We start from the raw sequence: 112,500 nt of genomic DNA, 5'->3' as shown, positions 1-112,500 counted from the left end.
ACCAAATGTCAAAGCATAAGCGTGGCGATCGAGCAGCGCGGTACCTGCAGCGAACCGACGCGCGACAGTGATCACAGATGCCAGCGCAACTGATACAGCCCAGGTATGGTATGGTATGGTAAAACTTTATTATTGTCCGTCGGAACGCGCGTCAGCACGTAGCGGGCCGCTCCCACGTCGGCACAGAAAGGCCGAGCCTCTCTGCGGCGTCGCGGGCCCGATGGACAGCCCATAGCTGTGCTTCAAGATCGGGGCTGCTTAGGACAGCCTCCCATTTGGTCGACGTGACAAGGTGCTAGATTTTTATTTTTAGTATTTAGTAGTTATTTATTTATACATACTGTCAATCCCAATAGGGATTATAACATGACTTGTTATAAAGATATATTTGTTTACCTATTTTTTACGTTTGTTTACCTGGAATGGCTTTTCTTTCGAATGTCTGAATTTGGAACAAGCTTCGCTCACGGTGAACCTTAACGTAGATCGTGCGCGAAGTTTGTATTGAAGATATCGCGTACGGAAAGAATTGTTCATGTGCGCTATCTCTGAAGCGAAATAAGCCAATATTATTGCAGCGTTAGGGCCATCTCTGCTCTTTCTCTAGTTTCTGTGCAATGTTCATAATAAAGTAATGTCGAGTCTTGACAATTGTCGAATAAATACATATGCGTATGACTGCAAACCACTACTGACCGTGAGTGAAACGCGCTTAGTGGTCAGCGAAGCGGTCACTGCACGCACGTAAGTATTTCACTTGATCGACTGTGCGAATAATTTTTTTTCGTTGCTGTTATTCTTGAAAGTATGATGCTATTGTCCGCGCGTACCCATGCGAATACCATTTTTTATGTTCTAACTTGCGCGGGCTCATTTAGCGCGTTTCTACGCCATGCACAGTTAGCGCGCATTACGGTTCCCGAACTCTCGCACTGGCGCTAGGCCGCGCTGATGAGGTTGACACGTTCATTTTTGCATTCTCTTGCTGCCTAAGCACATAGACAACGCTCAAAGATGGGTGAGCTCGATGCAGCACCGCACTGTTGAAGTTATTAACTTTATGGGCAGGGCCGCGCAGGGTGCGTGTGAACGCAGAGACAATGTTTTGGTGGACACAGGGTCTGCATACATCTTCCATAGGACACGATTTTTCCAGATCGTTGCGAAGTGTATTTACCGACTAGTTCTCACGCAGAGTGCTTCAATTTGTGTTATACCGGTGTCACACGGCCATTTTGGTAGCGATCGAGACCGACCTGGATCAGAATGTTCGAACGCGATTGGCTCCCTTCCGCAGATTGAGCAAAGAAGCCAATCGCGACCAAGAAATTCGACCCAGATCGGCCTCGATCACGATCAAAAGTGCGCCGTGTGGCCCCCGTATTAGGCAGTGGAATGAAGTCGTGTTTGAAAGAATAACAAATGTAGCCTCTGCCACTACATACGAGAAAATATTGCATCGAAGAGCTAACAATTCTCGCAACCTATTGGGAAATGTGCCGAAAAAGGTTTACCAAAATGCGTTATTTTACTGATGTGTGCATTGGTTCACATTAGACTGAAATGCCAAGTCCTCAGGTGATGCAGGAAACCGGCGAAACGTGAACATATCACATCGGCAGTGGTCTCGCGGAGTGCTGTGTTGTGGACACACTTAGTCCACAAAATCGTTATTTTCCGATGGTTGTTTGTGCACCCATAAACTGCACAGTGCTGGCCTGTAGCCGTTTGATGAGTATATATGCCATTATTTACGAGCGTAAGTAATTCGTGACAAAAATAAACGGAAACATCGAAGGAAAGCTACCACTCCGCAATGCAAGCGCAAGGCAAGCTCACAGTCCAGACCGAACAGGCAACACTGACACATACTCTCCACGCCAGACCGTCGGAAGCGCCTTCGTGAAAACGTCTATAGTGCATGGTCCAGGCCGTGTTCACGAGGTAAACAATATGTCGCCGAATTGCACGTGCAGCGAGCACTTCGGATCGTTTTTCCAGCTGTCTATGAGGAAAGGATCATGGGAGTGCTCGCTGCAGGCGAATAACTTCTCGACGTACCACTGACGGGCACCTTTTGGCAGCGAACACACGTGCTCGGACAAATCTATTGCAGCAGATGCCATGGCGCGAGGGAAATGTACGAGCTATTTGCACACGTCTCACACTTCGCTTTGCGCACGGCCCGTGATGTCACGGTGTTTACGAAAGGGACATGTCCATTCTGTGCACCACCATGTATATGGTTCATATCAACACTTATCTGACAAGGCGTTGCACCATACAGATAGCTTTCACACGTCATGGGCGGAGCGTCTAACTGTGCTAGTGTCCCAACATGGCTGCCACGATAAATAGAGTGCATCATATTATCACAAAAATATGGGCTTGAAGACGGAGTTCGGTCTCGGAGCGGTAGCATGCAGCGCTCCCGTACCTCCACCAGAAATGTTACGTAGGTAGAAGACTGAGGCTAGCAAAAATAGAGACTGTCTTATTTAATGGCGGACCAGAAGGAGAGCCTGAAGCTAAAGCACTTCGTCTTTCAGAGCACCGTGTGGAAGCCCATCTTTGTGTCAATGTTATCACTCGTAGTACTTTTTTTTTCTTCTTTTTGATGATTACTTTTTTTCACCGGACTATCACTGTTATCGATTTGTAGCACCACGCGAGATGCGCCTGTCGGGCTGCCACGTTTGTTTACGCAGCTTCTTGAAGTGCTGGGTAATGCCCAAGTACCCCCTAGGTGGAGGCCACAATGATATCAACGCAAATGATCTACTTTAATTTAAAAAGCATTTAATCTACCAGTATTGCTGCCTGGAGAGCGCTCAGCGCTTGTGTTAGGTAGTGTGAACAAACACCACGAGGAGTTTATTCCCGTAGAGCTCCTCTCTTGTCACGGCGGGTCAGAGCACGTGAGATACAACAGCGTCCAGATGCACAATTATGAACAGTCTGCAGTCACACCTTTGCCCACAAAGGCGGCGCGCTAGCTCGGACGAAATTTTAAAAACAATTCTGGCGTTTTACGTGCGAAACATCACGATCTGACAATGAGGCACGCAGTAGTGGGGGCCTCCGCATTGTTTTCGACAACCTGGGGTTCTTTAACGCACACCCAGTGCTCAGTACACGTTTCTCGTTTTTTTTTTAATTTCGCCCTCATTAAAATGTGGTCGCCGCGGTCGGGATTTGATCCCACGACCTTGTGCTATAGCAGCGTAACGCCAAAGCCACTAAGCAACCATGGCTGGCGGACGAAATTTGAGGTGAAGAGCAGACCATGCCTTGAACAAACACGCAAATAACAGTACTATGGACCGAATCGCCGCACTTATGCTATTAACGCCATTATCACTAGTTTTCTTCAATAAAGTCCAACGGGGACCTATGGAGTGGACCATAGTGATCGAATATCTAAATGCAAGCATCCTCCTTCGCCTGCGAGCTTGAAGATAAAACTCGAGAATCAGCACCATGTTTTATTCCAAGATGCAATGTTGTGTGGCACAACAAAACGAAACAGCACAAAAACAGATTAAAACTTCTCGTGGTAACTGTACAAAGCAATACGAGTGCCACCCCACCGTCTAATCAGAATGAATAAAATACAGTATGCTGAACAAAATGAGTATGCGCTAAAAAACTGCAATAAAAATCTGCCACACGCAAAATTCGGAGCTTCTGCTACGACAACTCTCTTCACGCGTTTGACCCCACAAGAATGGCATGAAGAAATGGGAATAAAATGAACGTAACGCAGTTGGCGGAAGTAGAGTCCAGCGAAAGCTGACAACAAATAACTTGCACTTTTCGTCATGCATCCTAATCAACTTGATGCACGACTTACGGGCTGTTTAGGTCGACGTCGGAGAAGCTGTCTGCTGGACACACCACGCGAACGTCTTTTAACCTCGCGGTGACACCACTCGCTCCGGTGGGAACCGTGCCATCGCGACCGAGGTTGTTCCACGCATTCGCGTACCTGCGATCCATAGGGCCGTCGCATAACACGAACACGCTGTTGTCGACGCCTGTCACCTCTCTTCTGGCCTTAGATTTCTTGCAGCAACATTTCGTACAACGCTGGCACCAACAGCAGCAACATACGGGGGCAAGTAGCACGAATGCTCCGAGGCCTATGCCAGTCAGTCCCTTAGTTCCCAGCACGTGACCTCTTTGTGTGGGCGGCTGGGTTGTTGAGTTAGACGAGTAAACGGTGGTAGCCTCCGAGCCTTCGACGTCGACTATTTCGGAATAGACGGTAATTTCACAGATGGATAGCGAGCCGAATTCGTTCATGTGGACACTGACGTACCGACCGCTGTGTGCAGAGACGCAGGGCAAGTACAGGGAACGACCGGGCTCCAGAGCCCCTTCGAAAACGCTACACACCATGTTCTCGAACGCCGTGGACGAGTTGCCGACGCGCACCATCACCGAAGCCGTGACGGCAGAAGCTGGCAAGTCAAGCTTCACCACGCTGATGGGCAGCGCCTGCTGCAAGTCCACGAGGTACCAAGGCGACAAATGCCTGAGCGTATCACTGCATGTCGTTCGGTTCCTGTCCATCGCCAGGTTTGGGTCGCTTCGCGGCTCCGACGAAGACACCGCCTTGGTCGCCGCGACATCTATGACGCAGTAAGGCAGGCCTCGTGGATGCCAGTTGCCGTCGGCCGAGCACACACGACGGTTGCTGCCCAGCATCAGGAAGCCCTCGTTGCAGGCGTACGTGACCGCCATGCCAGCAGTGACATTTTTCGGCATCTTCTCTCCTCGTGCGAACACTCCGTTTCTTGGCAGTCCTGGCATGGGGCAGCACAGCATCCGCTCACGAAGAAATAGGAGCAACAATAATGTAACTTCGTTCATGCTGCCTGCAGATAATCGGGTCGTCCAGTCGAAAATGCTCTGCAGTATCTGCCGTTCGCGACAGGAAACGTACGCTTGGAAATAGCAAACTACTTTCGTAAAACGGTAATACACGACACGATGCGTACCCACGAGCTATGAGTCGAGTATGCCTTATCTGGCTGCTATGAACGACACACAAGGAATTTTCTTGTTGACAGCGCCATAACACCCAGTCATGCGAGTTGAGTAAGCAATTTATGTACTGCTATGCGGCGCGGCGCGCGCGTTCTTAGCGCCCCCTGCCAACGCATAGCTGAAACCACAATCAAGGTCGATCCACATAGGTCGCGAAGCTTCGGGCGAAAAGCGGTTCAAAACCAATTGTCACCGACATCAGCAAGGGTGGTTATGGGAGCAGCGATTGAAGCGCGACTATGTTTGGAGGGAATAAACACTGGGAAAGAAAAAAGCGTTGTTTAATTAAAGCGAGACGCAGTCAGATTCATTCAACAAAAATAAAATTCCTAATCCGTTTTATATACGCATGGCGAGAAAAGAAGATACAACTCTATTTTGCTTGACCATTATCAGTAAATGCCTTTTTTCAGCGCCCATCGATAGCGGCGGGCGTTGACGCCGCAATCACTGGTAATGCAATATAGCTCTTGGAGTGCGTGGAAAGGCGCGCTCGTAAAGTTCACCTGTTACAATACGCCCCCCTCACATGTTCTGTTGTTTTGCATGTCGACGTTTGTCTGAACAGGTGACGCGGGTAGTTCTATTGTTTCTTAACGTGTGCAGTCAAAAGTAGTGAGTTGCGACTGTCAGATACTTGTTCACTTGTTTTCGTGCGACAGCGCTGGCCGACGGGCTTGGCGTCCGACGAAAGAACGAGCACTCTACGCAATCTACGCCCAAAGTGTTCGTCGGTCTCCAAAGAAAATATGTTCTGTGCAGCGATGCGATTTCGACACCCGTACGGCTGACCTTTTCCTGCATCGCTTTCCGCGCTGAAAGCTCGGAACGCCCATCAAGTCGAATGGCGGGGCATTTGAATATACAGCTCTAATGGCAGGCCTCCGAAAACAAATTTCGCGCCTATGAGAACAAGATGACCTCACTTCTGTTTTTAACCGATATGACGTCTAATTATTTTTTCTTCGCCGGAAGTGTTCCCTCCTCACACAGATGGCGCTAAGCCCCATGAACCGCCGATAAGCCGCCATGTTTTGAACGTATTGGCTTCTATGGAAGCTTCGCTACCAGGGCCGCTATTTTGTAGCGATGCCTTTAATGTCATAATGCCTTTTCGCGCTTATCGCGCTTTGTAAGTGGTCAGAGCGACGGTCGGCTCACGATATCAACGTTGATAACGCGAGCGGACCGTCGCTCTGACCACTGACAAAGCGCGATAAGCGCGAAAAGGCATTATGACATTAAAGTCATCGCTACAAAATACCGGCCCAGGTGTATTTACCTTGCCACAACAGTGCGAGAGCCGCCAGGGATACAGCCGACACAATTGCACGTGGCAGTTTCTAGGTGACTGTTGCCAAGACGAGGCGAGCACTGAACCAGGCGCTTGACTCCTTTACTGTCGTCACTTATACTGTCTGATCTCTATAAGAACGTAAATGGCCATCGCAGGCAACTTTCAGTTGGGTTGAACGTTCATCTGCAGGTTGAAAGGGTAACTGCAGCGTAGAAAAATTACTACATGTCTTAAGACCCACCCAAAGCTACCAAGGCAAAAACACATCTGTTCACGAAATGACCCATTGGGCTGCTTCGAAGATGATGGATCGGCCATGGCTATGGTAGTCAAAATAACGCAGCGCATCCTGCATCTCGGTGTTCTCAGGGCAGTCCCAGATGTGCATCGTTCTCGCTGGTGTATTACACATAGTGCAACGTGCCGTTGCGGATTGTCACTAAATATTCTGTGACACGGGTCGATAGCCTTCAATATAAAGGTGCAGTCGAATTGCACACTGGTCAGCGCTAGTTTCGGATAGCTAGAAGCGACAGTAATAATAAATACAATTGGAAAGCCTAACGACCTAACTTGTGATGTTTTCATGCTGGCTTACGTTTAGATGCAATCTCACGGGAAGCGAATCAGCGACTACGCATGTATCCAATGATTTATTACGTAGAAACGTTTCATGTGAATGGTGACGAGGTCGCTACGTAACTAAATTATTACTCTGACAGGCTGCGTAAATTAACACAAAGAAGAAACGCGGTTGATGTACACGTCACATAAAAACAAAATATTTTTTCGCCCCGCGCCTTGGACTAAATCTAAGGGCTCACCATTAGAAGGATTCTATTACGAAATCGATACCTGCCCCCAACCATAACCAGCCACTTCGGCTATTGATAAACTAATTAATTAGCCAGCAACGTATCAGTGAAATGTGTGCTTGCAGTTCGCATCCGCCTGGCCAAACAATGTTGCCGGCGTATCTGCGAAGTTTTTTTAAGCGAAGCTTTATAGACTCACAAGTGTCGGTGGTGGTGGTTGTGGTGGTGGTGTCACGTTGAAAAGTGGGCCGATCCTGGTGATAGTAAAAGGGTCCAAGCTCAATGACACATACCCCTGTGGGCTCGGGGACCTGTACCGCGCCCTTGAACTACCCTTGTCACACGTGGAGCCCAAAGAGACAAAATCTAAAGCCCTTCCCCTGTCGAGAAAATGGGATATGCGAAGCTTGTCGTACGATTCTAGCGTGAGGGCTTCGGAAGCCAAGGCGAAACGTCAGCGAAGAGCCGCGGATCCCGAGTTGCGGGAGCGCGATGTTGAGGCCTGTCACAAAAGAACGCGTAATCCAAGCGCGCACTGCGTGTCACGCAAGCCAGTGAAAGAACACGCCGGCCCCGCGGCAACTTTAACAGAGGGGGAGAGTGCATACGCCTCAAACAACAACGCGAACAACGGCGCCTGGACGTCTAGAAGAGCCTCGACGATGCGACGTTAACCGGAGAGAGAGTGAGAGAGAACACACGCGCGCCGAGACACCTTCTCACCTGGCGAGTCGAGATACATTACTACAGCGTGAGCATGCACCAACAGGATGAGTCATCACCCCCCCCCCCCTCGAGAATGCTCCGACGGCGGCGGTCGAAGGTACGAGAAAAGAATCGAAGGTTCCCAAGCTTTGGTCATGCTACGAGATCACGACTCCGATAGGAAAGTTCGGGAACGCTTTGGAAGCTATATAACCGCCGTGCGAGAATCGTCAGTGGGAATTCAGGAGTTCAGTCCGCACCGGTGAAGTGATGCAACGTGAAGACCGAGCGTCTGCGGAAGAAGGGGATTCCCCGACAAGCTAGTCGACGAGTTCATCGAGCATCCGCATTTCCGGAAGAAGTTCCTTCTTCGAGATTTGCCCCGAGTTACGCTGAGATCGTCTGACTCCAAGACCAACACTGGTGAATACGATTGGACACTTTATTTCTTGTGTTTGTTAATACCCATCTGATTTGTATTGTGTTGTGTCTAGCCTAAATGTGCAAGTGTGCGTGTAACTGCCTTGTCTGGATAATATATTTTGTTGTGTTTTGACAAATCTGGGCTCTGACTCGGTCTTTGGACAACAACCGGCGTTCGCTGGCGCACCAGAGGGCCCATTCTTAATTGTCCTTGCTTTCGTGGGATTATTTTCGGAAGCTGATAAATTGGCTTTGGAATTTGGTCCGGCGTCTGCGCCTCGTTCACGGGGTCTGTGACAAGGCCAAACATCAGCGAAGAGGCCGCCGACCCTGAGTTTAGGGCAAACGAAGCGGAACGCCTGCGACAGTGTCGTCTTGCCACAAGCATCGCGCACCCCCATTTTCTCGACAAGGGAAGGGCTCTGAATTTTTGCATGAGAGAACCTAGCATTCAAAGCCTCGTAGAACGTGTGCGTTGTCAATTCGTAAATAATCTCCAGAACACTGGGCACGTGCGAAATCAGTGTGAGAAAGTGCCGGTGGTCTCCCGCGGCCAATGCGGATGCAGATGTCTGGTAGCACAGGCATTCTTTTTGTTACTTTCGTAAAGAAATTTAATAAAATCCGCTTTTTTTTTTTCTCTCTGTCGGGAGCAGTTGCGAAGGGGCCCACGCCTACAAGCGTAATCGCTAGCGCTAGTGCAACGCAGTTTAACGCGGGAAACAATAAAGAGTAACTGAAATCAAATAAAAAATGACCCCCCCCCCCCCCCCCCGCATTATCTCGCCTCGGCTCCCTTCCGTCGCTCGAAGTAGAAGCGGAAACCGGGAAGGTGAGCAAGGGACGAAGATAGAAAGAGGCGGAGAGATAAGCAGCGTGGCAGACGCTCCTAGAGCGCTCACGAACGTTGAACACGAGACGATGCCTATCGGTTCATACTTAGCGCCGACGCTAATTGAGTTTTGTCTAGACGCTCGCGTCACGCTCGGCCAGGCAAAAATGTGGAGCGCAAAATCGTTGCCAAGTGTTATGCTCCGAGCATCCTGTGACGTAGCCAGAAATTTTACTGCTTAAGTGGGGCACTAGGCAAGGGCGGAAGCACAGCTGCAGCCCAGTAAGCACTTGAGACACCCCGATATCCGCCAACCCTAGACGCCAGCATAAGAAATATTGAGGGAACAACGGGGCTATTGAGTCTGATCCAAAAAAAAGGAAAAAAGGAAGTTTAAAACGACAAACAGGCGGCGAGATAGAAGTGTGCACTTGGAAAGTTGAGAGCTTGCGTTATAGTTAAGTGAACATTGCAGACCAAGAGACAACGAAAAGCAATGACTTATAATTTGGCTGGCCGCTTCTTGCAGGCGCAGAGTTCCTTGAATAAATCACTGTCATCGGCTAATGCGCATTATCAGATGCGAATGGATGTGCGCTGTGTGGGTTACATCGAGAACCTGCGGAAAAGGAGGTGGTGTTCCCTTCTAGCTTCAGCAACCTGTTTGACTCGTAGGCATTGCTGCACTTTCTTCTCGTTACTGCGCTTTCAGTATGAATTAGTCTCGACGACACACGAGCGTTGGCTCTTATACCTTTCAGACTGCCGCGGTGCACATGTTGGGCGAGTTGGTGCGGGCTAACAAAAATAAACCCAGCGGCAGACAGAAAGACACGTCCCCTCTTTTCTACCTGTGTATTCGTGCCCTCAGTGGGCTTTATTTGCGCGCTTTCAGAATACTTCACACTCAGTAGCCTCTCTGGCCTCTTCCGGGGAAGCTGCTTCCGCGCGCAGTGTTACTTACCAGGACAAATAACTGTGCGTGCGGCAAACTTGACGCGGGTGTCATCTCGGGCTGACACGAACTAAAGCCCCTATATTTATAAAAGTAGCGCCATTCTTAGATCTTGCCGCCACCGCGCTCACCACGGCACTTCCTCCTCGCCCTCTCTTAGCCGCCTCCTGTCGCCCCAGCCTCCTCCGCTCCCCCATTGGCCAATCCGTGTCACGTGGAAGTTCGCGTCGCGCCTTTGTATATTTTTTTCTTTCCAGCGCGCTCCGACTGCCATTCTCGGGCCTGTGCGACGAAAGTGCTGTACGCACAAACGGATCAAACGTGTTAGGGACAAGAACTTCGTTGTGATGGCATGCTGCTGCGCCTTAAGTTGCTGCAACCGACAAGGCGAGGGCAAAAGGCTTTTTTTGTTTACCATCCGGCGTGCGCAAACGCTTGCTGCACACTTGATATTTGCGCCGTCTCGCATCGTCGCGTTGCTACTTCCAAAACGGCATTATTAAGACCAGTTACTGACTGACGAAGCAAAATCGCGCCTCAAAAACGTCTCCGCAGGGCGCGATCGAAGTTTTCCTCGGATTTCCTCTGGTAGCGCGTTAGCTGTCGTCTGCCACGGCAGGCCCGACGCAGGCGGCGCCACTGTCGATATCGCGCCTCGATCGCGCTTGTCGCGCCGAGCGCGATAGTGGAACGGAGGAGGAGGGAAGTGGATGGCGCTACTTTTATAAATATAGGGGCTTTAACACGAACCTGCTTTAGCGCCGCCACAACTATTCTTCAGCTCCCACTACAGCCACCTGTTGCCTAAAAACACTGCAACGTATTCGCGCTAGAGCTTTCGAGGGTAACAGTTCTTGCTGCTCCCCGCTGTCAGCGCTCGTCGTTTTCAACAGTGGCTCAGCTTGGCGCCTCCCTAAAGAGCTGTCTACGTGCGTGAAGCCATTATACTCCTACTTTTCTTTTTTTTTCCATTTTTTTCCCCTTTTTTTTATCAGGAAAGCTCAGACGGGCGCGTCGTCGCGCAGATCGACAGACGGGGACGCACCACACCAGCCTCGCAACGTGCGCGCACACGTCGCCGGTGTCCCAGGAACGGGGATGACGCTGCCCGATAAGTGGCGACCTTGAAAGAGACAAAGAGAGCGGTTCGCAAATGGCCCGCACAGGTGCAAGGGGAAACGCGCGGAACCGAGCCCTTCCGAAGAAGCGAGCCGTTGCCTCTGCTCTGCATGGAGACGCTGCCGCAGAAGCGTGGAGGCCCCGAGGCCCCCTGTGAAAGATCGTTCGGGCGGGCAAACACTCGGCGGTACGCGGTGCGCTGCGGCTTCGGCCTGCCGGCGGGCAGGGAGATCCACTTGCCCCCCCCCCCCCCCCCCCTTTGCCCCTTCGGGGGCATTCCTCGACACGGACATTGGCTCCTCCTTTCTCTACGAGGGGCCTGGTTGCATAAAAGGGCCCCGAGTCCGCCGGTAGAAAGAGTGTTCCTCAAACCTGCCCCGTGGAACAGACGGTCCGTTTTCCGTTTCCTGAGCACTTGGATCTTCAAACAGCCATGAAAGCAGCGGTGAGTGTCGAGTACTTGTGCTCGCGTCGTGTTAAATCCAGCGGTGACAGCTTACAGTTAAGCTGTAGTTATGGCGGTTTGTCCGACGGCGGCCAGCAAACACCTGCTTTTATACACAAGCCGAGCATTCGTGCTTGGGTATGACAGCAAGTGTGGCCTGCAAATTCGCTTGTTGATCTCATTAGTATTTGCCTCTAATTTTTGCCCAGTAAGCAGTGACGTGGCCGAAATATTAGCAGCGCTTGAGAAACAATCGCGTTACGTTGCAGTCGCGCTACTAGGTTACTATTATTCCACATCGACTAGACCACCTGTCAGTCCTTTTTGCGCGGCCGGAGCCCTTGTGTCATACAAGTTGCGCAGCAATGGTCACCCGCGTTACCAAATACCCAATTTTCCTGTTTCCCTCTCCTCCTTTTCCTTTTCCAGTTCTTCGTCATCCTGTCGCTGGCGCTCGCAGCAGCAGCCTTCGCTACCATCGGCGTAGGTCTGAACCTCGGCTATGGTGCCGCTTCGCCGTATGGTGGATATGGTGGATACAGACCATACGGCTACAGGCCCTACGGCTACGGTGGTTATGGTTACGGCTACAGACCCTACGGCTACGGCGGCGTCGGTTACGGTTACAGGCCATACGGCGTCGGCTACGGCTACCCCGGCTACGTTGGCTAGTGCACTGCCACCGCAATGTGCACGTTTTTCGCGGTATGTCATTAAGTTGCATTTTTCTTAAAACTTTCTTAACGCTAAGAGAAAAAAAAGCCTCACCTCAGCGCCAAGTCTTCTGCAATCACGCATGGCGTCCGGGCGTCTTACAGTGCTAAAAGGTAGTGTGAAAAACAAAAGATCAGCAAAGAAGTGCTTCGTGTTGTCTATAGTTTCCTATTTGACGTTTGTCTTTCACGCGTTTATTATTATTTTTTGTCCATGCACCGATGCCAACTTTATGCGCTAATAGATTTGAACAAAAAGGCATCTCGCACAGTTAACGTCGCCGAACGCCTCTGATGCTAGATCATAGTAAGTCTGCATCCCAAATTTGTTGATTGAAACGAACGCAAAGTGAGAAATCTTTGGGCCATGGGTGTTTTATGTACTGCAACAATGACTGATCTCCCTTGTGCCTTTTGTCGGGACGCCAGGAATGCATTTAGACATAAATAAGACGTTATGCCTACTGCAATGACCGACAGGTTGTAAGAAACGCTTAAGGGGAGAGGTGGGTCAAAAAACGGCGATTTTCATTAAAGAAATAGGTTTGGTGTTTTTAGTTGTTTCAGCAACATTGATCTCTCCTATTTCACATATGAAGAAATCAGAGCCAGAAATGATCGGGAAAAGTATAATAAACTCGGTTAAAGCACTCGAGGTGGCAAGAAAAGACACAGATATGACAAATTTTCAAGCGCGCGATGCGTCAAACCGCGGTGTCGCACGCCATTGGGCACGAGCAAGGTGGTATGCCTAAGCTTTTTCTCTCCAAGGTTAGCTTTGCCGCATCACAATCTCCCCGGGAAGTAATAATAATAATTGGCAAAAGTAAACAACTTTTATAACTTTCAATCGCATTTTTCTCAACTTCATATTTTGGGCAAAACAAGGCGTTTGTGTACAACATTTTATGTACTTATTGTGGTCCAATCAAGACCACATTTGATGGGCGTAATTTTTAGGATATGTAGAATGCACTTATCTAGGATTTAATGCAATCACTTTATTTTTTTAAGGATGAAGAGAGAGAGAAAGGTAAAGGAAAGACAGGGAGCTCGTTAACCAGAGGTTATCTCCAGTTGGCTACCCTGTACCGGGGGAGGGGTAAAGGGATGAGAAAGGAGAAAGAGAGAAAAAATAAGTAAAAATAAAAAATAAACAAAAAAGGAAGGAAAGAAAAGAAAATCACACACGCACACAAAACAGAACTGTTTCTGTGGGCACTGTCATGCAGTCTGCGAAGGCGTTCTCGTGTTGCACAGTGTGAACGTTCCATCCTACGTAACACAGTGCAGAGTCACAATTTGTCACTGAGTCCGGTGTCTTTTAAGTAAGGATGAAATTTTTTATGTACTCGGGCACCAGCCACTGAATATGAAGCACCAGATACTAAATTATCTTAAAGTGTTGCCTGTAAATGGAATCACATTATCCTGCTTATTAGCGCTCAGTGGAATGTTAGGGATAAGAAAAATAATTTTGCACTGCTCTATCATGCTAACTGCTAAGTCCAGCAGCTGCACAAACATGCACTGCTTCTCACTTATGGACATGAAAGCATCGAGATATCCTAAAACTAAAAGTAGATTTCGAATGAAGAGATCAAGCTCTATAAGTGATAGGATTTTCATTCGCCCAGCTAATTATTTAAAAAGAAATGTTTCTGAGGAGCATCTCCGCTTAAATGATACCGGTAGGGTTAGGAAAATGCACTTCAAACAAACGTGACAGGAGCTTTGAGCACTAAATGGTTGGTTGGTTTGTTGTTTGGTTGATTGATCCTCAGTGGAAATGGCACAAAAAGAGCAGGGTGGAGGAGGAAGCAAAGGCAGGGCGGTTAGACGTTGTCCAGTTTGCTACCCTACACGTGAAGAGAATAGCAAGGGACGAGAGTATGCAAATAATTTTGGGGATTATAAGCTGAAACTAAATCGATAGCAGGAACCATGTACACTGTAGCGCAAACGGCGACGGAAAAAGACACGGCGCTTGTCGCAGTCTGTGTGCCTGTTGCGCCACAATGTTCACGATGCCATACCAACTGTCTGTCCTTTTGAATAACAGGAAATCTGGAAATTGAAGGTTATCCGATACAAATGCACATTGGATAAACTGAATCATTCTCATTTCAAGCTTGCAGCCTCGCTCTCAAAATTTTCGAAAAGAACGAAGAGTAAACCTCTACAGGGTGTTTCAGCTAACTTGGGCCAAGCATTAAAAATACAAACGTAGGCGCTACGCGTGTCGTACTGGCGCAGTATTGTTCTGAGCCTTATGGAGCACGTCATATTTTTTTCCAATCCGCCAAGCTGGGTAATTACCAAAGATTACTTAATTAACTTTTTAATTCTTAAGTCTAGCGAAAAATCTTCGATGCAAAAGTTGTACCGCATGTTCAGAAACATCGGATTATTTCTCTGTGCTAAGATAACTGCCCTGTTTAATGTTTTTTCCAGCCTTTCTTTAAAGTGCGCGAAATATTAAAAAATACCACTTGACTGCCGGCTAACGCGCCGCGCTTTCAGTGCCCTCAAATGTAAGTTGAACGAATTAGGAAAAACATTAAACAGGGCAGCTATCTTAGCACAGATGAAATAATCCGATGTTTCTGAACAAGCGCTACAACTTTTGCATCGAAGATTTTTCGTTAGAGTTAATAATTAAAAAGTTAATTAAGTAATCCTTGCTAATTACCCAGCTTGGCGGATTGGAAAAAATGTCATGACGTGCTCCATGCGGCTCAGAACTATACTGCGCCAATACGACACGCGTAGCGCCTATGTTTGCATTTTTAATGCTTGCCCCAAGTTAGCTGAAACACCCTGTATACCTGCACACACGATTGCAGATATTTCCAGATAAACCATGAGCAAGAATAAGCGCCCTGCACGCAAGAAGCGCTAGCTGTATTAGCGGCTATACACCACGCCTTCGAGTCATTATACTTAGAAAATTACTCAATGTTGGGCGAATGTTCTGTGTTGCACGACCTGCATTTGAGTTTATAAAAGTCGTATTCTGAAAACCAGGATTCAAAAAAATAAGAGCTAATTATATTATTATTTTTCAAAGTACGATTTTGACACATCTCGACCATGGCATAATTTTTTTAAACACTTGCAACCAGCTATACATGTGTGGGTATTTTTTTATAGTTCATACGCTGAAGCCTGCGCCCCGTTAAGCATATGAAAATTAGTATCAAAGGCTCCTCACCATTATGTTAAATTAAGATTAACAAGCTCGTAAACGTCACCAGTGACGCCGCAGCTGCCAAAAATGTTTTGCCCGTTATTACACACGCGTTCGCACACCATGCGCACTTACGGTCTACATGGTGTCTTCCAGCTTGATTGTTTGAATTGTTCTTGTTTTATTTTTCGTTTCTTTCTTTTTTTTTCTGGCGCAGCAGCTATGCACGCTATAAATCGCCACCGGATTCAGTACCACAAAATTTTGCACAGGCGTGTAAATAACGATGTTGTTGCTGTATAGTCGAATGTGCCGAAAAATTTTCAACAAATCAATGCCCTTGATCTGTTCATTTTCTGCTGCTACACTTTTTCTTCGACATCGTTCACTTGTATAACTTTTTCTTTCATTCCCAGACGAACCCAACTGCCACATGGGAAAGTTTTATCGGCCTCCGCCCTGCAGTAAATAAATTTGATTCAAACCTGGAATACGTCTCTTGTCGAAACTTGATGAGAAGGAACAAAGAAAAGACAGCAGCCTATTGTGGGGCGATATGAAAATACCAGTAGACGGAACAGTGCTAATAAGTGTTCCTCTGGCGCCACGGTGACTTGATTGCTCTTGAAAGTGAAGATGCTGGATACAAGACCCAAAGAACCATCTTCAGTCATGCTCCTTTAATTAGAGAGTTTTTCTTCATGGCGAAATTGCGCCAGCTTTCATTGAAGAAATGTTTCGTGCGAACACTTACGCAGTCGCACAACGCACACAAGCCGCACACAAGCTGTACACAAGCTAACGTTTGGCTGTGCGGACACAAGTCCGCACAGCCAAACGTTATAATGGCGGTAAGTGAGTGAGCGAGTGAGTCAGTCAGTCAGTGTCAGTCAGTCAGTCAGTGTCAGTCAATCAGTCAGTCAGTGTCAGTCATTCAGTGTCAGTCAGTCAGTGTCAGTCAGTCAGTCAGTCAAGATTAGCAGTGAAGTTAATGCGTCGTCCCTGCCCCATGAAACAGCTGCAAAGTGCCACATTCGCGAACCCGATGATATGCACCAAAACCGAAAACCAGGCACACGCTTCGACGAAAAAAGAGAAGAAAGGAAAAAAATCGACCGGTGAATCTCACCAGCGATTCGAGAAAAGCGACAAAACCATGAAATAATTGGAAACCCGTTAAGGTAAGTGTCCCAGAGGTAAATTAAAAGCGCCCTCGCTCGATAGGAGGGACCTGCACATTCGCCGCATGCGCTCGGGAAAGATGCAGATCGATCTATTCGTCGTCCTTCGGCTCCTCTGTTCAAAGCATTTGTTTTTTTTTTTTCTTTGCTCGACGGGCAAGCTATCGGGACCCTGTGGGAACTGCATTTCCGTGCATCAAACATAAACTAGGGGAGAGACTGCTTGCTTCTGTGGCTGCTCTCGTTCGCAATGCATGCAACGATGTGCGTACATCCTGTTACGACGTATTTCTTTATAAGTGTCGCTTCGGACAGACACGGCCGGCTGTCTAAGCACGACCGCAGATACTCTGAAACGTGGCGGAGCACTTGAAGCACTCAAAGTTCCATCATCTGCTTCGCTCTAACCACGGGTCACCTCACAATGCGGAACACTGCAGGATGAGATCCCCAAATAGCTCTCGCTTCGTCCACTCCTTCCTATAACGCACATCTACCGGCCATTAGGCCCTGTGTTCTTCAGTTCAGCCAATTTACCGCAAACCCCTTTAATTGAACAACTAAATAATATTATATACCCTTTTGCATGAGTGGGCTGCATGAGTGGGCGCTAAGAGAAAAAACATATCACTGTATCATAATCTCTTGATTATGACAAAACTAATCCACATATAACAAGGACATGATATCGCTACAGAGCGCCTTGCTCAGCAGCTGCTGAGCAAGGCGCTCCTCGCGCTGAGCAAGGCGCTCCTCGCGCTGAGCAAGGCGCACCTCGTGCTCAGCAGCTGCGCTGCTGAGCACGAGTTCGTCGCAGGTACGATTCCTGCCGAGGAGGCCGCATCCTCCTCGCGCCACCATCACAGTGTTGCGGCTCGAGGTGGCGTTTGGGCCAGAAATCTATCAAGCCCATTGATGAGTACGTCCGGTAGTAGGAATGAATGAAAAAAGGTTTATTTTACAGTATTTACACTGGCTCCAGATATGATGGACGCCCACTGCACCAGGAGCATATTAAGCGTCTGAGTCCACATCAGGACACGTCGGCACTTCTCTCTCTGCACCAAAGTTCCCGCTTTTAATGCAGCCGTCTTCCCTAAGAGACCAAACTAGGGAATCTGATAACGGTATCTCGGCCAATCACAATCGTCGAATCGGTCGAAATATCCCTCCCATGTTGACGCACCGTTACGCCGGGCCCGACACCGATGTCGTGCCCTCGCCTCAGCATTCTTGAATTTGCGTGGTCATCTGGGTAACCGAGCTCGATGCTGTTCACGGTGTTGGTCGACGTTGGCCCCTTACATGAATTAGTGGGCTCGTATCCACGGATGGTGATGTTTGTTGTCGCCTCGACGCGAGTTCCTTTGTTAAAGCGTCACAGTCTATGACCCGCCTAGTCACTGTCGGTGCGCGCCCTGATGAATGGACTGACTCGTGCCAAACGTCCAAGAAATGCGCTTTTCCAGGTTAAGGCGTAACAATGGCAATATCTTGTGCATCATGTGACGCGCACGAGATATCACTCAAACACCTCGTCCAATACGAGGTCGCGGTGTGTGGCCTAATCATCGTGTTCTCGAGAGGAGTGGCGTTCTATATCGGTGAAAAGACGCTCTTGGCTCTTGGAAGGATCTAGTGAGCTCCTTTTGCAAATTGCCTTATTTTATTTAACCTCTAATTTAAGGGGACCAAGATCACCCACAATAAACCATTTTTGTACTGTCGTTCGTTAAAGACTGTCTATAAAATATGCGTAATCATACAATAATACAGTAATAACACAAATAACTCATGTTGAAACTAAGTGTTTTTCTCTGATGATGCACCCTTCATACGGATCCGTATTGAAGACACTTGGTGCTTCATTAATGTACACCTCATAATTACTTCTGTGAGATTAGAAAGAGAGAGAAAGCTCTTTATTAAAAACACAATTATACAGGCGTATAAGTATATAGGCGCCTACATGGTACTCTGCATAAGGATAGGGATCGGGGACAGAAAGGTCCTACGAGGAGGAAGGCCGGAAAGGGGAAAAGTATATGATCATGGTATTTACAGGGGCGAAAAAGGTGATTGTGTTCATGTAAGCATGCTATAGCTTGTCAAATAAGCCGACGTCTTCAAGAAATTATTATAAAACGAATTCTTTAAACTTGACGTTGATTTGTAGGAGAAGGCGTAGGACCTAGTATTCTTCCTAAATCTAGTAGTTCTTGGGAAACGGAGCCCATGCTACGGAAATAACAAGTTCTCTCGTTTAAGCAACCTGGACATTCCAACAAAATGTGTTCCGCAGTTTCTAATACACCCCAGTTACCACAATACCAGTTGGTGGTCAGTGCATGGGCGGTAAAGGTAGCTATTGGTGAATGCATGCCGCGTTCAGACAAATTCGGACGACATATAATCTCAAGATGACCGGGAAGCTGATGTGGAAGTCCAGATTTTCAGATGGGGTCTATCGAGTGGAGAAAGGAATACTGAAGTGATAGACTCCACAGACGATTCCTTTCCGCATGGGCATATTTCTTTGTCGTTGCTAATGCATCGGATTTCGCAAAATATATTCGCCGGAAATGCCTTAAATGCAGGCCTCTGCGGGCAGCTAGATCCGCTCTTTCGTTTCTGCATATGTAGCAGTGTCCAGGAATCCACTGGAATACGATAGTGCGGCCAGCGACAGAGGCCTTATCATTAATGTAACTAATTTCTCGGGTCACTGGATGTTACTTACGTAAAATGAATGATATACTGCCCTATGGTAATTCGGAATCTCTGGGTGGCTGTTTTTCTCCTTTTGGTAGTGCACGGAGTGAACTGTTCGTACTTGGCAGTAACTGTGAGCCGTGGCTACGGTTTCAAGAATTTTGTAGCCTTTTTTCCTTACAGGCACCATAACATGCCTATCAGAGTGAACCAAACGTTAGGGTCACTGTATGTTTTGGGAGACTAGGGGCCATATTGTGTAAGCCTTCTCTTCGTCCGATTCTAATCGTTTCTTTTCATCCTCCTGCTGAGTGGCCGATCTCGAAGATACCTCGGAGGTGACGAAGGGCAAAAAAATTCAGAGCCCTACCCCTGTGGCAGCTTGTGGCAAGACGACAATGTCGCAGGCGTTCCGCTTCGTTTGCCCTAAACTCAGGGTCGGCGGCTCTTCGTTGACGTTTCGCCAGTGCTTCGGAAGCCGTCACACTAGAATGGGACGACAAGCTTCACTCTCTCCCATTTTCTCGACAGGGGAAGGGCTGGTGATTTTGTCTCTTTGGGTTCCACGTGTGACAAGGATAGTTCAAGGGCGCGTTACAGGTCCCCGAGCCCACAGGGGTATGTGCCATTGAGATTGGACCCTTTCTGCACTGTCACCAGGATCGGCCCACTTTTCGGCGTGACACCACCACCACCATTACCACCACCGCCGAAACTTGTGAGCTTATAAAGCTTCGCTTAAAAATGGAAAATGAAAATGGTCGTTACGCAATACGGGCCCGGGAAGGGGTGTAGGTAGACTGGCGCAATCCTTTGTTCTTTGGAAGGAGTCACTTCCGTGTAGATCTCCGGCTTCCAAAACGACAGGTAGTCAGTCCTGACAGGTTCACCCCAGCCATTCCGTTCTTTCCTTTATACTCGATGATCGCTTCCGTCCTTGCAATGGTAAAATCTATCCGTTGCTGAAGTTTGTGTGCGTGTCTGTAGTATTGCTCTAGTTGCAGCTTACCGACGAGGTAGGGGAAATACAGGACATACTTGTGTTTACTATTTCGCTTTATGCGGCTGTACGGTATGTCTTCGTACAAAAAATGAAACAACTTTTTTTTTCTGCTAAGCTATACGTCGTATAGTTCAGTAACGTAAGCTATGTGGTCAGTCCTCCACATCGTTATGTGCCAATCGTCAAGTGCTCAATATCAACATCACCTAGCTGCACCGCATCAACGGCGGCGATATTTGTACGCGGATCTGAAATAGCCTTTAACACCCAATTTCGCTTTACACTTTCCTCGATGACTTAAATGTATGCTAACGATGACATAATTTGCATTACAGATATTGACAAGAAATAACTATGCCCAAAAGAACTTTCGAGTTCAAAATGTAAAAATGTTAAAAGGCAACTGATAGGATAAGAATAATGGTTACCACCTGTGTGAAGACATTCCAGTGGCTGTACCTAAAGGATAACAATCACGCTAAACCCCCTGTGTGCAGACATTTTCGTGACTACCCAAAGCCGCATTAGAATGCCCCAACCGAGATAAAGCTGACGTATAGAAGTATTTGCAGAGCCGTCATTTTTAATAAGGAAGAACGACACACACACACAAATTTATAGATGTTGTTGTTGAGTCTCCATCAACGGCACGTACCCACTACAGAGGATAGGCTAAAGAAGATCGGGCCGTATAAAAAAATGTAATTCCAATATATACAAGAACGGAAAACCAATATTAACCATTGTATAATAAAGCACAATTGAGCAGTAAGACGAAAACAATTTACATGCAGAAATTTCGCTCAGTTCACCCTTCTAAGAATATACAGTAGACAAGAGTGGTTAAATGGGAGAACAGAAGCCTCGTCAGAAAAAAAAAAAAAAATCTGGACGCAAAGAAACCGAAAAAGAACTAATGGTGACAGGTTGGGAAAAAAACATTATTCTAAGAAATTGAAGATAGTATCACGATAAACGGGGTACCGAAGAAAGCGGAACGAGTTTGACCCTTTACAGCATCCTGCACGTACGGTGTAGCGGAGCGCCCGGTTCCCGCATGGCGCGTCCCACTGTCCGAAGTTGACGAGGAAGACGGGCCAGCGTGGGCCGGCCTCGCCGGAGCGCTAAGGCTCTGGGAGAGCGGGCCACCGCGGCCGCCGCCGGCCGCCATGCCATACACCAACGAGCAGCTCATCCTCTTCTACTACCCCAACACCATCGGCTCCAGAAAGGCAAGCGCTTCTCTTCTGCCTGCCGTATACGTTGAGGACATCGACTACTGCCGAGCTGTTACCAGTTGTCGGGGAAGTCATATACTTCCGGTCGCGTTGGTTTTGCCGTGCTGCCTAGAACTGTTTTCTTCGAAATCTAGCACTTTTGAGTCGGCGGCAGCGTAAAAAAAAAATGTACGCCGGTAGCACCCGATAAAGCTGGAAAACGTCTCAAACACCCACGCGAGTGAATGTCAAAATGACAACGACGCCCTTCAAACACCCTAAAAAAACTTGGAGGACAGGGGCGTAGCCAGAAATTTTTTTCGGGGGGGGGGGGGGGGTTCATCGGCCCGACCGGGGGGGGGGGGGGGAGGGGGGCAAGCGTCTGCTTTCCTCTACGTGACGTGATCGATAATAAATAACGGTAGTTTAAGCACCCTCTATGTATGTATATCAAAGACATGGGACCCCCCCCCCCTCCCCCCTCGCGTGTGTGTGTGCTAGAGCACTGCACGGGCTCGTGCTTACCCGAAAGCCCGGGCCCGTGGGCCGGGCCGGGCCGGGTAGAACTGTTTTTTCACGGGCTCGGGCTGGGCTCGGGCACGGCGTGTGCTTTTTGACCCGGGCCCGGGCCGGGCTCGGGCTTTCTGGTGGTGTGCATGTAGCGTGCAGTGAGTTATTCTCGGGTGACTCAACTCTGAAAAACATTATTTTTTGGTCTCGGGCCGGGTTCGGGCCGGTTTAGAGTCGGGCTCGGGCCGGGCTCGGGCCTAAGGTAAAGGGGTGGCGGGCCGGGCCGGGCGGGTAACGTAGATTATTTCCGGGCCCGGGCCGGGCCCGGGTCTCGCCATAAAAGTTTTGATCGGGCTCGGGCGGGCCACCCAACGTAATAACGGGCCCGGGCCGGGCCCGGGCTGAAAAAATCGGCCCGTGCAGTGCTCTAGTGTGTGCTTGTGAAGAAATTAAGTAAAAAGTAATGTAAGCTCAGTAAAATACAGTAAGTACGACAGGTACAGTGGGCGTTTGGAGCAACCGTCTCTCATCGCGCCACTGAATGGACCAGTCTTCGAAAACGCATCATTGAGACGACCCGCCCGATCGGAGAAGACATCATTAATTGTTGATCTCCGTTAAGCGTAGATGGCGTCGTCCTCGTCGGGGCGAAGTGCGTTTCACAAGTCAAGGACGGCTATACACGTGAAAATGCACGTGTGACCATGCAGGCTATATACCTACTCCCATAGCAATAGCTTGTTCGCTGCGTCTTTGCGCTAGAAAACTGAAATACGCGCAAAAACGAGTAATGCTTTTTTTTACGAAGTTTTCGTCGCCTTGCATTTCCTGCGGCAAGTGCATGGGCCGCTGTGTCTTCCGCTGTGTGCGAGCGTGCAGCCGTCATTTGCCTTTACGTCAACAGATTCAGAATTGTACAGAATATTTCACCGCACTGCATAGTTATGGCATGTGTACGCCTTTTAAGTAGTGCGTGCGAGTCATTTCTGTTTCACTTAGGCCGGTGCAAACAGGAAGCGGCCTTGTACCTCACAGAATCTCGACTGATTGGTGTACTAGTGATGCAGGAATGAACTCCGGTCTTGTTCAGTGCATAGTGCACATAATCAATTTCTCAGGACGCGTGAACTCCGACGAGAACTGTCAGCGCCTGCAACAAGAGTTTACTTACGCTGTACTGCGCACATGTAATCCATGCTTGTCGGCTGTCTGGTTCGTGCATTCTGTTGCGAGTTGGTGGAATTTCACTGCTGGCATCAACCCTTTGGTGTGTACATTGCTGGTTTGGGATTCCACAACACAACAGCAACTACCAGCCTTTCGTAATTGCTGGTTTGGGATTCAGCAACACAACAGTAACTACCAGCCTTCCGTAGGGGCGCAATCTCAAACGAGAGACGTTTTGCGCTGCAGACTATGGCTACGTTCACACTTGGGAAGCGGCAAGCGGGTGGAGAGGCCAAAGCGGCCGGAAAGGCCAAAGCGGCCGGAAAATCTTTTCCGCGCATGTCCAAGTTCACATTTGTTTTGCTACCACCGCGGCCGCCGCTGCCGCTTTCGTCCACATCCATCTAGTCTGCATACGTTTGTCGGCGTGGTGGCGCTCATTATCGCATTATTTCGAGCGGTATGTTCATTCACTGACCCACCCGTCATCAAAAGTGATCATCTTGCGCAATTTCGCGTGTCATCTGCGACCTTCGGTAAATTCCTCGTTGGCGTTCTGTAATTCTCCTCACACGGGCGCGGTAGCGCTGTGTCACAGATTGCTGCCTAGGCGTGATTATATTTCTTTAATAGCTTTTATTTACAAGTTGTAATAACATTTCATCATTTCGTATTATTTTCGGCGCCTCCAGGACACGAAAGTGGCAACGGGAACACCAAAGCTAAAACCCGGGCTGGCCCTTTGTGTTGAGGCTCGCCGAAGCCTGCGCGTCCTACGTGAGACCTACGCTCCCAATCTATCGTCGCGACGAGAAAAGCACCCCGCGACTTCTGCAACATACCGTGCATGTGCGTGGAGAATTATGGAGCGTCAACGAGGAATCTGCCTAACTATTGTCTGTCATGGAAGTGGAAGAAGAAATGGCTTTTATACTTCTACCTACTTGTTTTCTAGAAATGGACAATGAATAAACGGAAGACAAGAAAACCTCGAAAACGGCGGTGGTGGGTTCGCCTGGCTTTGCAAAAGCGCGAGAAGTTGGGTCACGCGACTCCGTTGGCTTCGTTGCCGCGCCTCCGGTCGCGCGACGTTGAATACTATCGCGAGTATTGCTGACAGTACGTTTTAGAACTTCTCTTGTCGTAGAGCAAGGGGTGGTTCTTGATCGCGTCGATCAGTATTGCAGCCTACACACAGAACACCCATACGCCTACACTTTTGGTGCCATGTTCAATGTTACGACCGGAAGTTTACATGCTAGTGTAGCTTCCGGTCGAGCAGAACGACTTTCCGCCACGTTTCCGCTTCGCCATGGCGAAAAAATCGGTCCGAGACCAATTTGGCTCGCCGCCTGTTTTTCTGCCTGTTTTGCGGCCTAGGCGGGCGGATTTTTGAAAGATTTTGCCGCTTCCGCCAGCTTCGAGACCAAGTTCCTACGCGAACGCGGCCTAATCGGCACCTGAAGGGAAGCGGCGGAAATGTATACCGGAAATTTAGACCCCCTGGGGACTTTAACGTGTACCTAAATCTAAGTAAACGGGCCTCGGGAATTTTCGCCTTCATTTAAAATGCGGCTGCCGCATTTGTTGCTTCATTTGTTGCGCATTTGTTGTTTCAGAATGCGGCCGCCACATTCGCGCCCAAAACCTCACAGAGTGTCAAGGCCTTGACAAACACCGTGACAGTTTTTTTTCCATATGCAGACATGATTCGCTGTAAATTACCAACCCAAACGGAAGCGCCCAGGAATGAAAGTGTGAAAGTAGCACCGGTTTCTTGAAATATGTCAGCGCGATGCGACGAGAGCAAAGGTGGGTTAGGGGGGGGGGGGGGGGTGCAAAAAATTTCGGGGGGGGGGGGTTTGAACCCCCCCCCCCCCCCTTGGCTACGCCACTGTTGGAGGACGCTTAAGCTTTGCCTTTAAGAGTGGAACGCGATAACATTTAAAGATCGCTGACTGTTTCTTACGCTTCCCGGCAACTGCAGCATATGTAACCGTAATGTTTACCGGGAAACGCTGGCGGCAAAAGCTATGCACGAAGACGCGCTTTCTGGTAGAAACCAGGCCTCTTGCGTGGGCCGATCCCGGAGGTTGTGCACAGCCACGCCAAAAAAAAAAAAAAAAAAAAAAAAAAAAAAAAAAACATGCATAATTTTCAGGTTTCTGTTATTGTATCGCTCTTTTAATAATTCAGTCTGAGAATATTTAACATAAAAGGCATGCGCTGTCGGTGTTTTATTTCGTGACATTTGTTTGTGGGCTGTCTTTCTCAAAATTCCGAGGAATAACTTTGTCAAGAATGTAACACGAGGTATGAGCACCTTGAGTGATAGAATGGTGTGGCAATATAACCCGCATATACCGCATGTCATATAGCAAGGCGTGGCGTATAAATAAACCTAAACATAATTTTCTCTTAACGGACAACGCCGCCGACGCCGACACCGGATTTTGTGCGACACGGGGCCCTCAACGCTATCGCGTTGAAGTATAATGGTGCTGAGGGTGCTTTCAGCTACGATATAGCGCAAGGGCGTGTTCTCCCTTAGACCGATGCGAAAGAGACAAATCTCAGCGCACATAAGCGAATCCAACTAGATTCGGCAAATGCTTGCAAAACACAGTTCAGTGTCACCGAACCGATCGGCGCCTCATGGATCAGAAATTCAACATAACCCCTAGCGTGGCGCGCAGTGAACGCTGTGTCGCTCTTTCTTTGCCTTCCAGCCGTTATAGTGTGTTCCGTCTAGTGTTTTATCTGCGTTAAAATACGCAATGTTTGATGTAGCTGCGAACATTCCCAAGCAGTGCAAATGAGTAGTATACGCTTCCACACTGGAAGCACCTCTATGCATAGGAGTGTTTGTCTGCGGATTTGTATAAGCTAGGAGGATTTCTGGCAATCGTCTCTCAGCATTTTCTTAGCTTAGGCCTATATGATTTATCTTTTACGATTGCGTAAGGCACCCCATTTTGGGAGGCCGAATTTTCCATTGATAATTTTTTTAACATGCTTTAGACTTTCGCGTGACATGGCAGCAGGCACGATGCCTCATTGTATGGACGGGAAAATATGCCTTCTGGCTTAGCCAATAAGCGTCCACAAAAGTGATATCTCTGAAAGTGATCAATCCAGAATTCGGTGTGAGATACCTTAATTTATTTAGGTATTAAAATACCCATTCTTTAGTATCGTATAGCGACATATAGATCTGCATGTTCCCCACCTGCTGTTCTGCTCGGGTCTAATATACTTTTTTTTTCCATGCATGGAAAGTTGAAGTACACATGAGTTTTATACCACTGTACTAGCAACACTTGCTTTGTCAAGGAAGATCCTCTTTCTACTTTTAATTAACGCCCTTATTAAATCGTTTATGCATTTACACAGCCTTTTTCCATGAATAAATTCACAACAGCGCTGTACAGCAACCCCTTCCTGAGGCCATTTTACACCTCGTTGTGATCCGTGAAACCGGAAAGAATCAACCACCCAAATTCTTTACAGCAGATGGTGTATCTGAGCTCAATGCACACCTTCTTCGAGTCAACTCCGCGAAAGACCTATAATACTATAAACCTGAGCTCAAGATATGGCTTTACCCAGTGGGTTGAACCGCATGCACGCTCACGCAGATGTTACTGGTCCTGTACACGAGGGGAATCAGCTTCATGCCTCGAATCATGGATGTTCAGCACGGAGAGCAGATGGAGCCCTGGTTTCTCGATATGAGCCCCTTGGGAGAGTTGCCCGTGCTCAAGCATGGTGACAGTGTCTTCACGGACGTTGACCAGATGATGCTCTATATTGACCAGATATTCCCGTCCACAGGTAATGATCCCATCTCTCCTTACATACCCGTGCAGTGAAGGTAGGCAGTTTCACTGTACGGGTCTGTCACGGTGTGCGACCACTTTTCACGCGAGCTGAGTTCCATACTTAAAACAGCGCAAAAAAAAAAAAAAAAAACGCGAAAGAGTTAGCTGATGACACATGCGTTATTTATTTATTTATTTATTTATTTATTTATTTATTTATTTATTTATTATTTATTTATTTATTTATTTATTTATTTATTTATTTATTTATTTATTTATTTATTTATTTATTTATTTATTTATTTATTTATTTATTTATTTATTTATTTATTTATTTATTTATTTATTAGATATTGCCAACCCCTACTGGGAATCATTATAGGGAAGGCAAAATAAAATGAAAACGGCACAGCAAAACAAACACGTACTAAGTCACAATAATAAAAAAAAAAAACAGTCAATACATCAAAAAGAAGCAGCACATTCGTGGTGTAGTACATGTCCACAGCATGTTCAAAAGCACAGACATCATCTGAAACGCCAAAAGTCCTGGGCAAGTGGTTTCATAATTCAACTGCACGGCTAAAAGCGTTTGCGTTGTCTTCTCACTTGTCTGTCTCTGTCGCGCTGTTTTCAGAATGGAAACTGACCAACTAGCCCAATTCAGCACCATAATGCGCTCAGTCGCTGGGCAAGTGGTCTTCACTTAGCCGAAGGATATCTGGATTGAATATTGCAGCGCAGAATGCATAAGGCAGCACCGGCTGGGCTAAATGCGGGACGAACATGTGTTCCGTATGGTGTACGCGAAATGCAGGAGCTCTAGTGTAAGTCCACACGCGGGCACGATCTCACTGATCAGTGCGTGCACCAGCAAGTCGGTGCACGCTCTCAGGCTTCCTCGACTGCGGCACGTCGCAGGCAAGTCGCAGAATCCACGGCGTCCGCGCGCACGCTAGTGGGTTTAAACGTAAAGCTGGCACATTCTGACTGTTGCAAGGAACGTTGGCAGCGCACTTTGTGCCATTTGCTCCGGTACCCCCATGCCCCTCTGCTGGTCGCCGTTCAGGTGTCAACAGACCAAGCTATAGACAGTTACAGTGCGACCAGAAGCTATTGTCTCCCTTCGTATTCCTTAAATAAACAACCACTTAATACGAAATATTATAATATAGCAGAACAGTCGCAGCACGAGAAGCAGTAGAGTGGTCGTCTTGACTTCCATTTTCGTGGCTTTCTGTTCTAGCACCACTAATATATTTTTTCCACGAAATTGCGGGAAAGGTGGCATACCTTTGTTTCGGTTGTTATAACGAAGACTTTAGTACATTCTTTAGAACTGACCTAAAGAGGTTATTTTTCAGGAGACATGTTATTTGCGCCGGCGGGCATTCATAGTCATTTATTAGTTCAATTAAATGAAGTTTACTAACATCGCTTTTAAAAATTAATTACTGTAAGGAACATGCAGCAACTGCGATGAAGCCATTAAGGGCTCAAGCCATGTCCACTTGGAAGGTATCCCGAAATTAACACCAATTCTAAAATATTCATCAGCAAGCTTGCGGCGAAACGCATTATACTTTTCCAAAAAAAAACGTTTTCCTTATACGCACTCGGGGACAAAACTATGCAGAACTCCAGTGCATTTCGTGGAAGATATTTTGTGGACCAATATCTTCGGGTGCAATAGTCTCGAGATTACAGCTAAGTGGAGTGCCTTGAAGAACGATCGACCGGTCGCAATTCATCAATTTGAGCATGTGCACAGCTAAAGTGTTTACTTAAATAGTTAAATATACATGCACGGGAAAACACAGCGCTCTCTTTCCCACGTCCCGTCGCAGATCCGGTAGCAAAATTGTTCCCCGACAAAGGGACAGACCTCGGCAATTTGGTGGAAAGCCTAGTCAAGGAACTTGGAAGAATCAACATCCCGTTGATCGTGTACGGCACGCTGTTTCACCCAGAAATGGCCGTCTCCTCGAGCATGACAGACGACGAGCAGAAGAAGAAGGCCGGTGAGTCGCGCACTGCGCGCACCCATCGCGCTGAAATCACGTACAATTATGTACAGGGTCGTCCAGATTTAGGGGAGAGACCTCATTAGTATTCAAGCTCTCACAGCAGCTGAAATCTGGCATGGAATTTGGCAGATTAATCTTTTCATTAATATATATATATATATATATATATATATATCATTAGGCTGAGTAGAAATGCTGAAGTTATACTGGCTTGAACATTAACGTCCATAAACAGCGGACTACCCTGCACAAATGAATATACTACATAGAATATAATAGTTAGAATATAAACCTAAAGTGACGTGCTTGAGATATCAACGTTGGGGCGAACAATGTAAGCCTCGGCCTTGAGCCGACGTTTCGAGAAGTCCGGGCCCGGCTGAGGCTTCCCTTATTCGTTAACCGTTCAACAAGTCTCCATATCCCAGTGACCCATTTGTCTTGTTTGTGCTCGAGGTAGCTGTCCTATGAGTCCACACTTCGTCGTGTGATACATCTCTATTTTTTGAAGAGAACCAGAGGCAATCTTGAATTAAATTATGACGTGTAGCGTCCCTATAACTGCACTGTGGGTTATGAGAAATCAAACCCGCGACCTGAACGCCTCCACTAAGCCACCACGGCGGGTAAACGCACCTTTCCGTCGACGAAAATTTTGATGTTTATTTATTTTGCTCATGTTTGAACTGTACTGTCCGTGTTTCGTTTGCGTATAACTGGTGCAAAATCCCGAGTAAGCTCTCCCAGCCATGGGAAATGGAAAAGCTGATTAGCTAACTTTTGCAGTGCACGTACATGGCATCTTTGGAAGAGTTGGTACCTGCAAAGTGAGTTGACAAAAAGAAAAAAAAAAAAAAAAAGGGGGGGGGGGGGAGTCGCTCAAAGGCTCCCACCTCCTACTAGATTTGGGCATTACAAACAGACAGGCGTAGATAATGCGATGGTGGTCGTGTCTGCAAAATATTGGTACGCCTGTGTTTGGTGATATATAAAAAAATGTGGTTGATCCCTCTTATATAGGAATCGGTATAGAACACGAAAGTGAAACGTGTCTTCACAGAAGTAGTGTAATGTTTTTTGCACATTGATATATAATGTCTATTGGTGTTTTGTGGCTAAAGCGCCCTTAGGCGTTGATGCACCCACGCTGACGCCTGGTGGCACGTCTCCTCCATCACGACTACCAACGTCGATGACCATGAGCAACCGTCGTGCATATGGAAGCTGCACTACGCTGCACACGCTAGCCCAACGCGAAAGACGAAGCACGTAACTGACACACTAATACAACGCGCATGACAAAGCACGTAACTGAATCGTCACCGAGTCAAATCAGCGCGTACAGCGCGTCGTAATTGCAGCCTCCGCGATCAACTTCAGAAACATTTTCAGAGCTAATTGCGGAGGCCACGCTCCGCTGTGCTGAGTACGGTGAACGCCACCTATGTGGCGTTGGTAGTGCTTCTTGATGCCAGCGTCCCTTCGAATGCTGGCATCGAGGCGTCGCAGTGCTGAGACCACCGAAGCGTTCACTGTCGGTGCGCGTTAGTGTCATAATGCAGTACTTCTCTTTTCTGCTCGTAGGCGGCGCCACCGCCCCGAGCAAGAGCGCGGGTACACGGAGGAGTGTTAGATATATAAGGCGCGTCTGTGTAGCTCTCTGCAAATGCGTTTGTGGCGCAATGGGTTAAACGCTCGGCGATCTATCGTCGCGGACCGAGAGGTCGTGGGTTCGATTTCCAAATTTTGCATGTTTGTGGAGCTTTTTCTTCTGGTTTCTTTCTTTGTATTATGTTCGTGTGACGTATTTCCGTGACGGAAATACGTCAGTGAAGTCTTGGTGGACCCCGGCATAAAACACTTTCGTGTTAATAGCTGAAAATGCAAACAAAAGTAAGCGTACCCTTCTCGAAGGAGTGACTCGGCCCGCCATATGCAGCGTGGTTACGTCACATGTGTCGCGCTTTCACGTCACGCGCACGGTTCCGGCACAAATAGCCAGCACCAGCGCGAACAACTCATGGATTCCTGTGAAACGCAGAGCGCGCGAAGGCGCCTTTGGAAGCCGCGCAGCAACAAAAACAGGGAGGAAAAAAGAGAGAGAGAGAGAGGAGGCAAGGGTCATGACCAGAAATTAGCTGGCCTCGGCTTCGACTCCCCCATGGGCATTTTGACATTTCCTGCTCATGTTGAACCTTGCTGAACATCATGTTGGTTTGCAAGTATGATTAAAAGAGCCTGTATGCTCCTTCCCTCAAAAGCCTGCTGTTTGTTATAGTATATAACAGCGCTTTTATGTGAGCAGAAAGTTACCCGCCGTGGTGGCGTAGTGGCTTTGGTGTTGCGCTGCAAAGCCCGAGGGCGCAGGATCCCATCCCGGCCACAGCAGCTGCATTTTGATGGGGGCGAAATGCAAAAACGCCAGTGTCCCGTGCGTTGGGGGCATGTTTATAAAAAGTCAAGATCCCCTGGTGATCAGAATTAATCCGGAGTACCTCACTACGACGTGCCTCATAATCATATCGTGGGTTTGGCACGTAATACCCCAGAATTAGATTTTATTTGTTTTGCGAGAAGGAAGGCGTACAGGCATTTCAGAGGCATTTCTAATCATCGCATCGCTGTCCTCATGTGTAATGGAGATCGGTCGACGCCCACGTTGAAGTACGTCGTGAATCGTTATATAGTTGGTTGCCGCTATTGACGTTTGAAATGACGCTAAAAGAATATTAAGTAATGCAAGTGTTATAGGTTACACTTATAGACCACCAAACAAGTCAGCCTTACCGCTATAGCGGAAGCTTGAGAAGCCAGAAATTGCGCAAGAACGAGAAATGCGAGGCCTGACGCCACCTTAAGTTATCCGCTTGGACGGGCAAGGATTTTGACAGTCTTCCCCTGTCTGTATTGTCAATACAGGAAGATTATGTACGTTACAAAGCCCAATAACCAGCTCGACAGCTAAAATGGCCCAACACCCGAAAGTGCGGTGACGTCCGTGACGTCACCTTAGGGTTCGAAATTAAAAAAAAAATGAAGATTGCCCTTCATTTTCCACGGCTAATTGTCAGCTTTTCTTCTCCAAAGGAATGCGGATAGCACTGTAAAAAAATTCTACCGCTCCAAACTGATTTCGTGCGTCCCTTTAAACTCTTTCTCCTGTTGCGTTCCAGCTGCACAGCCGAACTATCCACACAAATTAACGAAGTACACGATTCTGCTTGTAGCCCCGTGGCACCAGTTGCTCACGGTAGGCTTATACGCGCTCTCTAAAGGCACTTGCGCCGCGGCGATCCATGATCGAATAGCAACTCGTGCCCGCTTATGTCGCCAGCGCAATACCGGGTGCTTTTGCGAAGACTGTCGAAAATTCCTGCAAATAGAGCGCTCAAGATAAAAATGGCATTTTTTAGAAACCAGATTATCGGAAACGGCGGAGGTCAGAAAACAGGCTGTGTGTTCTGTTTTCGCTAATTAGTTAAGTACAAAAATTTATTTAATTAGCGCAGTTACGTGGCTACTGACAATTTAAAGTTTGCAGCTACTGATAAGGTGATCTCATATCAGTTTTCAAAGAAGTCCTCATAGGCCCTGCAGAATTAGCGAGAAAATTAGGACACCTAATCTGTTTCCTGATGTCCACCGTTCCCGATAGTCCGGTTTTTCCAAAATCCCGTTTTTATCTTCAGCGCTCTCTTTTTAGGATTTTCTGGCAGTCTTCACAAGAACACCCCCATCTTGCAAAAATGGCGGTAACAGCGAGCGTTGCGCGCGCAGCGTTGGTTAAGCAGGGCAAGGCGCAGATCATCGAGCTGATGGAGCGCAACCCGGACTACGTGAGCTCGTACGTGGAAAAGCAGCGCGCGTACGACGCCTTCCTTAGCCTCGCTCAGTCAGAGAACGCCGTCAACAAGGAGCTTGAGGAGGTCGAGAAGGTCATGGACGGCATGGAGGACTTGCTCAACTCCAGGAAGATCTCCGGCAGCACCACGCCCGGTGGGTCAAAAAGCCAGCAGTGGCGCATATGGTGCTCCAAACACTCGAGCACTACGCGCCAGCTAAACTCGCATATGTAAACGCAGCTGATAAAGGTGACTGAACAGAATTAAAGAGATGGAATCACTATGGACAAGACAGCAAACGTGGGTACGATATTGCATAGTTGGGATTAAGCACATACGAGGAGCTGATGTAATGCGCACAACAGATAACCGAGGGTCTGTTACAGTAACAAAACAGGTGAGGGTGGCATAGTATTAGATTACCTGATGAGATGGAGAAATTTGCAGGTATGCAAATTTCTCCGGCTAGCAAAGAATGGGGTAATTGAACTCCTGGGAGAGGCCTTCGTCCTGAAGTGAACTACTCACGATTGTGAAAGGGGACCGAAAGATTGGCTTATACCGCCCAAATTAAGACGACCACGCAAACTATACACACACACACATATATATATATATATATATATATATATATATATAGAGAGAGAGAGAGAGAGAGAGACTTGTGTAGTTTGGAATGTAGAAAATAATAAAGAAAAAGAAATCAGCTCGCCCACATCCGCCCACCAGGGCTAGATCTAGTAAACCATAAATACCCAAGTTAGTGGATGCCGTCGCCGTAGCACAATTGGTAGTGCAACGCACGCGTAATCCGGAGGTTGCGGGTTCGGCTCCCACCGGCGACAAGTTATCTTTTCGTCCACCTTTTATTTCCCTTTTCTTTATTATGTTCTACATTCCAATTTCAACTACACTTAATTTCCCCGATGCTTTCCTTGGCTTCATCGGCGGTTGGCTTAATGTGGTTACGATTACCAAAATCGAGCCCCTCGGTTCCCCTTCTTCTTTCGTAAATATATATATATATATATATATATATATATATATATATATTTACGAAAGAAGAAGGGGAACCGAGGGGCTCGATTTTGGTAATTGTAACCACATTAAGCCAACCGCCGATGAAGCCAAGGAAAGCATCGGGGAAATTAAGTACAGGGTGTTTCAGCGAACACTTTCAAAAATTCTTAAAGGTTGCCTGTGGCCGATAGCACAATTCTAGTTCATGAGCTGGTCTACTCAAAGAGGCGGACATTACTTGCACAAGAAATTGAAATGCATAATCGAATAATTAACAGAAATTCACTAATTAAGTTTTTAACTAATTAGCTGATGGCTCATATTGCAATTTACAAATTGTAGCCGTGGAGTTCGCAAGGCGGATCCACTTGGAATTAATTCGCAGGATGACACCAGTTTCGAGATATTAATTCCCGAACTTTGCGGAGAAATGCATTGGCGTTCCAGTTAGGTTCTTAACAAAACGTCGCTTTTTGCATTGAAGCACAAAATTAACTGGAACGACAATGCATTTCTTCGCAAAGTTCGGGAATTACCATCTCGAAACTGGTGTCATTCTGCGAATTAATTCCAAGTGGATCCGCCTTGCAAACTCCACGGCTACAATTTGTAAATTGCAATATAGGCCATCAGGTAATTAGTTAAAAACCTAATTAGTTAATTTTTGTTAAATAGTCGATTATGCATTTCAATTTTTTGTGCAAGTAATGTCCGCCTCTTCGAGTAGACCAGCTCATTAACTAGAATTGGACTATCTGCCACAGGCAACCTAAATAAATTTTGAAAGTGTGCGCTGAAACACCCTGTATATATATATATATTGAACGCTCAATAACTACTGCATTACGAGAAAGAGCCTGTAAATGCGCCTGTCAGCTAATTTTATAATTACCAGCCATATACGTGATTATCAATCAGACATGGTGAACCATGGAGGAGGAAACAGTTATTTGAATACATTCCCTGAACGTAGATAAAATCTCAAGATGATACAATGACAAAAGGCAATTAGTGCCTGACAGAAGACCCCGACTCCTTGCAGTAGCAGCAGTACAGCGTATATAAAAATAGTTATTTCCTACAGTTTTCATAATTTAACAAATAATACTATTTGTGTATAAGTCTACAGCACTAATGTCAAGACAATAGTACACAGCACAATACACAGCACAGTACAGTCAACATGAAAGACTTAGAATATTCATAAAAAAAAAAAGAAAACGTAAGCAGATGTTTGCGACCTTGCAGAGTTACAAACCAATTTCCAGCGTAGCTGTCTCTTTCCAGCAGTTGAAATAAGAGTTTAGTTTCCTGTAGTTACACTCGTATGTGGCTGTTTCGTTTGAAACCTTGCCCGAATGTAGTAACGCTTTCGAGCACTTATTAGGAATTTTCGAAAGCCAGTAACGAACACACATTTTACATCGCCAGAAGGTTAACCAAGTATCTCCCTGTATTTCTGCTAGATCCCGATTTCGGTTTCGTTCCCAATTCTCCCAGAGCCACGAGATAAATTCTGTTTTGTTCGTAAAACATTCATAAAGCTCCAGATCACTTGCATGCGTAATTTACTGCAAATGTCGTAATTTGTCCCCTCACTTTGGACTTAGCCTACACATTACCCATAAGGTGCCCCTTATTTTTTCCTTAATTACTTCACTGAGGACCTCGCAGAAACCAACTACAAATGTCTTATGATGCTTGAAAGTAGGGAGAGGGGGGGGGGAGGGGGCTCAGTAATTATTTTCAACGCCAAGAACGTAAAAAATTGTCAGACATGGCACTTACCATGACCAATCCTCCCATTTCCACGAAACATCAACATGTAACCTACAGCTATGTCGGGACAATGGGAAGCATATAGCTGATAGCTGCGGCCATATCACACGTTCTAAAACTCGACTAAAGCCCGTTTCACATGGTGCGATTTTGTCCGCGAATTCGCACGTGCGAATTTGCAGCTACGAAAAATAGGCTGCCGGACCCTTTGTGCGTGCGTTTTTTCAATGTTCGACGTGCTGAACTTCTCTGCGAAAAACGCAGATGCGGTGGTAGCCACTGTAGCGGTGGAAACAGACGACCAATAGGAGGCGGCTCGCTCATATGTCATCGCCAGTCAGAATGCTTAACGAGTATGCGAAAAACGCAGCTGCCGTAAATCCATGTGAAACGGGATTGCGAATTTCGCATCTGCGGAAATCGCAGCTGCAAAAAACACTGCAAAATCGCACCATGTGAAAGGGGCTTAAGATACATATATATATATATATATATATATATATACATACATATTTGCAGAACATGTTTCATCCAACTTGTAGTTCTGCTAGGGCAACGGGTTAAATTCCGCCCTCTTCGTAATAGACACGCTCATAACGCTCTTGAGCACACACATGTAATTTATTACCACACCCCCAATTACCCACCCACTTTGAACTTTGCCTATACATAACCCATTACTTTGTCCTTAGTGTCACCAAACACAAGACGCTGCCTTGTTTAGTCCACTGAGGACACCAGGCGAACGCATTATACGTATTACACATTAAAAGAAAAAAAAACGAGGGTTCAATAATTATTTGTAACGAAATAACGCTTCTAGTAAGCCAGAAACGTTAAAAATTCACAACACATTCCACTTAAGCTGCGCCCCTTCCTTCAAATAAAAAGTTTGTGAAATGCAGAGTTCTCTTGAAAATGTGGGAAACGCAGCTGATAACGGCCGCTTGACACTTTCGAATGCTTGCTTAAGATTTTTTTTTTCAATGTTTCATTAAAAAAAAAAAATTTTTTTCCCAGCAGCTGTATTTGATCAACATGTATCGCATGCAAACTTGGTTTAGCGTTCCCCCCATGTTCGCAAAATTTGACCTCCGTTGTAATTGTAAATATGCCACGGCAGCGGTATAAGTTTTACGCCGCTCGTAAAACACACTACTAACGCTCCGCTTTACTTGCATACGTAATCTATAATGTAAAAAGGCGCTTTTAACCCACCTACTTCGAAAGTTGCCTACACATTACACATACCCTGCCCCTAATGTTTCCCAAATATGAAGGCGTCTCGTTTAGTTCACCGAAGACAGTGGAGAAACAAACTGCGAGCTTCGTATGACGGACAAAAATAGGGGAAAGACGAGGATTTAGTAATTATTTACGTTAGATTTAAAGCAAGCACGCGAAAGTTTTGCAGCGTCATTATACTAAAATTTATCCATGTGTTCGCGGAATTTAAAGTTCGTGCCTCATGCAGTTTTTTTTTAGGAGTCTGCAAACATTTGGAATCACGGCAGTATAACACCTTGGAACGCTTGAATAAGTAACTTTCCATAAAGGCTGCAATGAACCCACACAGATGAAACATTTATCGCTTGACACTCATAATACGATTCCTACTTCAACGAAATATAAGCACCGTGCCTCGCATAGTTCACTGATCGAGGAAACCAGGAAAAGCAACTAAATGAATTGTATAACGCATAAAAGATGGGAAAGCAGGTATTTAGTAAATATTTTCAAAGCACATGAGTAACCGACAAAGTTCAAACTTCCGGTATATATATATATGACCAAAAAAGTGGCCCCCCATTTCCTCAATATACGAAATCTCTATATTTTTTTTTTTATGTTTCGCTTCTGCCAGGGAACATGTGCTAGTGTAACTCTTATGTTGAAAGAGCCTAAAAATAAAACGCGCATACGTCAAAAGTGGCACATGCCAATAGAAACAAAATTCACTGACGATTACGATACCGGACCCTAATGCAAAATTTGAGAGCAGCACTAGGTATACATGTTTTCATTTCGTGATATATTGGCTGGCGCGGACAGTCTGTCTCATGCGGCATGTTGAAAACGGAGCGAAGTGTAGCACGTCTGCCTCGCTAATCTGGAGATAGCGAGCCAGCGCGTGGGTGATGAGTGGGCGCGATCCATAGCAGCTGCCGCAGAGACCTCCCAGACGATGCACTACTCTGGCGCCATCGTCGCCGCACTACGCTTTTCTTCTCACGCTTTCGCCATACACACCTCCTCCGCTTCCTGCCACATGGTTCCGCTGCACTTCGCGTTCGCTCTTTCATCCTTCGCTGCACTCGTTCGGTTACACCGACGCTCGCCACAAGAATGGGCGCCTAGAGCTGCGCTCTAAAATGCAAGGCAGTCTTGTAATGCTATTGTAATGGCTCTGCACATTCAACAGCGTCTTGTTCTTAACGCATGAAGCACAGAACCACTGCCACAATGATTGGTCCACAACTCACCCAGCTGTCGACATTCGTGAAGGTCGTTTTCGCCAACATATGTAGGATATGTTGTAATAATATGCTGTAATTCGACAGCCTCTCCAAATATACTGTGTATACATATGTATACTGTGTATACAGCTTGGCTAACGTTAGCCAAGCTGTTTCGAGCAAAAAAAAAGATAAAACACGGTGCAAGATACAATTATAAAGCGTACAGTGCTCGGTCGTCAGAGTTCTCAAGACAGAACATCAGTCTTAAGGTCATATCCTGCACAGTGTTCTATAAATATATATATATTTTTTCATTGAATAGCTTGGCTAACGTTAGCTGGGACACCCTATAAGGGGTGATCCTTTTCAAGTTTTATGGAATTCTTTAAGATTCCCTGTTGCAGATAACAGAACTCTAGTCTTTGAGCTGAATTATTCACGGAGGTGGACATGACTTGCAAAAGAAATCAAAACACATATTCAACTAATTAACAAAAATCACTAATCAACTTTTTAATTTACTTAACAGCAAATATTGCAATTTACAAATTGTAACCGGTGAGTTTGCAAGGTGTGCCTACCTGGAATGAATTTCTAGAATGACACCAGTTTGGAGATACGCGTCCTCAAACTGGCCGTAAGAATGCACTGTTGTTCCGCTTATTTTTGTAACGAAACGCTATTTTATGCATTGGAGCATGAAAGTAACTGGAACGCAAATTTCGTCTTCGGGAAATAATATCTCGAAACTGGTGTCCTCCTGGAAATTCATTTTAACTAGATGCATCTCGCAAACTGACCGGCTACAATTCATAAATTGCAATATGTGCCGTAGAGTTTTTAATTAAAAAGTTTATTAGTACATCTGTCAATTGGATGTGTGTTTCGATTTCTTGTGCTAGTAAGGTCCGCCTCTTCAAATAACCCTGCTCAAGGATAAGAATCAGGCTATCTGCCACAGGTGACTTTTTTTTTTTAAGTTCCGTAAAACTTAAGAATTATCGCCCCATATATAGATTCAATAGTTCCGGGATTTGATAATCCAACAATTTCATGGCGTAAGGAACGCCATGGTTGGGCGCAGCTGATTATAATACTTTAGAATCCCTCGTCCTTTTGTTAAATATAACAAGCTAATTTTGTGTTTTCAAATACGATTATGCGGGCCCAAAAAACTGGGCATAATGTAATAAGCACATTGTGAAATTTTTTGAGAAGTGCTCAGCGTCAGCCTTTTCTGCAAAGCCAGCGTGCATGGGTTCTCAAAGTGGGTTCCGCGGAACCTACGGGTTGCGCAGGCCCCTGCTCGGGGTTCCGCGAGCCACTGATAAATTTTCCCTGGTCCCGCTCTCGACAAGTGTCTAAAACGGCGAACATGAGGTGCGCTTGATCCAAAGAACCTCCATTACTCATGCCCGAGTTACGGTGCCCGAGTGTCAAAAAGCACATCACAGTGCGTAACAGCAACGCGCGAACTGCGCAATAAATACGCAAGCAGCTTGTAGCCACCCAACCTCTGAGAACGCGCAGCGCGCCTAAGCTTTCACACTTGAATCTCGGAGGCTGTAACTTACCACCATGCGCCTTTCTCCTATTTGTAGATAGGGTAGGGGCCGATAGCGTGCGCACTGACCCATAGCCTCCTATATTTTTATAGGAGGCTATGATTGACTTATACGTTGGAGGAAAAATTAAAAAAAAAAAAAAGAGCGCAGAGCACCGCAAATGCGCACCGCAGAAGAGCAAGAACGGCGTAGCGTCCAACCGAAACGAAGCGGCGCAGTCCGCATCGCCGTGGTCCTCAGCTTTCACCGTGGTCCGCAGCGGCAATCGTACGCGGCACGTGACTGACAGCAGTGCCTAATTGTGCCTTTAAAGCCTCTATTCTTGCGTTTATCGCCACGCATAACACCGCATTCGCGGCTAGTCGCGTGCCTCCGTAAGTGCGTAGTCGCTATCTCTGATCGCGTCGATAACCACCGCAGTTTCGTCCGCAGCGGTTGCGGCAAATAGTTTCATTTTCACTCGATGCGCGCGTCGGCTGCGTGCCTTCACAACTGCGTAGTCGCCTCCCATGGCAGCGTCGATAGCGACCGCAGTTTCGTCCGCACTTCTTGCAGCGAAAGGTAGCTTCGTTTTGACTTGGTGCGTCTGTCAGCCGCCTGCCTTCTGAACCGCAAGGTCGCCGTCCATGATCGCGTCGATAGCGGCCGCGGTTTCGTCGACAGCGGTTGCGGCAAGCAGTAGTTTCGCTTTTACTCAGTGCAAAGCTGTCGAAGATAAAAAGCACCGGCTACATCGCGATGGACGGACAATTTGTTGGCGAGCAGCTGAGTGGCGAAAAAATAATCGGGATGTGCGCCCGTTGGTGCAAAGCGCGTCTCAGATGAAAACGCGCGCCGCGAAGGATGTCGCGAGGCCTTCGCCGCTGCTAGCGCTAATCAGTCATGAGATGAAGAGAATTTCAGCTTCCGCACTGGTCTTGTGCTAAATAGAAACAAGATTTGACGATTCATTGAGTAAATAAAAGCGTGTTGACGTAGTGCAGCATTTGTTTGTTTTCTTGATACCCTCGATAATTCGGTTAAATCAAGGGGGGGGGGGGGGGGGGGGGGTTCCTTGGCACTTTATGGAGCTTAGCAGGGTTCCCTGGGATGAACGTACCTGAGAACCCCTGCCAGCGTGCATGACGCAGCCCGTTTGTCGTCTGCTGCAGCTCTTCACGGCGAGGCACGAAAGACAATCCTCACTGCCCAAACAGGGGATGCATAAGAAAAGCATTACTTGCATGACTAATGCATTCAGAAAGAAAATTTGGTCTTAGCTGTTGTCTTGTTGGATTCTCCAGCGTGCAGCCAAAAGCGCCTGCTTTCAAAAGTGTGTGTGTGGGGGGTGGAGCGGGCAAATAGCATACATTGCCCACCACAGTGGGGGGGGGGGGCACTGTCCCCTTGGTACGTACGTTTCTGGTTACAAAGCTTGTTGTCCCATTAAAGGGACACTAAAGACAAGTAGTAATTTGCCCCTCTGCAATAGAAAAACAGCGACTTGAACCGTGAACGGGGCTTGGTAAGCATTAAAGACACAATAAACAAAAATAGGGGCAACAGTGCCTTCAAGCCTGAAGCTCTCACACTGGTGCGATTTCAGGGGTTTTTACAGCGTCTGGTAGGGGTTCCTGTAATTGTTTTTCAGTAAAGACCACATGGCATTCCAAAGGAGCAATATACTCTGCCTATCAAGAGCTTCTTCTGCACCACCCGTATATGTGAAAATACTTAAAAATTCGTGACATCACACTGATGTAATAGCACCGAGGTTCCGCCACAAAATTCAAGAAAGGGCAGTTCGGTCTTTGCTTTCTCTAGTAATAAACAACCTTTTCTCTACAAATGAATGTAGTTGTGAAAGAACACTTCTCAAGTCTACATTGATTTAGTGCTGCTCTTTAGTGTCGCTTTAAGTGCACGAAAAAGTGGCCGAGTAGGGTCATTAGGGCTTGGAAGAGGTTGAGGTTGCTAGAGGATGCCACAATTCCAGAGCTCGTTCGAGTCACAGGAACAGTCTATGTAAACAGAAGTAACCTTGCCCAAGTCGACCCTCACCTGTCAGGTAGGCGTTGATAAGAGACTATATAGTGACGCCTATGATGGCGCAATAAGTAAGTGAGCAGGAGCTTGTAATTTTGGGATTCCAGCCTTGCATTGCATTTGGTCTAAGTGATCACGAGTATATGCTCAATATATTGCATTTGTCCACTTTATATGTCCAAGTTTGTTTATGGTCTTTCAGAGACTAATGTATGTAAGTTATACAACTGAAAATCGTCACTTGGGTCGAGGGAGTCGCCCCCAACAGGGGCCACCCTAAGACCCCGCCATAATTTTCAATAAAGATTTTGTACCCACCACCACCAGAGACTAATGCACAAGAGCTCAGTGCATGTGGTGCATGAGGATAGAAGGCAAAATTTTTTCTCTTTTCGTATGGCTAACCAAGAACCTGCCAGCAGTTGACAGTGCCTATTATTTAATACCTATACCACAAGTCTATAAACCATATTCAATCTGGATCAACTATGACAGCGATACGATAAACTACCAACTTATGTCCTGCTTATTGACCAGTCCTTGACGATTCTTTTTCTTTTCACTCGTAGATGCAACACAGACCTGGCTGTTTTCTATCTATGTGTCAGCAGCCGATGTTCACCTCATGGTACTGCTGCACGCTGTCTACAAGGCGGGCCTGTGGGATCGTTACTTTGAGAAGACACAGAAGAAGCATAAAAACTTGACAAGATACTTCAAGAGGATGAAGCATGACCCTCTCATTAGCAAGGCACTTCCAGGGCTCATTAAGTAGAATATTTCCACTAATGCACTGCTGCAAGAATGGAAACACACAGCTAAATTTGACAAAGTGTTTTATGACACAAATACATTAGGTTCAGATAGAGACATTGCTGGCATTCATTTCTTTCAGAAGATAAAGGCAAGCATCAACATGTAAAAATGGTGGGACTGTGTACATTGATGATGGCACAGAGCTATTCAGGCCGTAGAGTTGAACTGTCTTTTATCAATGCCCACAACAAGCTCTAGTATCTCGTTTAATGTGCTAAACAATATACTGGCACTCTTACATGTGCACAATACTATGTAAAACATATGTGCACAATAAGTAGGTCTTCAAGGATTTTAAAAAAATTAACTTTGCTGCTGGATGCATTTGATATGCCAAAAAAACAAGGATATGGCAACTATTACAAGTAAAAACATCACAAAAAAGAGATGTGAATTGTTTTAAGAAATGTCATGCTCCTAAAAGTTTTATATAATACAATAGACAGACCACACCCCCCCCAATACAAGAAGGCTTGGCCTGAAATAACCCAGACATTGAGATGTTCTTGAAAACACTATAAACAATGCAGTATGTACAAATTCCACCAAGTTCATGACTACTTGTAAAATCACCATTAGTCGCACTCAAGCACGTTGGAACACAGCTGCATGAGCATTGCCAAGGTACCAATCATATATACTTGGGTCCCTAAACAGGTACAGCTTAGCAAAATACCTCTGTCACATTAATCCTTCCTTTACTAAACAATGCAAGTTTGAAGCCCTCCACAATTTTTTCCATCCTAAGCAGTGCCAGAATAGCATCCACGTTGCACATACTGCAGCTTTACTAGTTGGCTGCACGCTCCAGTTACATATAAAGTTGATCTGCCTCCATTTCCATGGCTGACGAGAGGACTAAAATGTGAGACGTTGACTGCAGGCAGTGATCTGGCGGTGTCCACTGCTTGCTGGTTATTAGGATTGGCATGACAAGTATGCCTTTTACTATCTTCCCAACATACTGATGGCCCAAATGTGTTTCTCACTCCTTCTTCTCATGACTTGCCTCATCTGCAACAAGACAAAATTAAACACACAATTAAAATGCATGGTTAAACATTACAATATGACACAGGTAAACTGCACAACAAAGGTTCCACTATCTTGCAATTGTGACACATAAATAATAGTCTTTGCTATTTTTTTTTTTTTTTTCAACAAGAGCAGTAAAAATGCTATAGGCATTTTTGGCATCATATTTCTTTAGTGAAAAAGCAGCAAAATAAATCTAGGTTATAAAAGAAGTCAGCTCTTTTCATCAATTTTTCTAAATTGCTCATGGCAGTTAAGGGGTTGATTAACATAAAAGTTACGGTTCACGTGGACAGAAATGAACTCTCAATCCTGAACTTTCTTGAATGCTTGCCCATGTTTGGCACTAATGCAGTGGCGGCTAATGCGGCCATCCCAGATCACTAGCACCCTCAACGATAAATACGACAACTGTAAAATCCACCTCCATGCGCTCATCCACTGACGACAGCACAAATCGGCAGTCCACACTTTGAGTGTTTTGACTGAGTGGCTATGGCATAACCTTGACATAACTTTTTGCTAGAAATTCCGTGCTTTGCGCCAGTTTCGTGAAATAAGTAAAAATCTGCAGCAAAATGCACTACTGTTCCCATTGGTTATATTTTTCTGCACTGTGGAAAAATGCAGTACAGAACAATATTAACTGCAACAATAATGTATGGCAAAATTTAAGTCCGTACTTCTCAAAATAGGTGCTAGGCACGAAGTTTCTAGCATAAGGTGACACTTCGAGTACTGGCAATATTGTAATTACGACGTGTCCCATAACAACAATTAACGTTATTAGTAAAATTGTTTAGTGATCCTTACGTCTGCCGCTGCTAGAAAAGCTTTCTCAGTAAAGATTGTCCTTTTGTCTGGGACCATATATGTAAGGGTTCTTTTCTTCCTATTCTATTCTATTCATATATGATCTGTCCAGCTGAGTGACCTTGCGATAGCAAGAGCATGGCTTCGTGCGAACACCAATGATGAAGGACAAAAGAGAATGTAAACTGAAAAAAAAAAAAATGATTACATAATACAAGCCCTGAAAGCTTTGGTTTTTAATAAACACGTTACAACTGATTCCAGAGGCCTAGAATAGCTAGTGTATTGTCTAACAGAATATTCAGCCAACATATCTTTAGATATCCGTCTTAAATATCAGTTGTTTCTCGTACACATTATTGCCATGCTATGCTCAAATACATGATTGTAAGTAACCACCTAATTGCAATGTTAAAAATTTACAAAATATTGTCCATGAATTGACTTAACACTTCAAGCAAAGCAATAACATTTGACAAGCACCATAGCAAAGGCTTCTAAATACCCTATGAATACAAACGCAACTTTCACACTTAGCATCAGTGGTTGGACACCACCAGTTAATACAATAGCATTTAGTTAGGTAAAATTATGCAGATCCAACCCACATGTTGGAATCTAAGAAGCGAAGCTTTCATGAAGCGGTTAAAGAAGTGCCATGCAACTGGTCATATTCTGCACAGCGTTTTGCACCATAGCAACCACCTGCCCGCCAGTGAAGACGGCAAGGCCTGGAGACCCCCACCATGTGACCCACATGACCGCACATTATACTATCTCTGGAATTAGCCCCCTTTGCTATGACACTGTCTCTAGGGGTGGCGGGCCAACTAGAGCGGGCCGATCCTGGAGATAGCGCAACAGTAAACTACACTTTACTTGGCGAACGGCTGACCAAGCAGATGCGCTAAACCCAAAACTTAAGGAAAGTAGGCATAAAAAGGTTTACTCTATTAAAAGAAAATTGTGCTCTTTATGACGTATATTTGTTGCAAAGAGGACATTTAGGAATCATTTGTTTTATCACTGCATAACTACGTAAAAAAACAAGGCCATCAGCCAGCACACCTGTAACAGTAGTAAAGATTAGGTAGTGCTGTCCCGCTGGAGAGCTATTTGGCAAGACAGCAGCAGTAGCCACGGTTAGGAAAGTACAGGAGGGTTCACAAAGAAAGCTTTTCTTTAAGAAAAGCTAATGTGAGAGATCTCTCTCACATACACACACACAGCTGCTTTTTGTTTAGTGAATAACATTTTTTTGCAACCTCAGAAGCTTTAACTGCGAGTCGGCCTAGTTGGAACAGATTCATTTTCTTAAATTTTTGCGCGCAAACAAACAGGGACGAAGAAAAGGAGACGGAGCGCTCGTCCTTGTGTCTCCTTTTCTTCGTCCCTGTTTGTTTGCGCGCAAAAATGTAAGAAAACTCAGAAGCTTTATCACAATTTGTGCACGAGATGCAAAGCAGAAGATCAAATGTGACAGTTACAGCTAGTGCTACTACATCGGAAAAAATGACTTGCCTGCTTCATCATCATCATCAGATGCTTCAAGGACGTCGCAGCAACATGTGGTATAGCAGATAATGCTCAGGAAGCCCAAAGGGAGTCCAAACAGGACGGCAGTTAAGACTGGGTTTCCTCGCCACATTCCCTAGCAAAGATAAAAGATATTGCATATTTTGAACAGCGCACAGCAAAGTCTGTCAGTCCCCAAATGTTTCCCGCCCAGAAAAAAAAAAGCTCTAATTCATGAGCACATAGTAAAATTATTTGAAATGTGCATGTCTGCTTATGGTGTGAATCAATGTACAGAAAATATTTGCAGATCTAAGCAGCTCCTAGTGGCTTTGATTTGTGACTAGAAGTTAATGAGCTAATGACATGCAATCAGGGCCCATAGCAAACACAACAAGGGCAAGTCCAGGCACTCATCAACAGAACGCACATGCTGAGTAGGCAAGAAGAGGCAGCACAAGATGTTATGAGATGTAACACAGTCTTTCCGCTCATCTTGTGCAGCGCATCTTGGTAAAGTGAAGGGAAGTTTATTTTTCTTTCTTGAAACACAAACCTCAACATTCCTAGGCCACAGTGGCAGACTTGGTGGATGCTTGAAAGGGAATGCGTTGCCGCATTTGTTTTGTATAGATGCACCATCTCACAGATTAGGAGATGAACCGACCGCCCAAGCATCATGAGCCTTGGCAGCATATGCCCCCCCACCTAGCCTCCACACTCAATCTACATCCACTATGGAGGCAGTGTTGTGGCATGGCCGTGTTACATGTTACACTCGCAGACCCATTTCTCCAGCTTATTACTGCGATTGCAGCAAAACCCGAGGTGGGGTGTTATTGCTTAAAGAAAGCAGGGGTTGTGTTCTAGGTCAATCCCTTTCAGCAAACACGAATTGGCTAAGCCAGTGAGCAGAATGTTCATCACTCCTGTAAGATGTTGTGCTAGAAGTCGCATCATGTAAAAGTGAAAGTAACCCCGAAAGTGACAGACTGAAAATAAAGCCTCTGAAGAATGAATGGGGCCATCCCCTGCCATTGACATATGTCTCTCTTAAGTGGACACCTGAACCATTTCATTACAAAAGGGGAGTCACCAGCACTTGGCATTCTCAGATGGCCTCCTTCCCAAGGACCGACTGAGCCCAAAGAATCCTTAGCTTTTGTAATCTGACAATCAGCATATTCAGCATGACATGGCTGATGGCCATGGTCAAAGCCAGGCATGCGACCATGACAGATCGCGAAAAATCATGCAACATATTTCTTTTTATGATTGTAGAAGAATGGAGCAGTGTATAAAAAAAATTAGGGTCAAGCATTAGCTCTAAGGTTGGACAGCCATGTCTACCATTCAAAATTAATACATAATTTAGCTGTAAATGAATAAAAGAAGCAACTTTGAATACAGTCCCCAACGGATAATTCGGACATGAATATTTCGGAAATTTATAGGGTTTTACGTGCCAAAACCACGATCTGATTATGAGGCCCGCCTTAGTGGGGGACTACGGAAATTTGGACCACCTGGGGTTCTTTAATGTGCACCTAAATCTAAGCACACGGGTGTTTTCGCATTTCGCCCCCATCGAAATGTGGCCGCCGTGGCCGGGATTCGATCCCGCGACCTCGTGCTCAGCAGCCAACACCATAGCCACTGAGCAACCACGGCGGATATTTCGGACCTGCTTGACTTTTCGGATAGCTTCACGGCATCACCACTCGCCGCATAGAAACAATATACAGTATAGACCACTTATAACGTAACCGCTTATAGTGCAGGACCGGATATAGTGCGGTCTTTTCAGACTCCCGTTAATTTTCCATAGCAATCCACGTATACACGTATCATTTATAGTGCTGTTACGGGAAACGAAATACCGGTTACAGTGTGGCTGCCTGGGAGTACGGAAGTCAGCGGAGACGGCGAACGCTCCCCTCCAATGGGCGCTCCAAGGAGTGCTCGAGGAAGAAAGAGAGACGAAGTGGAGGAGAAGGGCACGTGGAGCGAACGAACAGCCAGTGAGGCTGAAACCAGAATCTTGAGTGCGAGTCGTGAAATATCACGGCGCGCATAACGAGCGAGGGCCGCGAAACTGCCAATGCCATCCAACGCTCACTTCACGATAACGGCAGTAAACGAAACTTCAGGGAGCGGGCGGTGCCGGCACAGCACGGCGAAGGGCGCACGCGGAGACCGTGGAATGTGAGGGAGGAGGGCGGCAGGGAAGCGGATTTCGCCTCGGCAACTCCGCCGCTTCAGTGGCTTCCCTTGCCCTCCCTCGTAGCTCCCTCACTTTCGACTGTCACCGTGCGCCCCCGCCGCCGCTCCAGCCGGCCCGGCGCCAGCTCCCCGAAGTTTCGTTTTCTGCCGTTAACGGGAAGCGGGCGTTTGCCAGCGTGGCAGTTTCGTTGGCCGGCCTGCGACAACGCAGCTACTTCCCTCTGCGCCGTAGCAGCAGCATGCAAGGTCAACACGTGACTAGAAAGTAGAGGAAGCATAAAGGAGAAAGAAGGGTTCACTGCCATTTTCTATGCGTGGCTACGGTAGCGTGGCTGAGACGTCGGCACGTACACGCATGTTCCGGCGCAACGCAGAATCGGTGACCTTGCCATTTGAGAGAGGGTGAAATTTTCGCCGCATTTTTCCCCCCTTTTTTTTTTGTTTGCGCGCGACATTGAGGGGTCTCCCTAAGCTTTTACTCTATGGCGGTGCCGGAGCAATGCCGTTCGGAGGCGCCGCCGCGTGATTTGGTTCGAATTAACGAGATTCGACTGTAAATTGAATGCAAACGTTCTAGCCGCATTCCTCGACTGTCGCATACGCGTGGCGGCTTGGTGCACATGTTTTGCATATGTGCAGGCCTTGAAAATTGTTGCTTTGGCTATAGCGCGGTACCGCTTATAGTGCGGATATTCGCGACTCCGGCGACTTACGTTATAAGCGGTCTACACTGTATAAACAACTAAAATTTCTGGCATCTTACTTAATGTTGTTTAAAAATTCTAACTCTGCATGGCACAACTGTGTGCTAATTCTATTACCAAGATAAGCAGAAAGAGCGATGTAGAAAGCACGCACTGAGGGGGCAGGTGAGTGCACATCTCTTTCTCTAGCCCGGTTCTGGCTGCGCATGACTGCTTGCGCGGCTTAGTGCATACGCCGCCCGTGCGCCCTTATATTGCAAGTAATCTCCAGCGGAAGCAAAACCTACACAAGCAGAGATGGCTGGTGGCTTCGTATCTGTCTCTCCACTGTTCTCCCACCTGCCCAGTGCTGGAGGTCGTGTAATCTCAAGTTTTGAAGACACATTGAAGCGAGAGGCAGCATGAAGCGTTCTCTCCCCTCTGTTTCCACTCCTCACAACGCAAGTGTTGTGACAGCAAGTGTTCGTGGTCGTCGAGTGAGATCTGTTCATGTTTGTCTGTGTGTGCGTGACACCATGCTTCTTAATTAGTAAGCAAATGTTTACTGCAATTTATACAGCCGATAAAACTACGTGCTTTACTTCATGTAGTTGTCTATGCCATAGCAAACGATGCTTCGCCTTTCAGGCGAAAGTGTGAGTTCTTTCTTCCTTTTTTTTTTTCCAAACTATGATACACTGACAGTGTGCACTCCTTCTAATCTAAATTTTCTTTGGAAGAAACAAAATGTCACCTCACTTCGAGTTCTAGAAAAAAAAAAGGCGCTGTGGGAAGAAGAGCTCACTGATGTATACAGCATAACACTAGAATGTATTATTTGCTCTAGCAAATAATACGGATGACTTCTGTACATTCGACCTTGAAGAGACAGACCGATGGAATCTATCAAATTATCTGGCAAGTTGATATAAAGAGAGAAAAAAACAAAAAAAAAACAGCCCAACATACTACTGCTTCATTGGCAGTATTTACACAATTTTAATGCACTCCCAAATGTAATGCATACCCAGTTTTATAGGTTCATAGTATAAAACAATGTGCATCCAAATCTAATGCCTACCCATTTTATTTTAACATTTTTAATGTAGCATGCCTCTGATTCTGGCAATCAGATATAAGATGAAACCCGAGTTTACTGCCCCAAATGTACATTTATTTGCACTTAATGTTCATTGTCGCCAATCTAAGACTGCTTTTTATCGCTGTCTATGCACCTGAACACACCATCCTCAGCACGGTCTAGTGTTGAATATTCTGCATTTCTTAAAAACTCGGCAACCATCACGAACGAGATGGTGGCTTACGGCTAGACTAACCACTTTTCCACTTCCTCCTGTAATGCATGAAAGTCTCCGGAGTACTGAAAACCTGCAACACAACTTGGTTGTCACTAGCTTAGCATGTAAAGTTCGAATAGGCTTTCATAAGTAAAGCTTGAAAGTGGCGCATTGTCATCGCCATACTATGTGAAAACCTGCTGCCATCTTGCGATTGACAATGGCTTTGACAGCAGGCTGATGCTAATACCGCGAACACGCTTTTTTTTTTTTTTTAATATTAGACTGTCATGTGCAGGCAGTTTTTAGCCAAATTTTATTGGAAAAAAAAAAAGGTATGTGTTAGGATCGGGATAATTACTGATTGTAAACTGCCATTCTCGCTTCAAACATCTGCCAAAGGCAGGCCGAAAATCCGCATTTTCGGCTGATGATAACATGTCTTCAATGCATTCACTGTCCCCCTAGCGCTGCCAAGACAGATGCTGCAGTCATCAGGATCCCACTGGCGTTAGGCACATGTGTGCTAACTAGTCAAGTTCAAATTATCTGGCAAGAGTCAATTTCAGGTGAGGATTGAAATAAGTTTTGGCCCATAAAAATGCACAGGTGCCAGCCAAGACCTTCAGTCAGGATCGAATTAACCAGAGTTGTATTACTGAAAGCCTACTGTACTGACATGTCTAAAGAGCCCAATAAACAACACAAAATCATTTTGGATGTGCTGTGACATGGTGGCAGTTTCTTCGAATATACACATCTATATTTTTTTATGAATCAACATCTGAAACTCATATTTTTATGAACCGCTGCACTAAAATTTGTACAATGGAAAGCAATAAAAAAGACTAGTGGTACAATTACATTCAGAACGTATCAAACCACCTTGAGACTCACAGGAATACTACACCCAGATTGACACCACCTGTTTCTATTAATATTACAACACAGTGCTTTCAGTTGCATCAGTAGCACATGTGAGTGGCACAGCATGAGAAACTGGAAAAAACGTCTCAAGGCTGAAGCATAAAGGTATTCAAGTTGCAAAGTTGACTAACAGTCAACTAACAGTCAACAAACTGTTTTGAATCAGGTCGAGAAAGTATCAGTGCCAGAACGTAAACCTTAAGACTGAGTATCATCAAGACTCGCTGCTCCTGCTTTCCAAAAAAAAAGCTGAGTTATGAGAGAGTGAAATTAGAACAGTAAGCAATGGACGTAAAAGTAGTCATGGCATGGACAATAGGCTGAACTTGAATAACTGCCATCAGTGATTAACATAGTTTGTGAATACCGGGTACGCGAGGTATTTGAGAACACCATTCCTTATCGCCATAGACACCAGCAGGCTCATCATATCTATGTAGGCATGCGGCTTCTTGTTGGTTGACCCCTTATCATTCCTACTGCACAGTTTGTTCAAAGATGGAAGCGTATAGGTTGATGGATGAAATGAAACGCTATGCAGTCCTCGTCGCCCTGGCCGCACACCACACCGACTTGGAAATTGCCACCTTTCTGAACGTAGCGAAGTCTTTCATTTACAAGGTACGGACAGAACTGATGTGTTCTGGCGGTGATGTGGCATCAGTGGCAAAAAGGAAAAAGCACAGTTAGGGGTCAGACGTCGTCAGGACCCCTGATTTTCTCCAGCGGCTGCAAGACATTGTGAGTGACGACCCAGGGAAGTCAATGCGAGGGAATGCAAAGGAATTTCAAGTCACAGCAGGCTCACTGTCCACGAGGACTTGAGGTACCATTCCTATGTCATGAGGAGGGGGCAATCCATGTTCGATAAAACTCAGGAGAATCGTCTGCTCCAGTCCAAGCGCTTGCTAAGCAGGCTAAAGAGACATGAGAAGCCTAGAATGCTGTTTTTTTTTGTTTTTTTTTTAGATGAAAAGAACTTTGACCAAGACCAAGAAGTTAACCACCGTAACGACAGGTGGTGTTGCGCAAGCGCTGATGAGGTGCCTACAATGATGCACACAAAATTCCCGTTGTCTGTGATGGTGTTAGCCATCGTTAGCAAGCAGGATGACGTCATACTGCCCCACTTTTTTGCTGAAGGACTCTGCATTAAAGGGACCCTGAAACGATTTTGACGATTTTGTACAAACGTACTGAGTCATTAGAGTAGGTCCTTCTGATCATTAATTGACGCATCTAAGAGCTCCACGTAAAGCGAGTAATTTATTATAAGGTTTTAAAAATGTACATCACTACCAATTGCAGCATGCCAAGCAGCCGATCTTTGTGCCCAGATGACGCGATTTGCCCAGAATACGTCACTGGGCCAGCTATCCAATTGGCTGCCCAGGGCGCGTCATCGATAATTTTTCCAACATTATGGTGAACAAATGTTGTTCATAATAGTTTAGATGTTAGTTAATTTGTTTCTATAAAAATAAAGTAATGGAAAGAGAATGCACAAGGACATGTATCACTACACAAAAAGCACTTCCGGCCCACAGCAAGTGTCGTCTGCTTGTGTTACAACGTGCTCCGTGTTGACGAGAGCTGCGTGCTCAGTGTTGGTCTTGTTCTTTCTTTTCGCGAACACCACAGTTCGCCCTTGTTGCGTTGTGGGCTACAAACATAGCTAGCGGCGACACGTCAAGCTGCGACATCGTGCCCCGCTGCAAGGCAGCAGACGAGCGGAGTGGCTTCAGCGCATTGGACTTACGGTATCCAAACCAATCCAAACGGCACCAGCATCTACGCATTTGCGGCCGTCGCTTCACGTCGAAGGTTAACCACAATAGAGTTTAGCGTGTCCGGTATTCAAGTAAACGCAAGCGCATGTGTACTGGCCGCTTTACCACGTTTTACGTGATGAACGGAGGTTCAAACATGAACTGCTTGCACGGTGCAGCTACCTGGCGGCACAATGCTCAACCAAACACACAGCTAATATAGCAGTAACCAAGTTCTTTTTTTTTTTTCTACTTTGCTGCTGGCTCAAATTTTTGGCAGGAGCATAATCTTGAACACGTTGTCATGTTTAAAATGTTTTATACTTGGTTACAGGAATATTAGCTGTTTTTTTCTGGTTAAGCTCTGCACCACCAGATGGCTGGACCACGCATGCCGATCAGGCCGCTCACGTACGTCTACAAAGCTCCTTCATCACAGCGGTATGGAGTGGCTTTAGTTTATGCCTCTGGCTATCCGTCAAAGCACCCAGCTCGCCTGTGATTACCGGAATACTGGACACGCTCGGCGCTGCAACAGAACGCTCGCAATGCACGCTGCTTGATCACCCTCGCTGGGGATCGACGGCCGGGTGGCTAGTGGAGAGGTTGGCGAGCCTTCGCGCGCTGCGCGCGCTGGCTCCAAGACAACCGGAAATAGACGACAACGTAACGTCACAACATGACATAGAGCCAGCGCAGACGGAGCTTAAACCCAATCACTCAGCGAGCGAGTTGAGGAGGAAATGCATGGCTAGGGAAGAGGGTAACTTGTAATCGTCCGTAGCTCTCTTAATATGAGATGCTTCACTTAAATTGTGACGCGAATGTTTTACTGTAGCTGCACTCTACGCGTCTACAAAATTTGTCCGAACCGTTTCAGGGACCCTTTAATGCTGCTGCGTACGTGGAGGTGCTTGCCACCATTGTAAAGCCCTGAATAGTGACTGTTTTGAAAGGAAGACCTTATGTCGTTCAGCAAGATTCAGTTCCCGCCCACACTGCCTGCGTCACTCAGGAGTGGCTGGCTGACAACTTCTACAAACACGTCACTCCCAACTTGTGGCCTCCTAGTTCTCCAGATTTAAATCCGCTCGACTACTATGTCGGGGGCGTCGTTGAGAGAGGCCAACAAACAGCCACATAATACAAAAGACTCGCTGAAGGCCCCCATTGCTGCCTCAATGACCAACATCTCTACTGAACACCTGATCTGTGCATGTGGCCCGTTTCCGAATTGTACAAATAAACCGTAAGGGAAGTATTTCCCAAAGTTTGGTGGAAATATGTCTACTTTTGCTGGAGATATTCTTCTCCGCCTGAAGCCAACATTGTGTTCTCAAATACCTCGCGCACCCGGTATATATTTTGTGAATAGACATATACAGTCGATCCCGGATATACACTTGACTTCCGTTAATTCGATCCTGATGGAACCGACAAAGCTGGTTGAATTATCCGGCGGGTCGAATAAAACAAAAGGCAGAAAAAACCCCGGAGCACGCCGTTAATTCACTTGGTAGATTTGCCCTTAAAGTTAGCTTTGTGACAATACAGCCCTGTTATGTGGTGAAGCATACCAAGCGAAGAATGGTGCTACTCTAACGGGACACAGCACGTGTTCCTAAATTTATGCACGCACATGCGTGCATAAATGGTCACAGTACGAACACCGAGACTCCTAATACGTTTACTTGCAGGCCTTCAAAGTTTTATACAGACCCCTGCTCTTTTGTTGGCTTTAAATGTTCCCTCAACTTTCGGAGCTTTTTTACCTTACCGACTTCTTTTCGCTAGCTTTCCCAAAACACCAAGATGGTATTTCTCCGCTTCTCCGTGCACGGCGCATGCGCGCTTGTATAATAAAAGAATGCGTACTAGGCCCTGTTAACGGTCTCATATAAGAGACACGTACTGCAGGCAAAACGATAGATCAAATGGCCACAGGAACGTCAGAAACAGTTCGGAATGGCTGCCAGTATGCCTATTAGGGGTCTAGGTGCTCGTACTGTGACTGGAGGCGTCGCGTGCGCGATTGTACAATTAAGAAACGTGTATTATGTCTGGTGAGAGTGGCCCTTTTCCATTCTTGGTATGATATTGAGATCAATATTGATCCAATTTTGAGATCGAAATAATCACCCGAAAAAACGAATTAACCAGAGCCGAAATAACGTAAGCCTACTGTATCTAACTCGAAGGAGATGGATCGTAAAATAATTAGATATATTGATAATTCAAAATATAAAGCATGCCCATCTGAAGCTTATCCGAGATCTCCGCACGTCTCGAACAATTTCCCGAAACTGTAAAAAGCAAGAAGTTACGGATTTGCTTCTCCACGGCTGTGTTGAAAATACAAAAGTTGACTTTTTCTTTTTTTCCCCCTACGAACGTTGTAACGCGCTTGCGCTGCGGAATGGTCTTCACAACGCTAACTCTAAAAGCCCGCATCGCACAAGCCCGAGACCACTGTGCACACATTGGAGCGCTTGTCTGCTTTTATTTTAGACATGGACTCACCGCGGAAGCAAACCAGCCTATATGGATACGCGCTGTGCCGCCATCAGCACACTTGTACTGCAAAGCGCGCGTGAACTGGCCTGGCCACGTGTCCATTACAATACACCGTTTAAACGGCCAATTGTCATACGCGGGCAACAAGCCAGGCAGACTGTTGTGTCGGGTTTTGGAACACACTTCCCGTTGAAACCAGTCGTCCTCACTCCTCGATCACCCTAAAAAGAGTCTGCGCGTGTCTTCTTGTTAGCCGCTCAGCGCTATGATACATCGCGGCAGATAAGTCCTTTCATTATCAGCCCGTCCCCTCCGGCCCCTACGTCGGTGACTGCCAACACTACACACATGCTGTTAGCTTCGAAAGTATGGCGTTCAGATTGCAGAACATCCCAGTCCATTCGCACTCATGTGTAACCATGCGAGCACGAATGAAATGCATTCAGCGCGAACCCGCGAACTGCACAGCGACTAGTCTTGCGTGCACCTGCCGCATTCGGGGGGACGGGGGCTTCCCACGAAGTGCGGATGTGGCGTGCGGTGGTTTTGTTAAATTCAAACTTCAATGTAACGATCCGTTCAAGTGGAGGTTGGGGTCGAATTTGTTTTGCCCGCTTGCGGAATCCTAGAATGCCATTCGCGGACAGCCCTCGTCTACAAGAAAACAAGCTCAGCAGCACAGCACCTCGAGTTCAGCATCCCATGCCGGTGCCACTCAGTGAAAAGATCTAGCGTCAACCAAGCTTTCTTGTGGAATGCGTATTGGATCGGGAGGCCTTTTGTGTTCTTGATGCAGAGTGGCGATATGCTCTTGCTGATAACGAACGGCCGCAGTCTGCACGAGCCATCCATATGCACAGCAAGCATAACTGAGGGCACCCTGCTCATTTTTTCTCCATGGCAAGTACTGCCCATTGGATTCAATCTCATGACATCTGCCAATATAGTACTGTTTCAAATGTCAGCATTAAATATTTCCGACAACATGAGAAGTGATCGTGTCTCAGAAGAATCATGCTTGCAGGGGTGCAGCGCAGTGTAGAGTATATATCGAATGTGGTGGTGAATGGGAGTTTGATGTACGCGTAGTACATTGCTATATTTTTGCATGGGATATTCAAGGGGATTTCCTAACTGTTTGATATAGACAGTAATTCTATATATCCTAGTTCGATATATCTGGGATCTACTGTATACTGCAAGAAAAGTAAAAAAGAAAGTAGAATGCTTAAGCTATCTACAAGACAGCGCTACAAGCTGGCAATTATTTATTACAAACACTAATCACCAATACAGGTGTGGTAAAAAAGAAAAGATACTTTTGTGTGTTCTGGTAAGATGTAACTTGTGTAGTTTAGTATATTTTAGTGCTGTTCAAAATACAGTGTAAGCATATGATATACAACATGAGAATACGACATAACACTATGCACATACTCACCGCTAATGCAGTCTTTGCTTCAAAGTATGCGCGGTACAGCCGATAAGGAAAGCTGTCAGCCACCATATGGCTGTCAAAGCAAAGAGAAATAGAGAGAGAGAAAAAAAAATCAAGCTCTACTGTCTACAGGTGTCAAAACATCTGTGTGTGAAGGCTATTTAGCAGTGCTAGCCATGTCATCACTGCTCTTTTTGTATGCAGCACAGGCAATCAAACCATACTTCTGTCAGCCAAGAATTCCAGAGGCTTCAATGAATGATGACATAAAATTCACGTGGCAATTATCATGCTTTTTCATCTGTACTGTGTTGGTAGCCGGGATTAAAACAAAATTCACATTGTGGCGCATTGCAAATTTTAGTTTCATATTGGACTTGAAAGCATTGCTGCAATGTTACTTGCAGGTGACTTGTACAATCGGCATATTGGAAAATCATCTGAAGTTTTGAACATACACTCAATCCTATGAGCAGCAAGAACACCAAGAAACTGATATGAGAAAACAAAGTTATTCATAGAATGTGACCACTATATCTGACAGATGCTTTTGAGCACTTTGCCACTATCACGGGATAAATCAGCTGACCTTAGATATATCGAAGGCCAGAAAAAATGCAGAATTTAGTAGCAACAAATGTGCACAATGAGGCCATTGTGCAGAATATTTAGGTCCAAAATTAGCGTTTTACAGTCTCTTTAATTAACATCAGAGGTGAACATTTCCCACTGACATTACTAGTTTGAGGTGACAAGTTTTGGCCCATTTGACAAATATCCTGTACTGTTATTTGCTTGACTGCACAGTTTGTATGCATTTCATTCTTTTATACTGTTGAATTTCATTATTTTGACCTTGACAGAAAAGTTGCAATGGATCAAATTGTCTGGCGAGTTGTATTAAACAAAGAAGCAGAGAAAATGTCCCTACATGCCTCTGCTTTACTTGGCAGTACTTAACCAATTCTAATATGCCCTCAGCTATTATGGGTTCCAAGTAGAAAACAATACGCACTCAAATTGAATGTGCACTCAATCTTACAGCAAGAAAAATGTAGCATGCCTCCGATTCTGGCAATTAGAAAAATAAGAAACCTGCAGAGTTTACCTTCAGGGAATGGAAATTTATTTTACACTTAATGTCTATCGTCATCTCTCTCAAGACAGTTCTTTGTTGCTAAGGGCCACATGTGGTCTTCCGTACAGACCTGTTAATTTGATACTCTAAACATCTATAATTTCGCACCCCCAATGGTTTGCAAACTGGAGACTGTGGGCATATTTACAGCTACTAAACTTTGCAATTTCGGGCTTGTGCCGTACAGCCCATGTAGGCCACAAAAACTCCTTTTGCAACCAACAATGAGATGTCATGTGACAGTAGACTTCCCAACTTCCAGGGACATTTGCCGTTCTCAAAACCACTGGAGCACCACTAACACAGTGATCTGTTACGTAGAGAACGTGATGATCTACATGAAACGGAAATATGAAATATTCGGGCTCCCCTCCGATGCTAAGGCCCTGTGCTTGTTCGATGTTTTTGGCGCTCCCAGGGCAAACACTGTTCTCCAGATTTAACAAAAACAAAATTCTTTACGTGTTCATAGCTGCTAAGTGTATAAGCCATCTGCAATTCCTAGGCGTGCACTTTATTGGGATATTAAAGACCGACATGAAGACCTAATTCATGGATTGGTATTCTGACACAATCACAACACAGCTGAGACAGGGCAAAGATGACAAAGTGCCTTTAACAGCCTCACTGGTGAAGTCACTGCATGCTGCCTGGTTCATCGAAGTATGACATTCTTTCTATGCGAGGCTCGAAATTCTCCTTACAGCATTTTAGAGGACTGGCATAGTGCAAGCTTGCGCAGACAAGTAAATCGAATTTGCCACATTTTAGGGGGTACAGCTAGCAGAACTAGCTGGTAAAATTGACTTAGTTTTAGGCATAGTGACCACATTCTTCCCTAAAAATATTGTGTGCCCTTATTTCGAATTGTGAAATTTGCATAAATTAAGGACACATGAAATAAAGGGTTTTACAGTACTGCGCATTTCCTAAACAACTCTGCAAACACTGCAAACAGGATGGTGCCCACACGTAGACAAACCACTGCACCAGTATGGCACACAAGACACTGACACGTCAAAAATGTGACGCGCCATTGTTGCTGCTGGCTTATGACATTAAATAACTCCATTTTAATGAGTTTTCATAATGAAAGTGGTGTGTCATCTCTGCCAATCTATAATAAAACTTGTTTTCTTGCCATCTTATGGTGACAATGGTGATGACTCTGGCTATAACAGTGCGCTGTTGCCAACATGGCAAAGTGGTTTCGTATCATATTAAAAACATGCACACAATTTTCGGACCCATCTCCTTGGAAAATAGATGCATGTTAGAATAGGGTGAATATATAATCATTCATTATGAGCTGCTGTTTACACTTAAAACTCTGCAAATAGACAGGCTCAACATCGACGTCTTAAGTGGGAGATAGCATGTCTTCGACGAATCTACTGTCCCCTAGTGCCAAAAAGGCAGACAAGTGGGAAGGGGGGGGGTCACAATTAGGGTCAGGCCCATCCATGCTGACCAATTAAGTCTTAATTAACCGGTTAGGGCTAATTTCGGGTTTAAAATAATGAAACTTTTGACCCACAGAAATGTATAGGCACTGGTCCCCATTGCGCAAGATTGAATTAACTGAAATATCGAATTAACTGTAGTCAAATTAACAGAAGTTTACTGTACTAAGCACACACCTACAGAAAAACGCTGCCAGGCATGGTTTTGACAAAGAAGCCTGGAAAGATGTTGCAGTTCACTTATTACCTACTTCATCTCCTCCACATACCAATATTTTGGTTCAAGCAAGATTACAGATTTTCTTGCAAAAAATGAACTATTATGCATTCAAAAACTCTTATAAAGGTACTACAAATAAGTGCAGGCTTTTGAATCTCTGGTCAGTAGAGAAGTACAAGATGGAAAAGCCATGGGGCACATGGAAGGCAGACGTACCACAGCAGAGCCATCCATGATGGTATTGAGCAGCTCAAGCACTGCCTGTGGAGACGGGGGCTGCTCGCGTGAGTGGCCCTCGGGCAAGTAGTACTGGTATGTCTCAGGCTGAATCACCAGGAGACTAGGGACTGGCAGGTGCATCATGGCCACAGAGTTGGCAATCTCGGGTGTCCCAACCCAGCCAAATACAAAGTGCCTGTGAAGCCACCGTACACAGTGAAACTACATTCAAACCTCGTTTTACACAAAACAGAAATTCCCTTTGAAATCCCCATAGAGATTCACAGTACAGTACATGCCATAATGGATATAACAAAGTAATGGATATACAGTGGAATCTCGATGATACGAATCTCACGGGGTCATGAAAAATATTCGTATTAGCCGAAATTCGTATCATCGACACACAATTAAAACTAACTAAATTATGGGGGGATGAGGGGATCAGATCGCGAAAATCGCGAGAAAATTTGATTTTTGAAAACCACGAGTTTCGGTATCTGCAATGCCTAATCTACACTGTATCAAAATGGTTTGGCTGAAAACGCAATAAAAGTGGCCGAAAAAGTTTTATTCGTCAGTGTGCAGGGCGAGAAAACAGCTTTAAATCGCGCCAGATCACCGCAATTCACGGAGACATATCTCGTATTTCCCGCCACCACAAGATGGTAACCGCAGTTGTCTGCTTCGTAAACCCCGCCGGCGTCTTCACTTGACACGCAGAATTCGGATTACTGAGAGCTCCCAGGTTAGTGATGGATCGTCGCTCATTGGAGAAGAAATTTTGGACGAAGCACGCCTTTGGAATATGGAAGCGCAAGCCTCCTATGGCAAGAAAAATACGGCGATTAGCGGGAGAAGCGGAGGAGCACCCAACTGAACGTGCCGTGCTACCTTGCACCGCGGATTACGTGCCGCGCTATCTTGCACCGTGTGACTCCAGCAGCGAAACCGACAATCGCACTGTGCCATTGGCACCGATAACGCAGTCGACGGAAGATGCGCCAACGGAGGCCTCCGCGCCTCGGCGTACCGCCTCGCGAATCAGCCGAGATCGTATCTCGGTCGACATAGCTCGCTGCGACTAGGCAAAATGGCGCAAATGCAAAGAACGTGGCCCAAGCACAGCAGCCACTCCGTCCGATGGGTGGCCGCCGAAAAGGAGGAACAGCACAAAAGCAACAAAAGCGCCGCCGCTTCAAACTCTTCGAGCCCAGTTGCGGCCTCTGCGCTGTCCGGCGTCACGTCCGCGCCTCCGAACCAAAAGAGAAAGGGAGAAAGCGCGTGACTGCGCACTGTTCTCTCTCGCGGCCATCGGTGGGGCGGCGTTTATTCTTATCAACCAATGCGGGTCGAAAATCGATTCGTAACAGCCGTACTCTAGCACATTGCAAAGTAATGGGGATCGGCCGGGACCACGGAAAAATTCGTATCATCCGGAAATTCGTATTAGCCGTGATCGTATCATCGAGATTCCACTGTAATGAAGTATTCTGGCTCTCCCTTCAACTTCGTTATAGTAATGAGGTTTCACTGCATTAGCTACAGTCCTGAGTAAGCACATGCGCATCACAGAAGACTCAATGTTACCCGAAATGTAGCAAAAAAATCTGACACTTGCTTTCCCACGGAAAGGTGGAAAACATGTAAGTGAAGTAAGCACATGCTGAACGCTTACCCCACACGACTATAAATGCCTAAGTGAAGCTGATTCTTTGAATTTTAAGCATACCGTACTTACTGAAATCCAACGCACACTTTATTCCCTACAAAACAGGTCCAAAAATTGTGTGCGTCTTAGAATTGAGTACAACCCTAAATCTGCGCTACCATATAGCCGTCGACATTTCAAAATGGCCGCCTCGTGCGCGCTTCGAGCCTTGCTGCCATAACTTTCACCATGTGCTACAGTACATGTGCTTAGGCTTATGTCTACCGTCTGTCTTCCCGTTTTCTGCATTTGCTCTATCAGCATGAACTGCCGAGATCATCACGATGTCACATTTAAAAGGAAAGTGATCATGTGCGCGGAGACGGACGGAAATCGGGCCGCATCAGCCGCATCAGCATTAGTTTCGGCTAATCCGAAACTAGCGTGCGGGACTGGCATAAACAGAAAGTGAGGATTTTCGCCAGCAAAGCAACGCGGAAAGGTTTCAGTGGATCGAAGCATAACGTATTGTGCAATGATCCACTCGGCGATACAATCGCCTATCTTGAAAGCGATCTGCGACAGGAAGAGTCGGCCGCGCGCTGTGCTTTCATCACTTATATTTCGCGTTGAAGCGAGAGGCGTGCTAGCACGAAGGTCAATTCGCTCACCGCGCTTCGTCACTCGCGTTTTGACAGCTAGTTTCCGTGGTCAACGAGCAAGATGTGTTCATGTTTGCTTGTGCGCACGTGACACCGTGTTTGTTAATTTAGTTAGTAAGCGAATGTTTGCAAGTGTATAAGGCCGATAAAACTGCTATCCTTATTTTGCAAGCTGTCTACTAATTTGCTATCGTAATTGATGCTTCACCTTTCAGGTGAAACTGACTTTTTTTATTCATCGCAACTTCAGTACATCGGGAGTAAATCTTTGTTTTTTCCAAATGAGAGAAAGTTGTATTTCTGTATGAAAGCATGAGGTGCACGGTACTGTAAAGGTTCTTTTTTTTTTTTTTTTTTGGTCCCAGGAAAACGTGTGTGCGTTACAATCGAGGGCGCGTTACAATCGAGTAAATACGGTAATCAGCATGTGCTGCCACTGCAAGTTCTAGGCGACGCTTTCAATACATTTCTCATCAATTCTCTTGCAGCAGCACGGAATGCTCGAGCTTTCTCGACATCCATAGACAGATGTGAAGAATCTGCCTCGGTTTCATTCGGCCACACCGATTTCCAGCATTTACACAGAGGTGTCGGCCGTGTATTACAGCCGCCTATAATAAAAGTGTGCAACACAAGTGGAATAATTCCCCACTCAGCGCTCACATCAGCACATATCACATGTGAACACTTGCGCACTAACTCTCCCTACAAGCCTGATTTCCTCAATGTTGCAGCATGCGTGACATCAGTGCCACTGCATGTTAACACCTCAAAGCGCAACGAACTCTCCAAGACATAAAAATGACAAACCCAATTTCCTACCAGGTAACATCTTAACACAGTAAAAGGTGGCCCAATATTATTCAGTTTGCACTAAGAATTCCCAAACTAGGAAATTGCCTTTCACTATGCCTTTTGAAAAATGTAAGAAGCAATCAGCGTAAACGAAACTTTTTTTTTAATTTGGACTATCTTATATAACTAATTATGGACAAAAACATTACTTCAATATGTTTGACCCAAGATCTTGGCTATATTGCTTTCTCGGCCAATACCGAACAGCAGCGGTGCTTGACCTACTTGAAATTGCTTTTAACTAGGCGTGCGCGAATACTTGAATATTCCATTTCTACTTGAATAACAAACATTCTACTAATTAATTCGATTCGCAAATCAAATATCTGATATTAGATATCTCAAATATTAGATTTTTCAAATATTGATACCTTCAGTGAATCACCCAGCCGTGGTCGGTGCCATGACACGCGCATCATTCCCACGGCGCACGATCTCTATCGGTACCAGGTTCATTCAGATCGATGATAGCGCTCGAAACGATTAAAGCAACACAGACAGAGGGAACTACAATAGCAGCATGTATTGAAAGCATGAGAGCATGTGCGAAAATCGGTCTGATTAGACACCGAAAGGCACGCTGATTGCACCGAATGCACGAGCTCAGTGTTAACGCACGCAGGTTCCCGCAGTTGGGAGCTCTCTACCGACACACGAGCACACAGACAAACTTGGCACGCGTGCTCGAGTTGTTGCTGGCTGGTAAACCGCAGACCCAATTGGGTCTGCGGTTTACCGCAGTTGGGTCTGCGGTAAATTGGGTTGCGGTTTACAGCCACCAATCTAACCCATACGCATGATTTCACGACCGATCAATGATAAGCCACCCATAGGAACATATTAATGAGAAGCTATCCCCGACACTTTGCGGCTCGTTATCACATTGGCCGGCGGTGAATTTTCGTCACAGCCACACCACTGGCCAGACTACCTAACCTGTTAGGCCTAATCGGAGATCCGTCGTCGGATGTTGGCAACTAAAGTTATGGTTACCTAATCATCATCATCAGCCTATATTTATGTCCACTGCAGGACGTCCAATTACCCCTGTCTTGCGCTAGCTGGTTCCAATTTGCACCTGCGAATTTCTTAACTTCATCACCCCACCTAGTTTTCTGCCATCCTTGACTGCACTTTCCTTCTCTTGGTATCCATTCTGTAACTCTAATGGTCCATCGGTTATCCATCCTACGCATTACGTGGCCTGCCCCGCTCCACTTTTTCCGCTTAATGTCAACTAGAATATCAGCTATCCCCGTTTGTTCTCTGATCCACACCGCTCTCTTCCTGTCTCTTAACTTTTGGTCTAACATTTATCATTCCATCGCTCTTTGTACGGTCCTTAACTTGTTCTCGAGCTTCTTTGTTAAGCTCCAAGTTTCTGCTCCATATGTTAGCACCAGTAGAATGCAATGATTGTACACTTTTCTTTTCAACGACACTGGTACTCTCCCAGTCAGGATTTGGTAATGCCTGCCGTATGCACTCCAGCCCAATTTTATTCTTCTATAAAATTCTTTCTCATGACCAGGGTCCCCCGTGAGTAATTGACCTAGATAACGTACTCCTTTAAAAACTCTAGAGGCTGACTGGCGATCCTGAATTCTTGTTCCCTTGCCAGGCTATTGAACATTATCTTTGTCTTCTGCATATTAATCCTCAACCCCACTCTTACACTTTCTCGGATAAAGGGATACGGACACAAAATCTCAAAATTCTACGAAAATGCTGAAAATGAATCCTCAGTGTGTGACTACACTGAAAAGAAGTAGCCACTTAGCTAATTTTTGAGCCGATGGCTTTATTTTTCGCGTTTTTGTGAGCACGCGCCTCGCCACCCGACCCGCGGGAGTTGGAAGGCGTGACGTCACGACACCCTTGTTGGATAGCCAGCCGGCTGGCCGCGGTAATTCGAAGCGCGCCGACACCGCCATCGAGAGCACGAAGAAGAGCAGGTGGCCGTGGAAGTGCCGATCAGGTTTTCACGAACCGTAGCGCGAAGATTCCGCTTTGCACCAAACACTTGTGCAAGAATTATTTGTCACTTCTTCTGTAAACTTGCTTTTTCAAGTGAGCACGCAGGCGAGGCAGCTGCCAGCACTGCGTGGATGACTGAATAGTAGTTTATGCTGTCGGTAAGAGCAACTGCTGTGAGGTATCAGTACCTCCGAGACTCTCACGTACACTTCGCCAGCCGCCCGACAGATGGCAGCACCTGTCTGGCGTTCTCCCCAGTTTTCCCCGCTTTTGGCCTGTGGAGAAGCAGAGCTGTGTGTGTGTCTGCCCCGCTGCTATGTAGGACTGATCGCGTCAGTCGCGATCGCGCGCACTAGCCTTGTATTGTTTTACTATGCTTAGCGAACATTTTTAAAGACATTACTGTCTTCGTGCGCAGCCTCAGGCATCTCGTCCCAGCCTCGCCCTCACATTGCACAAGAAGGCTGCAAATGAACGAAAACAGTACCGACACCTTTTCGCCTCCTCTTTTCAAATGCGCCGCTGATCATTTCTGCCTTGCATTATCGTGAGAAGACCGATGGCACAGCGTCAGGCTTTAGGCGTTGCCTTTTGAGCGGCATGCCGAGGCTTTTCAGCACAGCCGGGCTGGTCACATAATCATTGACGAAGTGGTCCGCACAAATGAGGTCATTTCTAGAGGTCTTCAGGCTGGGCGTGATGGCTGACAGGCAGGTATCCAAAGTTTACGCACCTTCTCGTCTCTGGGAAGCTTGTGTGACGGCGTGTCACGACCGACGATGCTGCTAAAACAGCAATGTCTGGGCATTTCCTTCTGCTGCGACGAACGCGTCAATACCAAGCGACGGCCGCGGGAAGGCGCATATAAGACACACCACCTGCGTGGAGTGCCGACGGGGATGTTTCAGACGGACCATGTGCGAAGATCGCCGAAAGGGGTTAAACAAACGCTGCAAGGGCCGACACCCCCCCCCGAAACACTGCGACGACTGTAGCCGACGTTGGCCGCGCGCGCGGGTGCGTGTTATGACGTCAAACTACAGCTTCTGCCGACAGCCGCTTGGAGGCAAGGTGCAACAGAAAATCGAAAAAAAAAATATGTTTTTCATTCTTTTTTTCAAAGACGCTTGTTGTATTCGTCATTTTCAACAGTTCAACTTTTGTTCCGACTCAAAAAAAGACCCACCATCTTTTGTGTCCATATCCCTTTAAGGTCCTCAATCATTTGCTGTAATTCGTCCCCATTGTTTCTGAATAGGACAATGTCATCTACAAACCGAAGGTTGCTGAGATATTCGTCGTTGATTCTCACTCCTAAGCCTTCCTAGTCTAAGAGCTTGAATACTTCTAAGCATGCAGTGAATAGCATTGGAGAGATTCTGTCTCCTTGCCTGACCCATTTCTTGATAGGTAACTTTCTATCTTTCTTGTGGAGAACCAAGACTGCTGTGCAATCCTTGTAGATATTTACCAATATATTTACGTATGCATCCTGTACTCCTTGGTTACGCAATGCCTCTATGACTGCTGGTATCTCTACTGAATCAAATGCTTTTTCATAATCTATGACAGCCATATAGAGAGGTTGACTGTACTCCGCAGATTTCTCTATTACCTGGTTGATGACATGGATATGATCCATCGTAGAATATCCCTTCCTGAAGCCAGCCTGTTCTCTGGGTTGGCTGAAGTCAAGTATTGCCCGGATTCTATTTGAAATTACCTTGGTGAATATTTTATACAATACTGAGAGCAAGCTAATGGGTCTACAATTCTTTAATTCTTAACGTCTGCCTTCTAATGGATGAGTACAATGTTGGCGTTCTTCCAGCTTTCTGCTACACTTGAAGTCGTGAGGCATTGCGTATAAAGGGCCGCAAGCTTTTCAAGTATATCTCCTCCATCCTTGATTAAATCGACTGTTATTCCATCTTCTCCAGCAGCTTTGCCCCTGGTCATGTCTTTCAAAGCCTTTCTAACTTCATCGCTAGTTATAGAGGGGGCTTCTGTATCCTGTTCATCTCTACTTCGAATGAAAGTAGCTTGGCTGCTCTGGGCACTGTACAGGTCAGTATAGAATTCTTTCGCTGCTTTTACTATGTCATTGAAATTGCTGATGAAATTACCCTGCTTATCTTTCAGTGCACACATTTTGCCTTGTCCTAGGCCTATTTTTCTTCTGATTTCATGCTGCGTCCATATTTTACTGCTTCCTTAATCTTTTCCACATTATAATTTCGGATATCCCTTACTTTCTTCTTGTTGATCAGTTTCGACAGTTCAGCGAATTCTATCTGACCTCTCGAGTTTGACACTTTCATGTTTTGCCGTTTCTTTATTAGGCCCTTTGCTACTTGGGAGAGCTTACCTACTGGTTGCCTTAGTGCCTTACCTCCCACTTCAATTGCTGCTTCTGAGATCAACCTAGTTACGGTTTCATTCCTTACCTCTATGTTGTCTTTATCATCCTGTTCCAAAGCTGCATATTTGTTTGCGAGCACCAACCTAAATTGCTCTGCTTTTACCCTTACTGCGTCTAGGTTGACCTGTATTTTCATGACTAACTTTATTCTTTCTCCCTTCAAATTGAGAGAAATCCTAGACCTCACTAACCTATGGACACTGCACTTTACCCTACCTAACACTTCTACATCCTGCACTATGCTGGGATCAGCAAAGAGTATGAAATCTATTTCATTCCTTCTTTTTCCATTAGGGCTTTTTCCGGTCCACTTCCTGTTGCTGCGCTTCCTGAAGAAGGTATTCATTATTCGGAGCCTATTCCTTTCCGCGAATTCTACCAACATCTCTCCTCTAGTGTTCCTAGAATCAATGCTGTAGTTGTCAATTTCTTGCTCGCCAGCCTGCTTTTTCCCCACTTTTGCATTGAAGTCGCCCATGACTACAGTATACCGAGTTTGGACCTTTCTCATTGCTAATTGAACATCTTCATAAAACTGTTCTATTTCTTCATCATCGTGACTGGAGGTAGGGGCGTAGGCTTGTACAATCTTCATTCTATACCTCTTATTCAGCTTCATTACGACGACTGCTACCCTCTCATTAATGCTGTAGAATTCATCAATGTTGCCCGCTATGTCCTTATGGACTAGAAATCCTACTCCGAATTCTCTACTATCTGGAAGACCTCTGTGCCAGAGGACGTGGCCATTAGTCAGCACTGTATAAGCCTCACCAGTTCTTCTCACCTCACTAAGGCCAATAATATCCCAGGCAATACCTGATAATTCTTCAAATAGCCCTGATAAGCTAGCCTCACTCAATACACGCACCCTATCGAGTATCAAGTTACCTAATCAACGCAGACCTATTCGCAGCAGTCGCACGACCTTCAGAAAGCCAACAAACCACCTCACCAATGAAAGCGAGTACATCGGATGACCGTTGCATGCTCACGGCCATCATGTTTGCAAAATACCGTACGGTGGCCCCTTGTTCCGAATGCCGTTTGTAGGTGCACAATGGTCCCTTTTCGTAGCTTCGAGCAACCCGTTGCAAGAATAGCTTTGGATTTACATGGCAGGCCCGAAAATATCATGTGACAGCGCACTGACCCCCAGCTGCAGACGCAGTTGCACAAAGGACAGATGGATAGAAACGGAAAAAAAAGGGCGGGTCAACGTCACGTGAAATTGCCGTGGGCCTCCCGATTTGAGAATTCATTACCGTCGGCTGACCCGTGTGACGCCGATGACTGCGTGGAGCGGTGCCGAGTGACATGATGAGCATTCCCCGTTTTTGTATGTTGCGCAGATTGACCTTATAACGCGCTGATGATAACCCACAGAAACAACCTGTCATAAATATGGAAAAAAATCTGTTTTCTAGAAGAAAACTGGATAGCAATGCTTTTTAAGTAATATATTGCCACTAAACAGCATAGACCACTATAAAACTGAAAACACCATTGGTACTTAGGACAACTTCGCTATTTCTTCAGCTTCAGAGGGAAAAAGGCACTTAATTCTACCTGACAGATATTCCATTGCTAAAAAAATTTTCCAGACCTTTGTTTACAAAGTGAGTTGTTATCAGTGCAGGCATACTAATTTGGTGTTCTCTTTAATAAGAGTAGAGCATACTATGCATCTCGATTCATAGGTACCTAAATTACTCATAGCTAGCAAGATTCTTGTTAAGTAATGTGATTAGCTTCCTGAGCATGTGCAGCACTGTGTTCTTGCACTAAATTTGGAAGCATAGAAGCTTGTGTTAAATATTCTAATACTGGATATTAGATTCAACATTTTTTTTTTCTTGATTCGATTCGATATTCGATGTGAAATCTACTATTCAGTATTCGCACATCCCCATTTTTAACATAGCATTTACTACTATGAAGTTCCCTTACATATGTACAACTTCTGCTGCTCTGCATTCCCTTTTAACATTAGAATTAATTGTTCAAAGAGTATGGTGGAGACAAAGGCAATGCTAATTGAGAATCTGCCCAGTGGCTCGCAACTTGATGAGTCAAGCAGCACTGGCTTTGATTGCAATTGAGAATGGTAATGTAACCACGGTCAATGAGCACTAATTTCACAGCTTATTGATACCGTTTTCTTTTGATCAGCAATTAGCTGTTTACTGAGGACAGCAGAGGCAGTGGCAGTTTTGATTAAAAGCTGCAACGAATTAAGTCAGGCAGCACTTGCTGGCTAGAATCAATGTCATGTGTGCCATTGAATTGTGTCATTATCATTGAATCAAGAATTATTGTGTCAATGATCACTGAAAGTGCCATATTACAGAAGCAGTAAACTGTTCTTTCCCTTTGACTATGAACCCAAGAGAGTAAAGTACAGTAAAAGCTCGTTAATTTGAATTTCGCGGGGATGCTATGAAAATTCGAATTACACAAAATTCAAACTAATGAAAGTCGCAGAAAAAATTGCTCGGTTAAGGCACGTATATAGTCATGTAGCGTAAGCATGCGTGTGCACACGCTACGTCACATTGGCGAGATTGACATCTATAGTTCGACGCACTGGCACGGCCAACATGGTCCGACATGCCCGACGTCGAGATGGCTTTTGCTCAACCCAAGTGTTCTTCGTGCCGACTGCTCAACCCACAATGCATTGCGCAAAGAAAAAAGGTGCCCACGCCACTTCACCGACAGTCGCAGACAGTCGTTCAAAGCAGCGCACGGGTTGGGGATTGTTCTGTGCATGCTCCGAAGAAAGCAGCCGACGGCACGCGTGTCGAAGTACAGAGGGCACGGCATTTCCTTTGGCGCAGCGCAAGCGGTGTAGCGTGACTGGCCGCTAAGTGACGCTCACCCACGCGCCGAAAACGTCGGACTATAAACACGCCTTATCGACGCGTGCGCTGCCAGCTGCTCTCTTTGGAGCATGTGCAGAACGATCCCCAACCCGCGCGCCGCTTTGAACGGCTGTCTTTGACCATCGGCGAAGCAGCGTGGACGCGTTTTAGAGCGCACGCCGCCACTCACCGCAGGAACGGGCGCAGCCTGCGAGGCGACACCAGCGTGGCCAACGTGCTCCTTCGCACTAGCATTCTCCCCATCCACGATGGCGCGGAGTTCGAATTATCGGTGGCGGTGCGGATTTCAGTGTGAATTAGCGGGATGCGTTACATTTTGGTTTCAATACATAGCTGGCAGACCACCAGCAGCTACTTCGAATTATCCAAAATTTCAAATTACTGAGTTGTGAATTAATGAGCTTTTACTGTAGCATGTTCGTAATTACCGGTGATGGGTTCCTAGGCATAAAACCACTCTGATGCACATAACACAGTTTAATGTTGACCACTGGTCCTGTACAAGTTTATTAGAACTAATGGTCCTTTCTCACCCCACCAATATTTTATAAAAATTCATAAGTAACAGAGGTTTGCTGCACATGCAAAGTATATTAAAATCTTTTCACTCTATTCTTTTATTACTTACTCATGAAATAACTCCCGTGTATTCAATGCAATTGCTTCAAGCATGTCTTTGAATCTGAAAAAAAGACATACGAAGAGAATGTATAAGGTATGTATTAAGAACAATTTTTCTTTCCTGCACTGTCATTAGTTACATAAAGCACAAGATAGCATGAATACTATGCACCATGCTGCAAGACAGCTGGGTGCAACACCTTATCTTGATAATTCTGAAAATGACTGCAGCTTGATGTTCACAGGTCTTTATCATGCATTTTACTTGCTCCATGCACTTGGCTAAATCATACGTAAACATCAGTAATCTGACAGTCATCACGGTCAGGGTATGACACCAGACAGCATACATGCAATATCCAACCACATGGTTATTTTTCAGTTATATTCACTGTGAAGTAAATGTTCTTGGAGAGTAAATCAGGCACTAAACACTACGATAAATGACACAACAGAAAAAAAAAAACTATTTGCAAGAGATTCTGAACAAAGTCTCAGCATAAGCAAGGCAGTAGTAAAAGTTGTGATTTTTCTTTTACTTTAGTTTATCAAACAAGAAAACTTCTTTGTGGCATCACTGTCACAAAACACAGAGGTTTGGGAAATATGCCATCTGTATTGTGCAGAAAGAAAAGTTGATACTAAGCATTCAACAGTGGTTACTACAGTACACACTAAAGTGATATCAGAAATGCATTCATGAGACAAGCAAAAACTACAAGACCGTGAATCATTTAAGCATGACAATAATTGTAATACAGGTTTTATTCACACTCACTGTAGTCAAAATAAGGGAAGATGTTAAAGACACTTACTCTTGCATACGCATGGTAACTTTTCCAATCTGGTTCTCCTCTAGAACTGCAGTCACTATCTTCTTTCCTGTCTTCAGTATTTGGTGAAAATTGCCATAAGTTATTTTTTGGAATGTTGGAAACCTCTCTCTATTCATCCAGTCAAGAAATGTCATGTTTTGTTCTAAAGCACTGTTTTCTGAAAAGAAAATTTTAACACTGCAGGTCATTTACATGGCAAAAAGAACAGGGAATAATCACTCTGTGCAAAGTACAATAACTTTATTTAATAAAAGAAAATGTGACTCTCAATTAGGTTTACTATAACATAGCAAGTTTCTATAATCGATATGTATGAATACACATTACATGGAAATCGTCTGTAGTTATGGCATGTGTACGCATTTTAAGTAGTGCGGAGTCATTTCTGCTTCACTTAGGCCGGTGCAAACAGGAAGCGGCCTTGTACCTCACAGAATCTCGACTGATTGGTGTACTAGTGATGCAGGAATTAACTCCGGTCTTGTTCAGTGCATAGTGCACATAATCAATTTCTCAGGACGCGTGAACTCCGACGAGAACTGTCAGAGCCTGCAACAAGAGTTTACTTACGCTGTACTGCGCACAGCAGTAATCCATGCTTGTCGGCTGTCTGTTTCGTGCATTCTGTTGCAAGTCGGTGGAATTTCACTGCTGGCATCAACCCTTTCGTGTGTACATTGCTGGTTTGGGATTCCACAACACAACAGCAACTACCAGCCTTTCGTAATTGCTGGTTTGGGATTCAGCAACACGACAGTAACTACCAGCCTTCCGTATAGGGGCGCAATCGCAAACGAGAGACGTTTTGCGCTGCAGACTATGGCTACGTTCACACTTGGGAAGCGGCAAGCGGATGGAGAGGCCAAAGCGGCCGGAAAGGCCAAAGCGGCCGGAAAATCTTTTCCGCGCAGGTCCAAGTTCACATTTGTTTTGCTGCCACCGCGGCCGCCGCTGCCGCTTTCGTCCACATCCATCTAGTCTGCGTACGTTTGTCGGCGTGGTGGTGCTCATTATCGCATTATTTCGAGCGGTATGTTCATTCACTGACCCACCCGTCATCAAAAGTGATCATCTTACGCAATTTCGCGTGTCATCTGCGACCTTCGGTAAGTTCCTCGTTGGCATTCCGTAATTCTCCTCACACGGGCGCGGTAGCGCTGTGTCACAGGTTGCTGCCTAGGCGTGATTATATTTTTTTAATAGCTTTTATTTACAAGTTGTAATAACATTTCATCATTTTGTATTATTTTCGGCGCCTCCAGGACACGAAAGCGGCAACGGGAACACCAAAGCTAAAACCCGGGCTGGCCCTTGTGTTGAGGCTCGCCGAAGCCTGCGCGTCCTACGTGAGACCTACGCTCCCAATCTATCGTCGCGACGAGAAAAGCACCCCGCGACTTCTGCAACATACCGTGCACGTGCGAGGAGAATTATGGAGCGCCAACGAGGAATCTGCCTAACTATTGTCTGTCATGGAAGTGGAAGAAGATGTCATGTTTTGTTCTAAAGCACTGTTTTCTGAAAAGAAAATTTTAACACTGCAGGTCATTTACATGGCAAAAAGAACAGGGAATAATCACTCTGTGCAAGTACAATAACTTTATTTTAATAAAAGAAAATGTGACTCTCAATTAGGTTTACTATAACATAGCAAGTTTCTATAATCGATATGTATGAATACACATTACATGGAAATCTTCTGTTCCTACACAATGGCACGTGTAGTTACAAATGCCTGCAAAAGTTACTGCATAGTGCAAATATGGAAAAAAGAGCTACACAATTTAAAAAACAATCTCAGAACAATTCCAAGAACAAAGCCAGCCTCTACGGAGGCCAGAGTTGCACGTGCAAGCTATGTGGCTTAAACCAATGCAATGATATGGAGTTACATTATGTAAGGCATTTTCTGCGTCCTACCTAATTATTTTACTAGCAAAAAATTAATTTCCTGACTTTTAAATATAAATTTAGGGGTACTGATTGTGCATGAAAGTTATCACTAAAAACATCAAATTAACTTCAACAGTTTACATAATGCTGCCATTCATGTAGCTCTTTTTTTCTCCATAACAAGAAAAACCACCAGACAGCCAATTTGTATGTCGAAATAGCCCTCCTCTCAAAACAAGCCCAAATGAATGTTTCAAACTCTTCATGTAGCCAGGCGTCCCAACCAAAACTAAAGAGCACTGATGATGCTGGACTGGTATTTTGTAGCGATGCCTTTTCCCAATGACAATGCCTTTCGCATTCGTGAATGGCCGCTTTCGAAGCTCCGCCCGGGGCGGAGTGTCGCTTGATCAATCACGAACGCGAAAAGCACCGCAAGGCACTGGCACTGGGAGAAGGCATTGCTACAAAGTAGCGGCCCTGGAGGCTGTTTCAATCTCATGAAGTAGGAACTAAATGGCGTTCTTCATGATAGCGACACCACGACATACAAGCTGTTAAAAACTATCTGGTGATATACACACAGCTTCACACTAGGGCAATGGCTTATACAAGTACTATAGCAGTCACCGATATAACTGACATAACTTCTGTGGGTCTGCTTAACGAAACCAACTGGCTTTCTTCATTAACAGCACTTCTGAGAACAAAGCTGATATAGCAAGCAAGCCAGCTGTCTGAGTCTCTTTTTTTAATCTGCAGGCATTCTTTTCAGAAACAAATAACTAAAACAAAGATAGAGTAGAGAATTGAACGTCTTGAATGTCATGTTTTCAATAATGATCTTAAAGCTTTCGTGCACAATCATCATCATCAGCCTATATTTATGTCCACTGCATAATATGGAACTAAAAATGAAGGAGTAAAATTTAATTAATTATGAGGAATTCCCTCATTAAGAGGAACAGAAAAGTTTGACAGTTGCAATAATACTGCAATTAGGATGCATTGGTTTCACCCCACAGATTGCCCTTTTTTATCTTCCTTCAAAGGCTTGTTCAGAGTTGCAACCCCTGGGACTTTACAGTAGAAACTTCATACAGACCAGGGCCGGTATACAGATGAAACTCATTGCCCTAGAGATTAAATGACGGACCAAAACAGTATAAAATGCACATACAATTAATATCTAATTTGTAACAACCATGTCAATGCCAGTTGTTCTGTAGCTTCTCTCCTGAGCACTAAAAATTTAAGCCACAAATCTCTCTTCCTTGCAATACCGAAAAACATTATCAAAACAGAGCAAGAAAAGAATGAGGAAGAAGCTCAAGGCACAAAAAGCAAGCACATACAAGGCTTTGTAGCTTAAGCTTCATCCTTGCCCCATTGCCACACTGCGTTCAAAACAATGAAACTACCAGCCATCCATTTTACAACAAATTAATAGTGAAGACAGCTAAAGATTTTCTAACATGGCTTCCAGCAGTGCACCTAGTTTTCACAACTTAGAGACCCATATATATCATGGACAGTCATAGAGAGCAATCACATAACTGTTTGCCACATACAGATGCATTCCTTACTGCTTTTCTGATTAGTACTTCATCGGCAGCATTTGTAAAGAATTTGAAGTCACTGCACGTGTTTCTGGGCCTGTGATAGGACACCTCTAGAACTCCTATCACTCCAGAGGGGCACAGCTGCTCATTCTTAATCTCCAGAATACCATGCGTGCTTTAGAAGCACTGCAACAGGGGCCAGAGAAAGATCTGGTAATTTACACAGTGGTGGTCCAGCCAGTTTGGGATTTGGAGCAATTTCTGAGGCACGAAAAAAAGCAGTTCGGGAGCAGTCTAGGTGCAGCCACACCAGCCTTTTCGAGCAGTTTTGGAGCAGAAAAATTTTTGCCTTTTTGAACCACTTGGAGCAGTACAGCAGTAATGTGCAACCATTAGGTGTAGCCTTGTTATTACAGCGCACTCAGTAAATGCGGCTCACAGTAACGGCATATGCAAGGCCAACAGTCAACAGCAGCCAATTAAGCTAGTCTTTCCCATTTGGGTAGGGAAAAAAACTTTTGTAAACAATTACATCAATTTTGTAGGCTAGCAAGAACAAAGCTATGTGGCCAGGCATAAGACAGATAAAAATTACAACTGTGTTAGACAAATTTGTGCAGTCAGGCATAAGGCAAAAACTGACAGCAAATGTCTTATGTGCGTTCCAAATGACAATATGCTTTACCACAACACACGAAATGTGTATTGCGCTCAATAATGATGCTCGAAGCTACAAGAGACCGAGATGCCGCCATACGGTCAATGCTGGCTAATGTGATATGGGCCGCAAGCCGTAGCAGAAAGCTTGCCGCTTATATGTAGCACGAGTGGTGAATTGGCGATCAGTTCCAAGTTCACGCGCATGAGTTTTTGACGGTGGTTGAAGCACTGTTCGGGTCCGCAGCAACCAGCCAGCAACTATTGCAATCACACGGAGAAGTTTGTCTGTGTGTTTAAGATTGCATGTTGACAGAAAGTTCCGAACTGCATGCGTGAACACGCATATTGGATACAATCTACGTGCCTTCCGATGGCCAATCGGTCCCATCTTCAGACAAGCTATCGCATATTTCATGCACAAACTGCTTCGTTTTGTTTCCATCTGTGTTGTCGACCCGGATGAACATGGTTTCACTGAAGATGTTTCGCTGAATATTTGATAAATGAAATAGCAGATAATTGTTTCTCGAACTGAATTATTTGAAGGTTCACTATTTGATTCCTACATACATATTTAAGTACTTGCGCACCCTTACTGAAACCATTCCATTGCTGTGTAAGCCGAAGAAAAATCGGCACTTTGGTGCTGTTGACGCAAATGGCAGATTGCGCATTTAGCTGATACAATGTTGCTCTGCACTCACCATCATATAGAAAGCCAGTGTTGTCCTTGACCACATAAACAGCAGGTGTTGCTGGTGGAGTCATGTTTTCCCCCAGCTGACTAATACAAGAAGAGGGTACTGTGAAAAAGTAGTTGACTGGCTGGAACTCTTCTGCCATTTTTGTAAAATTTTCCTGAAGTGCAATGAAGAAACGCACTGAGAAGTTACCTTCAACCCTATAAACCGCATAAAATAATGATATATCAAGCATATAGAACATATGCCCCCATACTGCTGGATATGTATTCTCAACACAAAATATGCCTCAGGTTCAATACTGGCGGAATATGAAGAGCAGGGCAAGTCACAGAACCTTGCCACTCACATTCATGTCATTGCATCCTAGCAAAATATTTTAAATTATTTAAACATGAAAATTCAGCAAAGTGGATGCTGTAAAATGTGCAGATGACAGTGTCATCTCTCACACGCATCACCATCACCATTAATTGGGATTCTACTAAGGAAAATTGGGAAATCACAGCTATCATGCTAGTTCCCAAGCACTGTGAGGCCAAAACTTAGGAAATGCAAGGCATTACGGGATATAGAGGCCTTTGCTTTCAAGCTTCATATGTAATACTTTACAGCAATAACCCAGAGCAATTCACTGATCACATATCTGAAATAAAATATTTTACTCTGGTAATCTTCCTGAATTTCAGTATATATTTTCATTTCATTGCACCGTACAAAATCACTTGGATAAAAAAATTATGCTAAAGTGCTAAAATCTACTTTTGGGGCTTTGAGGAATGCCACAGCAAAGGACTCGAGACAAATTACCACGGCCAGGGGTTCTTTAAAATGCACTTAAATTGTGGTACACAAGCATTTTAGCATTCTGCCTTTATTAAAATCTGGCTAAGGCTAGCACAGCTAGTAACCGGAGAACACCTGACTTATTGAGCCATCGTGGCAAGCCTAAATGCTAAAATTGAAGGGCCAAAAAATACAAATATCAAGAACACGATTAGAAGAGGCCATGATTTTACTGTTTCACATAGAATTAAAATTTATTACATTTTCAAAAGACAACTGCAACATGCTTTTCAGTGCTTTAGGAAGTCCCACGGTTAAAAACCAGGGGCGAGAATCTCCTGATAGAAAGCTCACAAAACGTGGTACCTAGAGGAGTCAGTCATGAACAGGTAATAAATAGTGAATACAAATGTGGCAAGCACAGAATGGAACGAAATATAAAAACAGTTACACAACAGTTAACTTGCCGATACCGGGGGCACTTGAGGACACAGCTTGTGCATTGCCCTAGCTGTGGCCGAGTTAAGCCATGCAACAATTTCACTCACTCCCTGCCTTTCCCCGAGATTATTCACGATCATTTACTAGTCACGACATCTGTACAGAAGTTCGTTAAACTGAAACTTCGTGGCACCTTTTGTGTGCGATAGGTGGCATGAAAAAGCCAGGAGTCTATAAGAGTTGCTGTTTATGAAATGGTGTAAGTCTCTTAAATTCCGACATGGCAGACCTACACAAGAAGCCCCCGTGTGGTTTTTTTAGTGGAGTCATTCAAGAAGTCCTTGTGCACTCCCGAGTTCCAGGATTCTGTTCATAAAATATTCCACACTCAATGTTTTCTTACTAATACACTAATTATGCTCATTAAGGTTATTACCATAATCCTGAATTGTTTTTATTATTTAAGAAATTTTGTGAAATGTTCAGCAATGTATGCTCAATAAATACAATTTGAATGTAACGCCTGTTAACATGTTATTTCTACAGAAATTGAATCTGATTCAAGTTCGGAAAAGCCCACAGTGGGCAGAAATGCCTGAAATGTTCAGCGCTCAAAGAGTTCATTCCAACATACACTTGTGTAACTCAAAACGTGCAGGGTTCTTTTTGCTCAAAATCTTCCCCTAAACTTTAAACCTCACATTTGCAACTAATTTTAAAACGGATTCGAAAAACACATAAGCATAAATTCTGTATGCTTGTCCAAGACCTCTGGCACCTACTTATGATAAAAACATACTATGAATACCAGATATTATTTTGCTTTCAATTTTAGTGACTTCTCTGACTAATATAAATTTATACATTCATGAACAGCAACATACCTTTAGTGTGTTGGAGTCACCTTTTCCTTTTTTTTCTCCATCAGTGTAGATAAAGAAGACTTTGTGCCTGTCCCGCATTACCTTGAAGTCATCGCAGGTCGTCAAGTCATGAATCGGTGGCCTGATAAGCAATGCAATCAAACAAGAATTAACTTGTGGTGATATAAGAGAAATATTTTCCAGTAAAATACTCTTATTGCTAAGTTACAATCTTCACCTATGCATCATATGTACAAAGCTAGCAAGCTGCACATTTTTCACAATGAAATCTTGTAGACTATAGTGATTGGATTACTACCCCGCAAGACACCGAATACTGCCCCGCAAAGCAGCAGATAGACAGTGGCATTAGATGAATTGACGGAATTCTGAAGACTGTCCCCAGACAGCCAAACCTCAAAATACAGATAAAAATAAAGGTGCTTTAGCACAGGGCATCTGGCAGAGAAATATGCGAAAGAAGGAAACACTGCACCCCGTCCAGGTGTCGGAAGACTTTCAGTTGGAGAAGAGACACGTTCGACTTCGGATCAGGTATGCGCTAAGAGGCCTGCAGGAACAAAACCTGCTCGCAACTTTGCGTGAGGCCAGGCGCCAGTCGCTGCCGCCCCTGCCAACAACAATTACGATCAACCAAGCCTCTACAATCCACAGGAGCCACAGTGCCTAACTGCACTGGTGAACCGACATCGTGGCACCGCGTTGGTTGATGGACATTTAAACTGTGAACACGCTGCTCAATTCTCGCACTGTTTCTTAATGCACCCTGTCCTGCTGTTATGTCACATTAGGTATTAGATGCTTTGACTTCTGTGAACTGTTTGTTGTTCTGTCATATTTCTTGCCTGTATTTGGAGTATTCCTTCGAAATATAAGTTTTGATTGTTTATTTGCATGCAGCATCTCTTGTCCATTCTCTTCACGTAGCACACCCACAAGCATGACACTAAAGTTACTGCAAGGCAACATTTAAGTGCCAATGCAACAAGTTATAATTTAAGTCAGTGACAGTTTTCTAGGAAGTACATTTTTCTTCTTCTTCCTGGAGTTTTACGTGCCAAAACCAGTTCTGATTATGAGGCATGCCGTAGTAGAGGGCTCCGGATTAATTTTGACCACCTGGGGTTCTTTAACGTGCACTACAACGAAAGCACACTGGCGTTTTTGCGTTTCGCCTCCATCGAAATGCGGCCGCCGCGGCCGGGATTCAATCCCGCGATCTCGTGCTCAGCAGCGCGACGCCTTAGCCGACTGAGCCACCGCGGCGGGTGAAGTACATTTTTCAAAAAGGTGTAACAAACTTTTTTTTTTTCCGTACTTTGAAACCTTTTGAACCTCTGACTGGATCCCGTGCTTAAAGTACGCACTGGTAAACCAAGCTGATAGCTTGAAAAGAGCAGGAATTTTCATTGTATGCTATGACACATATTTCTGTGATGGCTGTCAACCAAACAAAGATTCAACATAAAATTTTAGTGACCAAGCTTCACAGTAGTGGCAGACGTCAGAATTTCTACAATAATTGCCAATATGTTTATAACAAAATTTCACCAATCTTAATTAATGACTTTAGGGGGAATGTTGTAATTTCAAAACTGAAGACAGCCAGCACTCAAGGCACACATTTTGCTAGGAACTTTGTGCCTAGCATCCGTTTTCAGAAATATCTACTCAAAATGTGCCACGAAATGCAATGCTGTTCCAGCGAACACTTTTCCATACTGCGGAAACATATTAAATGGAACAGCAATGCATTTTGCTGCACCGTTTTCAGTGCGTATTTCTCTAAATTGGTGCACGGGGCAGAGTTTCTAGCATAGGTTTTTGTTTTGACTAGAATTTTAATTCTGCAATTACAACATGCCGCCTGAACCATTATTTAAAAGTTAATTATTGAAATTTTGTTACTAGCACCACTGCCAATTATCACACAAACTTTGATGTCAGTCACTAAGGCTTGGTCATTAAAAATTATAATTTTGTCTTCAATACCCTATTTTTAGTAATCAGAGAGTCACTGTAGAAGCATGCTATGGCAGTGAAATTTTTATGTATTGTACACAAATGTTAATATTAAGCAGGTCACTGCAGCTCTTCCTCCTCTTCTTAGCGCCAATGGCAGCACTGATTAAATGTCGTTGTAATTTGTTTAAATAGTGCAGTCAATAAACATTTTGTTGGGGGGGGGGGGGGGAAGGGGGAGGGGGGGACTATGTTAGAACTGAAAGCGTGAGGCTTATCTTCCACAGTAGAGAAGCTCATATTTATAGACGCCATGTTAAAAATATGGCTATGGCTACATAGCTTGACACAATTTGACACATGTGCTTCTTTCAAGCTTGAGTTGAAAGTCAAATTTTGTTGAAAAATCTGACAAAATAGAAAAAAAGAAAGAGAGAATCCATTCTATTTGGCTTCACTACTCTAGTAAAACCATGGCACACTGCCATGAGCAATTGGTGATGCCAGAAAATGTCATAATTCATTAAATATCTAAGCGGTTTTATTCATCACTTCATCATCTGTAACACATTGGACCAGGGCCACGATTTTGTAGCGACACCTTATGACTTATTCTATACTAGTCTTATCATTCACCGCTCACGGCCGCCTGATCCCGTTCATAACACGAGCCGACCGTCACTCTGACCACTGACAAAGCGCGAAAAGGCATTATTACAGGAAAGGCATCGCTACAAAATACTGGCCCAGTACACTAACAAAAGCTCTTGAGCTAATCTACCAGAAAGAAATGACATCTTGAATGGTGGTATAGAAATAGACAATGACCATTTATACAGTTAAGTATCAAGTGGTTATTAGCATATCACTTCAAGTAACATACAACCTTGAGAAGAAAAAACACTCACCCATCCATTCTACGACCAAACTCTGCAAGTTCCTCCCTGTTTCGATCTCCCTTGTATTCAACGGTCTTGTCCCCTTTGATACTGCAAAGAATATGATTGAAAAAAGGCACCACAAAACCCAATATACACATATAAATAATTAGAGCATATTGAAGAGCTGAATGTAAAATGCGTGAAATCGAAATATGTATTAAAAAAAAAAAACATTCAAACAAAAAGAGCTGCTGTATTTACACAACTGCAGCATTCTGAAATCTGATATCGTTATCAAATACCAAGAAAGCTGCCATTTTAGCCTGCAGAAAACGTCATCATAGAAATCAGCTCTTAAGCATGTCAGTCACCAAGACCTCTTTTCCACAAAATTGATGGAAATCACACACATGCCACTTGCATGCTACTTATTTGAGCGAACTACTAAACTAGAAGCTGCTCAATCCTTTAAGTGCAAAGCCCAAGTTACACGTGCTTTAACAGCTTGTATTAATATTGCTAAGAAGATGTCCCAGTAGACCAAGACACAGTTCCTTTCTTTTTTCATGCGTATATATATATATATATATATATATATATATATATATATATAAACCACACTCGGCAAATCATTTGAAGCTAAAAAGTTTAGCTTTGTTGCACGTTTATTTTATTTGGTTCAAACTCGTTTCACTGCCTTTTAGTTAATTCGACAGTATCTGAAACTTGCATGTGTACTGAGGGAAAGCCTAACGAGACATGTCAGGCAAGTTGGTTAGTTACGAAATTAAAGAATACTTAAGAAAAGCACAGCTTCAGACAGGTTCACGGTGGCCTAAACTCGTTTCACACACTTTTAATAGCACAATCTGACAATAATCAAAGGAACTCACAAGAGTACGGTGGGAAAACCTTTGACGCTGTATTCCATTGCCACAGAGGTAAACCGCGTACAGTCTACGCGGCTGACACGAATGTCCGTATCTGCAAGGCTTTGAGCCACCTGGCTCCAGATGGGTTCCAGCATTTTGCAGTGGCCACACCATGGTGCATAAAACTACGCGGCAAGAAGAAAAGTGACCGATAACAACACGCATGTCAATCGTAAACAAACATTGGTCAACTCCCCCAACGAAAACAGAATTACCTTGACAAGCCACGACCCTTCGTGTCGCACGTCGAGAAACCTGACGAAAACAAACCACACATAATGTAATTAGTGCGTTTCTTTTTTCCCCTTTCCGCCTCAAGGCGAGCGTCCAACAAGGAAAAAACGAGCACTTTCCGAGAACAGCAGATTTGTAACAGTAACTGTTAAGCGATTATCACGAACCGCATTTCATGCATCCGTTACATTTCGCGCCAACATCCAAAACAACATTCACGAGGAAAAAAGAGGCGCACTACCTGTCACTCAATTCCAAAACTTTGCTCGCATAGGCGACTCGCACACATAGCAGCACACCTATGAGGAGAGACATTCACTCGTCACCGCTGTGCAAAATTAACACACTAATATTGTACTATGTAATCGTAACCCACTTACCAATTAACAGAGACACGAGTAAATGAGAATGATACATTATTATCGTTACATTAAGCACCATAAATGAACGTCGCCTTCACCGCACAGCGGCCATTGCAAACGAGCGCTAGAAAACGGCGTGCATGACTTCCCTATGAGTGCAGAAAGTGTTCGTCAGATGGCACTACGAGTGTAAGGAAAGAGGCGCCAAGAATTGAATTTTATGTAAGCTGTATGCACAAGCAAAATTATTTCCAACTGACATCAGTGACGCAACCCCCCCCCCCCCCCCCCGAGGCCCAGTTCACCCCCCCCCCTTTTTTTTTGGGGGGGGGGGGGGGGGTGAACTGCACTCCTTTCTTTTCTTCCTTGCGCCTTTGAGTACTGCAACTAATATGTAAGACGCGCAATCGTCTGCACATAAAAAAACTCGCAAAAAGCGAGTTTCTTTTTTTTTTTTTTTTTTTTTACAATTTCTTGTGAAGAAATTGAAATTAGTGCTGTTTAGTTGGTATTAGCAAACTAAAGCAAACTGTCAACCCCGTCCCCCTCAAATCACCGCCACGGCGGCTGCATTTCGATGGGGCGAAATGCTAGAACACCCGTATACTTAGATTTAGGTGCACGTTAAAGAACCCCAGGTGGTCTAAATTGTTCCAGAGTCCTCCACTACAGCGTGCCTCGTAATCAGATCGCGGTTTTGGCACGTAAAATCCCATAATTTCTTCTTTTCATACTTTTGTGCTTTAATGCATAACACGACGTTTTGTTGAGAAAGTGACTGGCACCTCTAGCTGCAAAGTTAGAGAATTAATATTTCGACACTGGTGTCAGCCCGAGATTTAGTTCAAAGTGGATCCGCACTCCACAGCTAGAATTTCTAAATTGCAACATGGGCCATAACGTAATTAGCTAAAAACTTAATTGGCTAATTTTGTTAATTAGTCGATAATGCATTTCAATTTTTTATGCAAGTAATGCCCGCCTCTTCGAGTAGACGAGCTCATGAACTAGAATTGGACTATGTGCCACAGGCCACCTTTAAAGCTTTTGGAAACTGTTCGCTGAAACACCTTGTATATAGAATTCACTCAGTAGCCAAGCCAGATTCACTCAAAATCAGAATAAATAGAAGTCTAGAAGTCATGCGCAGAAGCGCTTATACTCGGAGTCAAATTTCTAAAAAATAATAAAAAAGAGTGCAGTTTGGCCGGGAAGGCGAAGTATTAGTGATAGCGAAGTAGAAGACAATTACATGAAGGAAGATTCTTACCGTGTAAATGGCTGAAATCTGGAGTGTTGAATGATAGAATTTGTGAAAAAGACACAGTCGAGAAATATGACGTCGTGATTCTAGATTAGTAAGACCGGCACGGGTTTTGAGTTCAGACACGCTTGCATGATAAGAATATTCAGAGTAAATAAACCGGGCTGCACGATTTTGAACTGATTCGAGTGTATTAGATAGGTTATGTTGATGAGGATCCCAGACAGAGCATGCATATTCTAACTTAGGGCGGACATATGTAACATAAGCTAATAATTTTACTGATGGGGGAGCAAGTTTTAGGTTCCGGCGGAGAAAACCGAGGGTTCGATTCGCGGCATTGGCTATGTTAATGACATGATGTGACCAAGATAGGGTAGTTGAAAAGGTTATGCCGAGGTATTTATACGAGTCAGCGGATGATATTTCGGAGCCGTATATGGTGTATTTACCTGACTGGTGATGCTGTCTGCGATGGAAAGAAACTAGTGAGGTTTTTTTAGTATTTAAAGACATCAACCATTCGTTACACCATAATTCAATGCGTTTTAAGTCATTTTGAAGCAAATCCATGTCTGAAGTGTTAGTTATGCGTCGATAAACTACACAATCGTCTGCGAACAATCGAATATTAGAAGAGATCTCAGTAGGAAGGTCATTAATGTAAATTAGAAAGAGTAGTGGCCCGAGAACTGTGCCTTGTGATACGCCCGAAAGTACAGAAGATCGTTTAGATGACTGCGTGTTAGCAAATACAAACTGCTGCCGGTTAGTGAGGAAGCTACGTATCCAGTCAAGTACCAATGGATTAATATTGAGACGGGAAAGTTTTAGGAGTAGCCGTTGGTGTGGGACTTTGTCAAATGCCTTTTCAAAGTCTAAGAAAATGGCATCTACAGGTATGTACGTTCAAGTCGAGGTTAGAACTTAGATCATGAATAAATAAAGCTAGTTGAGTGTCACATGAAAGACCTTTACGGAAGCCATGTTGAGCAGGATGAAATAGGTTATTGGATACTAAAAAGTTTACGATCTGAGAGTAAATAACATGCTCCATTAGTTTGCAACAAACACTGGTGAGTGAAATGGGACGATAACTAGAGCACAACGATGGAGGACCTTTTTTGGGGACTGGAACAATCTTGCCTACTCTCCAGTCTTCCGGCACCACTCCTGATGACAATGACTGCTGAAATATAGCACATAAAATCGCGCTCACATTTGTTTTGGTGTTTTTCAGCATTTTAGCATTTATTTCATCGACACCAGATGATGATGTAAGTTTTAATGAATCAATTAGTTTTTCAATGCCGTAAGGGCAAAAGGTAATGTCAGGCATAACTGCATGATCCAAAAAAGGCAAGCGAGGTAATATGTTAACAGGTTCAATTGTGAAGACGGAAGAAAAAGCACGGTTAAGTTGTTCAGCAGTTTCGCGATCGGGAATACGATGGTTTTGTTCATCAAACAGAGCTAATGGCTGGGAGTTATTAGGGTTAATAACCTTCCAGAATTTTTTGGGTTATTTCTTAACATAGTCGGCAGCGTTTGCGAAAAAAAAAGTGCGTTTTTCTTTACTGGCTAGAGCTTCGTATTCTTTTTCTGCAAGGTAATATTTATTCCATGCGCTTGCGTTGTTAAACCGTTTAGCCGAGCGAAAAAGCCTTTTCTTTGTATTGTTAAGACGCTTTAGTGTGATGTTAAACCACGGGGTTGACTGTTTTTCGGTTAGGGTGATAACGGGTACGTATTTTGCGAACACATCGAGCATTTTGTTTTTAAAAATCAGCCAGTTAGTGTCGACAGAACGCATCAAGAAACTGGTGTGGAATGAAGCAGCAAAATGTGCGAGTTCCGAGTTAATGGCCGAGTAATTCGCCTTGTCATACAGTCTGATCACTTTGGTTATCTTTGTAGGTTGTGTAAGCTGACAGGAGTACGATGCGTGGATTATGGAATGGATCACTAAGGCCAGGCAGATGCGTCATTGCATATACTTTGTCAGGATCAGAAGCAAAAATGAGGTCGAGTATGTTAGAAGAATTCAAACTTTGGCGTGTAGGTTCAGTGACAAGTTGCGTTAATCCAAAGGTTAGGCATGAGTTGACAAAATCGCTTTCGGTACTGTGTTGCGAAGTTGCTGATGTCAGGTTAGTCCAATTTATTGTGGGAAAGTTAAGATCACCGAACAGTAACATTAGAGAGTGGTGATGTAATTCAGTTACCAAACGCAATGTTTCGTGGAATTCTGCAACAAAGTTAGGATCATTACCAGGGGGGGCGATAGCAGACTGCGATTATTGTGGGTGGGTAAGAGGCGCTACACAGGATGAACAGAATTTCTAGGGAGGACGATGTCTTAATTTCAGTACACTGAAGGTCCTTATGTGCGCCAATGAATACGCCGCCACCACGTTTGGTAGTTCGATCATGCCTGAAGATATTGAAATTAGGAAAAAATGGCAGTATTTCAGAGTCTTCTATTGTAGAGTTAAGCCATGATTCAGTAATTACGATTAGATCAGACTCTGTTGTGTCGGCAAGATTACTGAGAGCGTCAAGCTTCGGTAAAATGCTTCTAATGTTAGTAAAAACGAACGAAAAGAAATTCTTCTTGGAGTTAGCATTGCTGGGGCCTAGGCATTTAAAGTACGAGGGACAACCTTTTGGGTGTTACGATCAAACGTGTAAGCTTTGTTACCAATAGTTAGCTTGTCGTGTCGGAGCTTGAAAGGCTTCTGTTGTGTCTTGGCGAATTCGACTAAACGCCTTCTAGCAGTTAGAGTGTTAGGAGAGTAATCTTCTGAAATTCTATATTCAGTGCCCCTCAGTTTCCTGCCTTGTGAAAGAATTTGTTCCTTTACTTTAAAATGGGAAAGTTTAACAATAATCGGTCTATTGTTGTTTACTTTGAATTTGCCCAAACGGTGGGCGCGTTCGATGTCCACCGACTGAACAGTTATATTTAATTCTTTACGGCATAGTTCTATTATTAACGATTCTGATTCGGCCCAAGTTTCACGTTCGCGATCTGTTAATCCAAAGAATACTAGGTTTGAGCGTCGTGCGCGGTCTTCCGAGTCATCCAGCCTGGCCTTGATTAATGCGATATCTTTTTTTTGTCTGCCCCCCCCCCCCCTCCCCCCGGGAGAATGAAAACTTACCGCCTATGTGGTCGGCACTCATGCACGCAGCCTGGCCTTGATTAATGCGATATCTTTTTTTTGTCTGCCCCCCCCCCCCTCCCCCCGGGAGAATGAAACTTACCGCCCTATGTGGTCGGCACTCATGCACGTAGCCAGGATTTTTTTTTTTTTCTTCGGGAGGAGTACAATCAACCACTCTACTGTATATGGCTTTCATAGATTATGAAAAAGTATTTGATTCAGTAAAGATACCAGCAGTCATAGAGGCATTGTGTAATCAGGGAGTACGTACACGAGGCATACGTGAACATCTTGGGAAATATCTACTAAGATTCCACAGCTGCCTTGGTTCTCCACAAGAAAAGCAGAAAATTACCTATCAAGAATGTGGTTAGGCAAGGGGGCACAATCTCTCCAATGCTTTTCACTATGTGCTTAGAAGAAGTATTCAAGCTATTAGGCTGGGAAGGTTTAAGAGTGAGGATCAACGGCGATAATCTCAGCAACCTTCGGTTTGCAGATGGCACTGTTCTGTTCAGCAACACTGTTGACGAATTACAACAAATGATTGATTACCTTAAGAAAGTGTAAGAGTGGGGTTGAAGATTAATATGCAGAAGACAAAGATAATGAGCAACAGCCTGGCAAGAGAACAAGAATTCAGTATCGCCAGTCGGCCTCTACAGTCTCTACAGAAGTACGTTTATCTAGGTCAGTTACTCGCAGGGGACCCTGGTCACGAGAAGAAAATTTACAGAAGAATAAAAATGGATTGGAGTACATACGGCAGGCGTTATCAAATACTGACTGGGAGCTTACCATTGTCGTTGAAAAGAAAAGTGTACAATCATTGGATCCTACCGGTGCTAACATATGGGGCAGAAACTTGGAGGTTAACAAAGAAGCTCGAGAACAAGTTAAGGACCGTACAAAGAGCGATGGAACGAAAAATGTTAGGCGTAACGTTAAGAGACAGGAAGAGAGCGGTGTGGATGAGAGAGCGAACGGGGATAGAAAAAATGGAGTGGGGCAGGCTATGTAATGCGTAGGGTAGATAACCGGTGGGCCATTAGAGTTACAGAATGGATGCCAAGGGAAGGGAAGCGCAGTCGAGGACTGCAGAAAACTAGGTGGGGTGATGAAACTAGGAAATTTGCTGGCGCAAGTTGGAATGAGCTAGCGCAAGACAGGGATAATTGGAGATCGCAGGGAGAGACCTTCGTCGTGCAGTGGACATAATATATCTATAATAGCTAAATATACCAAAAAATCCAATTCACTGGCGCAGTTGCGCGCCTATTGACAATGTAAAATTTGTAGCTACAGACTAGGTGATCTCATGTCGATTTTCAAATCACCAGGAATGTCCTTCTCCTAGGCCCTGCACTACAAGAAAGTTTATCACTTGTTCGATGGGAAACTGAAACTCAGCTCTTGAGAAGCAAAGGAAACCACGTGTACAAGAAGCGTCAGCTGTTGACGTCTTCTGACACCTCCTGGTCTGCGCGACATCCAGTATATTGACAAGCAAATTTAGGAAACAGCATCAAACATGGATTAAATAATTACGTGCAGCTGTGGTACGGCTTTCTGTTTATAGCTTCGTTTTTAACGCAACAGACGACCGCGAAATGTCCAACAGGTTGGACAAAAATGTAGCAAATTGGACGCAACAACAGCCGCAGGTTGGGGTTTAAGCTCGACTATACATATACTGTTTAATTCAGCGAGGCGACAACCTGTACGCTTGCAGATTTAAGAGGCATGATATTACTCAAAGAGAGGACGGCATGATGATTTTGCTATGCCAGGCCATCTCCTACCTACATGATTTTAACAGTATGAGTGTAATAGTGGTACTGCCAATAACATAGTTCCCTTTTCTCTTAAAAGATGTGTTCTTGTCTCTGGTTAGAATATTTGCTTCACACCGCGATTTTCATATGCTGAAGCTTCTCCATAGACACAGAGATAACTTCGTCGACGCTGGCCGGCACCCGGTGAATGGTCATGAGATTCAGCCAATTAAGCCGTTCTTCAGCCGCCATGTTCCTCAAATATGTCTATATGACAGCGTCTTATCTACGATAACAAGGCATCAGTGTGTCTACCGTAAAGTGCGCATTGGTTGTCTTTATACGCGCAAACAAATGCCATTGTATCCCGTTTCGATCAGCGGTCAAGCTGTGTGCTATGTTAAAACGCATCGCTTTCTGGGTGTCTACATCAACCGCAACCTCTCTTGAAGCCCTGACTGCGTCTATAAGAAGTTAATTCCAATTGCGCAGGTCTTCAAATTTCTACGCGAGAAAAACTGGGGTGCACCAATCTATTCTATGCTGCAGCTGTACAGGATTCCTGGGACTCCTCCGTTACAGTCTACCAGTTTTGTCAAATAGAAATCTTACACACCTTCGGTGAAGCCTTCATTTCCCCTGTGGTGCCTGCGACAGCCTCAAGTGAATTTCGCTATTCCCGGACTTACCAAGAAGGCCCATCCGTCGCCGGCTCTGAAGCAACTGACGCTCCTGTTACTGCACCAGACATATCATGACGGCATACATATACACCGGTGGTTCGACCTCACCTACCAGCTCAACTGCCGCATTCGTCATTCCAGCCAAGCAGGTTACAGTTAAGTTCAAATTATCACATATGACTGCATCTACGTCGGCAAAACTTGCAGCCCTCCATGCCGCTATGATATACGTCACGGAAGAGCCGGCACAGAAATGGGTCATATTTTGTGACTCTAAGGCAGCTCTTCACAGTATCAAGTCTGCCTCACATCACAGAACTTACGAGCAGATGATTTCCGACATCAGGGAAGTACACCACCATGCTCTGGAAACAGGGCACAGCATAATCTTTCAGTGGATTCCTGCTCACTGTGGTATCGTCGGCCACGACGTTGCTGACAGGGCTGCCCGGTCTGCCCACGAAGACAGCCACACGCGTCCAGTAACTTTGGCGAGGACGGACACTGCCAGGGAACTTCGTCTGCTTGCACGCCAAAAAGTCACAAGCTTTCTGGAGTTCAAGTGCCTAGAATTGCCGATTGCATAAGCTTGACCCCTTGCTGCGGCTACTGCCATCTACAAGAACCTTGCTGCAACAACCTTGCTGTGCCGCTTGTGGCTGGGAGTGGCGTTCACGAACGCTTATACTCCTATCGTATGGGAATGGCCGAGAGCCCGATGTGCGAGTCCTGTAGGTGTGAGGAAACCATCGAGCACCTATTGTGTACCTGTCCTCGCTACGACGTACAACGTCTCTCTCCCAGGACAACTTTAAACCGACTGGACTCGAGACTGTTATCTGAGTCAAAGATACTCGGACCGTGGCCACACCCGTCACTGTCACAAAAAGCGATTCGTACACTACTTGAAGCGCATCGGTTTAAGAGACCGCTTATAGTGTCTCTGTGCATCATCCCACGTGTACTCAGTACTCACTCTCTCCCTCTTTTCCGCTTTCTATTCCCCCTTTCCTTTACCCCCAGTGTAGGATAGCAAGCCGGATGCTGGTCTGGTTACTAAGTGGTTCGTTATGAGAAAAGGATAGGTTGGCGCTATGTTCTCTCTCTCTCTTTGCTCTCTTCAGTGACAACTGTTGTGAATAATTTGAGGAGTGTGCGAACTTTCACGAGCAGGTCTCTGTCACATTCAACTACAGAGCGTCCGTCGCGTTTCGTGGGAACTCTTCTCTTTGCATTTTGTCTCCCAGGTCTCCCACTCCACTTTTAGCATAGGCACATGTGCCGTTCTCATATGTTCGACGTAAAATTCAAAAACGGGCTGTGCAGACTTCAGGTTACCCTTGGCGACGTGCCTTGGTAGGACAAATTGCAAGCTTTGTATGGTGTTGTTCTCCGGTGTCCGGTGGTTTGAAGCGGCACTCGAGAGATGTCCACAGATCGTGCATATAGGAAATGTACGAGCCTCACCTGTAGTGCTCCTATACAGAGCTAGAATAATAATTCGCCTTATATTTCTGTGTGCCGACCGCGCGCGCACCCATGGCACTTCGCGGTGTACTCCGAACTCGGTGGCTCTGTGTGGATCAAAAACGAAATTCCCCTTCAGGTATCGAGAGGAAAAAGAAACCGCGAAACTGAGGCTAGGCTCTCCCGCCCGGGTCGAAGCGATGACTTTAGCGATAATGTTTGTGTCTGCCTATGAGGAAATGTTGGTAGTTAAAGTTTCTTTGCATGCAAGCAGGTGCCTATCTCTGGCAGGAAAGAAATGGGCCCATCACTGCTTCTACTTGTATTCCTCTTTCGCTTTCGAAGATGGGTGAATAGCTTCATTTCGGCGAGGGCCCAGCCCTCCTGCCCCCCCCCCTCCCCCCTTGAGTATGTGCCTGTCGGCACATGCCAGATTTGGGTACCAACAAAGATAATTGCAGCATGTCAATATGAAAAGAGAAAAATGTATCGTAGCCCGTAGCAGGCAACTCCAGAAGGTCCGGCGCTTATATTTATCAAATACGTTAATTAAGCGCCACCAAAACAGCCACTGCTACATTTTCGCACTAATGGAAAGTGCATTGGCACGACACAAAACCTGTCGCTAGCACTACACGCAACCGTAGAAATGGAGCGCCTATCGATCGCAGATCGATGCTTAACTGCGTCAAATCTACGAAAATGCGAATACGTTCTCCATGACACGTTTCTTCAGTGTACTGTGCACTCAGCGCATGTAGTTGTCTAGGGCCTTTTTTGCTCTCTAGATAAGCGACCTTACACACGAGCATTAAGTACGTTCTTTCTTTCTTTCTTTCTTTCTTTCTTTCTTTCTTTCTTTCTTTCTTTCTTTCTTTCTTTCTTTCTTTCTTCTTTCTTTCTTCGTTCGTTGGTTCGTTCGTTCATTCACGTATTCAGCGTTTGAGAGTAGCCGCACGCTAATCGTGGATTCATTGGACAGGTCGGCTGCCTTTCAAGAATTTCGGTTCCATCATAGAGAAGCAACCGCGTGCTTACTCAGCAAACATGCACACTTGTTTGTAATTCCCCAGGCAGCAAAATACATTACTTACAACGAATTCAATTACAGCTGGGTAAGTCATTTACTCAATGTCATTTTGATGCTGATTCTCGCCGGCTATCATATGTGGTTGCAATGACATTGACCATCGCTTCATCGTCTGACCATCAAATTCGTTTTCAGTGGATCCCCAGTGGCATTGGTATAGCAGGAAACGACGAAGTGCACTGACTGACGGCTGATGCTCACTCCTTGAATTTGAGGACCCACTTGGAATTGGTTCAATCTCACGCCAAAAACGCTCTACGTAAACTGCGTATATATGGCACTGTCTAAAGATATATGGTTCAACAAGCAAACCAAGATAACACTGCTGTATGAAGGGACCAAATGAAAACTGACCCTGGGGCGCTATAACGTAAAATGATTCCAAACTGTTTTGATTGCAATTTCTACAATCAGCCTCCCCGATTGGTCAAAACATTTTCGGGCCAGTCCCAACTTCGCCTGTCTGTCACGCGACGTCACGAAAACCGCGATAGCTTCCCATCTCATACAACGTGTACACACTGATTATGCATGATTAAACCACAGAAAAGAAAAATAATAATTTCTGATTCGACGCCTTTTCACCATTAGCCCTCTGCTATTGGTCCAATGTTTTCTGGCTACGCCCACTTCGCCTGTCTGTCACGCGACCTCACAAAACCGCGGAAACTCTCCACGTCAAGGGGACGTGTACGCGAAAAAAAAATGCATTAATGTGTCGAACAAAACTGATTTTTTTTTTCTGAATAGCCACAGACTGCCCCGTTCCGAAAGGAATAGAAGATGGCTGCCCGCCGATCGCTCAGGCCCTCGCTACTCTCATTTGCCGGTGAGCATGTATTTATTTGCGCATGATAAACCTTTTTGCGTGGCAGTAAAACGTTATCGAGCCCTTTCGGCATGCATACCACATCGCTCTGCCAACTCTTCCTTGCTGAGGATACATTTTAGCGGCATTCTTATCCTTCCGTTGCACGCCGCCGCAATTTTCTCTCAGCCACCGCAAGCTAAGTAAGGCGAAGCGGACCAATCGGAGAAGCCGGCACCACCCTCTTCATTCGGTTATCTATTTTCACTGTGCTGGCTCGGCCCCACCGAAACCCTCTCCACTAGAGCGTGCTCCTCGCATCTTGTCAGCCAATTAGATAAGAAAAACCTCTGAGTGTAGACAATGTTATTGGTTTTGAAAGCGAACAAAGGTGACCTATAAACAAAGAGAGCGTTTGATTGGGTTGTTCAGGCAACACTGCGGGTCACCGCCCGATGCTTGCATCGGTGGTTACGTAAAGTTGACGTCAGGAATTTTGGAATCAAAACAGTTTGGAATCATTTTACGTTATAACGCCCCTGGATTGTATACCCTTCCACACACTTTACAAGTGGACGTGGCCCTAGACATTTCGCTTTTTGCGCCGCTGTGAGAAGACAATTTCCAACTGCCCCACAGTGACACCCCAGAGGTTTCTGTGGACCACGTTAGCATTGGCTGTCCACGATATGAGCAATTCCAGCGAGTCTACTTGCGCGGTATGTTACGCCGCTAACGTGATTTACGGCAGACGTGATTTTTCTATAACGAAAATACCTGACTTGGTCCATGTTCACCTTCATTAAAAAGAGATGTGCTTTAACAGCCCTGTATGGGATTTTATGGTAGACAGCAAGCTATAAAAACATTTGATTTGCAGATTATTGTGAACTCTCTCTCTCTCTCTCTCTCTCTCTCTCTATATATATATATATATATATATATATATATATATATATATAGAAGCCGCCGCAGTGGCTTATCGGCTATGGTGTTGCGCTGCTAAGCCCAAGGTCGCTAGATCAAATCCCGGCCGCGGCGGCCACATTTCGATGAGGGCGAAATTACAAAACGCCCGTGTCTCGTCCATTGGGGGCACGTTAAAGATCCCTTGGTGGTAAAAATTAATCCGGAGTCCTCCACTACAGCATTCTTCATAATCAAATCGTGGTTTTGGCCCGTAAAACCCCAGAATCCAATTAAATTCAGAGATTAATTGAACAATGGCATTTGTGTGTGCACGTATAATACGTGTACACGTTACGTGTGCACGTAAGCCCGCCAATACATGCAAAATTAGTGAGTTTATTAGCGTAGAACGCTTGCGTTAGCGTTAGCGTGCGACGCAATGCTAACGCAAGCGTTCTACGCTAATAAACTCACGCAATGCTAACGCAAAGAAAGGCTGCACTGCGCGGCACAAGGTAGTGCTTTAGAATAGCGGAAGGGAGCAAAACGCTAACGCTAATACACTTGGGTGCCATCTCGAGGCGGATACAGCGAACATGAGCAAACCCTCTCGTTAAGCCTACTGCGCCGCTAATCGAGAACGTATATCGAAAACAACGCCCATTTGCCACCAGTACGCCGCTGTCGAAGCTTCATCATCATCATCATCAGCCTATATTTATGTCCACTGCAGGACGTCCAATTACCGCTGTCTTGCGCTAACTGATTCCAACTCGCGCTTGCAAATTTCCTAACTTCATCAGCCCACCTAGTTTTCTGCCGTCCTCGACTGCGTTTTTCTTCTCTCGGTATCCATTCCGTAACTCTAATGGTCCACCGGTTATCCATCCTACGCATTACATGGCCTGCCCAGCTCCATTTCTTCCGCTTAATGTCAACTAGAATATCGGGTATCCCCATTTGCTCTCCGATCCACACCGCTCTCTTCCCATCTCTTAACGTTAGGCCTAACATTTTTCCTTCCATCGCTCTTTGTGCGGTCCTTAACTTGTTCTCGAGCTTCTTTGTTAACCTCCAAATTTCTGCCCCATATGTTAGCACCGGTAGAATGCAATGATTGTACACTGCTGTGGAAGCATCATCGCACAAATCTGATAAAGCAAACACGAGCAAGCATTAGTGGGGAACGAATGAACCGAACAGTGCAGGCCGACCTCTCGATAGATCCGAAGCGGGCAGCTGTCACTTCGACTGGCGCCGCCATAATGCCGTACGTAAGGCTCCCCTTGCGTGCGTTAGCGTTCACCGCTAAATCCCGAAAATAGCGTACGTACGTAAGAGCTCCAGCACTGTTTACGTACAGTGCATGCACCGTGTGGTGCACGCAACGCTAACGCTAACGCTAACTCTTTGCGTTTGCTGCTTTACGCTATACTAAAACTGCCTATTGCCGCGCGACTGGCCGCTCGAGGCACTATGCGTGTATATTCGCGGGCTTCTTTCACGCTCGGAAAAACACTTTTATGTAGCACGTATTGAGCAACAGAAAGCTGTAACGGGAGTGTTTCATGTTGCTCTACAATTTTCTCATTAACACTTTTAATCCAATTATAATATTTGAGAAGTTGATTAATTAATTAGGACTAATTATGTAATTAGGCGGAACGCAAGAATGTAATCTCACTATCTCCATGCGATGGCAAACAACATTACCTTGGTTCTGTCCAGCTACGTGGCATTTGCATATCTTTAAATCTTGGTGCATGATAGTTGGGACACCCTGGATAATGTATGCTGTAGTCAGCGGCCACCATTATTCTTATCGAAAATTTAGAGCCTTCGTAATCATGTTCAAATTTCTTTCCGACTTCGTGCATATTGTGCTTCGTGCCTTGTTGCAGTGTTGTCGCAGGTTGTCATTGCCGTATGTGCCATTTGGATTCATCCCTTGTTCTTTAAAGATATTGAGAGCTTACCACGCTTTCTAAAAGGTCTTTAATTATGCTCGATGTGTTTTGTGTGACAACTATTCACAATGTGGTTATTATGTAAATAGGGAGTCCTGACATAAATAACTTGTCACCATGCACCTGCTGCATGTGTATTTTTTTTTTTTACTTCACTTGAAAAGCTGTGATGAAAGCACAACTTTTTAGGGCTTAATGATTTGGTCGACGAACTGTCGAGTAGTTTATGGGTGGATCAGTGACGGTGAATTTTCCAACCAGGTTATTCAGTTCAATCGCGCAAGAAAATGATCTTAGCGTGCCATACGAAAATGCTCGAGGGAACCTGAAGGTATCTCCTGAAATAACTCATCTTCATAAGAAGTAAGGTATCCAGATCTCCAATAATAATCGTTTGTGAATATCATACTGCAAAATATAGCAATCATGTCTACTTAGCTGCTATCACAAAGAATAGAAATAGGCAAAAATGTGGTGGCCTCTAAAACGCGTGGTTGCGTAACATTTCTAAGTCTCATTTCAATAAAATAAGCCTATATATATATATATATATATATATATATATATATATATATATATATATATATATATATATTACATGAGTCGTCTCTTCTGGCAGCTGTTAAAATGTTAATATTGCCAAGGATAAAATAGCACAATACACAGGACAGCTAGCAAGACGAAAGGATGCGAGCGCTCTCTGCCCTGTGTATTGCGCTATTTTATTCCTCACAATGCTACGTCAAGTGGCCCACGCTTCTACACGACTTAAATGTAAGCATTGTGCACAAAAAGCTGTGTAGAAGTACCGGGGCTGCGGTAACGACACACTAGTAAAACAAATGATTCTTTGTAAAGAATAATGATCGAAGCTTCCAAGACCATCTCAACGTCCTCTATATATCGGCTTGGTGCAGACAGAATGGCTGCGAAGAAGCAGAAAAACTGCATACTAGCGGGAAATGTGACCAAGCTTGTTTGCCACGACGAATGTTTACTATTGTTTCAAATCCATATACCCATGGAGACTCGGCCATGAAAACGAAATTCTAATCCTTAAATAGTTATTTCGCTCCTTTGCTGGACGCTATGCGTGAATGTCAACGGAACTAATTAAGATAACAAATAATTTGATGAGAGGACGTCGATTAATTGTAATAAAGTTTTAGCCGGCGCCCAGTACCTTTCCTAAAGAGTTTATTTTCACAAATACTTTTTCAACAGCAAATGAACGCTATATACAATATGCATAGCCCTGCGGGTTTCTTTATTGTGGGCCTTTGGAGACCCCTGCCCGAGATAACTGCGACGTTGCATCGCGGTACCCAGCTAAGTTCTCGCTGCCAATTGCGACCCTGTCCCGTGCCACGACGCGCGCCAGCCCAGGCTTCAATTAACCCCTCACCGGGCTCATTCCTGTATGCAACGGCGATCCCTCCTCTGGGTTTCGACTTCTCGTGCTAGTAATGTCCGCCTCTGGGAATAATCTAGCTCAAGGACAAGAATTATGCTGTCTACCACAGGCGAGTTTTAAAAATTCCGGAAAGCTAAAAATTTATCACCCCGCATATTATGTATGCTATTTGAGCGTTTGTAGTGTGTGCGGGTTTTTAACGCGATAGCGTTAAGGGCCCCGTGTCGCAGAAAATCCGGCGTCGGCGTGGGTGTCGGCGTCCGTGGCGGAGAAAATCATCCCGAACCTCCCCGACCGCTCAGGCTCTCCGCGTGGCGCAAGGTGTTAGTGAACGAAAATTGAATTTCTCATAGTGAAATCCGTCAGAAAAATGGCAAAGTACGACTTAACCACAACCTACAGACATGGTGGCGTCGGACTGTTATTTGAATGTACGAGAAAACATAATTCTGTTACGAGGAAACTCAAACACAAACCCCTTTTCCAGCATTTCCACCATACCAACAGCGGCGCGCTCGGGTAGGCTACTTGTGAAAATCTTATCCAGATGGCGCTCGCGGTCAAATTGTGACTTAGCGTTAAGGGCCTGCCTAATGCGCTTCGGACACGCGCGCGCGTCGGGGCAATAGCAAACAATAAAATAATAAAAAAAGTCCTAGGGCCTTCACATTTTAATATACTTACATTGCCCCTGGAACAACGTCTTCCCAGCAATGTATTTGTTTTTAAAAGTGAAGCCGACTTTAAGGAGATCGGTGTAAGCTTGGCCTTTGTAAGTTGGCTTTCCCACGTTCTGTGTTGCAGTGAAGCCTACTCAGAGAAAAATGCGATGCGAACGAGGCCCGATAACGCTATCGCGTTCTACTCTTAAAGGCGAAGCTTAAGCATCCTCCAATTTTTTTTCTGCCGTATAGTCTCTTTTATTATCAAGTTTCACGTTTTGAATTATAAGTGCGTAAAACTGACCCTCTGTGTTTCAAGTCTGCCGGAATCAGTGTCAATTTCTCACTGAACATCGATCCCTTTGAAACGTATACTTCTTTTTTCTGTTCATTAACATTCTCTTTTTTTTCGCAGTTTTTTTTTTCTTACTCTGCATTGCGACGGGTGCAACTTTGTCACAAACATGTCTCCCTATACCCAACAAAGTGCTATTTTGACCCGTTCCATGCCGAGCCGTTCGACCAACTATATTGTCTTCAGTCTCCATTCGTTGGCACGTGCCCAGCGCTTGCTCATGGACCACACGGGCCCCTTGCTCGTCCAGCCATCGAGCCATCTCCCCCCCCCCCCCCCCTCCCGCCCCTTTCTGATACCGAGCACCGCGGGGCTGCGACGGGGCTGCCGGTGAACACACGCCGGGCGGGCCACGGTGAATGCCGTTACCAACGCAGCGTGCAGCGGTTTTATTGCACACCTGGCCGGTCGATGCGGCCTCGTTTCCAACTCGTTTCGATTATTGCTAGTACTAATTTGGCGCAGGTCTCTGAACGGCGAGTTCACCGCACTGCCCGGGCACGTCCGGCTCGCTTCCGGCCAGGGTACTTACTCATCAGTCACTGCCACCGCTATTATATGTATATATACGCGTGTGCTGCTCGCTTCCGCTCCTTTTGCCTCCGTCGTCAATGCAGGTCGCCATGCCGAGCTTCAGTCACCTTTTGTTCATTTTAATTCTTTCTTTAAGGTCGGAACTGTGAAACAACAACAAAAATAAATAAGTGTTGGGAGGCGGGAAAGGGAAGACTTAGAAAGGATTTGTTTTTGACAAAAGGAGAAGCGTCTCTTACTTTGAGGGCGCTAATTAGCCCCGCGTTCATCAGTGAGGTCTGCACACTTTTTTTTTTTTTGGAGACTACTAGATGATGTCTCTTGCTGAGAGTAGCAGCGTTGTCCTCAACCAATCAGGGGGCGACACAGCGTTATTGTTCTATAGCAAAAGGGGTCCTTGACTGGTTGGACTTTGTGTGCTTGTCATCCTAGCAGCCAAATATGCGATGGCCAATGCTCCGCGGCAAATTCATGAAGTTCATGAATCACTATTTTGTGCAAACAGACATGCGAAGACATCCTTGGTTAGCTAAGGACAGCACCATAGCATAGCTTTCGCGACGCTATATAGAACGCTGCAGTAGAACGATGTCGTGACGGTGTCCAAAAGCCTGATGCAAATGCTACGCTGATTACAACGAGCTTGAGAGGCAGTAGCACTGCGCGCACTTCTTTTAAAGCACGCCCCGTATGCTTCACGTGACGTGACATCATCAAGAAAATGCCGACAGTTCCAACATTCAAGAAGGGAGGCCAGATATGTTTGATACGCGGAATATATTGCGCAGTACACATTTTAGCGGCAGCGGTGGCATTCCTAAATGTCAGGTGATGCGCAGACCCAGGCCGAGTGTGCCTCCGTGTGGATCTATGATTAGCTTAAAAACATAGTGTTTTTAAACTAGTAGGTGTTTCGACGCTAGGCAAACGATCCATGGCTGTCACCATTGTACGGATATAATTTCTAGAGGAAGAAGGACTTCTTTTTTCTTTTCTTTCTGGGGTTTTACGTGCCAAAACCAGTTCTGATTATGAAGCCCGCCGTAGTGGAGGACTCCGGATTAATTTTGACCACCTGGGGTTCTTTAACGTGCACTACAATGCAAGCACACGGGCGTTTTTGCATTTCGCCTCCATCGAAATGCGGCCTCCGCGGCCGGGATTCGATCCCGCGACCTCGTGCTCAGCAGCGCAACGCCTTAGCTAACCGAGCCACCACGGCGGGTGAGGAAGAAAGACCAAGAGGAAGGGGGAAGACAACAGCAGGACCCTCTGAAGCGGGGTGCCTCGCTGAGAGATGGCAAGCCGCCCTCCTCAGGGAGGCACCCGAGGACCAGGAGTGGGCCGTCCAGCGGGCCAGGGCCATTGCCGAGGATCTCGGAAGATTTTTCTCCGGCGATGGACCCCTGGTAGCCTAGCCCCGGGCACCAACAGCCATAAGCGTTGGACAAATAATGTTTATTCCTATCCTATCCTATGGAGACGAGTCTGTAAGGGCGCGATGCAAAACGTGACGAGACAGAAAATTTATGCGAATCTCACCCACTGTGTGAATCGCTGTATACCAGAAGTTTATTAGATGTAAAGGCTTGTGTAAATTCTAAATGTTTTACGTTATGTGTGGTTACAATAATTTAGATACTACATTACGTTGTGTAGATGTCATCTTTACGTAATGTAGATAGGTGGATGCAATGAATGTGATGGCATTGCTTGCGTTGAGGCAATACACGAGAATTCCTTATGTCGACTTCTTTATTCCTCGAACAGAGTGAATGATTGTCAGTGCTTCAAATTCGATCATTCATTCCGCCTCCCAATAGAGACGCTGGTAAATATCCTTCAGGCGCGCACTAAGCTATACGTATGCGATTTGTGACGTATAAACCAGCGCCACTACGTGAATGCTTTCTCTCCAAACTCCTCCCGACTAACGTCGCAGCTGTTGTTCTTTAGTGCTTTCTCTTTCCGCGCTTCAGCTGTGTGACAGAGCGCCAGCTACGCCTACTCAGCGAGACATCTATGTAAAACCCGGAGGATCAGACAAATAAGATAGGTCCAGACGCTACACCCGAGCAAGTGCAATGCGATAACAGTATCAGGATCGACTCGCGTTACAAACCACATTAAAGCTTTTCTGTGGACACATATCGTGCATTGGTGTCAGGATTGGTCCACCTGGCCACCACTCTTGATTACGTGGTCTCCGGGATCTGCGCAATTTACTATTACACGGCCTACGGGATCGGCAAATAAAACTTCGCTTTAAAAAGAACGAAAAGTCTGTGACTGGTTCGTGTCACATACACGGTTCAAATCCCTCTAGCAAAGGGAATTATGTTTTTTTAATTATTATTATTTCGTCCGTTTTTACAATTTTACTTGGCTGTGTTGATTCCATCACATTTAATTCGTTTAGTGTTCTAGAACAAACTTTCCCTGTATGGTGACGAATAAACAGCATGAAGGTGGACTCGGAAAAGAAATGGCAGTAACGAGAACCTTCTGAGCCCATAAATACAAAGCGCGTTCATTTTCCCGCCCCTGTCTGGTATTCTTTTGTAAGTTATGATTCTGAGTTAGTACGTTCCTTTTGTAGCCGAATTTTCCATGTTGTCGCAGCTAACAACTTGTGACTCAGAACAAATAAGAACTGGACGAAACATAGTATATACATAAATATATACGTGTACTATACATAGTGTACCATGTATACTCACATAATATATGTATACGAATAAGGGGAACCAAGGGAGCCGGCATCAGTAACTGCCACAAGAAGCCAACAGGCAATGAAACCAAGGGAAGTACTGGGTTTCTTACTGTACGATTAATTAAATATGGGGGTTATATTTACGATAACCTTGATATTCTTAATAAAGGAGAATGAAAATAGTAGAAAAGACGGCTCTGCCGCCAGTTCGAGTCAAACCGTATACAAGCAACAATTAACCATGACATACCTACTGAGCAATGGTTACGGCTGTCCCTCCGCGCTCTCTCTTGGGAATTATGCACCCATTTATAAGCGCCCTAGGAAGTTATGGGTGCGGCTCCCACCGGTGGCAAAGTTGTCTTTTATTTCATTTCCCTTTTCCTTTACTAACAATATGAATTTCGTCATCAATGTAACCCAGATTCTTTAATTACTTATACAGTTAAATAAAAAATTCAATAAAAAAGCAACTAATTTTCCCTGTGATTTCCTTGGCTTCGTTTTCTGTTGGTTGTTGATGCTCGTTACTATAGACATGTCGAGCCCCTCGGTTCCTCTGCTTCTTCTCGCTCATTGCACAGTGAGGTCCTCGACTCTGGCAGCCTTGAGGACTTTGTAGGAAGCACAGGACTGTTTATTGGCCCAATTGCCTGCTCCTAAATTCACCTACTACGCGACGACTGTAGTTGAAAGGAGGTTCCACATCCGCCGCCATGCTCGCGAATAAGCGCTCGCATAGCACTTCCATGGGTAGGTTATAGATACAGCTATACGTAAATACCCAAGAAAATGGAAAGATAGCGGCAGCCTTCACCGTAACTCAAATGGTATAGCATCGCACGCGGTATGCGAAGGATATGGGTTATATATAGGCTTAAACCGGCGGCAAAGTTGTATTTTCTTTGTTACCGCCCTCCATGCGTTAGTGTTTCGGTTAATAGATGTACATTTTGCTCGTTTTCTCTTCTTTTAGAATATTAAAAAAAAAGCACTAGCACTGCACCACCTCCAGAAACATGCCAACTAAGTAACATGCGAGACGAATTCTTGTCGACATTAAGACTCACAACTACATGTTTTACGTATGTCATACACATATCATTTATTCAGGCTTACCTTTTCCTGTAGTTTCATTTTTTTTCGCTTTACCTGATGTTATATCGCATTAGAATCAACTGAAATTTTCAACTATAATTTCGTAGCTTTATTGTCTGTGCAAGTCTGATACAAAGAATCCTCGTTGTCCCCGCCATTTCTACGGACAGCGTCATCAAGTCACACATGACCAACGTCCATTCATCACTGAATATCGTAAATTGTTAGGGATGTTCGAATAGAGAAATTTTCTAATCAAATGCGAATATTCGAAATGAACGTCTTCCGAATATCGAATCGAAAACAGAATGTTTATAATTTCTGAACAAAATGAAATACAAAGGTGTCGTCCAGTCCGTTTGGTAAATAAAGGCTTATTTACATTATTTAATACGTGTATTGTCATTCGAAACTGTCAGTCCGGTCAATTGAGGGGCTTGTGTAAATTAGAACAATTAAAATCTGATCTTATCTGGGGCACCGTGGCAATGACAGTATTTAAACAAAGGAACTGCATAGAGTTCATTGAAGGAACTAAGTGCAATATTACTAGCATCGCACACCGGTTTAAAAGGGGTGAAAATATGGTGTGGTATTGGTTCGTGGGGATATGTCCAAGGCCGAGGCACGCATATTGAATTAATGTAAATTATTAAGCGAAGGTTTTCTGCTCCATGCGATCGCTCAGAAACTGGCGTTCTGCGCAACAATTAACCATGTCTCATCTGCAGCAAAATCATTCAAAACAGTCGCCGCTTGCATCAGTGTTTCTCCTTCTAGACTCTAATGAATGTTGTCATCTCTTGTATTTGACTATTTCGAATTGAGAATTATCGAATCAAATACAATCAAAATGCAATTAAAATTGAGGATATAAGGTGTAAATCTGATATAGAGGCAGTTGTTGCGCGGCTTTCGTCTTCTTTCTGGGGTTTTACGTGCCAAAACCAGTTCTGATTATGAGGCACGCCGTAGTGGAGGGCTCCGAATTAATTTTGACCACCTGGGGTTCTTTAACGTGCACTACAACGCAAGCACACGGGCTTTTTTGCATTTCGCCTCCATCGAAATGCGGCCGCCGCGGCCGGGATTCGATCCCGCGACCTCGTGCTCAGCAGCGCAACGTCTTAGCTGACTGAGCCACCCCGGCGGGTTGCGCGGCTTTCATGAGCATATCTTTCTTACTTATTATTTCCTCGACCGACAATTCTTCGTTAGAAGTTTTCAGCATTGAAAGACATTTGTATGATAAACTCGGGGGTTTCACGCGCGAAAGCCACGATCTGATTAAACGGCACGCCGTAGCGGGGGGGGGGGGGGGGGGGGGGGGTTGTGGCGCAATTCTGACCATCTGGGCTTCTTAACATGCGCCTAAATCCAAGTACACGAGCGTGTTTGCTTTACACCTCCATCGAGATGCGACCGCCACGGCCAGGATAGAACCCGTAACCTCTCGAGCTCAGCAGCGCAACGCCAGACCCACTAGGCGCAGCGTTTGCGGTCGGTTAAGAGCTCGGTAATAATGTCATATGATCCTGAATAACCTTGCGGTTTGTGAAACTGTAGATGTTTATACACGTTTGTGCGTGTTCGTTCTATATAATCTGTGGCTTCTTGGACTCGTTTGCAGAACTTAGAATGTGTTCATGCATTCTGACTGTCTCCAGTGTTTTTTCTGGCACATTTTGTGATTGCATTTTGTTTGCCTTGCTACAAGGAGTATTCGGTGCCATCTAAAAATCTGAACCTATTTCATTTAATATCATGTAAAACAAAAGAAGAAGAAAAAAAGGTCAATTCGATTCGCACTTCAATGTTGAATATTCACGCACCCCTGTAAATTGCACATGAAGCGCGCGTAAAGTCGCGACATCAATTTGAAATCCGCCATCATTCTAACCGTTCTAAAAGCTGGTCGTTCACTTGAAAATTGCAGGCGTTATGCCTATAGGGTGACCCAAGATAAACCGAACTCAAAGCAAGTGAAGAGCACATGACCTGTAAGGCGACATTAATACGCGAAACGTCGTTCGTCTGGCGTCGGGTGGAATACGAAGAGATGGAAACGTAGTGACGTAAAAACCTACGTAAGTAGGCTTTTGTCTTTTGTCCACTTGTAAATATTGCCTTACATTTCATGTGTCCTTCCCTTGCTTTGGGTTCGGTTTATCTTAAGCCAACCAATCAATTACGAATACCTCCAGCCGCTGTGTTAACATGGATTTTTGAGCCACTCGCTCAAAAAATCAAAATCGCACCACTTAAACACGAAGCGAACAGCGCCCGACACATACGTATACTTAAATCCACGTGGCCCCCGTGCGCCGAGCTGACCGCATATGTTTTAGCCGAAAGAACAGCAAGCATTTCAAGCAGATGTATCTTCTGTATAGCGCAAAAGGTAGAGTGGCAGCGCCGCTCTTTATTACAAGAGAAATAGGTTGGGAATTGCCGTTCGATGGGAACGACAATTCCTTCTCGAAGGTCGTCTTCAGTCGCCATCGTGCGGTGCAAGAGTGTTGCACAGTTTCGCCCCCACAGTCGCGCCTCCGCTGAGAACCTTGCGACACGCGCACTTCATGTATCGTCTACACGTCGCGCCAACAGTGGCTCAAAACGGGGAAGGACGCCTTCCAGCGCATGCTCTTCAACGCCACCACGTAGCTGCATGGCTGGGACGATTTACATGATGCGCCGGGACCGCTCACTGCAAATTAGCCGCGAAATATTTACGTCAACTGACTCGTCGAGATGACAGTAATGGGGCGCCTAAACGAATGCGACTCCCGTCGAAGCGGAAAAAAAGTATTTCTCTCTGCATTGATCGACCACCATCTCGTTTAGACAAGCGCTCGCACGCACGGCGTCGGCGCGCCTGTCGCAATAGTGTTCGCGAATGCGTGAGAAGAAAACAAAATGAAAAAAAAAAAAGTTACGAAATGGATATTTTCAGCGCGTCGCATGTTCCCAACGGCAAGGAGATAAAACAAGGGCTGACCACATTTCTCTCTTCTTTCGCGATTTCTCTGGTGTCTGTCTGTGGAATACAGCGTTTCTAAACGACTGGACACGGGTGCCATATGCTCGTGCAGATCGGGAGCAAAAGGGAGAAAGGGCACCTAGGTAAATCAATCAACATGGCGGGGGAAACAGGAGACGTATACGGAAAAGAGCGGCGATGGAGGTAGACGCTGATACGTCGGACTCCTGTGTTGTAACGGTTGCCAACTCAAATGTACTGGCTGCCCGCCCGCAGGAGAGATTGCTCTGCAGCGAGCTGCGCAGACCGCGCACTCGCGCGACTACGCGCGACGGTCTCCCATGGTTGCCAGCACAACACCACGACACCCCTACACAGCACACAACCACCCTTAGCGTCCACGGTGGCGTGCCGCCGGCATCCTCAGGGGAGCGGCCGCCGACAAGCGCAGCGGGGGGACACGAACGCGTTTTCCGGGGCGCACGCGTGTCGCAGCAACGGCAGGCTGCGCAGCGTTTCGGTCGTTACGGTGCGCGCAATCCTCATAACACCGGCACACTAGCACCGCCACGACGGTCTTTCTTCGGGACTTGCTCGCTGGGCTCCCCGCCATTCTAGTTGGGGAACGTGCGCGCGCGTTCGCGGAAAAGTATAACGGACGAAACGCATTAGTCGGCGCGAGGTGACGCTTTGCAGTCCCGCAAGCTGCTGGCGTCTTTTCTCCGTGTATTTTCGATATTCGTTGTGCCCATTCGCTGGCTTGTGAGCGTGTGTGTGTTTGTGCGTGCGTGCTTGTGTGTTTCTTTGTGCGTACCTGCGTTTTTACATGTGTGTGTGTGTGTGTGTGTGTGTGTGTGTGTGTGTGTGTGTGTGTGTGTGTGTGTGTGTGTGTGTGTGTGTGGTGTGTGTGTGGTGTGTGTGTGTGTGTGTGCTGTGTGTGTGTGTGTGTGTGTGTGTGTGTGCGTGTGTGCGTGTGTGGTGTGTGCGTGTGTGTGCGTGTGTGTGTGTGTGTGTGTGTGTGTGTGTGGTGTGTGTGTGTGTGTGTGTGTGTGTGTGTGTGTGTGTGTGTGTGTGTGTGTGTGTGTGTGTGTGTGTGTGTGTGTGTGTGTGTGTGTGTGTGTGTGTGTGTGTGTGTGTGTGTGTGTGTGTGTGTGTGTGTGTGTGTGTGTGTGTGTGTGTGTGTGTGTGTGTGTGTGTGTGTGTGTGTGTGTGTGTGTGTGTGCGCGCTCTGTGGATAACCGAATAACATCGAATAATATACAGAACGCTTTCACGAATGAGCCCGCCTCCGAAACGGAACTTATGGAAGGTCGAAGAATGAAGAACAGCGAATCTTTCTGGCGCCAGGATACATCAAGTGCACTGGCTTCGCTTCAGTGCAAACTGTGTGGACGGAATAAGGCAATCTAAAGAAAAGAAGACAAAAAAAAAAGTAGGGGTGGGGGGGGGGGGGGGGCTGGAATCGCGAACAGCCAGCAGCTGATTGAGTGGAGCAGGCGCAGATGAGAGCTGTGGCCTCCCTCCGCCCACTTTCGATGCGGCGCTTGCTGGCTGGACACGCACCGCTTGAGTATGGGCTGGGGATCGAGCCATCGGCAGCCGCCTGGTGTTTCCATAGAACGCGTGAAGCACCGCTGATGCGGCCCCGTACTTGAGCGGCGGCGCGCATGGAGATTCCATACTGAAGCTGGTATACCGTGAGGCGAATAACGTGTTACCACGTGGAAGTTTTGCGACCTCATTAAAGAATCGACAGGGTGCCGGTCTATAGGGGCTATATATATACAGTAACCTCCATGGCGTGTAAACACACAACTCCTCCGCGGCGTGACATTTAGTGTCGCTTCCTCCCGTGCCCATTACACGAAATATATTGCAATGGCTGCTCACCACCACTAGCATTGCGAGTGCATGCTGCGTGTGCAAGAGCCGGATGGATGGGCGTAAATCTCCGACTACGATGTTGTCTTGCATTGGTCGCGGCGTGCCAGAAAGTAAACGCTCGCAATAACAAAGCGGCAGTTGTCCGCAGCTGGTGCGGAAACATCATCAGCGCTTGTATAGCGCGGATCCGCCTCAACGGTTGGATCGAACGTGCATTTGGTCATACTTGTCAGCCGGATCTCATCCGCTGGCGATGCCGCAGTTATAAAAGAATTGCGAAGCATAACGAATAGTGAACAAATATATCGAAACTGTCCCATCTGCTGCGGGGCATCATGCGCTACATTCACGAAATGGAGGATCGATAAAAATGTTAAGAGAAGTCTCACTAGGAATGTAGACGAATGACCGTGTCTCTTCTACGCGAGAATATGCGGCATAGGCGAAATGAAAACTGGAAAGCGCATTGCGCTATATTCAGTATGTACCGAGTTCTTGCTCCAGCGAGGCTATCGCAGCACGCACACGGGAGCCGGGAGACGCATGCCGCCATTCGAGTCGTTCCCCGTGTATACTGATAACCACCATCACGAGCGAGTTTACGATCCGAATCGTAACGAAGAACCCGCGTCTCATTCTCGGCGCTCATTCCACGACCCTCTTCGAACAGAGTCTGCGCACACAACGTGATGAAATTGAGAGCCGCGTTGGGAAACAAATGTGGCCCTATCGTGGCAAGACAATCGATGCGCGCGGCTCTCCGCGTTTGAAGCGTTTTTCTTCGATTTGCCGCTTCGGTGACGATAGTTCGCCACTTTTTCGGTTGAACGGTCAGCATAGCGACTTCCTAAGTGCGCGCGAGGGTGCTGCGGATCGTCGCCGTTCGAAGTCCGCAATTGCTTTGTTGCGTGTGCCCAAGCGCGAGGATCATTAGCGTCCAAGCGCTCCCCGCTTGTTTGGCTGCGTTTCATGCGCTTAGATGGCTGCGCTTCATTTAGCTAAGCACACGAGGCGTCCTTCCCGAGACCGCTCTGCGCTTACTAGGGCCGTCTTTCTTATGCGACCAGATAGTGAAATCCATTGTATATCTATAGCCCCATTAAAGTAGGCTCGCAGCAATTAAAACTCCATCGCGATTACAATTTCTTTTTCTACATGTCTGAATGCGTACCTTCACTGGATATATGATCCAATACAATGTTGCGATTTCAAGAACAGCCAGATGTACACACCAAACATGAATGTTATTACTATGCTTCTTTTACAGAACCTCCAATAATAATAATAATAAGCACTCGCATTATAGTGTGCGTGCAGAATCGCTCACGTTGAAGTTTGTGCCTCTCCAGGATGAATCTAGTTTCGAGATATTAATTCCCAAAGTATAGGATGAAATAGATGGGCGTTCCAGTGACTTTGTGCTTGAATGCATAGGAGAGTATTTTGGTAAAAATATAAGAGAGAAACCGGTGCAGTAATTTTTATGGCAAATTTGATGGCGCATATCTCCAAACTGGTGTCATTGTGGAAGTTAATTCCAAGTGCATACGTCTTGTAAACTCAACAGCTACAATTCGTAAATTACAATATGTGCCGTAAAGTAAGTAATTAAGAAGTTGATTAGTGCATTTTTGTTAGTCAGTTGAATATGTGTATCGATTTCTCGTGCTATTAATGTCCGCCTCATCGAGCATTTCAACTCAAGGACAATAATTAAGCTACTTTCGACAAGCGATTTAAAAAAAATACATAACACCTAAATATGATCACCCCGTATACCTATTGCCCTCCTTTCCATAATTTCGCAGTATGCATTTATTCGGAACTTTCTATCACACTTGTTCTCGTTTCCAAACACTGTAATGACAGCGGTGAAATAAGATCCAGCTCAAACCCTTTCAGCATCCAACCGCTTTCGTAGGGCTCTCAAAATGTAGCAACAAATCACATCTCGCCGTTCATCCACATCCTACATTCGAATATCGATTCATCCATGCTTGTCTCGAAGCTGTGCACCTGAGTCATGGAGGGCGCTGTATTTGAGGGCTGCGTATTATTTTTGACAACTTGAGCTTGATCAGAGTAGACTGAGATCTCAGTGAGCACATGCGTACTGTTGCATTCCGCCCTCATCAAAATGCAGCGACGGCGGTCACGACTCAATATAACGAACTCGTTGTGTAGACGACGAGGTCGTGAGTTTAAGATGTTTTTGCGATGAGGTTGGCGATTGGGTTGCCTGTCACTGTTACCTCAAGTTCCAGGCAAAGAGACCCGATTAATGCGGGTCAGTACGTGTAAAATATTTCCTACTGGTTTTCGTTCGCACGTGTTTCACAATAGTCTCGTACCTTGCACCACAGCCACCAAATAGAGAGACAAACGAAATGCACATTTGTTTTATGGGGCGCCTTACTTCGGTGTTCCGAAATAACCTCAAAGGAACACCGAAAAGATTCTCAAAGGTATTTACTACGCTTGAAATAACAAGGGCAAGGGCAGTTACCCTGCAGGGTCAAACGACCGCGATTCGCTCTCTGTTCTTGCTTCGTGCCTTGGAACGTAGGTTCTGTTTTGTAATCTGAACTGTTCGCTAGACCGAGCATTCACCACTGACTAATGTTGCACTTAACCAGACTTCAGGCCCTTGAACCATGCGCATATCTGGCGACGGGCAACAGCGCGCCTTATCTTTCGGCCCACCCGCGTCGACTCCCTTGCTGAAGGTTCCGCAGCTTCCACTGCACAGTTCGCTTTTCGCTCATTTTTCCCGTGCTACCTGCGCTGGCTATCCTACTAGCCTTCTCTCTTCTTTTTTTTTTTTTCCTGGGTAGCCGACGCAGGGTGCAACGCTTTTTGTCGAAGTGTCTTCATTAGCAGGTATACGCGCAAGCTTTCTCAGAACGCCTGGGGCACCACCATTGCCAATTTCGCGCAAGCCGTAAACGAGTGCTTCCGCATTTCTGGCCTTCTCATGCTCTGCAATGCCAATAAAGATAAAAGGGAAGCGAGAATGAAAGTAGCAGCGGAAGAACCAGCACACTACTCCACCCGCGCATTTTCCATGCTTCTTGCGTTTCCTGCCGCGTCATCTGAAGCGCTAGACGGTGCCGCCCAGGGTGGGGAGGGAACGCTGCTGTCAGGCATGGACTGAACGCGAAGCAGAAAAAAAAAAGGGTTCCGTTACTCTCGAGTGTTAGAGAGCAGTTTTCGGCCAGCTATCGCGAAACGGAACGCCAACGACTCTTATCACGAAGCAGTGGAGAAGTGAGTCCGGCGTTGAACTGCAGTAAGCGAGCAAAGGAAAGATGAGGGGAAGAAGAAAAAAAAAAACAATGACTGGGTCAGCCTGCGCACCTCGGGGAAACAACCGTTTTATGCTGCTGCTACAGTTGCAACGATGTGCAACAGATTATTTGGCGAGCTTCCGGTGCACCCACAAGAATTGAAAGAAGAGCACAAGCACCTGGTAATGTGCGGGGTTCGGCTGGTGTTGGCAAGGGCTTGGCCAAATATGGGAACTAGTACGGCACCAACGTGTATAAAGACATCTACGCTTATACAAGTATTCCCGCCTGAAATCAGAAGAAAAAAAAAGCGAGAGAAAAAGCAACACACTGATGACTGGTGTGGAAAAATCGTAAAGCGTGATGCTGCTGCTCATGAAAAATGCAGAGAGAGAGTGCCTGGCCCTTTCGGGCTTTCGGCACTCGCTTGGCCAGCAGAAAGCAACCGTTGACAAAGTGCGCATTTCGAAAGTCCACAACTGCACGTTTCAAGCCACATGCTGGCCACTAGCAGGCTGTTTTTATTTACCGATTTGATAACTTTTGCTTTGAGTGAATCAAGGCGCTGTTTCTTTCCAGACGAGCATTAGCTGTTGTTTTAAGCTTCACCTGCGGTCTTAGGAAGATGGCCGCTCGCCGCTCGCCGCTCGTCGGATTAATTTGTCTCTTCGAAAACTGCCCTTGAATGATTCGACATCCCTTTATTGTGGTAGATTCCTTTTCCGTACGGTCAGATCACTCATCATACCCTCAGGTACTGGTGTTGTGCAGACATTGTTTTCATTAGTTGGTTCCAACTTTGTCTTTCTCATTTGCTATGGGTACCAGGTAACCGTGGTCTGCTCCTAAATGAAATGGCTGACTCACTATAGTGCAAGCATCTCTTGGTGGCCCTGTCATCCCTGTCCTGCCGACTTTAGCTTAGGTCACAGTGGCTAGTTATAAAGTATTCTCCTTTTCAAGACTGCAACGTTGTATGTTTTATCATAATCAAACTTTCCCCGTCTGCTTTTTCCTTGGTACAGTAAATGGTGCTCCACATGTCAATGTAAAGTTTCCCTCGCAAAATTCCGCCTACCGTATGCTACTGTTAAATTTTCATTTACATAGGTCTCGTCTAGCGCCTTCTCCAGAATGTCACATATGCAATAAACAGTAGTCCGCCGAACGTTGCTTGTCTAAATTGCCGCTGGTTTCCAACCCCAACAAAAAGATAAAAATTCCGTAACGTCAACTTGGTTTTTCTTTTCTTAAGTTTAGCAGATGTTGTCCCTTTCGGCACCGCTACGTT

General features: G+C 45.4%; 4 protein-coding genes across 4 annotated transcripts; 2 read left to right on the top strand and 2 right to left on the bottom strand.

Annotated features, from left to right (window-relative positions):
- Positions 1-3,465: 3,465 nt before the first annotated feature.
- LOC119436131 (uncharacterized) lies at positions 3,466-5,165 on the bottom strand. Its single transcript, XM_037702894.2, has one exon. It carries the CDS (start codon positions 4,873-4,875, stop codon positions 3,850-3,852), a length of 1,026 nt encoding a protein of 341 aa, XP_037558822.1. The 5' UTR covers positions 4,876-5,165; the 3' UTR covers positions 3,466-3,849.
- A 5,962-nt stretch (positions 5,166-11,127) lies between these two features.
- LOC119450479 (shematrin-like protein 1) lies at positions 11,128-12,342 on the top strand. The gene is made up of 2 exons (XM_037713941.2): positions 11,128-11,643; positions 12,073-12,342. Exons 1-2 carry the CDS (start codon positions 11,632-11,634, stop codon positions 12,313-12,315), a joined length of 255 nt encoding a protein of 84 aa, XP_037569869.1. The 5' UTR covers positions 11,128-11,631; the 3' UTR covers positions 12,316-12,342.
- Positions 12,343-26,884: 14,542 nt separating this feature from the next.
- Positions 26,885-42,658, top strand: LOC119462292 (ganglioside-induced differentiation-associated protein 1). The gene is made up of 4 exons (XM_037723670.2): positions 26,885-27,170; positions 29,005-29,178; positions 32,962-33,180; positions 42,444-42,658. Exons 1-4 carry the CDS (start codon positions 26,975-26,977, stop codon positions 42,647-42,649), a joined length of 795 nt encoding a protein of 264 aa, XP_037579598.2. The 5' UTR covers positions 26,885-26,974; the 3' UTR covers positions 42,650-42,658.
- Positions 42,659-42,693: 35 nt separating this feature from the next.
- Positions 42,694-83,311, bottom strand: LOC119436130 (protein disulfide-isomerase TMX3-like). Its single transcript, XM_049660922.1, has 13 exons — positions 83,171-83,311; positions 83,032-83,089; positions 82,772-82,811; positions 82,518-82,681; positions 81,652-81,732; positions 78,782-78,902; positions 76,674-76,827; positions 71,834-72,011; positions 71,026-71,079; positions 59,926-60,141; positions 56,909-56,960; positions 46,060-46,189; positions 42,694-43,704 (listed from the first exon to the last, which is right to left on the bottom strand). Exons 1-13 carry the CDS (start codon positions 83,229-83,231, stop codon positions 43,676-43,678), a joined length of 1,338 nt encoding a protein of 445 aa, XP_049516879.1. The 5' UTR covers positions 83,232-83,311; the 3' UTR covers positions 42,694-43,675.
- Positions 83,312-112,500: the final 29,189 nt, after the last annotated feature.

This window comes from Dermacentor silvarum, chromosome 1 (genome assembly GCF_013339745.2).
Source record: "Dermacentor silvarum isolate Dsil-2018 chromosome 1, BIME_Dsil_1.4, whole genome shotgun sequence".
In the NCBI taxonomy this organism is placed as follows: Eukaryota; Metazoa; Arthropoda; class Arachnida; order Ixodida; family Ixodidae; genus Dermacentor; species Dermacentor silvarum.
This window is presented reverse-complemented; position numbering and strand designations above follow the sequence as displayed.

What these genes read in the sequence shown, in the direction of transcription:
- LOC119436130 (XM_049660922.1), bottom strand. Translation starts at nt 83,231, where the DNA reads ATGGTGCTTAATGTAACGATAATAATGTATCATTCTCATTTACTCGTG. An exon ending in ACTCGTGTCTCTGTTAATTG is followed by an intron (nt 83,090 to 83,170) that starts GTAAGTGGGTTA and finishes CTCTCCTCATAG; the next exon opens with GTGTGCTGCTATGTGTGCGA. An exon ending in TTTGGTCGTAGAATGGATGG is followed by an intron (nt 78,903 to 81,651) that starts GTGAGTGTTTTT and finishes ATTGCTTATCAG; the next exon opens with GCCACCGATTCATGACTTGA.
- LOC119436131 (XM_037702894.2), bottom strand. Translation starts at nt 4,875, where the DNA reads ATGAACGAAGTTACATTATTGTTGCTCCTATTTCTTCGTGAGCGGATG.
- LOC119462292 (XM_037723670.2), top strand. Translation starts at nt 26,975, where the DNA reads ATGTTACTGGTCCTGTACACGAGGGGAATCAGCTTCATGCCTCGAATC. An exon ending in CCAGATATTCCCGTCCACAG is followed by an intron (nt 27,171 to 29,004) that starts GTAATGATCCCA and finishes GTCCCGTCGCAG; the next exon opens with ATCCGGTAGCAAAATTGTTC. An exon ending in CGAGCAGAAGAAGAAGGCCG is followed by an intron (nt 29,179 to 32,961) that starts GTGAGTCGCGCA and finishes TTGCGCGCGCAG; the next exon opens with CGTTGGTTAAGCAGGGCAAG.